The sequence below is a fragment of the Pinus tabuliformis genome, chromosome 1_2, assembly GCF_031772625.1.
Source record: "Pinus tabuliformis cultivar Carrire ecotype Pingquan chromosome 1_2, CPIR1, whole genome shotgun sequence".
Lineage (NCBI taxonomy): Eukaryota > Viridiplantae > Streptophyta > Pinopsida > Pinales > Pinaceae > Pinus > Pinus tabuliformis.
Genome location: NC_142298.1, coordinates 670,535,772 through 670,679,950, shown reverse-complemented (window position 1 = coordinate 670,679,950; position 144,179 = coordinate 670,535,772). Strand labels below are relative to the sequence as shown.

General features: G+C 38.9%; 1 protein-coding gene across 4 annotated transcripts; it reads left to right on the top strand.

The window, feature by feature from the left end:
• The first annotated feature begins 39,313 nt into the window (after positions 1–39,313).
• On the top strand, positions 39,314–83,661 carry LOC149207477 (uncharacterized). Of its 4 annotated transcripts, none has more exons than XM_089395731.1 (3): positions 39,314–40,043; positions 82,582–82,701; positions 82,981–83,397. In XM_089395731.1, exons 1-2 carry the CDS (start codon positions 39,628–39,630, stop codon positions 82,676–82,678), a joined length of 513 nt encoding a protein of 170 aa, XP_089251857.1. In that variant the 5' UTR covers positions 39,314–39,627; the 3' UTR covers positions 82,679–82,701; positions 82,981–83,397. The 4 variants fall into 4 exon arrangements, 2 of the variants coding, with proteins under 2 accessions (XP_089251857.1, XP_089251856.1); XR_016252630.1 differs by lacking the exon at positions 82,582–82,701 and having other exon boundaries at positions 39,335–40,043; positions 82,981–83,169; positions 83,261–83,397; XR_016252629.1 differs by lacking the exon at positions 82,582–82,701 and adding an exon at positions 83,441–83,661 and having other exon boundaries at positions 39,336–40,043; positions 82,981–83,169.
• The last annotated feature ends 60,518 nt before the right edge of the window (positions 83,662–144,179 follow it).

Sequence of the window (144,179 nt, the reverse complement as noted above, 5' to 3'; positions counted from 1 at the left end):
GAGAGAAAATCCAATTATTTCCGTTTTGTTTTGGGAATCTCTTCTTGTACATGGGTTAAGCGCGAGATAGTGTCGAATTTGGTGAAGTGATCGTACCCACTTTATCGGCCTAGATATAGTGATTTGCACGTATTACAATGGTACTGAAAGGTACTTGGGGTCACTTGAAAGTAAACCTCCAATTGATCATGTGGATGCGCCTTCAAGGGGATTGAGCTTCTTACTCTGCCCTTGCATGTACGCTCGATTTGCGACTGTCCCCCAGGTAAAATTGTTGTATTTGGTAAACTTAGTGACAATAATTCTAGGGCTCTAACTAAGGTGACGACAAAGGGAAGGTCTTGCTGTACTTGGAACAGATGTTTACTAGACTCACTTGGACTTCTTAGAGGGTAATCTTTGCTCGAGATGGTTTATAGAAAAGTTACTTGCACCAGACTGTTTCATTAAGTAGGTTGTCAGAGTAACTGGTTCCAAATGCTCATTTCTATAAATATTTTCACCTTGATCACTGCGACATTGGATTTCATCACCAACTGGTAATTATTGATCTCTATGAAGGGTTAGTTTGTATGGTTTGAACTCCTAGATTTTTTAGCGCATGTTACTTTAAGTGTTTTTTTTTTACTCTTTAGAGACTTTAGGTGTATTTTAGATATTGTGTAATTGATCAATCGAAAATTTTTCATTGTGCCGGAATTACCAAGACAATCATGTAGAATACTCAGGGACCCCCCTGAGTATACACCATGTCAGTTAGAAAAGATAAAAGTCAAAAAATCTAAATCATCAGGATCCAGAACTGTAGCAGAAACTGAAACTTCTACTGTTATAGACTATGATGTAAAAGGAAATGAAGTTAATCAACAGATAACATCTATTATTTTAGGTCTTAAAGTAACAAAAACTGAATTTGATCAAACTCATAAATTTACATCACATTCAGAAGGAACTGATTTACAAATTATTGAACTCATTCAAATTGAATTAGATACTAGAGACTTTTCAGATACAAATCCCATTTATGAACCAGATATTGACAAACCTGAGTTTGATATTTCTAAGCCCGAGACTTATACACCTTCAATAGTGCATATTCCAGATCCTCCACATTCACCGCGTGTGAAACTTATTATTACTGATAGTCTCCCTCCTAGTCTCATTGCCATTGAAGAACTTGTTTCAGACAAAGAGGAAGAACCAATAGTTTCTACCAGTGAACCTACATATATCTCAGAGCTTTTGTTTAGATCTCTTCACCCTGACCCTTGGTATTTCACACCCTTGAACTTTTTCGGACAAGGGATTCTGCGATACATGACTCCTTATTCTACAATACCAGGCTTTGACTGGTTTATGATGGCTTCTAGAAGTACCTCATCAGACACATCTATGTTTTCTACTTCTACGGAGTCAACATTGTATGGTAGTTTTCTACCACTTGGATATCACTCTCTTGCATGAGATTATTCAGGCGCTTCGTCCTTGAACCGTCCTTGAACTCATCTTCAAACATGTCAACTGGTGTAATCAACCCTACTAATGAAGGTTTGACATCTGAACAATTTATTAATATGATTTCCAGTAATGTTGGTAATCCACAAACCAACCCAACAGGTGGTTATTAACCGCCTCGGGGGAAACCATCATATCCTCCACCGAGAGGACAACCTTTTGGTGGATCTTATCCTACAATTGGGGGGCTACCCCTTGCTGAAAATTATCTTAATTATGCACAAATGCCTCAAACTGGTTTTGGTCAGCCTGTTATGCCTCAACCCTCCATTGGAATGCCTTACCCTGGAATGAATACAATCGAGAACCCTTTGTTAAATCAACATTCAATTCCAGTTGTTTCTCAAGTGCCTTTTTATCAACCTGTTCAACCTATTGGACAACCTATACAACAATTACCTTTTCAAGGTATGCCTTTTCAAGTCCAACAAATTGTCCATGTTAATCCATCAACACCTACCCAACAACCACTTCAGCATCTTGTCCTGAGTACTACTCAAACCTTGGTACAATTTGCTATACCAACGACTGTTCAGAACCCAGGTTCAAGTTCGCCTCAAACTTCCATTCCAGGAGTATCGCAGGGAACTGTCCCACTTATATCACAAGTAACGGTGCAACCCCTTGTTCAGTCTTTACCTCAGGTATCTAGTGTTCAATCTATTCCTACAATTGTGTCAATACCCTAAATACCTATTGTATAGCCTAACGTCCCATATATGCAAGTATCGTTTCAAGGGAAACCTTTCCAAGGTTTACCCCAGAGTTAGTTTATTCAAGGTCCACCTTTTCAAGCTCCATTTCTCCAAGGTCAACCTTTGCAAAATCAATCCTTTCAAGGACAGTTAGTTCAAGGTCAAATGGGTCAGAGTCTCCCTTTTCAGAATTAACCATACCTAGGTCATGCATTTCAACAACCTATACAACCACAATACGGTATGGCTCATCGTGGATACTGAGGAGGCATTCAAATTCCAACTACTCAGGCTATTCCAGGATATCCTGGGTATCCTCCTCCCAGTACGGGACTCATCCCTCAGGGTTATCAGTATCCATCTCGGGATCCTAACCGCCAGTTGCCCTTCATTGCAACTTTGGATTTTCCTGACCTCTCTCGATTAACTAATGATCCACTTCTTTATTTACCATTTTGACTAGGCATTCCTACTAAGTTGTCCAGTAATATTCCTAAGTTTGAAGGTAAGTCGGGCGAATATCCATCCAACCATGTTATGACCTATCATCTTTCATACGCGTCCAACTCATTAATTGATGATTCTGTTAGATTACGAATTTTTCAACGGACCTTAATTGGTTCGGCAACCAAATGGTATGTAGAATTGCCGCGTGCTTCCTTCAAGACATTTAATGCCCTTGCTACAACTTTTTTGACCCATTTTCAGTTGCTCGTTTGATATGATAATGGAACCAAACTTTTAACTTCTTTAAAGAAGTCAACGTCAACCCATATCTCAAATCACATTCATGAATGGAGATGAAGATGTCGCCTCGTTAAAGTTTACATTCCATACCATATTTTGGCCGAATGGTTCATAAAATCTCTTTTACCAGTAATAACTGAAGATGTGGCCAAAGAGGGTGTTTTAACTAAGGAGCAAGTAATCTCTCATGCTCAATATCTTGATATTGTTTATACTTAGTATGGTACTTTGTATGAAAATATCCCAGATTTACCCCAACCTAGTCAAACTAATCTAGCCCTTACAGGATCACATGCCACAGATGGCATGATTGGTTCTGTGAGCCAAAAATCTAAGAACAAAAAGAAAAATTCTAAGAAAACTCAGATTTCAGTTATATCTTATTCACCTAAAGAAGATCCTTCTCCCGAAATTACTTCAAAAATTAACGTCATAGAGTTATATAACAACAAGGGTAAGCAATCCGGAAATAAGAAAAAGGGAAAAGGAAAAGCTAAACAAGACACTCATTCTAAGGAGAAATCAAACAAGAATGAACCGTCTCATGAAAAGAAGAAACCTCAGTATCCTTGCCTAATTTTTTATGAAGATCATTACACTAAGGAGTGCCCACATTGTGCCGAAGTTTCCAAAGTTGTCAAAAGTTCACCCACTCCTGTTATTTTGAAGGATCCTTTTCCTCCCCAAGACAGTAAATTGGTTTCTCATGACCAATTCTCCTCATCCACATCGGCAGATATCATGACGAGGTCTTCCAAAGTTATGGTAGCAACAAGATACAAAGATTACACGTCAAAGAGTCCTGTTGAAGATGGAGATGACTCCAGTCTAGCTAGTCAAACTTCCACATCTACTCCTCCTTCTTCTGAACCATTGCATATTGAAAAACCAAACCCTGATATGATAATTCGTCCGCCTCCTAAGGGTATGCTTCAAAATTCAGCCTTTAATCTTCATGCTAGGGCTGCTAAGAACTATAACATTGTTAAATATTTGGCTATGTCACCATCGACAATGTCAGCCCTTGAAGTGCCGCAGACTTGTCCAGCGCAAAGGAAGTTATTATTATCAGTGATAAAAATAATGTCTCGCATCTCCCGCACTAACTGGCTTTTCAGATACCAGTTCATGTCAAAACTTCACGAGTTTTTCGAACAGTGATTGATGAAGGAGCATTGACATGTATTATGTCCATTGCCTGTTGGAAAGCTTTGGGTTCTCCAACAATCAATCAATCTCCCACGACTTTGAAAGCCTTTGATGGAAGAGGTTTTCGTTCGTATGAACTTTTAAATGATTTGCCAATCGAATTAGAGGGAAAAACGGTTGCAATAGACATTCAGGTTATTGATGCTCAACTCGACTATAACCTTTTGCTTGGTCAGAGCTGGACTTATGCCATGGCAGCAATAGTCTCGTCATATCTTAGGATGATCATGTTTCTTCACAAAGGAAGAATTTTAGAAGAAGACTAATTATCCTATTATATCTCAGACCCTAATTCCACTTAGTAGTGTGCCTTTTGTTGGAAAATTAATGACTCCATATGAAGTTAGGGTTGGTCTTCTCAAAGACTCGTATTTGACGGGAACTTTCACGTTCCCTCCACCTAATTTCCCTCATAATGATGCCGAGATTAACATGATTACATCAAGCACTTTCGAATTGGGAGATATGTGGAAAGTACCTTTAGAATCAGAAATGATCTTGCATGGCTATGAAATGCCTCGTAGCCCTTTTGAGTTAGCCTATGGGGCAATTAATTCCTTTTCCAACTCATCAAAATCTGAAGACAATCGAATGAATACGATTATTGATGAATATTCTTATTTGTCACGCTTGGAACCAATCTCTAGGCTTGATCCTTTTAACACAGATTTTTTAACTGATGAAGGGATTATGGAAGTTATGACCTTGGACAAAATTCCATGGAATGATACGCATCATCATTCAACCTTCTTGCCATCCTTTGACAAAATTGAGAATAATTTATGATCTATGTTTTCATCTGAGACCCTTAGTGATCCTCAATGTCCAATATCTACCATTTCTTCCAGTTCTGAACATAATTTAGGGAACATATTGACAACGATACCCATAGATATCTTAGTGAAACCTGGGATAACTGAAAATATTCATATAGGAGCTTCTTGTTCTTTAGAAGAGATTCAAACTTACAAAGCCCTATTTTAGGAATTCCGTGACATCTTTGCCTGGTCATACGAAGAAATGCCAAGAATCGACCCTAGCATAGTTGTACATGAAATAAAAAATTATCCAGATGCTAAGCTTATTAGACAACGATTGTGTCTTATACATCCATGAAAAGTTGTCGCTATCAAGACTGAGGTTGAAAAATTGTTGAAAGAAGGATTCATCTACCCCATTCCTTTGGCTGATTGGGCATCAAATATTGTGCCCATAATAAAAAATAAAGAACTGTTTGAGTATGTGTTGATTATCGAGATATTAATAAAGCTTGTCCCAAGGACAATTATCCAACGCCATATACCGATCAAATTGTCGATGACTGTGCCAGGAATGAAATTTTTTCATTCATGGATGGATTTTTTGGCTACAATAAAATAAACATACTCCCTGCCAATCAATACAAAACCACATTTATATGCCCACGGGGGACTTTTGCTTATTGCAAACTCCCATTTGGCCTGAAAAATGTTGGTGCAAATTTTCAGCAAGCAATGTCTTATGCATTCCACGATATCAAGCATATTTTTTAGCCTTATTTAGATGACCTACCGGGTCATTCAATGAAAAGGCAGGATCACCAATTGCACTTCAAAACAATTTTCATTAGGTGCAGGCACTACAATATTCGCTTGAATCCACAAAAATGTGTTTTTTGTGTGCAATTAGGTTGACTTCTAGGTTTCATCATTTCGAAAGAAGGCATTTGTGTCGACCCCCTCAAGGTAGAGGCAATTGTGAACTTTCTTACTCCTTCTAGCCTTACTCAACTCCAAAGTTTGCAAGGGAAAGCAAACTTTTTGTGTAGATTCATCCACAATTATGTCGAACTAACCCAGGGTTTTACTCGACTGTTGAAAAAGGGCATTCCATTTTTCTGGGATGAGCTTGTTGATAAATATTTTGATGCATTAAAACATGCACTGACCAATGTGCCATTACTGCATCCACCCAATTATCATCGAGATTACTTTTTGTACTTAGCCGCATCTAATGCCACCATTGGCATGGTGTTAGTCCAAGAGGATGATTCTAATAGCGAACAATGATTTACTATTTGAATAGAAGTCTCACTAAAACCGAGATTGAATACACACATGTGGAGAAGCTAGCCTTGGCAGCCGTACAATCTCTTCAACGATTCCGTCACTATATACTTCTCTGAAAAACAATTGTCATTTCAGATTGCAACCCTATGATGTATATTCTCACTAAACAATTTCCAGGGGGAAAATACTCCAAGTGGGTATTTATCTTACAATTGTTCTATTTTGAATTTGAAAAATCCGAATCAAAGAAATCTTTGATTTTTGTTGAACTATTGTGTGACTTTCCTCATATTGATATAGAAATTGTAGCAGAAGATTCTTTTGCTGACGAATCTCTCTTTCTTATTAGTACGTCAAATCCGTGGTATGGAGATATCATTATATATCTCCAAATACAAACTTTTAGGCCCGAGTTATCCAAATCTAATCATCGTCAGATCCAATACCAATCCCAAAAATATAATATTATTGGTGACACTCTTTACCGTTGCGGTATCGATTCTATATTCTGACGTTGTTTGACTCTCCAAGAGGCTGAAAAAACATTAAATGACTGCCACTCTGGAGCATGTGGCGGTCACATGTCTGGGTATGCTACTACCCAAAAGATATTATGTGCTGGTTATTTTTGGTCATCAATGTTTAAAGATTGCATTACTACAATCTGCAAATGCCATAATTTCCAAATCTACGATCGCAAAATGCGAGCACCTCCAACTCCTCTTCACCCTATCATAGTTGTCAGTCCTTTTGCCAAATGGGGCATTGACTTTGTCACCTGTAACCCTCACTCAGCCGAGGGGCATGGGTATATTATCCTTGCATTCGATTACTTTACAAAATGGGCCGAGGTGATGTTTACATATAGAGACGACAGTGAAACTGTAGCAGTTTTCATTTTCAATCATGTGATTACTCGGTTTGGTGTCCTACAAGCTATTGTTACAGACCATGGTAGTCATTTTCGTAACTTTATGATGGTTGAACTATCTGCACAACTCGGCCTACGCCGTGATAACTATACTCCGTACTATCCACAAGCTAATGGTCAGGTTGAAGATATCAATAAAGATTTAACCAATATGATTAAATGGCTAGTTGGTATTCATAAAGGAAATTGGCATTCTATGCTCTTTTCAACAATGTGGGCTTACCCTAACACTACAAAAACTTCGACCGGTTTTACTCCTTTCCAACTTGTTTATGGTTTGGAAGCAATATTACCCATTGAATGTGAAATCCCATCCCCAAAACTAACTATCGAATTATTACCTAGTACCTTTTCAGATGAAGAACCCTTTGTACATTTAGCACATTTAGATGAAAATCATTGTGATGTTGCACTGGCTAGCGAGGCTCACAAAAAACGTGTCAAAGCTCAGTTTGATCAAAACATTAATCCTCGTTCATATTCAAAAGGTGACTTAGTCTTGGCTTATGATCAAGCTCATGACAAGTTAGATGTAGGAAAGTTCGAACCCATGTGGCATGGCCCTTACATCATAAAATGTGTATTAGCTAAAGGAGCCTATGAGATGGTTGAATATGATGGTATTCCTTTGGGAAAGCACAGAAATGGTCTTTACCTAAAGAAATATTATGCATAAAAAATTATTTTGGTGGAGATCTGTACATTCTTTACCATTGTTTAGGTATGTGTGATAGTTAGTGTTTTCCACATTTTCTACTACTTCTCTTGCTTATCTTGATTTTACACTTGATTTGCAGATGTCGACGTTCTGTCATACTCACATTAGCTTTGTTGATGGTGTTAGTCATAGTACTCATAATTTATCTTCTGTAGCTTGGGTTATATATTCACCCAGTGATGAGCTAGTCTCTATTCATGGAATACGTTGCGATCAAATAAACAACAACACAGCAGAATATAGCGCAGTTGTTGAGCTATTAGTTGATGCCATCGCATTTGGTATCCACGTTTGATCGTTACATTAGATTCGTAGCTCGTGGTATTACATTTAAACGATGTTCATATGGTAAGGAGTCCAACAATGTTAAGAGTATTTTTACGAGTCCATCTTTTGGAAAGGCAATTTGATTATATTGAATATCAACACATTCTGAGATATTTAAACACATTGACAGATGCATTGGCGAATCATGTGTTAAACAGGCATTTGCAACACTTGTAAATTAAAGACAATATTCATTCATACATTGATCAAGATAAACAATAGGAAAAAGTAGTAGTTTTTCATTAAAATAGAGTTTGTATAAAAGTTTGTGTCTATAAAATATGTCATCCGAGGACATAAGGCCTCATGGCCTTTTATTTTCTGAATATGCTAACACCAAAAATCAAAATGTGGTCCTAGAAACTAGAAAAACTAAGCATGATGATGCTCATGATAGTTAACAATAGCACGAGCAACTCGACGTAGCAAATGTCTGAGGGCCCCTGGAACCCCAACTGGATGTCTCTGATATGCATGAGGAATGTCATGTGTCCCAGTCCCTGGGATGTTCGAAGTCAACCTCTCAAGGTTGTGTTCCAGATTTGTCAAGATATCCTCTGTCTCTGGGTTAACTACCGCAGCTCCTATAGGATGCTCACCTCGTCTATCAAATAGTATCAACCCTGTTGGTTGGGTTGGGCCCACGTCTGCACATACATTTAGGATAATTAGCCTTTGAAGACAAAAAACACATACAAATTTAAAATATTAGAAATATGTCAAAATGAAAAATTCTCACCTAGATCAACCTAATGAGTTCCAGCTGGAAGAGGGATATCAGGATCACCTCTGTAATCCATCCCGACATATGGAAAGTCCTCAATCAAAACAATCTGTTGGCCTAACCAATCAAAGAACTCTGTAGTATACCTCACTATTGGTCCATCACCTCCATGGCGTGCCATCAATGCAACCCACCTCATCATGCGTGGATCCTTGGGACCCCCCTCATCTACTAGAATATGTTGTGGATGGAGAATAGGAATCCTCTCTAGGGAAAAAGCAACAAGAATGGCACCATAACTGAAATTCTTCAATTTTCCATTCTTGCATCTAGTTATCTGGCCCTTCATGTTCACCACCATTTCCTCGCACCAGTTGTACACCGTGGATTCCCAACATTCCACGGTCGTCTGCATCTGTGCCGTGTGGCTAAGTGAAGGGTAGCGCTGCCACATAATTTGCAAACACTAAAAGTAATGGTCCTCAGGGGCAAGAGCTCGATGGTATGAATATCAATTCTCCCATCCTTAGGTGGTGCACCCTTGCAGAAGCGTCGTGGATACCCATCAGTAGTATCTCCTCCCACCCTCTGTCCGAATAATGAAATATCGGCTCCCCAATGAGGCAACCCAGTCAAGAAATAGACGTCATCGACATCAATGGTAACGCGATGATCAGTGATCACAAAGCACTATTCCTAGACATTCTAAGTTCTTACCAGCCATGTCATCAGATTTACCTAAGATTTCATCACAGGAATGAGCCAATATTTCAGGAGGCCACAAGTCCTGAGAGCCTGCATGGGGGATGGATCTACCAAAGCTGCCAAATCATTGGATTCATGCTCTCTTTCCCTCCACTCCATTTTGAGCAATCAAATGACTTGAAATGACCATTTTAAAAGGATTAGAATCATTTTGGAAACCATCTCTTGTTTTTTTGTCCCAAAGATTGTTTAAAAATAAACCCTTGGCGCCTGAGTGACTGCCGCTTTACGGACAAGGTGCAGCAGCGCGAATTTTTCCAGAAAAATTCTGTGCAGTTCATGATTTTCCGTATGGAAAATTTTATCAGCCTGCGTGGACCCGACTAAAAAGAAACAACGCGGGGCCGAGGGTGCATTTTTAAACATAGTTTTGCCCCAAAAAATAAATGGAAGCTTAAAATGAAATTTTAAATGGATGACAAGCTAAGTTAAGGAGAGATATTCTACTTGGAAGAAGTGGTGCATGATTTCGTCCACTGGTTAGCTCCGAATAAGTCCTAGAAGTCTGGTGGTAAAAACTCCTCTCTCCACTCTCAACTAGTAAAAATGCAAATGGTGAGAATAATTTACCATTCCCACTTTTATAAGATTTTTGGAGCTAAAAAATATTATTTTTTATATTTAAAACCTTTTAAGAGGAAAAATGACATTTTTGAGCAGTTATGACGAGTTATTGAGTTTAAATGTGCAAGATAGGTTACAGAGCAAGGATGAATCATTTTGACTATTTAGCATACTTTTATCACTTTTCATGCTCTTAAAAAATTACGAAAAGCGAAAATCATGGAGTCCTCTTTTATGCCCTTTTAAGACTCTTTCAAAACGAAAAGATTACCGAGTCCCTGCTTGTTCAAACTTGTGAAAGTAAATGAACAATCGTCCACTTAGTGTAAGTTTACCCCTTTTATGGAATGAGTTAGGACTATTTATGAAAAAGGTATACGTTGACCAAACATGGTCAATAGAGTTCTCTCTTGTATTATTTTATCCTTTTTTTGGACTTGAGACACTAAAACTTAGGAAAAGAACCTGATGGAGTCTACTAATGTTTTTCTTCTGATTCTCTAAAATTGAAAAACGCCGAGATTTACTTTCTTCGGGCTCGTTAAAATTTTACAGTAAAGGAACTGAATGAGTTTCCTTTTTGCGTCTTTTTCAAACTTTTAAAATAAAACAACATCAAGTTATTCCTTTACTAGATTCATAAAAACTAAACAGTATAGGAGTCGTTAAGCATAACAAGATTGAACCATTCCTTCTTAGGGTTCGTTAAAATTACTTCGATGGACTCATCCAAAGGATGAGCTTACAGTCAAGCATATGTTATCCTCCTCAAGCTTGTTTAAAAAATAAATAGGTACTTGCAACTAATGGTTGGGGGAAATTGGGAAAACATTTCCGTTTTACATTTCATTTTTTTAAAAGGTAGCAAGTCGCTCTTGAACACGACACTCCGTCACACTCATGTCCGGGTTGGGAAATCCATTTGTCTTACAATTAATCGAGCCTCATTTGAAAGTATTCATGGTTTTTGGTATTATCGTTAAGTCAAATATCGCCAAGTCAATTGTCTTGACGTTTTGTGTTCAAAAGAAGTTCAGCCTCTGTTCAAAACCCCTTTTTAAATTCTAGCCTTCAATCACGTCGGCCATCCTTGATTCAATCCTTGCAAACTATTTTTAGAACTTAACATTAAGTTTCGTTTCGTAGGCTTTCCTATGACGGGTTGCTTCCTATCGACTTCATCTCATTATCTAAGAAGTTGACCTAGAAACCTTCAGTACCTTGAAGCCTGCATGCCTTAATGGCAGGTTTATCTCTTTCGACGACATGTTCTCATCATTTTCCTTTGATCGAATGATTCTATGAGTGTTCGACTTCAAATCACCTATTCACACTTCATAGATTGTACTGGAAATACCTTGAGAACCATTGTCATTATTGGCGGTTTCTCTTGCGCTTGTTAACTGTTCACATCATAAATCGGTAATCAAGTGGTTTCTACCATGTTCAACTTCGAAACATTCACTTACATGGTTAGATTTGTACTATGGATCGAGAGATTGAGATCAAGACCCTGGATCTAGTTTCATCAATCCAGGTTGTGAGAAAATTTTATATTCATGATTATGTAGAAAGATGGTTGCGTCCATGTTTTGTCTACCATATATATGATTTTGGTTTTTCCATGCTTTTTCATTGAGTTCGCTTTACTCTGAGTATGGGAATGCCCACCTCAAAGATGATTTTTGATACATATTTGCATTGTAATCCTTGAATGTTCCCTTTAGTTTCCGACCATTGCTTGTGATCCGATCCTTGGAATGATAAAGCGCTTCAATCTTTTAAACTTACTTTATAGACCTCGCACTTTAAGGGGCAATTTGTTACATGCCAATTTGTCACCATGAAACTTGATCAGTTTATGGGTCTTTTTATCATCCGTGAACATGTTTGAACCAGCTCCCTCGGAAGTCAAAAAACCCAAAATATCTTGAAGTAGATGAGAAATTTGGGGAAAATAGTTGTCACACCTTGTTAATTTCCACCTACGACAATTTTTCTAGAGTTTCCTACGCATTCGCTGGAATTAACTCTAAGAATAGCACAGCGTTGTGCTCTATCTGCCACTATAAACCCACACAGGTGAATTCAAGAAAGTAAAAATGAAAAGTACATTCTAGAAACATAGTTGGTCAAATATTTGCCAACTGAAAGCTTCCAGGTGATGAATATTCGAACTATAACCCTCAGATGATGCATCTTCATCCCTTTTCTCATGGTAACCTAATCCCTCAATGAAGGAGTCTCATCCTCCTCTTTTGGATCTGAAACTTCTTCCTCTTGGCCTATAAAATGACTAGAGGGTACAGGTATTGAGGAGGTAAGAACTCAGAGAAGACAAACTTATGTTATTGTTTTGAGATTAGAAAGCTTGTCATCTAAGGAGAAGATTGAAGGCATTTGGGAGGGACCTCACGACATCAAGGTGAAGGTTGTAAGGCTCCTCTTAATATTTGATTAATACAAACGAACACTTTATCCCATTGATTTGTCTTATTGGAATAATGAATGGTTTACAATTGTTTATAATGTTTATTAAGGCAAATTCAATTCCTAATCTCCTCATCTCTAGGTTAAGTTGTTTGGATTATTATATCGCATGTTCTTTTGATCCTTTTATGGTCGATGTTTGCAGGTCTTATCAAGCATTGAAGACCTGCATCGAATCACAACAAGGGATCTTCATCGAGCATTTCGTGAAATAGGTAAGAAACTCATCCATTAGATGTAATTCTTATAATCCAAACAAGTTCAACTTAGGGAAAGGGTCAGTTCAATTGTCTTGCTTGTTTCTAGTTTCCGTCAAGGATCTAGGGAGATCGCTCTTATCCGCAAGAGGGATTTGTCTGGTGTAACATGAGGTCTTGGTGTGGTTTAACATCGAGGATGGTGTTCCCCCAAGGGGGAGGGGTCTGTAACAACCCCTGGTTAAAAGTTCATGTAATAAAAGTTAATAAAGGCAAAATAAGACCATGGTTAAGGGACATTTATTCCAAGCTAAATGTTGGGAAAATATATCCTAGTGGGCATCACTGGATGTGTTTATGGCTAATGTAAATTGGCAAAGGCATTAAAAAGGAAAAAAGGTAATTTGACACATTTATTTACAAAAATAAAGGAAAATAGGAGAAAAGGAAGGTGAAAGGTCATAGGTTGCATGTGAGGAGGAAATTGAAGGAAAATAATGAAAAATATGAGAAAATGAAGGTGAAAGGTCAAAGGTTGCATGTGAGGAGGAAATTGAAGGAAAATAATGGAAAATGAAGAAAATAGAGGCCTCATTGATAAAAAGGCTTCTAAGGATCAACTTGCAAGCTTTTTCTCAAGCTTGGTTAGTGTAACCTATTAACCTTGTTGGCATTTGACCCAAAAATGGATCCAAAGCACTCCCAAAGTCTTCAAAATTTGCTTAAGATCATCCAAAGATCGAAACAAACACATGCCAAGAGCCCTTGGAAGGGCGGAAAAACACTATTGGGAGGCTAAAACACTCAAAAAACAGTGAAAAACCATGCATCATAGGCTTGAACATAGCAACGCACAACAACTGTTAGATTTGGTTGATCAACGGACCAAATCTAAGCACAAATCGCAATCGGCGCTACATAGAGGAGGACTTAAGATTGGGCGCAAGACACCCCCTATTAGCGATCTTCGATGATCGGATAGGCGGGTCGCAATCGGCGGGGGCATGTCGGCGGAGTAAACACAGACCAAGTGGACTTACGATTGCGATCAGCAACGCAATGTGGACCGTCGATCAAGCATGCAGATCGACGACCCACATCGCGTCGCAGGATCGCTATCGGGAATGACAAGGAGCGCTAGCCATGGGCTCGGGGCATGAGCGACATGCGATTGCGATTGATCACATCGCTATATCGCATCGGCTACACATGGGAGCTGGCATATACACATACTGTGGTCCAATGAACCAGAACCAACGGAGTTCTGAATAATATTTCATAATATTTGAGGTCTGCGGGAAAGCCATTTTCAATGCATTTTTCGTGTATTTTGTTATTTAACGAAATACAAAGGGAACTAAGGGGCAACGACGATGCGATAGGTCCCGGACCCGAAAGGGTTCAGGAATGAAATATATAATATTTCAGGTCCGCCAAGGCTGATTTTTCATGGTTTTCAGTGTTTTTTTTAGCATATCCAGAATACGAAGGGAAGCAAGGGAACAGGCCATGTGCGACTTGCAATAGTGACCCTAAGGGCAGACCCGATAGATGAATTGGCTATATCTGAGGACTTTTGAAGTCCGAAACAAACTGAGATGGGTGGGATTTTGCTGTGTGCAACATTTTATGTGTAAAAACAGGAAAAGAATATTTATAAACATTTAAAGGGAAAACAGAGGCCCAAAGGCCCGTTCTATCACAAAACAGAGGCCGGGAAACAATTGCCCAGAGACAGAGGTCGAGAAGCGATCATGGAGCATCACAACACGATGGGTATCGAATCCTTCATTGTCGGCAGCCCGAAACGGAAACATCATGGGCATCGACAACTCAGCTCAGCCAAAAACAACAAAAGTGACCATGGAGCAGACAACGCAACTCATCCAACAAACAGAACGGTCATGGAGCATTACTTGCACGAGCGAGTTCCCAGACAGCACAACAAACTATCCAAAGGCAATTAATCTTCTGTCAGAAGAAGGAACCTCTAAGCCCATGCTTGCCTAGTCAGGGCATCAAGTTGTTGAAAAGACAGGGAGGATAGATTAAGACACTTTGAGCCTTTGAGAGCTCAGGAGCATTGTAAAAGGCCTATAAATGGCTGAGAGTTAAATGTAACAAAGGTTCAACTTCTGGAGATTGTTGATACTCTGTTCCTTCAAGCTTCTCATCTTCATTCTAGCAATATAAACTTCTTTTATTGTTATATGTTCAATGTCCATTTTCTCTTCTGTTCTAAGCTTGCACTTGAACAGGTTGTTCATGTTTCTTCTGTGTCTAATGCCGGACAACTGTCATCTTATCTCTACGTTGATAAATTAGAGCTGCAAGCTTATTTTAATTCCTATAGCTGGCCATTCATATGTGTTTATATATGCATCTGCTGGTACAGTCGGTATTCTCCATCTATTCATTGAATCTACAAACTATTGAGCATTAGTGGTCTAAAGCCTTGTAAAGCTGAGGGTGTTCATGCATGTCTTGAGTAAAAACAGAGTTGAAATGGTTATCTGGCTTGATCCAAACCATCATCCATTCCAATAGTTCAAAGAACAATATTGAAGATTATATGTTACCAGGCATCTTTGAGCTGCAACCTAGGAGAGTTTCCTGGAGTGATAACATAATTGGCGCCGTTGCCGGGGAGAGGAAACTGAAGCTCAACTTCCCTAGGAGATGACACAGATCCAACTTTGATGATAGACAAATTCTGGGCACTTTTTTGGTTGTAATCATCTATCTGGCGACTCTACTGAAGGACGAACCTCTTGGCGACTCCACTTCATATTTTTGGCTCAGTTTGTGAGGCATACTCGGAGAAATACCCAGCAGTCACAAGCTGGCCCAGTACCTGACCCTGAAAAAATCATCAAAGAAAGAAAGGTATTGCAGAAAAGGAGCATCAAGTTCAGGTAAATCTAAACAATCTTCTATATCTCTTCAAGAAAATCCTGCAATAGAACAAATACATGTTGAGAGTATAGCATCTAATACTAGCAGTGAAGAAAAACTCTTAGAGATTCATAAAGCTCCTTATTCTTTAGGTTCTCCTTTTGTTGTAAGCCTAAAGGAAACCTCACCTCCTATCCATCATACTCCTTTAGTCTTGTTAGTCACTCCTCAACCCTCTATCATTCAGACTGCTTGTACTCTTATAGCCACCATAGCTATGGCAGGTCCACAAGCACCCACCAAAATGGAGAAAATCATAGCTGCTAGGTATGGACCTCTAGTACTGCCCACTCCTTTGAATGCCATGCCCATTAGAGAATATCATAAATATAGGCCCAAGTTCACTGGTTATAAAGGTGTTACAACAGAGGAACATCTAGAATCATTCTATAACTATGCTGATAACCTGGACATTAGTGAAGACGATGTGTGGATGAGAGTCTTTGTCCAAAGCCTAGATGGAGAGGCTAGAAAATGGTTCAGAGAACAGACCCCAAGATCTATAGTAGATATTGAGGCTTTAGATGATGCATTCCTAAAGCATTGGGGGGATAAGAAGGATCTCCTCTACTACCACACTAAGTTTGGGAACTTAAAGAGGGAAAATGGTGAGTTGCTGTCTGATTTCAATAAGAGATTTAACTGCATGTACAACAAAATACCAGCTGAAGTAAAACCCACAACTACCTCTGCTAAACTCACCTATGCCAATGCTTTTGACTCTGACTTCTGTCTACTATTGAGGGAGAGACGATGTGCTACCTTGGCTGATATGCAGGATGCAACCTTGGAAGTAAAATCAAACATCATGGCTGCAGAAAAGCTCAGGGGAAATATTGATAGAAGAAGACAGAGGGGCGAGTCTTCATCATCTTCAGATCCCAAGATATATAAAATGACCAAAATGATTGAGTCACTAGCCTCTGAGATCTCCAAATTAAAGGTTGAGCAGCACCCCAGGAAAGGAAGGGTTCCTAATACCTTTGTTACTAGAAATCCAAATCCATATACAAGAGCTAATGAGTAGTTGCAGATTTTGCAAAGAAGGAAAGATGCCCATGAAGACCAAAGGGTGAAGACCCCTTTTCAGAACACAGTCATGGAGGAAGAGCAGTTTGAAGAAGATGATTAGATCCACTGTTTTGAAGACATAGGCAGTGCCCCTTTTTTGACCTTAGCTGCCTATGAAAAGTCATTATTCAATGACCAGATCAGCCAAGAGTGGGACGGTGAAGCTGTTCTACAAACTGAAGATCAGCACAGATATAATCTGAGGTCGAAGATGAATAATGCCTAGGAAACCCCTGTTCAAAGAGTTGTCGTCTCTGTAGTACAACAAGCTAATAAGCAGAAGCAACCGGTAGTTGATCGCATCATCCTCAAAGCTCCAGCGATAGAGGTAAGAGGCCTTGACAAGTCCCCTTCTCCTTTCATTTTCAATCAGAAATTCAGAAGCTAAGAATACCTATACCTTTGATTGAACTAGTGAAGCATGAGTCCTTCAAGAAATCCATCCTCGAGGCCCTTGAGCCTAAAGCCATCCAAGCCTCCATTGACTATGTAAATCTGAAGATGACAAACCAGTTATTATTCTTAGCCCAATGATTGAAAATTGTGAAGACAACTCCCCATCATTCTATGTTTCTTTGACTATTCATGACAAAATCCTTCACAATTGCCTTCTGGACACTAGAGCCAGCCATAATCTAATGCCCAAGGCTGTCATGGATAAGCTGGGTCTTGACCTTACCAAGCTTTATCATGACCTGTTTTCTTTTGACTCTAAAAAAGTGAAATGTCTGGGATTAATCAAGGACCTAGCCATCACTTTGTCTCAGCTGCCCATGAAGAGCATGATGATGGATATTGTGGTAGCAGATGTACCCCCCAAGTTTGGCATGTTGCTTTCCAGAGGTTGGATCAAGAGATTAGGTGGAACATTGCAAAATGATCTATCCTATGCTACTATCCCAGGTTTTGAAGGTGAAAATAGGAGATTGTATAGAGAGGCCCAGTTGGCTTATACCATCAATGATGAGAAGAATCCCACTAATCATCCCATCTATGTTGTCAACACTGATTTTGGAGCTTGTTTTCTTCAGATTGAAGAATCTCAGTTGGCGTCCACGCATCTTAAGAAACCAGTTTGCCAGATCACAGAGGAAGAAGGCTTGCAAATTTGGGACATGTTCTGGGATGGAGCTTGCTCTAAGGAAGCTGCAGGGGTAGGTGTAGTCCTTGTGTCCCCCACACAAGAATGCATTCATTTATCTTTCATATTAACTTTTCAAGTCAACAAAACTTTCCAAGGAAAGCATCCAAGGCTGAAAGCATACAAAGATGAGGTGAAATATAGACCATCTCTGCCTGACAATGTCAAATACTGGAAAGTTTTTGAAGAAGGTGATCAAATTAATAGGCTTTTACAAGTCTTTGATGGCCCAGTCAATGGGCGGTTTTTGAAATTTTATTTCATTTAAGGCTTTAAAGCCTTGATATTGTAAATATGTTTTTTCGAGTTTTTATTTTATGCAAAATAGACTCCATGCCCAATGGAACACTAGGAGGAAGATTTGTTCTTGTTTTTTACAGGAAAGGCATTGTTCTATGATTCTTGAAACCTCACAGGGACGATTTCATCCCCAAGAGGAGCCAATGTTAACCTTGTTGGCTTTGGCCCAAAAATGGATCCAAAGCACTCCCAAAGTCTTCAAAATTTGCTTAAGATCATCCAAAGATCGAAACAATCACATGCCAAGAGCCCTTGGTAGGGCAGAAAAACACTATCGGGAGGCTAAAACACTAAAAAAACAATGAAAAACCATGTATCACAGGCTTTGAACATAGCAACGCACACCATCCGTTAGATCTGGACGATTAATGGCCCAGATCTAAGCGGAAAATCACAATCAGCGCTACATAGAGGAGGACTTAGGATTGGGCGCAAGACACCCCCAATCAACGATCTCCGATGATTGGATCGGCGAGTCGCAATCGGCGGGGGCAGGTCGGTGGAGTAAGCATGGACCGAGTGGACTTGCGATTGCAATCAACGATGCAATGTGGACCGTCGATCAAGCGCGCAGATTGACGACCCACATCGCATTGTAGGATCGCTGTCAGGAATGACAAGGAGCGCTAGCCATGGGCCCGAGGCATGAGCGACATGCGATTGCGATTGATCGCATCGCTATATCGCATCAGCTACACATGGGAGCTGGCATATACACATACTTCGGTCTGATGAACCGGACCCGACAGAGTTCTGAATAATATTTCATAATATTTGAGGTCTGCGGGAAAGCCATTTTCAATGCATTTTTCATGTATTTCGTTATTTACGAAATACAAAGGGAACCAAGGAGTATCGACGATGCGATAGGTCCCGGACTCGAAAGGGTTCAGGAATGAAATATATAATATTTCAGGTCCGCCAAGGTTAATTTTTCATGGTTTGTAGTGTTTTTTTTAACATATCCAGAATACGAAGGGAAGCAAGGGAATAGACCATGTGCGATTTGCGATAGCGACCCTAAGGGCGGACCTGATAGATGAATAGGTTATATATGAGGACTTTTGAAGTCCGAAACAAACTGAGATGGGTGGGATTTTGTTGTGTGTAGCGTTTTCTGTGTAAAAATAGGAAAATAGTATTTATAAACATTTAAAGGGAAAACAGAGGCCCGGAGACCCATTCTATCACAAAACATAGGACAGGAAACAATTGCCGGGAGACAAAGGCCGAGAAGCGATCATGGAGCATCACAGCACGATGGGTATCGAATGCTTCATTGTCGGAAGCCCGAAATGGAAACATCAGGGGCATCGACATCACAGCTCAGCCAAAAACGACAGAAGCGACCATGGAGCAGACTGTTAACACTCAAGTTGTTCCCTAAAAGTTGTAGAAAAGGGAATACGGCCGAGGTAACCACAGACCAATCTTTTAGATGCAGGTTCTAGCCAATCTGCATCTAGAGAGGGCTCTCTCTTTATGATTTAGCTTTGTTTTAAGGTATATTAGGCTAGTTATGAAGTACAAGGGTTTGTTTGATTTTTGGATGGTGATATTCAATAGAATAGGGGTGTAAATCTGAGAAGTTCAGTCCATTGGGCCAATGGAGTCTATGAGGATGAACTACTGGATATGGTTTCTTTGACAGAGGGAGGTACTACAGAGCAAGGTAATCAATCATGGAACAATTTATAAGCTGGAATTAGATGGGATGGAGTCAGTGGGTGAAGGGCAATTAAGAATCCTTCATCATGTAGATAGAGGGAAAGTGGATGATTATTGCTAGGGAGCAGTTAAGAATTCCTTAGCTATATTCAAGATGTGAGAACAAGGGAAAACAGGAGCAGTTAAGAATTCATGTTTATGCTAATTCTGAAGAAAACATTAATAATAACAAAGATTGAACACAAAGTGCAACCAAACAAATTTTGAGTTATTCTTTTTCTCTATTATTAAGATTATGAAACATATATGATATAGTAAACATAAAAACTGAAAACAGAAGTAAGGGGGACTTATTGATCCATAAGATGATTCAGGAATTCTGTAACAAGTCCTCTGTCATCAATTCCACATCAAGAGAGTCCAGCAACAATGGGTTCCAACAGCTTTTGTATTCAGAAGTTTTTTAGAGTTACAACGCAGTCTAAGAAATGTATCACCAACTCCGAATACTCAGCTTGGGGAGGTATTTGTACAAAAATGCTTACAAAATATCTCAATGAGATAATATATAGCAATAACTCATTCTACCTACTCAAAAGGAGAAATAAATGATCTTGGAAACAGGGAGAAATAAATGAAGAAGTAAATGTTGTTGTGCTAGCCGCTAAGTTGGTGCGATGTGCTGGCTGTAAGCTCGATGAGTCAGCTGGTGGCTTTTTCCACTGATATTCCGTGCAGCTGTCCCGGCTTCCTCGGGTGCATTTAATTTTGATTTGATACATTGTTGCCTCGCATAACTCTCATCCATTCCTATTCTCCGCTTTATGACATATGCTACCAAGGCTTTTGATTTACCAAGGATATAAAAGATACCAGAAATATGTTTATAGAATTTGCAACATGCTTTGCCACCAATGCTCCTCTGGTAACTAATGTCTTTGCAGCTTTCTCAAAGTCTCATCAGCGTCTGTGTACCTGTAGAAGTTAGGCTGGACTGTAAAGAGATTTTTTACGTCATGCTCAATATAGAATAGATTTTCCAAATTGTTGTAAAGGATTTGGCCAGATGGAAGGGCCTTCCCTCCTGGAGTACTTGATGAAGCATTTACTTGATCAGCAACATGTTTACTTAACCTGTGTGTGTACTCAACTTGTCTCAGCAGGCGTTCATTGTTTCCCAACAGATTTGGCAAGCCCCTTTCATGCAAAACTGCAAATCTTTCTACAAAAGAATTTACCTCCACTTGCATGTCCTGGCTCTTCCTCTCCAAATTCTGCATCAGGGTTCTCATGGTCAAAACTCTTTTGATTGTTAGAATGGTGCATGTCCTATCTCTGATGTCCAGGGCTGCTAGTTCTTCGCTGGTTTTAGTGTTCAAAAAATGTATTAACCTGTTGGCATGTTCGGGCATGTGTCCCAATAAATTTCTGGCTTTTTGAATTTCCACCTTGGCTGCTGCTATCAAGTCAATTTGCTCATATATAACCTGAATAGATCTCCATATATTACAGATGGATTGATTGATGTTAGCCCACAAAATGCCTTTGATTTCTCCCAGAGGCTTATCTAAAGAGAGGTCCTTTTCCAATGCTTTCACTTTGTTCTCTAATGCTTTCACCTCTCTTGTCCTTTCTGCCACAGTCATTTTGGATTTATCATAGCTTATTTCTAACTTTGCCAATTTCTCTTTGGCCTCTTTTAATTCTGACACTTGGAGTTTTAGCTCCTCCATGGCTTTTATTAACTGCTCTGTGGTCATGGTGGTACTGCTGCCTGCTGCTGGGGTACCTGTGGTTGTTTCAGCTGTGGATGCTGGAACAGTGGGAGGCACTGCTGTTATACCTGTAGGAGGAGCAGTTGTGACTGTTGGAGCTATTTCAGGTGGCTGGGAGGTCAACTCTCCCTGCTTATCTTGTAGTGCTTTCTCCAAGGCTTGCTCTATCTCACTTAATCTTTCATTCATTCTCATCAGCAAGTCCATCATGTCCTCCTCTGCTTTTTGTTGTACAACCTCTGTAGTTTGTGGATGCATAGTAGTAGGCAGCTTCAATTGTTTCCTGAGGGCAGCAATGTCCTCTTCCTTCTTCTTAATCAGTGCTTTTATTCCTTTGGCATCCTTGGGATCATGTCCCAGCTCGATGATAATCTCTTCCAAGGACTTTATTCTGTTGTCTTTGGCTAAAGAAGATGCCTTCTCCAAGTCTAGTTGGGCCGATGTGTTGTTCAATGAGTTCTGCAATTTGTGAGCCAACATTGCCTTATCCGCCAATGTAGAGTAGACCATCTCTCCAGTTTGCTTGTGCAACTCAATCTGGTCCATCGGATGAATGTCTTTGGCAAGGACCTCCAGATTTGTCCTGATGTAGTCAGCTGCTGACTATGCCTGCTGCACTTTAGGCTTAAAGTGGCTCAAGAGTATTTTACCTTCCTTAATGTCATAGGCAGACATTAATCTTTGCTGGTTGGCGGGGGTCATTTTGAGAAATTGATTATAAAGTTGCAACCTCAATGGGTCATTCTGGGCCTTGATGTCCGTGAATGTTCTTTTGATATCAGAACCTTGCTTGCTTTGTAGCCTTGTGGATGAAACTTCCACACTGTGCTGCCTTTCTGGGTCTTGCCTATGAGAGCTGGTAGATGTTTCTATTACCGGGGAGATCTGTGGGTTGGTTGCCCTTTCGCCTCTTAGACTTTCTATGGTTTCCTCAATAATTTCTTCTTCAGGTAGAGGATTTATTCTTTGCCTTTTTGTCCTAGGTTGCTTTGCTAGTCCACTTAGAGGTGTGGTCTCTTCTATGTCCCTTTTCTTGCCCCTTTCCTCATTTAGAGGAGTCTGTAGTGCTGGTATCTCTGGTGCTTTGGTGTGGACAGGAGGAATTTGCCCTTGGCCCTGTTCCTTTGATGTTGTTGGCTGATCTGTCATTATGTGTTGCTCTGTATCCAGCACTTCTTTGCCCTTAGATGTCCCTGCAGCTGGTGTAGTGCATTCTTGGGCAGGTTGCTGTGAAGTTCCAGCAGATGATGTACCTACTTCGGTTTTCTGAGGCAACTTGAAAAATACCCGTCCAAAAGAGTCCAGGTCAAGAGTCTTTTCTAGATTTTTCATAGCTTGTTCCATTTTCTCCTGCTCAGTAAGCTCTTCTATCAATGTGCCCTCTACCCACTCATATTGATTAGCAAATTACTCTATTTCAGGGATCCTACAATGTTTATAGGTTGATAGCCTGTTTTTTACTTTTCTTTCACTGATAAATCCATTTGGGTCATAGGGTACCCACCAAAAACTCTTCTTTAATTTGAGTTGTTCCCCCAACATTTTGTCAGCATCTTCCCATGCTTCCTTTTTGTTAATGATGAAAGGGCCTAACTAGTTTCTTATTTTCAGTTGAGATTTTTTCTTTGCACTGTAAAAGTGAGTCAAATCTGAATTGATAAATTGCCTGAAATATTCTAGAGCAAACAATCTCATAGGCACATATTTGGGCAGCTTATAAGGGCACAACTCACAGCCATATATTCTGATTTCAGTGTGATTCTGGTAGAAGTACCAGTCACCTATTCTGTAGCTTTTGGAGAGTTGTAATTTTTTTGCATATCACCAGAGAGTCTAGGAGGAGGAGTTCTCATTAGCAGAGAGGAGACCGGATGTATAAACAAATCAATGAATTCACAGTAAGTGTAAGGAGAGTTATGGACTTCATGGAAGACTGAGGTCCACAAGATCACAGACCTCCTTTCTCCTTTAGAATCCAATTTTCTGATGGGAAACTGAAAATTTTCTGTTTGGAAATACAGGAACAGATGATATATATAAGAGGTATACTTGAAGACTCATTCTCTATCTAGATTCAAGAGTTGGTCATGGATCTTGTTGGAAATAAAAGTAGCATAGTCATATTTGACAGTAGGGGGCTATCCTGGAGTAAATGTGGACAACAAAACTAGGGTGGTCTCATCAACATATTCACTTGTCTTGAATCCCAAGACATAGGATATCATATCAATGATGAATCTTCCAGCTTTATTGAACCAGACATGTAGAAAGGGAGGTGGGAATTTGGGCTGGCAATCTGGTCTCATAAATGTTTGAGCAATGCGATTTATCTCTGAGTTTGGCATTTTAGGGCCCTGCTCAAGCAAGAATCCCATAGAAAGAGGAGCCAGAGGCTGAATGGGTTTGATGTGTAACATCTCATTTATGGACTCAGGGGTTATATAAAAGAGAACAGTTCCAGATGGACTCTTGACTGCTCTTTGTACAAGTTCATAATTGGCACAACATAAGCGGATTATATCAGGGAAAACATTGACGGAGAGGAGGTAGTACATGGGCAGGTTGGAATCCCATATTCCATAGAGGTCAGAGTTACTTAGGTGATTGTTCCTGATTTCACAAAATGCTTGGAGGTGGTTTTCGTTACCAGTTAAGTCTTGGATTTGAAAATCTCTATCAGCCAGGGGTAACCACTCTAACTCTTTGTGAGGTGCATTGAGGGGAGCAATGTTCAAGGCCACTAGAGCTTCCATTGCTTAGTTTTTTGTGATTTTCAAATTGGAATTTGGGTTTTTTGTAGCAACAGTAGGCAAAACAACAGTTCTGGGGCTTTTCTCTGGGAATTGCAGACCAAAGTCGATTTGAATTTAGCTCACTGGTTGAAATCTACAGAGAAAACGAAATTTGCAGGGGCTTCGGTAAAAATGGGTAAAAGAGCAGTGGTTCTGGTACGCTTATTTGAAGGCAGTACGGTGAATTCAACTAGAATTTGGCTTCTTTGGAAAATTTTGCAAAGAAAATTGAAATTCACAGGGTTCGAAAACTGAATTAAGGTAAATACCTGTTTTTGAAGACGAAATGTGCAGTTTGCAGGTTGCGGGACGAGCTGGAGAACAGGACTATGGACTCTGTTTGGCTGGGTGGCGGACTGTATAGTCGAGCAACTACTTTGGGCGTGGTCTACATGCACCAGTTTTCGCAGAAGAACAAATACAAAATGAGAGAAAACGACATTTCAGGATTTTTTAAACAAAAATTGACTTTACGGGGCTTTTTGGCGCTTTTTAGTTGGGTGACGTCAGCATGATGAAATATTTTGTCGCGTAAAGGGGTACGGAGGCTGACGTTAGCAGATGACGTGGTGATGACATTAGCGGGGGGGTCAGCGGGGGCGGTAAGCGGTTTTGGGCCCGCACCGCTTATCGGCCAAGGTGGTTTTGGGTGGACGGGCCGCGATCATGCCGGGAGGGCGTCGCATGTCCCACGGTACAGCGGGAATACAATCGTTCCCTAGGTGTTAACCTTCGGTGTGGAGGGGTGCCGCGATATGATCGTGGGCCGTCCAATCGGCGGGCCCAGATCTAACAGCTGGCGCTTGCTGGAGGTAGCGGAGAACTATGGTGCGGGGACCCACATATATAAACCATGAATTTAAACACATTGGGGCGCGCTGGTTGGCTGTCGGGGAAATTAAAATGTTAATCAACCAGATGTTGATTAACCTCAAATATATGAGCGCGGGGAGGTTTTTAATGCATTCCGGGTGAATCATTAAACCCTCATCTCTATAGTGTTATGATTATATATTAATCGGGGCGGGATAATAATAAAAATATGGGGTTTTATATATTAATATAGTACGGGAAAAGGGAATGAGCATAGGGATTTAAATAATAAAGTTAAAATGTAATTAATGTGATTCATGAAATGGGAAGCGCTAAGTGATGATCTTAGGCTATAGGGAAAGTAAGGATTTTACACAAGAAATGTGGCTTCTTTTATCCTAAGTAAAAACAGAGTTTCACTTAGTCTTTTTCATGAAATGGAGTGATTTAGGAGCATTGAGCAGATCTCAATATCCTTGGGGGGAGGTTAGTAAGTGTTTTTTGGGAGAAGAGTGAGGGGAAGTTAGACATGCTTCATTTGATCTGTCACCACATAGTTGCCATGGTACTTATGATAGTAATAAGATGAATCACCTTTGAAAAACAAAATTACTGATAAGCCTGCTTCTGCAACATCAAAACTGCCTACCCAGCCTATTATACCTAACATTTTTTCTTCCTTTTTCCTTTAGTGCATTTAAACTAGCAAACCCTTACTCTCTTTTTTTCTTTTAACTGCCATCCTATCTAAGTCTGCCCTTATTTCTCCCAGGGGCTCAGATTTAGCTGTTGAGCTCCTTTACTTTTCTACCTAATTACTAATCTGCCAAGCTTGAATTGTTTGGACAGACTTTGTTCTCTATCTCTAAAACAAGAAATTTAAACATGAACTGGCCAAGATTAAGTTGTTTGGCCATCCATCAACTGTGGTAAGAGTCAACCAACTGTACACCATGAGATTCTTTGCAAAAATAGAACAATAGTGGCATTTTGGACTAGCACACTTTCTTGGTCTTCTTCATTTGGGGTTCATTTCCTTTCTTTTTGACCATTTCCTTCTTTTGCCCTTTGATATTTCTTTTAGGGCATACCCTCTTTTCATTTTTTAACTTTTTTGATTTCTTGTGAATATGGAAAACCTTTGGAACCAGCCAAAGGTATGAACATATTAGATCTCATACATGTCAATCATGAAAAATGACACCTATTGGTATAGGAACCTAACACAGACAACGCAACTCATCCAAACAAACAGAACGGTCATGGAGCATCGCTTGCATGAGCGAGCTCCCAGGCAGCGCAACAAACTATCCGAAGGCGGTTACTCTTATGTCAGAAGAAGGAACCTCCGAACCCATGCTTGCCTAGTCAAGGCATCGAGTTGTTGAAAAGATAGGGAGGATAGATTAAAACACTCCAAGCCTTTGAGAGCTCAACAACATTATAAAAGGCCTATAAATGGCTGAGAGTTAAATGTAGCGAAGGTTCAACTTCTGGAGATTGTTGATACTCTATTCCTTCAAGCTTCTCATCTTCATTCTAGCAATATAAGCTTCTTTTGTTGTTATATGTTCAATGTCCATTTTCTCTTCTGTTCTAAGCTTTCACTTGAACATGTTGTTCATGTTTCTTTTGTGTCTAATGCCAGATAACTATCATCTTATCTCTGCGTTGATAAGTTAAGTTGCAAGTTTCTTTTACTTCCTATAGTTGGCCATTCATATGTGTTTATATATGCGTCTGCTGGTACAGTCGGTATTCTCCATCTATTCATTAAATCTACAAACTATTGAGCATTAGTGGTCTAGGGCCTTGTAAAGCTGAGGGTGTTCATGCATGTCTTGAGTAAAAGTAGAGTTGAAATGGTTATCTGGCTTGATCCAAACCATCATCCACTCCAATAGTTCAAAGAACAATATTGAAGATTATATGTTACCAGGCATCTCCACATTGCAACCTATGAGAGTTTCCTGGAGTGATAACATAGCCTTTTGTCAGTTAAGTTTTGGAGCATTCTAGCTTTGGAGCAAGGAACAGAAAAGTGAACAAAGGAAGGACGAGTAAAAGAAATGAAAGCGAAGAGCAAGCAAGGAAGAGCAAGATCAAGCAAATTCAACAAGAATACTTGCAGGTAACATATTGCATGTGTGATTTCCTAACTGGTTTTGACATGCATGGATTTGCGTGTTGGTATTTAGTTCTCTTGTTATCAGTGGCATGGTCTTGCCAGGTTATGACAATGGTTTTTAGCCTTGCCTTGCCTTTTCCTGGATAGCCATGGTGTGATGGGATTGTTTCTCGGTTTTGAGCTTTGGAATTGTCGGATGGTTTTGGAATCTGGGGCAGAGGTGGTCTCAAGAAATTTCCCAAAGACCTATGAATCCCTTGACCTGTTTTGGCGGGATACACAGTTAGGGCCTAGTGATCTGGTGTGAATTGCGGTAAATCCTAAGAGATAAGGAGACAAAAAATTCTTGAAGGATAGTGGTGGAGCCTGGAGGCATTCCAAGCTTGGTTTGGTTTTGTGATCTTAGTGTCGGTTTTGGTGAGATCACAGTTTTTTGAAGGTGGAGGTGGTTTAGCCTATGGATTCCCTTGGTTGTTTTGGATTGGTTTATCCATGAGATCCCACATTCATGCTTGGAATATGCAATGGGGGTGACTGGTTGAAAGAAATATTTGGTTCAACCATGTCTATGGTCGGGTGTGTTGAAAATAACAACAATAAATGTTAAAAATAACATCAAGAAAAAATCCTAATTTAATTTGTCCTTGAATTAAATTGGGGGTAAAATTATAACTCCACATCTCCTGACAACTTGTAATAGTTAACTAAGTTAATTTGACTTAGTTAGCTCAGTTAATTCGAGTTGAGGGTCTAACTAGAGTCATGTAGAGTGTCTCTTAAAATTAGGAGCACTAGTTGAGTTTATTTTGAGTTGCAATTATTTAATTCGGTCTAGCTAAGTTAAAGTTAGTTACACTAGTTCCAACTGGTGGAAGAATTAGAGGGAGGTCCAGTAGTGGGGTGTAACCTGCTGTAGTGGGGTGTAACATGCAATAGTGGGGTGCTTCCTGTTGAGCAGTGGGGTGTTGCTTAAAGTGCAATGTGGTGTTGCCTACAATGATCAACCAGTAAATTAAAGATTCACTCATAATTAACTCATGCTTGTCAGATCAAAGAAAGACCTAGTTGAGATTGGAGTTCAAGGACAATGAACTATTAGTTGTAAAATCATCTCAATTAAACAGATGGTGCATGCAATCAAAATAAGGCCTAAAATAAATCTTTCCTTAATTAGAAAACTCACTAATTTTAACCATTCAAATTACCTTTAAAAGGAGGAATGAAAGCACAAGTTTAATGATTGTTTTGGTGAGCACAAGTTGGTGAGACCAAGCAATAGGAAGCACAAGTTTGTGCGTGGAGCTTGTGAGAGCAAGGAAGTAGGAGCTTGAAAGGCTAGGAATTTGGCTAAGTATTGGCCAAAGGCAATTAATCAGGTAGAGGATAGAAAATACTTGTGCAGGCTGAGCTCAAGGTTGAGCATAGCATATTGTATTCATCTCGATTCTTTGACTAATGCAATATACAGACAACATGGGTTTTTAGTTGTGGATTTCCCCAGGAAATCATTATGTATTGTGTTGATTGAATTCTTTCTCTTATATGCTTCATGATTTCATCGATCGTTTATTGTTTACGCTGATGAGTAAAGTATATTCAAGTCAATTATTTTAGTACATTACAATTTGCAGTTTGAATCTACAAGGAATTTCTACATGGTATTAGAGCCAGTTTTGTAGGAATTTCTACATGGTATCAGAGCTAGTTTTGTAGGAATTTCTACATGGTATCGAAGCTGAAATCACAATAGAATAGAAGAATTCGACGTTTTCCTTGCAGATTGATGGATCTATAGTTTAGGGAAGATCCGTAAGACCCTATGTGCAGACTTTTTAATGGAGATAGAACGCTGCTAGTGGGAAGATCAGTGAGGCAATGTTTAGTGACATACAAAGGAGCCGTGATCATTGATATTGGTAGATTGAGGAGCATAGAGATTTCCTACGGGGAGATCAATACTCAAAGGGAGTAGCCCTATGGAAGCTAGTTTTCAGGATCTGGGGAGATAAGACTCATTATTGTAGTAGTTGCAACAACAATGTAGAAAGCAAGCAAGAAGGAGCCTTTAACAACAACAGTAGGTGAAGCTCTAGCTTCACAATTCGAACTGGATTTCACTCTCATTTCATGCATGGCAAGCACTGTAATGGGAAGCATGTGGTATCTCGATAACCGTGTCTCGTTCCATGTGAAGAGGAATAAAGATATCTTCAGTGACTTGGAGGTGAAAGACTTCAAGCAGAATATAGAGTTTGGAGATGATGGGAGGTAGAACGACATCAATATAGTTACTTTTTAGAGGGAGTCTGACTCCTCCCTCAGACTCACAGATGTGATATATGTTCTGGGACTAAAGAAGAATCTTGTTTCTGTCGCGGTATTGGAAGACCATGGCTACGATGTGATATTTAGCAAAGGAAAGGTTTTCCTTAGACACATCGCCATGGGACATGTGAAATGAATCAGTATGCAAGTCAAGAACTTGTATGCACTTAAGGTACAATATGCATGCAAAGCCTCGAGGAGCAAGGCAAAGGTTAGAGACTTGGTGGTTGAGAGGGAGCATGAATTACCTCTCAACATGCAGCGTCAGAATCAGTCTCAGCAAGTTGTTAAGAAACCACAATTGGAGAAGCAAATAGGAGACTGTGTGGAGACATCCACTCAAGCATAGACCTCCAGTAGGGGGAATTTTGAGCCAAGTGGGAAGAGGGAGCACATGCAGCCATACCTTCAGGTGAGAGGTGGGGCAATGTGAAGCAATAGTCCCAAGAGTGCATAAATTTGGGCAAGATCCATTGAGGTGTTTTTGTCTCATAGAGCATTACCTTGCTACATGGGCCCACAATATTTAGTAGCAGGAGGATTAATGCCAATTAGATACTAAGAAGTGTAGAGCAGTGTTGATAGCAGAGCAGGAGGCTTGGTAGCAGAGTCAACAACAACATAATTTTCCTAGTAGATAGTTGCAGACACAGTTGATTCAGTTTATTTTGTTTGGATGCTTTTCGGTTGCAGATGTTGCAGTAGCAACAACAAAAGTGACAAGTGTTGCATGCATAACATTCCAAAGGTATTGATTCTAGATAGAGTTGAATTCCTTTCTTGTTGAGAGGTAGTGTTGAAAATAGCAACAAGAAATGTAAAAAATAACATCAAGAAAAAATCATAATTTAATTTGTTCTTCAATTAAATTGGGAATAAAATTGTAACTCCACATCTCATGACAACTTGTAATAGTTAAATATTTTAATTGACTTAGTTAGCTCAGTTAATTCGAGTTGAGGGTCTAACTAGAGTCATGTAGGAGTGTCTCCTACAATTAGGAGCACTAGTTGAGTTTATTTTGAGTTGTAATTATTTAATTTACTTTAACTGAGTTAAAGTTAGTTACACTAGTTCCAACTCATGGAGGAATTAGTGGGAGGTCCAGTAGTGGGGTGTAACCTACAGTAGTGGGGTGTAACATGTAGTAGTGGGGTGCTGACAGTCGAACAATGAGGTGCTGCCTGAAGTGCAGTGTGGTGTTGCCTACAGTGATAAACCAGTAAACTGAAGATTCACTCATAATTAACTCATGTATGTCATATCAAAGAAATACTCAGTTGAGATTGGAGTTCGGGGACAATGTACTATCAGTTGTAAAATCATCTAAATTAAACAGATGGTGCATGCAGTCAGAAGAAGGCCTAAAATAAATCATTCCTTAATTAGAAAACTCACTAATTTTAACCATTCAAATTGCCTTTAAAAGGAGGAATGAAAGCACAAGTTTAATCATTGTTTTGGTGAGCATGAGTTGGTGAGGCCAAGCAATAGGAAGCACAAGTTTGTGCATGGAGCTTGTGAGAGCAAGGAAATAGGAGCTTGAAAGACTAGGAATTTGCCTATGTATTGGCCAAAGGCAGCTAGTCAGGCAGAGGATAGAAAATACTTGTGCAGGTTGAGCTCAAGGTTGAGCAGAGCATATTGTATTCATCCAGATTCTTTGGCTAATGTAATATACAGATAGCAGGGTTTTGTAGCTGTGGCTTTCCTCGGGAAATCATTGTGTAATGTGTTGACTGAATTCTTTCTCTTATGCGCTTCACGATTTCATTGATTTTTATTGTTTCCGCTGATGAGTATAGTAGATTCAAGTCAATTGTTTTAGCATATTACAATTACAGTTTAAATCTACAGGAAATTTCTACATGGTATCAGAGCTAGATTTGTAGAAATTTCTACATGGTATCAGAGCTAGATTTGTAGAAATTTCTACATGGTATCAAAGCTATATTTGTAGAAATTCCTACATGGTATCAGAGCTAGATTTGTAGAAATTTATACAGGTGGTACGTGGAAGTCCCGAACCTGGTTGGCTCTTGCCTATGTTTAATAAAAGCTAAGTTCTCTCGCTTTTGTACTTGTTATTATGTGGCTTTAATGGCTGTTATCTCATTGTTCTTTAAATTGTTTAATGTTGGTTATAGTCATGGTTATTTCATGTATTTACTTGTAACTGAAAGGATAATGGATGCAAGACCTAATTGATGTCAAAACAATTAAGAGAAGAGGGTGGTCATCCTTCTTGTCAAGTCTCATATGAGTTATCAGTCATTTATGCTTTGTCTTATATTCATGTCCTGTAGATTGCATTGATGCTAAGTGTTTGACAAAATGCCAATCCCGATTGGGGATGGTCAAGCCTAGTCCTAAAGTCAATTTTGGCTTACAAGTCTTGTTGTCATGTAAATTGTGGATTATGAAAGCTACATGGATTTTTTGGAAGTGACCTGGATTCTGGGCTTGAAAAGTGGCACCAATATCAGAGTTGCGGGCACAACATTGGGGAAAAAAGTCCCCAGAAGCCCCCTTTCCCTTGTTGTGGGAGCTTATGGAGCCTCCCAAATGCACCCTTGTCCATATAAAGGGAGCGTCTAGGGGTTTGATGCACTAAAACTTCAGTTGGTCTTAGGGGCTGGTTACTTGAGTGGTTGGGATGGCTCCTGGGAGTTCTGTTACTTATGTGGAAGGTTTGTGTGGTGTGTTTCTGTCGATTCCACTTCCTTAAGGTGACTTAGGAGGTTGAGTCTTGTCATAGTATCCTCTCATCTCATGTTTACCCTGGTAAGCCGGTGAAAGTGGGTAGATATGAGGGGAGGCGTTGTTACAACCTTATAATTATTTAAAGACCCATTATACTTTTGATTAGCCTTATAAAAGCGAGACAAGTAAAATATTAAAAAGAAAATTTCAATATTAAATATGTTGGCCTACTTTTGATTAGCCTTATAGCAAGACAAATAAAGCATTAAAAAAAAGTTAGCCTCAAACAACCTCTAGAGAATTTTTTCTTCGAATAAATCCATATATAAATGCCTTCTTAATTAATACCTAACTTTCAATTCAATATTCTTCAAATAGGTTTACATAGTGAAAACACCCCTTTTTTCTTCAATTGCCCTTTAAAAGTGTTCTTATGCCCTATGCAATGAAGTACACCATTATCTCTTTTTTTATGTAACAAGAGAGCCACTGTCATAGCAGTAGTCCCTGCCGGGGTTGAGAAACTCCAGTTCTTTGAGTTGCCACAATGACTTTGAGCATTCATCTTTAAAGACAGAGTTCTTCTTTGGAACATAATATTACAGAGTTCGGTTGCGGAGCCCTCCAGGCCAATGATCCAATAATGGTGTCCGTGTTCCTGGCAATAAGACTTGAAAGTGTCTGAATAACGCTGTAAATATTTGAATGCCAGTCTTCATTCTTTAAACCCTTCACGCTCTCCACAAGTTTCCTAAGCTCTATACAAACAAACCCCAACTCTGTATAAGTTTCCTAAGCTCTGTACATACACATGCACGGGGCACATGGACGCACCATCACAAAGCATACTGCTCTCCACAAGTTTCCTAAGCTCTATACAAACAAACCCCAACTCTGTATAAGTTTCCTAAGCTCTGTACATACACATGCACGGGGCACATGGAAGCGCACCATCATGTGGCAAAGCATACCAAATACATATATAAAACAAATAATTTAGATATTAAAATAAATCAATACATTTATATTCAATATAAAACAAATAATTTAGATATTAAAATAAATCAATAAAACTTTACTTCTGTAACATTTTAAAGAACATGTAATTTATTAGCGGGGCATCCCATATATGACACCGACGCACAAATTATAATTTTCTAAAGCTCTTGCCAGACAATCATATAACATGACACGTTCTCTTCACATGCACCGCCCACCTAAACCAATTTCTGGTATGAGAGAAATGCAAAATGAGGTTAGAACAACACGTGTTGTATGATACAAGAAGGGATACACCTGTACAGAACAACAATCATATAACAATGCATCAAAAAAGTCTCTGCCACTTATTCATACAACTTTATGTATTAACACACTTGTTGCATGTCATCAACCCACACGTACAACTTTATGTATTAACACACTCATTGCATGTCATCCACCTACAGATGGTTAAAGCGTCTACGCCATTGCCTTGGTGTTTGCTTCCTTACCACCTGGTATGTTATGGTGAAAGGTGTTTGTGCCTAAGAATTTATGGCTTCTTTGCTATCACATGCAACAGAAAAATGCAGGAGTTACTATGCAAAAATGATCGAGGATGTTGTATTCTACAAAAAAATGCACGAGTAATAACTATGCAAAACTATTGAGAATGCTACAATAACTGGTACTTTGGAACAACAACAATGAACAATCTTCCTTATTGTTACAAAGCCTGCGGAAGATTATAAATATGGACAATATGTAAATCCACCACTCTCATATATAACAACATTACAAAACTGAAAATCAAAATCCAAATACAATCCAAAGTAGATGAACAGACAAAATTTAACAGACCAGATGACTACAAGGAAGGAAAAAAAGGAACAAAGGCATAGAGAGCACTAACTTCTAGAGCAGCAGGTAGCAGAGAAAAGATTGAAGAAATGAAAGGGAGATTGGTTTGAGCAGAGCATGCATTTATGTTTGTGGATCAATGGAATGTGACCATGTAAAAGAGTGGCAAAACAAAAATAGATTCACAGAGGATCTTGCCTACCTGACAGGGAAGCTTCCGGGACCCTCTACCGTGCTCCAAAGGCCTTTTCTTCAGGGATGTCCGTGGATTTCCAAACTAAAGGTATGTTGTTGCTGCATGCAGACTGAAGATATGCTTTTGCATATATCTTCCCATTTAAACGTTGCTGGATCATTTTGTTTGTAGTTGCTGGATCAGTTTGCGGCTGCTGCAAACAAACTGAAGGTATGCTTTTACATATATTCAGTTTGTTTTTATTATTATAAATTTTAGACATTACATAATTAAAATAAAGAGAGCGACCATTTGGTTCAGCCCATTCTGAATACAAAAGTAATAATTAGAGAGAGTAATTTAATATTTCTATTTATGATTGATAGAAATGTACAAGCTACTGTGCTACTGCTTTGATTTCAAGCAAAAATACTAGAATATGGGTAAAGGAACCTGCGCAGTCTGTTTACTTACTTGAGGTGCACCAGATACAAAGAAAGAAAAGCTTTTGATTGGATTCCCATCCATGGCTATCTTCTCCATGGGGCCAATCATATTTGATATTGCCATCGTTGTATTGGCAATATTATTGTATAAATATCTAGAAATCGCCTGTACCAACCGTATAATGAATGAGAATCCAGAATCGTTGCAGACAATAACGAGTTCTGGGTAATGGGGATGTTACATATACCTGCGGTCCTTTTAATCTTGCAAGGCATCTCAGAATTCCAGCATTTCGGCTTGTCACTTGGATGGGCTTCTACCGGTTCATGTTTCTTGAAACACTTGCAGAAGAAAAATGTTTTTATTCGCAAACAAACATAGTTTACAAATATGAGCGAGGACAAGTTTTTCACTGATACTTTTTCTTGCAACCGATCAGGATAAAATACTGAAGACTCGAATGAACGAGACATAGATGAAATCATGTAATGCCTTCCATGCGCACAATTATTCAAAAATAGCAAAGGGAGCATACCTCGGTACGAACAACCCTATGGGTTTCCTTCACGGGGATCTCTCTGCAATTAACTGCGTTGGAAGCCGCGGGTATTGTCTTCAAAGCCTTACAGTCCTGCTGCACTCCATTATCCGAATAATTCAACGAAGAGCCATAGAGGCTCAGCATACCGTCTTTTCGAAATGAACTGCCGGAATACCCGAAGGGGCCGCTCGACAGACTATCTTGCGAGAAATCACTGCCATAAAAATGGCAATCAGCCTTCAGCTCCTTCTTCGGCTTTCTCAGAAATGCGAAGCAGCTACAATAGTCCACTGTGCCGGCATCCAGCTTAGCTGCTGGTAGCTGCCTTCTGTGGAGAATTGATAGCCCGAGCGAGGAGAAAAGCCCATGTTGAACCACTCTCCCAAGCTGCTGGTAGCTGCTGCCTTCTGCAGAGAATTGATAGCCCGAGCGAGGAGAACAACCCATGTTGAACCACTCTCCTGGCGGCTCCTGACACTCTCTGTTCTGCTCCTGAAACTAAATCGAAATTGAAACTCACTCTCTGCCCTGCTGCTATGCTCCAAAGGAAGGATTTGTGGACAAACGTGGATGCGTGTGCACAACCATTAGACATCTAGCACTGGTTGCATGTAGGGCATGGAGAACATGCATGAAAGGAAAACAGGCACCCTGAACATAAAACTTACGATAAAATAACTTGTCCCGGCTGAAATAACATCGGGGCATGTGAAGCTTGTAATAAGACCTTGAATTCACAACTTTGGTTATAAGTTTCTTACGCTGAAATTTCCAGGGATAAACTTTGGTTAGATTTTGATAGCGCACAATTTTTTTTGGTCAAAAAACCGATTAATGTTTGGTCAATACCGTATCCATCGCTAGAGTCCCTGCATTGCCAAGGACTAATAAATAAGGATGTTGTTATGCACTATGCAATGAAATGCACCATTATCTCTTTTTTACATAATATCACACATAAGCCTTTCTTTCGAGAACGATAACTTTCTCCATACTTTTAATTTTGCAGCGTATAAATAAATACTTTCATTCCATAAATATCATACCCTCTCCCTTTGGTTGAGTATTAAAATAAATACTTTCATTCCATAAATATCATACCCTCTCCCTTTGATTGAGTGTTTAAAAACCCTTTTGTTACTTTACATTAAAAGTTTAACATTGGTATTAATTCAGTAATGTATACTTATTTCCTTTAGTCCTATGATTTCAATAACGATATATAGTATTTTGTAAATAAAAGTAGTGTATACTTATTTCCTTTAGTCCTATGATTTCAATAACGATATATAGTATTTTGTAAATAAAGTCCATGTCATAAGAGAAATATCATGAGATAAGATGGATGTGAAAGTGTAATACACATATAATGACCACACCTCATCTGCCCGGGAAAGATTAGTGTCTCAAGAGAGGCTTTCCTTTATTTCCTTGCCCCCTTAATTATGGGAGCTCTCCCACACCAATAAATTATGAAAAATAAAAGCTCTTTCTCCCTTAATTATGGGAGCTCTCTCACGCAATAAATTATGAGAAATAAAAGCTCTTTCTTATAGATGCTTATTGGAATTGAGTAAAGAGAGTGAAATAGATGCATTCGAAATGTTTTGAGGGTGTAGAAAGAAATCTTTATTATTATGTAAATTATTATTATGGGGTGATTCTTTAGATTAAAAAATGAAAATGGTCCTTTTGGAAGGAATAGAAAGGAATATGGTTTTCTCAATGAATTTGTTTTCATTTTATTTGTTATTTTTTACATAAAAAATGCAAAGTGCATTTTACAATTTAACATAGATGAGATAGTATAATGTATTATAATAATGATATAATATAGGTTGATGGAAAAATTTATTTATTTTAATCAATAATAAACTTATTATAGGAATAACATTTAATTCATTTTTATTGATGTTTTGTGTAGCATCATGAGTATTCTTACATGTGGGGCAAGTGGGTTAAGTGATGTAACTTTGCACCTACAAACCCATGGTATTACTTGTGGTATTTTGATGACCCATGGTATTACACCCTTTGGAGAGGTATAAGTACAAGGGTGAGTGATTCATTTTTGTTGTCTTGTGGCTTGGCAAGAGAGTCAAAAGAGACTGTGGAAGGTTGAAAAAAGAACAAGAGAGATGTCTTGTGGAGCACAACAAGTAAGAGTTTGTGGTGAGTGAGATACTCAGTTGTGCTAAGTTCGAGGAAAGAATACGGTGCAACAAAGGAGATTTGCATGAGTAATATTATAGGTTTTCTATGAGTGAGATACTTAGATGTAGTGGGTCTAAGGAAAGAGCACAAAGCAACAAAGGAGATCCAAATAAGCCAAATCAGGGGTGGATCTAAGGCTTGTTATGCTCGATCAAATCTAGGGTAATTGTTGTATATGTAATTTCTCAAGGGCCATTATCCCAGTAAGGGAGCCCAAGTAGATTTTGAGAAGAATTTAATGAAGAACTGTTGATTTGGCAAAACTTGTGTGTAATAGTTTACTGTGCATGATCTAATTGCCGATTTTATAATTTTCTAATGTGCATAATTTGTTTAAGGTTAGACACATCCGTGTGTTTCAGTTCATTAAATGTGTAAAGTAAATGGAGCGATGTTACCAGATCTTGTGTATGTGTATGCATTGAGTTTAGTCCACAAAATTCTAATAAACTCAATATCTTAATTGCAAAGCCAAGTGCACTTTACAACTTGATATGGATGATCCATGTAAAACAAAGTAATCCCAATAAACTAAAATGAAAAAATAAATAACTTTTGTGACATGAAAGTGAAAAAAAACACTATGAAAAAACGAATGCTAAAAAAAAGACATAAAATAAATTAATGTAAATCCATCTTAACCCCACCTTTTAAGCACAAAAAATATTATTCTCCCAAAGATCAGTAATTAAATCTAAGATTAAAATGGATCTATACTACTTAGATTATTTGCGCATCAAAACTTTAACTTATACAATATAATTTTATTAGATTATTATACAATTAAAAAAAGACAAACAATGTAAGGTTATGAATGATTTGCACTAAACACACAAGCTCTTTGAAATATTTATTCAACTTTACATAATAATTTTATATATCACTTGAAATAATTTAAAACATAAATTCAAATTCTTCCAAAAAATAAATAACTAAAACTTTTAATTAACTTTTTAAACTTTGATATAAATTAAGTTAAATTAATCTTAAATTTTTCGTTAGAATCCAAAACTTTTAAAATTCTTTGAATACATGTAAAAAAACAAAAATCCTTTAAATACATAGAAAAAGGAATAAGAGAGAACTAATGAGGTCCCATTAAAAGACGTTTCAACTTTGATTAGGGAGAACTAAGAAAGAAAGAAGGAAGAAGAAATTATCTTTAACGTCTATGAGGCTAAAAATAGATTATGGGACATATTGTTTCTGTATTCGGCCTTTTTTGTGTGAAGCTTCAAAATAAATGCTCTAAGCTTCTCGACAAACCCCTTCCTAAATAGATTATCTCAAAAACTAGCTGTGAATATATCTTCATAACTTTTCCAGTTATCTTTAAAGACCTCATATAAAAAAACCTTCAAACTTTGACTCTCGACAAACCCCTTGCTAAATAGATTATCTCAAGAACTAGCTGCAAATATATCTTCCTAACTTTTCCAGTTATCTTTAAAGACCTCACATAAAAAAACCTTCAAACTTGGACTCTTAACAATTGTGTTCCTTTCTGGTTGTTAAATGTTTTCTTATTTTGCTGGATTAACATGGTATACACTCGTGCTAAATCAATGTGGAACTGTGCAGAAAGTCTATACCTCCCGTAGGAAGAACCAAGTCTAAACTTCGATAAATAAAGCATTTCCCAAATCTATTTATAGACATGGAGCAGTAGAAACTACTGGACAAATCTCTGAACGAATCACAAACCGCTCACAGGATTATGAAGCAAGGAAAAACTTTGTCATCAGAGCTGTTCATAAATGAATTGGTTCTTACAGAAGACAAGAGATTCGTTTAGAGGAGACTAGTGATGGCTTCTTGGGCACTAAGACTCGCAGTAATTCCATTCCCCTCGTTGCCCTTAAAGCCCAACAAAACTCTCACGCCAGTCGCATCTTCTTCGTCTCATATCTCCTTCCCTAGGGTGCTATCAACAGCTTTGTCTGTTAAACCCCTCATCTCCGGAGGGGCCTACGATGCCCAGATCTTCGCGGGGGAGAATGAATCAGCAGCTTCGTCTGTTAAACGCCTCATCTCCAGAGGTGCCTACAATGCCCAGATCTTCGTGGGGGAGGGTGAATCAGAGGAATCTGTTGTCAGAAGGTTCCGAAAAGAGGTCTTTAAGGCCGGCGTTTTTGAGGAATGCAGGCGAAGGCGTTTCTTCGAGTCTAAACAAGATGTCAAAAAGAGGAAGAGGCGTTCTGCTATCAGAAGAAATGTTCCCAGGTAAATAAATATACTCATTTCTACTTTTATCTTGAAGTGGTGAAGTACAGGGTCTAACATTATACTTGTTAGCGACCATGCTTTGCATTGTTGCGAATTTTGATTATATGGTTCAGCCTTTTAGAATTTTATTCACAGTGGTCCTGGTAACCGAGGCACTTTCCCAATTATCCTCTCGAAAATGGAACGGTTGGTCCCACGTTAACCGATTTGTACCAAACATGGAAATGTGATTAACATGGTCCCACCATTTTAACAAAACGTCTGTTCTGCTCAACCCATCTTGCTCAACCTTTAGTTGGAGGCTGGGTCCTGATCAACCCTTGTAACTAAGGATTAGTCTTAACTGAAAGGAGTCCAAGGCGTAAGCTAGATTAGTTATCGCCAATATTGGTGAGCATTTTGCCAGTTCCTTTTCCGTCAATGGGTTTCGTGCAGATTACATACATGGCTGTGGATTTGTATGCTGTAGGTTTCCCTGCAAATTTTTTCTTGGGAAAGAATTCAGTCAAAGAGGATTAGTGAACAGCAAAAGCTCAAAAGGTCATCGCTGTTTAACCTAAAGAAAGGCAGGCCCTAGCTGTATGGGCCTTGGCTCATGCATACTGGGAGAGTATGTTCGAAGATACACCGCAAGGGCACAGTTCCATTTTTGATATAACCCCATAGATCCCTTCTGGCTCAGCTTTGTGAGCTCTGGTCATCACTTGTATATGTCTCAAGGCTAAATCTATATCTTCTGGTCGAGGACCTGGAGAAACTGTCTGCCTTGTCTAAGGGGAAATAGCTGCGTCGGTGAGATTTGCCTCTTTCATTCTCCGTAAACAGTTTTTTTACTGTCAGCAAAATCATTACGCAAAGATGCAAGCTACCACCAATTGCACTGAGAGAAGTTAGATTATAGGGCGGGGGAGATGTCCATGTATATGTGTCTATATATTTAATATGAATAGAAGCAAATGTTTTTTTTTTTTTTTTTTTGGGTATCCCAGAGGAACCCAGCAGCCCACCCTCCACCCTCCACGTAACTACTAGTAGACCCCAGAGGTCTACGACCTGTTCTCCTCTCTGTAAACAGGGTCGCAAAACAGGGGATCTGAACCTTGGATCTCTCGGTTTACAGTGTTCACATTACTTCGATCACCGATTGAGTTGCTCCCTAGGACTAAATGAAAATAATAAACATAAATAAGTTAGCATAGATCTATTTTAATTTTGGATATATTTCACCTATCTTCATCTTTTTTGTTATTTAATAGATGCAGAGCTCTTTTGCTTGTTTGTTTACCATAAACCATAACAGAAATTTTATTATAATAAAAAAGATGCAGCCAAGATTAGCAGCAGATTACAAAGTGCTGATTCAACGAGTCTTCCACAAGCTTAAACATTTGTTGGAGGTTACTAAAGGAAGCTTAGAGCATATCAAAAAGTAAATATCCCACAGGTTAGCCTGTATGTGGCCTGCTTTATGAAAACACCTAATAAATTAGCACACAAATACATCCATTTAATAATAAACTTGATCTCTACCCGCTTCTTCCTGTTCATCATCAATTTTGGGGGAGCTTTGTTTCTCGATATCCATTGGGTCTCTTAGTTGGTGGACTGTCTCTTCCTCGAACTCAGCCAGGGCAGAATTCTTTATGTCCCTATTGTTGAATGCCATTTATAAAGATAAGTTATGTTGCACTCTACTTCAAGGATGCCAATCCTTTTCGTTCACTGCACTAACAGGCTCTTTGTAATGTCTTCTTCTAATTAATTGCCCAAAGGAGGACCTAGTAGCCTATCTAACCTTTAGGCTATATTCATTTGTAAAGGGAGAAGAGCGTTACGGGGGAGCACCCCTCACCCTTCGGATTTGCTCCCAAAGCGCGCTCTTAGCGGGAGCGCATTGTGAGGGACCCAGGAGCGCGCTACCACAAAAAAAATTGCTTCCTGGCTTTCTTCGCAATTTTTTTTTTTGCAAAGATGTTCCAAACCCATATTTCTTCAAAGAAACAAGAATTTTTGAGTGGGGCTGCCTAATATTCAAGCCTGCGGCCCTAGTATTGATATGTAATTCATGGTAATGTTAAATTCTTAAAGTAAAAGTGACATTATACATTATCTTTCATTTTCATCCTTTTACTTAAATTGTTAACATTACCATGAAATGACTCGGGGTGCTTTAGATTGGTTCCGACCTCATTGGATTTCATATGGAGAAAGTAGAATTTTAGATCTCACTCAAAATCCAACAGACTTGTCAACTTTTCATGATTTAAGGATTGAGGGGATTGCAATGTTTCCATTGGATTTTGTCATGTACTAGGATATGAAACTCATATTTAATCAAGAGCACCAAGTCCTCTATGTAACCTTGATGTTAGTGACATTTGTTGTCGAACTCCTCTATCATGACCCTACTAAAAATGTACCCATCACTCAAACAAATCTTGCCTTGGCATGCTACATTTTTTCCATCTTATGTTAATGCTTAGAGGGTGATATTAATGACAAAGATCCGAAGATAGGCAATGATTTTGATGATATGTAGGTTTTTGTTGTCGCATGATTTTTTTGGACGTTAGAGGCCATCTAGAGCCTATTTGTTGATGTATTTTCGGTTCAGAGATGGATTGCACTCGATGCTATTTTGGTTATGTGCACCCTTACATGCTATATAAATGAGAACTTGTAATTTGTGGACATGTGATTTATGAAGATTATAACTACTAGATGAATGATGTTATATGGTTTAATCCATGTTTTTATTTTTTTTATCACTAATTCACCATTCTACATGCTTTTGTTGACATATATGCATCAAAATATATAAAAAGATATATTATATAAAAGTTCACTCCCAATATTGCTCCTGACCTGGGAGATTTTGAAAATGTCGCTCCTTGCTCCCGCTCCCAAGTGGCCATGGAATTATTTAATGTTATTGGGGTAACATTGGAAAATTTGGGGTAAGTGGAGGGAAACTTGCAATAAAAGCCTAATTTGGGGCAAATGGAGGGAAATTTGTTAGCCAGTCAAATTCAAATTAGGAGGGAAGACTCCAAAGGAAATTTATAGAAGGAGATAGGAGATTCATTTTGCATCATGGATTGTGGATCTTTTTGATTTTTGAGTTGAGGCTCTTGGAGGGTTTAAGACCCGTTTTTTCTGATTGGTTTCGGTGGTGAAGGATTCCACCCCAGCTAATCCTTTGTCTCTACTATGTTTAACATAATTCCTGAGGCGGTGTAACCGGGAGGCGGAGTGATGGCGAAAGTCGTGTCTAGGGTTTGTAGCTTGGCTTTTCTGGTTTGCGCCGGCTCAACCTCTCCAAGAGCTGGCCGCCTTCTGTTCAAGAGCCAGACTGCAGACTTGAATCCGCAGGAATGCAAGCTTTTGCACAGGGCTTTCCACGGAATAGATGATGCCGCTGTCTGGACGGCTGCATTCCCTGCATTTGATCCAGACTGCTTTGATGCCGTCGCTTTCACAGCTGTTCACAATGCAAATAAGACCCACTCTGGAAATCCCACAGATTTCACCTCAGAAGCAAGCCAGCAGCGGATCTGCCTCTCGAACCTGCCAGATCTGCCTGTAGAGGTACCAATGCGGGCAATACACATCGACTGGGTTGCAGAGCTGAAACGGTAGGTTAGCAAGCCTCTGCACAGGGCTTTCTTTGGCATAGATGGTGCCGCTGTCTGGGTGGCTGCACTCCTTGCAAATGTTCCAGACGGCTTTAAAGCCACCGTCTTTACAGTAGCTCACATCGCAAACAAGATCTACCCTGAAGATCCCTCAGATTTCATCTTTGCTGTAAGCAAGCAGCGGATCTGCTTCTCGAACTCGCCAGATATGCTTGTAGAGGAGAAATCCCCTCCCTATCATCGCCATGGCAGATCTGCTCTCGGATGCACAAGAGGCCCTGGCACTGTGTCTAGGCACTTCTTTGACTCCTTTCAGATCCAAATTTCTCAACCTACAGGCAGAACCATCTTGCAATGGGTCAGTTCTTCAAATTTGGTGCTGGATCTCAAACTGGAGCTAGAATGGCGGATTGGGATCCCTTCAGGCCTTCAGAGACTTCTCTTTCAAGGTAAACAACTTGAAGACCTTCTTCCCCTCTCTTCTTACAGCATTACCAAAAACTACTCTTTGGTGTTAACCCTTCGTTTGAGAGGAGGTGCAGTGGGACAGTCATCCTCTTTTCTCTTACAAAGATGCAGTACACTCTAAGAACCCCAAACCCTCGGAAGCCCTTAAACCTAAGCCTTTTTTGGTTGACAAGATAGAGGAAGTTCCCTCTGTTGAAATCACCCATGAAGGTCTTGCAAACCAATTTCAAGAATTTGCAGAAAGAGCCATCATTTGCAGATTTAACGGACTGTGGCCGCGTTCTCAGGATCTCTATGCATGGATCCATGCAAATTGGACTCATCATTGTAAGATCAGTTTCTGTTCAAAAGGATACTTCATTGTTCTATTTGATGACAGTAAGCATTATGAAAAGGCTTTAGAAGAAGGCCCTTGGTTCATGGGAACTGCAGGGCTCTTCTTAACTCCTTGGTTCCCAGATTTTGATCCAGCAATTTCAGTCATTACCAGGACACCTGTATGGATCAGGCTTCCAAACTTACCTGCCCACTTATGGCATGTTGCAGTCTATAAAGCTATAGGCAACACCTTGGGCAGTTTCATTATGGGAGATTACTGGCGGGAAAACAAAGGTCTCTACACATATGCCAGAATATGTGTGGAGTTAGATCTGAGCAAAGGACTTCCAGAACAAATCAATCTCAAGATAAACGACTTTGTTTGGACCCAGACACTGGATTACGAAAATACTGCATTTCGTTGTCGCCATTGCCACCAATCAGGGCATCTGCAGAACACCTGCCCATCTCTCCCAGCAAAAAAGAATAAGGATAACCTCTCCAAGTCCAAACGATGGGCTCTATGCTCTCCACCTCTAGTTGTGGATTTTGATTCCTCTAGCTCTGAAGATGAAGGTAGCGATGCAGAATTGGATCAAGCCCCTCATTCAGTGGTCCCTTCCACCGATGGTCCGGCGCATTCCTCCGATACAGCCATCGCCCAGAAATGCGTCCATATGACCTCCTCCTCTGATTCAGAAAAGGAGGGCCCCCCTATGGAGAACCCCAATCTTCAAGTTGTTATTGCTCATTCACCCCAGGATGGTTGGGTCGAAGTCAAAAAAAGGAAAGGGAAAAAGCTTTGTGTTGAGGCTTCTGCCCATTCTGGGTAGAAGTCAGTCTTTTTGCTTCCAGCCATATGTTGTAGCTTCTTGCTTGTTTCACTCCTTCTCCGGAACCGAGGTTGATAGTCCTATCATTTCCGGTTGCCGGTTTTCTGTCTCTCTTGATTGTATCATCTTGTACCATATTTTTGATTAATAGAATTAGTCCAATTCAAAAAAAAAATACATAATTCTTGAGGCAATTTTTGTTCGTGTTGTGGCAACAAGGTTATGAGGTCACAAGTTTGTGGCAGCAAGGGTTTTAGGGCTCTATCTAGCAACAAATCATCCTTGTGACCTTAAGTGAGGCAACAACCTATTCTTGAGGGGATTATTTGAGGCAACACATGAATTTTGAGGCTCACCGATGTCAATTGTTCATTTCTATGACAGTGAGGCCTTCTGAGGTTAGACCTGAGGCATCAAAGGTTTCTAAGGGTTAAATCTTGGCAGCAAGGCCTTACGAGGCTAGAATTTGAGGTAGCGTAGGCCTGTTCAAGGCTTTTTTGGAATAGCAAGGGACAATAAAGTGAAGTCTTGTTACACCGGACAAATCCCTCTTGCGGACAAGAGCGATCTCCCTAGATCCTTGACAGAAACTAGAAACAAGCAAGACAATTGATCTGACTTTTTCCCTAAGATGGACTTGTTTGAATTATAAGAATTAAGGCTAATGGATGAGCCTCTTACCTATTTCACGAAATGCTCGATGGAGATCCCTTATTGTGATTTGATGCAGTTCCTCAATGCTTGATAAGCCCTGCAATCATAGATCATAAAAGGATCAAAAGCACATGCAATATAATAATCCAAACAAAACTTAGCCTAATGATCAAGGAAATTAGGAATTGAATTTGCCTTAATAAACATTATAAACAATTATCAACCATTCATCATTCCAATAAGACAAACTAATGGGAGAAAGTGTTCATTTGTATGTATCAAGGATAAAGAGGAGCCTTACAACCTTTGCCTTGATGCCATGAGGTCCCTCCCAAATGCCTTCAATCTCCTCCTTAGATGACAAGCTTTCCAATCTCAAACTAACAACATAAGTTTATCTTCTCTGAGTTTTGACCTCCTCAATCCCTCTACCCTCTAGTCATTTTATAGGCTAAGAGGAAGAAGTTTCAGATCCAAAAGAGGAGGATGAGACTCCTTAATTGAGGGATTAGGTTTCCATGAGAAAAGGGATTAAGATGCATCATCTGAGGGTTATAATTCAAATAGTTATCACTTGGAAGCTTTCAGTTGGGAAATATTCGACCAATTGTGTTTCTAGAATGTACTTTTTATTTTTACTTTCTTGGATTCACTTGCGTGAGTTTATAATGGCAGACAGAGTGCAACTTTGCGTTGTTCTCAGAGTTAATTCCAGCGAATGCGCGGGAAAAGCTAGAAAAATCAATGCAGGTGAAACTTAACAAGGTGTGACAACTATTTCCCCAAATTTCTCACCTACTTCAAGATATTTTAAGTTGTTTGACTTTTAAGGGAGTTCATTCAAACATGTTCACGGATTCACTTGCGCGAGTTTATAGTGGCAGACAGAGTGCAACTTTGCATTGTTCTCAGAGTTAATTCCAGCGAATGCACGGGAAAGCTAGAAAAATCAACACAGGTGAAACTTAACAAGGTGTGGCAACTATTTTCCCCAAATTTCTCACCTACTTCAAGATATTTTAGGTTGTTTGACTTCTAAGGGAGTTCATTCAAACATGTTCACGGATGGTAAAAGACCCATAAACTGATCAAGTGTCATGGTGACAAATTCACATGTAACAAGTCTGGCTAGCGAAGAACTATTATGGGATAGTGTGGCCCTGTGCATCGATTTTCTAAGGAAACAACTCATTTGAAGGTGTTTCTTGTGGCAACACGAACTCTAAGGTATTATCTGGGAAACGACACCCATCCATGAACCCCACCTAAGACAACGAGGTATCCCTAAGGCATTGTTGATGATTGCAAACGCTACAAGAGTATTTTTTTGGTAGTGAATTATCTCTAAGGCAGGATTGTGGCTGCAAAATGTCCTTTGAGGTTTTTTTGTAGCATCAAAAATATTTCTGTGGCATGATTTGTGGCAAACAAAGTTTGGTTGATTTGCATGTGGCAACGAGAGTCGAGGTGCTATTATTGAGGCTGGTTGTGAGGTCAGATCAATAGAATTGTTGTGAACCTAAACGTTATTATGATATTGGAAGAACTATGGATTTGTTGTCCTATTATGTACTATTGGATTGGCTTCACTTGTATGAGTTGTTGGTGAAAATAATTACTTGTTTATTTTGTAATATTAGTCAAAATACAAATTTTGTCATGTGCTCTTTTTCAACCCTAAGGGTAATTATCCCTGGAGGGATATTACACTTGATATTTGTTTGTTGGCTGATGCATAAATGTTCATTTTTAGTGACCTTAGAGGATACTGAAAGTAGTGGGCTTCTGATGGATTGAACGAGGTCTTCGTGTCTTTTCATAACTTTTCTAAACACCTACACATCCTCGTTCTCCATGTTGGCCAAACCTGCGCAATCAAGTTGATGTGGAAAGACAAAGATAACTCAAGAATCCCTGTCTAAATAGAAACGAAGGACACAACTAGGATTGCTATGAGCCCAAAAGTTAGAGCCAAAGTATCAATTCAGAAATCATTGTGAACATAAATTGAAATTGTTTTTCTAGAGTCCAAGTACGATGAGAAAATACCAGATCCAGGTGTATATTAGTGGCCACCCACCTCATTCATTGAATCAACAGGGTCATTAATTGGATTTTTACCATTGGTGGTTTATGAGCTCGTGGTTTTGGTAAATCATGGTATTCACCCATGGTATTTGTAAGGTGGGAGGAAAATAAAACAAATAATAATAATAATATAGTGAAAAGATAAACGCACGGTCATTAATTGGTTTTTTTACCATTGGTGGTTTACAAGCCCGTAGTTTTTGTAATCCATGGTATTTGCAAGATAATAATAATAAAATAACGAAAAGATATGATTTTTAAGTGAAAAGGCACTCATAACAATATCTATACAGGGCCTTTTATTTGTAAAGAGGACATCTCATTCCTTCATGATGTAGACATCAAATATTGGTCTCAAACATTGAGAAATTGATTAATAGTTCTGTGGTGAATGAGCGTAACCAACATCTCTATAATTTAGAGATAAACTGTCACCATTCTAAGTAGTGTTTGTTCTAAAATATTCAGCTATATTAATAAAGAGTTGGATTTTTGCTATATATATATTTTATTTTTTATTTCTCAAAGAAAATCCAGACAGATCCACACGAAGGGATGACATCCCATCGGCCAAACTAAATCCAGGCAGATCCACACGAAGGCATCACATCCTGTTGACCAAGCTAATCAGAGCCTAACCCTGAGGGCATCAAGGAGAATTGACCCAGTGACCTCCTAATGGCGAGGTGATTTAGCAACGAGACCTTGACCATTTGAGCTAACTCTCTGGGCTAGGTTTTTACCATATTATTATGCTCTCTACTATATTTGTGTATCATTTTGTTTCTTATGCACTCTAGATCACTGGTATCAATGCAATCTGCTTGTTGTTTCTTGGTGCATGTACCCAATGAGGCCAGGGTATAGAGAGTTATGTCTCAAGCTAGCTTCACTTGGGAACGATTGCTCTCATTGGCCCAAGTGGCCTCCCATGGTGGAAGAAAGGAGAGATGTGTTGGAATCACTGAGAGGGGGTGAATCAATATTTCCATCTTTTCACAATTGGTTAGAATTAATTAAACATCCAGAGCATTAAACAAACACAAGAACATAAAGCATCACATGAAGAGTACAGGTATGTTGCTTAACAAGCTTTGGTTATGTATGATGTACATACAAATTTTCCAGATAAATCTGGAAGGAAAGTACAAGACTCCCTAAGGGTTTTACCAGCAAGCTGGAAGGAAGCAAATGCTCCCTAAATTGTTTGGGCTCTCGTACCAGGGATAATGGCCCAACTACAATCAAGTTGCAACTTCTGCTGCTGCACTTCACTGCCACTGTTGCCACTACTGTCACCGCTGTCCACTGCTGCCACTACTGCCACTGTTGTGTTCTGCTACCACTGCTGCCCTCTGATGCCTACTGCTGTCACTGCTGTCCACTCTTTGCTACTGCTGCTGCCACCATTCACTGTTACTCTATTGCACTTCTGCTCAATACTTTTGCTGCTCCTGCCACTGCTGTACTACAACGCTCAGTCATTCAGTCTCAATGCTCTACACATCAAAGATTATTCCCATCAAAAAAATACTGTCAACAACTTCACTACCATCAAGGTATCATAAGCAATGTCACGAAGGGTCATTGCTGTCATTAAAAAGGTTACTGCTTCAGATTTGAACCACAATCAATTCTCAGTTATAAGGACGGAGGATCACTGTTATAGAACAAGATCCATTTCACTGCAATAGAATCCGTGTCATAGTCATACAAGGGTATACCATGGTTTTTTCAATTATTGCATCACAAATCATTGTCACATTATAGAGCCACTGTCATGCATATGTCACTGTTAGTTACTGTCATGCCTAAGGAACTATCATATCACAAAGTCCAGTCATCATTGTGTAGCCCAAACAATATTGACATATACATACAGGATTGCTTACTGTCACACAAGGTTTTTGTCATACTACTGCTGTTATTTATCAAGGTCAAGGCTGCCATCATGGTTGCTACTGTCATATAAACAATCCAAACCCTAGCAAGACTTCTCTATGCTATCACTGTCCAACATCTGCCAAGATCACTGTCATATTCCATACTACAGTCATATGTACAAAGCCAATTGTATCATCCCTTAAATAACATTTATTGTAGCATGACATGTGATATGAGAGCAAGCAGATCTCTGTCAACCATACTCACATAGTCATCATATAATAGACAATATGAATGGCATTTCAATATTCTGACTTCTCATGTTGATTCATAGCCAACTTACTAATAAGTACACGCAACCTTATACAAACAAATTTTGGATGTAATGAGAACATTTGGTCTTTTGTAGTCCTGCAATACACTACCTTTGATTTTCAATGTCATAGGAAGTAAACAAAAGGGCTACCAGTACACACACCGCACTCTATATTCAAACACATTACCTTCAAAGATTTAACAATGTATGCAACCGAAGATCTGGCTAAGGTTACATCATCCTGAAATGAGTTCAACAATAACACATGGCACTGTCTTCAAACAAACAGCAACAATGTGTGTGTGTTTCAAATCTGCCTTAGGTAGTGTGCGCCATTATAAGAGAGTCACATGGTCAACAATACTAAGTTCAGGAGGTAAGAATCGCAAAATGAATCCACACTCGTTCAAAGAAGAGTTTGGCAGTGTCTTTCGCTGTGATGCTCTTCTTGCAGGCCATCAATATAACATCTTAGAAAATTATCGACGACAACAAATACACAATCATTACCATGCTTGGTAAAAGGGAGGCCAAACATATAGTCCATGGAGATGGATTTCCAAGGTCGGTTAGGAATAGGCAGAGGAGTGTACAGGGCTTGCTTCTTAATGGTTGGCTTGGCGATGGTACAGGGAGTGCAAGATCTGATATATTTTCCAACATTCTGTCAGAGTTTTGGCTGACAAAGATATTTCTACAGTACTGCCACTGTCTTCTTGACACCAAAGTGTTTTGTGACCCTGCTGTAATGCGCCTCCCAAATCAGCTTGGCAGCTTGCTTGAAGGAACACAAAGATGTCCAGATAGCAAAACAGCCCATCTTGAAGGTGGAAATCTTGAATTGGCTTTCTGTCCATCAGCATCTTGTAGGTGGTAGCGAACTCCGAGTCACTTTCATATAGTTGTGGCTATCCAGAGGTCTCGTGCTTGCAAGAGTTGAGCATTGTACTTAGTGCCACAATCGGGGGTCGACTAAGGCAGTTTGCGACATGATTAGTGCTTCCCTTCTTGTACTTTATGTTTAGATGGAATTGTTGCAGGTATGTGGACCATTTTTGATGGCGATTGTTCTACAACTTTGTGAAAATTTCACCACTGAAATTCTATTACAACAATTGGAATTAATTCTTCTAACTATTAATTAATTAAGCAGTTTAATGCTATGAGAACAATGAATTAGTCACACTGCAACCTTCACAAATAAAATACTGCGGAAAATAAAAGCCCTGGAAATTGAGAAATGCTAGCACACACATAAAAATGACACCATTATTTTTGGACAAAAGTCTCTGGAAAAACCCAACTTGGGAAAACTGGTGCAACAATTGAGGGTTTTTATTATTAAGCAACAGTGAGAAATTTTGAGTACAATAAATATCGCCAAACTAGCGAATCTATCCAAGAGAAATACTGGCAAAAATTCTCTGAGGGAAATTACCCTCTCTCCGAGCAATCCCGACACTTGACTGCCTCTGAAAAGCTAGCCATCCAACCAGCTCTGCGCAAGCCTTGCATCACATTAGCGCAGTCCCTCAAACGCTCTACCTAAATCAGCTACTAATCTAGTCGTCTTGCCTGCTGTTGACTGAGAAACCGTCTCTCTTGCTCTCTGGATTTTTTTTTTTGTACCTACCCAGCATCTGGAACTGAAAACGAGCTCCTCTTCAACTAGATAGAATTGACCTCTTGAGGCTTCGCGTGGCCTCTGCACAGCCTCCTGGAGAAAATCTCGGCCTCCTCTTTTTGACTCTCTGGGACTAGAAAACTTCCCCGGACTCACTGACTCTGCCCCTCTCTATCTTTGCTTCCCTTCTCTGGCTCAATCTTTTTTGGCAACTGCTGCTGCTCTCGGGAGAAATCAAACTGCCTAAGGAAATCGATTTCAAGTCTAATTGGTATGTTTCTCCATCTACCCATCGACTTCTTATAATCTCACTGTGGGACTCTAACGACCAAGATTAAACCTTAATCGATGGTTGAAGATTATTTCTTAGTTGATTTGTGTGAGTTTCTAGATAATTATCACCTTTCTCAATTAATATTGATTGATTAACTAGATTTCCTAAGTTTAGACTTACAAAATATTAAAAAATTGGTTAATAATCTAATTGAGACACTTCTAGGTAGAATTTCCAGAAACAATTTCTAGGTTTTGGAGAACTCTGTTAATCTAGGTTGTCATTGATGTCAATGGTTGATATGGTAGTGACCGGGATGGCAAATATTCTTGAAGATGCCAGAGGATGACTACAACTCTTGTTTAAGTTGTCAAGACACAAATGAAGTGTCAATCATGTATCTTGATCATAATGAAAGACTACCATATCACTGTACTTGATGAAGGCCTAGAAGAAATACACATGATGACATGTCCTACCTCTGATGATTTGATGACAAACCTCCAATGATGTGAAGCTTGATGTCCTTACCTCCGGTGATCTTAATAATGAAGACTACATAATGATGGTGACCATATGTTGAAGAAGACAAGGTGATGAAGAAGGCAATCAAGGACATGATGATGGTGACTCTACGAAGAAGGCAAGTACATGATTATGAAGACAATCAATGAAGAAGTCAAACCATGAAGAAGCCCAACACTCAAAGGCATTCTGCCCTGCCTCCATTTCTGCACTAAATAATGAGCAATCACATTAAAAATTATTTTTCACCTCCTTAGAGGCAGAATCTCACCATGAGACCTACAACATCTTGAAGAGCATAATTTTCTCTTTCCAACGAGCTCTTACTTGGCCCAAAACTCCAAATAGTTTGGGAGATATGGATTTTACAAGCTATGGGTTTAAATCTGGTCCTTGAGCTGACCTGTGCTAGTGCTACTCATGTCGGCCTGCCTAAGTGACATGGCTCTTCACTTTGGTGTTGAAATGCTCTATATATTAGAGCTCGGATCACATTGTTTTACCATGAACTCAGTGATATCTGAGATTACAACAGGGAGTTCATATCTCATGAACTAGAGAAGGCCGAAGAGATAATAACTCAAGGACAAATCTGTTTGAGGACTAAGATTCGATCTAGACACCTATGGAGAGAAACTTGAAGTTCGAGTTTGTTTACAGTGGGACAGTCTCCTCGCAAAAGCCTACATCTTTGTCACCTAGACCTCGGATCTTGTGGGAAGCATTTCAGTGTTAAACTACCCCTCTGACCTGTGATAAACTTTGTTCTCGAATCTGTGATAGAAAATAGAACTCAGACCTGAGTTTATCTATGGCAAGGGTGGATTGTTGGAGCTCGAACTACACTCCAACACCTCGGATTAGATCTTGAACATTACTCAGAACTATGTTAAAGAGCATGGATTTGTGACAGGCAGTAAGCACAGTTTTAGAGCTCAGAGCAGTTCAGATTATATAAGGAAGAAGATACAACAGTTCACATCTCGTAAACAGCAAGAGCACATACTTCTGAAAGCATACATTTATCTCTGTGGAAATAGACTGTGCTCGGACCAGACAAGCTCAGACTGTGTGCCATTCAGACTATTGACTATATGATTATTGCAAAAGTGTTCTAAATGGGTAAAATTTTTTGGTCTTGTGATTTGTGCGAACTGTGGTAAAGTTTTCAGTTAAGATATATTACTGTTGTCTTGGTGATTTGGTTCGGATCTGTAGCAACCCTCTCCTCGACCTATGGCAGAGACTCTTTTGATGGTATAGCAACCCTCCTTCAAAGACCTCTTTTGGTGATATAAAAGCATATTAATTCAGACCTGAGGTATCATATTCGGGCCTGTAGCAGCATATCAAAATTCGGATTAGTAAATTGGTGCAACATGGTGCCAGAATATTATTGCTGAAGTTTTGGTGCAATAAGGACATTGGTGAAGTTGTGGTGCAGAAGTCTTGGTGCAATATTGAAGTCTTAGTGCAAGAACATTGGTGTAGAATTGATGAAGAAGTGTGGTGCAAAATAGATGGTGCAGTATGGTGTATAAATCCTTATGTAGAAGCATTGGAATAGTTTGAACAATGGTCTGGTGTAGTGTGGTGCAAGGACATTTGTAAAGAAGAATTGTCACAATCTAGTGCTAAAGTCTTGGTGCAACAGTGGTCCAGTAGTCTTGAGATAATCTGGTGTTGAAATATTGGTGCAGTGCAGAAGTCATGGTGCAAACTTTGGTGCAGACCTTTGGAGGTAACTTGAAGTAATCTTTGGGATTAATCTTGGACCAGATTTGAAAAAGGTGCAAAACTATTATTATAGGTGGTGCAGAACTTGGTGCAGTTCATTGAAGACACATTGAAGTGTTGTATTGAAGATCATAATGCAGTGTTGATGTCATGATGAGGTAACTTGAAGAGATTGATTGGGTATTATGAAGAACAGTGGTGACACTTTTTGTATGACAAGGTTGTCATTGATGACGTGACGTGGAGACTAAGTGAAGGGATAATTGAAGATTGACAAGGTTCGGTGAAGAAGACTTTGGGAGCCGTGAAACCAAACATATCTTGATAAAGTGAAGCTATAGGATTGGTATGCTTGGAGTTGGTGCTCCTAAACTCAAGGTTGGTGCCTTGGATAAGATAGGGTTGAAGCCCTAGAGGTCGGAACTTCACTAAAGTCCAAGTAGGTGCTTGGCACATCCGAGGTTGGAGCTTGGGTGTCTTCTTCTAGGGTTGGAACCCTACCTATATTGTACTTGATTCATGGTAAAGATTATATTAATAAAATCATTTATTTCTGTTGTTCATCTTGTGTTCTAAATATAAGTGATCTAGCTAGTAAAAGTAGCAATTGAAAAGAAATACTGATTCACCCCCCCAGTATTTCCAACAAACTCATGTGTTTTAACCTCTCCACAAAGTTTTGAGACTAGAACACCTTCGATGCTACAAAAACTAACAAACTTCCCATGTGTTTGCATAAATATAAGAGGTCGGTGATCTGTGTGGATGATCGTCTCCTTCCCCAGAATATAATGCTTCCATTGTCAGCAGGCCTGCATGATAGAGTACATCTCCTTATCATAGGTGGGGTACCTACGAACAATATCAAAGAGTGTCTCACTGTGATAGGCCACTAGTTGCCCTTGCTGAGTGAGGATTGCACCAATAGCATAATCTGAGGCATCTGTCTCAATCTCAAATGGTTGTTGTAGGTCTAGCAAGGTGAGGAATGATGCAAAGCAAATACAATATTTCGGTTCAACGAATGCTTTCTATTGTGGTTCAGACCAAAAAAACTTCGCTTTTGCTCCGCCCTTGGTAACTTGACTCAAGGGCCAAGTAATATGAGAGAACCCCAACACAAATCTCCAATAGAAATTAGCAAGGCCCAAGAAGCTGTGAAGCTCTGTCAATTCCGAATGACTTGGATCTTAGCCGGATCCACATGCACGCCTTGCTCATCGACTATGTAGCCCAAATATTGGACCTGGTCCATGCCAAAGGAGCACTTCTCCAGGTTGGCACATAGCTTGTGCTGTCGCAGGTTTTGAAGGGCTTGCCGAATATGTTCCAGGTGCTCTGCCCAACTCTTGCTGAAGACGAGGATGTTATCCAAATATACAACCACGAACATGTTGGTGAAAGGCCGCAAGATGCCATCCATCAGTCTCATAAAAGTTGCAGGGGCATTTGTCAACTCGAAGGGCATGACCAACCACTCAAAAAGGCCCTCCGTAGATTTAGGTGGTCTTCCTTACATTTGTGGGCTCTATTGGAACTTGGTGATATCCAAACTTCAAATCAATCTTGTTGAAATGCTTGGCCCCTTTGAGCTAATCAAGAAGGTCATCAATTTGTGGGATCAGTTACTGGTTCCTGATAGTGATTTTATTCAATGATTGATAATCAATTCATAGTCTCCAAGTCCCATCCTTCTTCTGTACGAGTACAATTGGGCTCCCACAAGGTGAGGAGTTTGGTCGGATGTGCCCTTTTTGTAGCAGCTCCTGGATTAGTGGCTTGATTTTCTCATTTTCCAAAAGAGAGCGACAATATATTGGCCCATTGGGTAGGGGAGCTCTGGGAGTCAAATTGATCGAGTGCTTGATCTGACAGTGCAAGGGTACTCCTGTGGGTGAGGAGAAGATGTCTGCTGCGCGAAGGGACCCTTTCCAGGGGCCATGGATGTGGCCACAATCTTCCTCTTAATTTGAGAACAAATTTCCCAGTTTGGGAGATGATCTTACTGCATTTATAGCAAAGATCAAAGAGATGGCGGTAGGTGGGGCTACCTCCGGTATCTTGTAGAGTTTCATGCCCAAAGTAATAATAACAGTGTGAGGCCTAGACTCATACACAACATGACGCTTCCACAAATATAGTTGGCCTAATAAAACATCACAAACTTCGAGAGGAGCAACATCTCATAGTACCTCGTTTGTGAAGGGTTTGATGCTATAAAGAAGGTGGCACTGCTGGCTGACATGAAGATCTCATCCTTGGTGGAGCCACCCAATGGTATATGGTTGTGGGTGTGGTGTGGTCAATAGACCCAACCGCGTAACGACCTCTGCTGAGATGAAGTTCTTTTGGCTACCACTATTGATAATGAACTACAATGGAGAACCCTTCACCACATCTGAGTGGAAGAGATGATTCCCCTCCTCTGGATCTTCAGGCTCAGTATTTTGAATCTTGGTGGTTGCAATGGTGGCACTGGGTTCTACGTCAGTACTCTGCTTCCCCTTGTCGGGTTCTGGCTCAGAATCAAAACATGCATCAAACTCTGAAGCTTTAGCTCGGCCACCAATCACTGTTTGGCGTGACACTCATTTGTGTTGTCGGTGGGGCTCTTGTGGAACTCACACCACTTTTCTGCCTCCTCCTTCGTCTTCGTGGTGCCATTCTTTGCTTGTGGCTTCGATGGGTTTTCCTAGTTTGTTCCACCTTGGCTCTATCCTTTGTTCTATGGTTTTGGGGTGCTCTTGCCCTACTTCGGATTCCCAGGTCCAAAGTCTCGTTTTTTATTTTTTATTTTTGCTTGTTTAATTTTTTTTCAATCTTGCTAGTGTATTAGTATGCTGCACGAAGCGAGGAGATGTCCAGGAACTCCGTTTCTTCCTGAATGTATTTGTGTAGACAACCGCGGTACTCGAGCACCAAACTCAAGTATTTGATACCCAACTTTGTGCGTAGAGTATGAAACATAATTGTGATTTCATGCACATATTGGTCCCTTTGCTGCCGTAGTGTGGTCCATTGTATGTACTTGTCTTCATAGCTCCCAACAGGGTAATATTGTTCCTTGACAACGTCTCGAAAAGAGTTCCAAGAGGGTGCGACTATAAATAGAGAGGGTTCCTCGGCCCTTTTCTCACAGTAAGTTTCCCACCAATCCTTGACATGGGGGGCGGCCTTAAGCAGTGCAAAAGTAATCTTTTCCTTGTTAGAGAAACTATGGATTGAAAAATAACCTTCCAATAGATTTAACCATTTATCTACAACATCTGCATCTATCTGACCTTCAAACATAGGGATATCGAATTTAACTTGTACCTTGAAGGGGGTGGCGCCTCCGAAGTGACTGTTGGATGAAGATGCGTTGCTTGTTGGCATTTGCCGAAGGATCTGGGCAAAGTTGTCTATCATCTCATTCCTTTGCCGCTCGAGGGCTTCTTAGAGCAACAATTTGATATGATCTTCTGCTCCCTCGTCTTTTTTATCTTCTGCCATGGGAGGCCGTAAATGTCAGTGGGGACAGTCTTGCAAGGGCTCAACCAGTTCAAGTCCTAACTCCTTATACCCCGACTTCGTTGGGGACATGTACAAAAAAACGAAGAAAGAGTAGACTACTCTGATACCACTGATCTAGATTTATGAAGGAACAAAATGAAATACAAATTTAAACAGAACACAAAGATACAACAAAAGAACAAAACTTCAATTAATTAATAACAAGTATTGAAAACTATTTACATGTAGAATGGAGCAAACTAGCTCGGGTGATGGTAGCTTATCTTTCAAAAGAGATGTGATGGCCACATGCCTTTTGAACTGTGTTACAATGAGGCTTAAAGGCCTTTTTATCATAAAGAAGTGTGAAACCCTAACCCTAGGAGATGAAGTGGCAACAATTTTGGGCCCTTGGGGTAAGTTGGACTGCTAACTTCATGGGGTTGTAACTTTGGCATATGATCTCCGTTTAGCTATCATAATACCTCGTTTCAACGAGCTCCACAAGGAAACGAAAAGAGAATTTGTAAAATAGATTCTGACACTTTTCTAGTCTCTCCGTTTTCCTAGAAAAGGTCTTTTAGGACCTCAAAATGAATTCGAAAGTTTAGGACCCGAAAAACTGCCAAAAAAAGAAATTTATGCTACAATTAAGGAAACTAAAAGGAAACAGTGTTGGGGTTCCAAGTGGAATAGGCGGATGGCCACCAGTATCCAATTGGATCATTTGTCTAGCCATTAGATACAATGGATACACCATATTCATTCCAAGCATTTGTTATTTTGGCTTTTTCATGATCAAGTCCCACTGTTCTAGCTATTGAAATATGTATCTGGGTTCGGTCTTCATAATGACATATTTAATCATGATTTTATGTATCTAATGTAAAGAGAAAAATAAATTTATTATTGTTATTCTTGAGTCATGGGTTTCATGCTCAAGGACATTTATTTTTAGGTCAAGCACCCATTAGTGCTTCTAGGGTTTGTCATTTAGTCTGCAAGTCAACTGAGTCATTGTCATGTATTGACGACCCATTGGGGCATGTTACATATTGTAAAGAAAATTTATTTGAGTCAAAGTTGAGTCAAAAGACCCTCCAAGACCTCATCATGGTGCAAAGATCAAGTCAACGTACACAATTGGACAAGTCGGCCTAAAAGGAGCAATTTGACCTAGTTTAAGACCTATATATAAGGAAGACTTCGACCTCACTTAAGGAACTCAGTTCACACATGTAAGTTTGATCAAAAAAGAAGTGCAAAGAAAGGAAGGACAAGAAGAAGAAAAAAGAGAGATTTTCGTACTGTTTTGGGCTATTACTCTCCACATGTGTGAAGGAATTAGGGCCCCTATTGCAGTAGTAAAGGCTGAGTTGCAGAAGTCGAGTTAGGGCATCAAGAAGGGCGCTTTGCAAGTCGAGTTCTCTAGGAGAGAGAATCAACTCAAGCGAAGAGGAAAGGAGGAATATATCATTATTGTTCCACACATGCAAAGGCCAGGGTTTCTGTAGAAGAATCTGCCAGAGATCGAATTTGCAAAAGAATTTGCTGGAGGTTGAAATTACAGAAGATTCTTTTGGGGGTTGAAGTTGCAGAAGAATTTGTTGGAGGTTGAAGTTACAAAAGGTTCTGCTGGGGATCGAAGTTGTAGAAGGATTTGCTGGAAGTCGAAATTGCAGAAGTTGCTGAGGAATTGTTGCAAGGAAAGCTCATCAAGAAGGGAAGATTTGACTTGGTCTTGGTGGGTCTTGGTTAAGGGTCATAGGTCTTGGAATTTGTCAATTGAAGTTCTATAAGAAGAGAAGAATTCTTGCGGGTTTTCCTCTCAAGATAAGTAAAAAGACATCACAAGTAGTTATCAAAGTAAGAGAAATCACCTAATCTAGCTACCATATATTTCTCAACACTAGCTTTGTCATACCCAGGGCTCTTGTATCCTTTAGGGGCATCATTGATGGTGGAAACCATTTCATGCCAATAAGCTGAGCGAAGAACATTGAATGGTATCGCACATGCAAAGAGAAACCTGAAAATTTTTGCATCCACATCATCCCTACACCCTCGATCAAGGAATTCTGATATGGTTCCATGGCTTAAAGAGATGTCTGTGCTTGTGCCTTTGTATACACTACCATGAGTGGATGCTGATGGCGTTCTTACTCTATGTGATTCTAGGCCAGTGGTGTCATGTTCAAAGTCACCCTTTGATCTTTTAGATTTGTATTGGGCTTCCTACTCTTCCCTTATGTATTTGGCTCTTTGTTGTGTTGATACACTTCCACAGGTTTTGATTCCCGTTTTCTTAGTTCCATCCCATGCCATTTCCCCCAGAGATGTTTTCTGGCACAAGTATATGAACCGGTGTAAGTGATTTTGCAATGGGGGCATGTAAATTTAGTGGTTCCACACCCTTTTCCTCCTGAAAGTCTAGTAACATATTTCCACAACGGGGTTTGGTCTACCTTGGTTTTCTTTCCATCATCATCTCCACTCTCATTATACTCCTCCTCCTCTTCCTCGTGGTACTCCTCTTCTCCAAAGTTTTGGTAATTCACCACTACCCACTTCTTCATCATCTTCATCACTTCTTCTTCTTCTGCTCCCCAACATCATCATAACAAAAAAGGTAACCAACAAGAGAAGGCTAGGCGATATACCCATCATGTTTGGTGGAGTTATATTCTCTTGCTTGCAATAAAATGAAGGAGGAATGGTAATTGGGAAAGAGTAGGAGAAGTGAACATCTTTCATTCAACATATAAAAAAAACACAAATGCTACATGGAAAAAAAAAGAATGTGATTAGACCCTACCTCTTTGACTCTCCAATTGTGGTGCCTTCAATTTCCTAAGCTCTCTCAAATGGTAGCCTTCAATCTCCCTTGCAAGCTCTTCAAGCTCAAACCTTTTGAATCTTCCTTTCTCTCAAGCTCCTCAAGGCCTCTCAATTGTTAATTTTCCTTGGGGCTATATTGTACCTTGCTATTGATAATTGCATTTTGATACTTTTCATCATTTACATATGTATTCACCATATAACATCATCACAACATTAGCAATTATATACATAGAACAATATCATAAAAAATACAACGAAATATAATGGAACAATGGAAGAAAAGCATGCATACATATAGATACCAAGATTGGTCGGAGACCAGGGCAAAACCCCACAAGGGGGAAAACCTAGAATTCAATTCTTCTTCTTCTATTAAATTTCATCAATTGTTCAACAGAGAGGTACAAGGTACAAATATCATCAAACTACCTAGGGCCTATATATCTCGTTCACAACTTTGTTTGTGAACAAGTTACATCGCCAATATTGCCACACAATACTGTCATCAATAACTTGCCATGCTGATATTAGGGTTGCAAGTTTGTAATGTAGAAATACAACAATGCCATACATATGATCATTGTGAAGAACTGAGATGCCAATGATTTCAAACATACATCTGTGATGTCAAAAATGCCATACATATATATACTGAAATGCATAGATTGCTAGAGCGACAACATTTATATCGCAGACCATACCATACATCATAGGTGACTGTAGATTGTGCCCATATTTCATACCACGTTAGACTAGGAAGATTCCCATACAATGAAAGATACCATACGAATGCCATAACATTATAGTGAGGAGTCCTGAACATATGCGAGAGACCGTAATCAAGAATCTTAGCTAGAACATATCCAATAAGAGAGATACCATATCTGAAAATAGTGACAAGAGAAAGACCATATCCAATGTGGAACCATTATCCATAGGTGCGAATTCATTATTATTACATAGATGTGAGATTACAATTGCGAGATCATTGCCATACATTACAACAAGAGCGAAACCATACTTATAATGATGCCCTAAAGCAATGTCGCATGATACTTTTATGTATAATGATGCAATGTGAGACAATACCGTATGAGGTGATGCTATACGAGTGCCATACCATATGCGATGAGTGCCATACCATACCCAATGCCAAACAGTGATGCGATGATCCACATAATGATGTGAGGGTTAGGAGTTATAGTGATTAGTGAAGGCGAAGGATCTGTGCCATAGTGCGAATACCAGAGCGAGACCATAGAAGAGATTCAGAGAGCGGGTTCAAGAGCGAGTTCATTACAGTGATGCCATATAAAGAGTAGAGAAACCATGAGAGAGACTGTAGCTAGAATGCAAGAGAGAAAACCTGTTCCGCCTCAAAAACATCCAAAGATCACAGACCAATTTACACCCATATTCGATGGAGGAGCCTTGACATGATTTTATAGTTGAATTCACAAAATAATGGATGTGATCTACATGGTTAGCCAACATGAACCTTTAATTTTATCTTGGAGGGAATTTAAATTTGAATTTCCCAAATTATTTATATATTTCAAATCCTCTTAAAATTATTTGCTCAAATAATTATCTTGACCAATATGATTCCCTATGGGTCTCTAGGGGTTCCTTTGGGGATTTAGGGTTTCCCTCAGGGGAAATTCGTCCCAAAGTTGCCAAATTTCAACATCAATCTCTCTCAATCTCATGAAATGATACATTGTGGGAGGGGAGGAGGCCTTTATTCTTTTGGCCCCTCCCTTCCCTCCAAAAAAACCCACACGAGTACTTTTTTTCATCCTATTTTGCTCGGGAGCAATCAGGAGCAATCGCTTTGGTATTGCTCCCTGACTATAAAAGTCGCTCCTAGAGCTATTGCAGGGAGTGTGCTCCCGAGGTTGCTCCTCAAGGCCTCTCAATTGTTAATTTTCCTTGGGGCTATATTGTACCTTGCTATTGATAATTGCATTTTGATACTTTTCATCATTTACATATGTATTCACCATATAACATCATCACAACTTTGTTTGTGAACAAGTTACATCGCCAATATTGCCACACAATACTGTCATCAATAACTTGCCATGCTGATATTAGGGTTGCAAGTTTGTAATGTAGAAATACAACAATGCCATACATATGATCATTGTGAAGAACTGAGATGCCAATGATTTCAAACATACATCTGTGATGTCAAAGATGCCATACATATATATACTGAAATGCATAGATTGCTAGAGCGACAACATTTATATCGCAAACCATACCATACATCATAGGTGACTGTAGATTGTGCCCATATTTCATACCACGTTAGACTAGGAAGATTCCCATACAATGAAAGATACCATACGAATGCCATAACATTATAGTGAGGAGTCTTGAACATATGCGAGAGACCGTAATCAAGAATCTTAGCTAGAACATATCCAATAAGAGAGAGACCATATCTGAAAATAGTGACAAGAGAAAGACCATATCCAATGTGGAACCATTATCCATAGGTGCGAATTCATTATTATTACATAGGTGTGAGATTACAATTGCGAGATCATTGCCATACATTACAACAAGAGCGAAACCATACTTATAATGATGCCCTAAAGCAATGTCGCATGATACTTTTATGTATAATGATGCAATGTGAGACAATACCGTATGAGGTGATGCTATACGAGTGCCATACCATATGCGATGAGTGCCATACCATACCCAATGCCAAACAGTGATGCGATGATCCACGTAATGATGTGAGGGTTAGGAGTTATAGTGATTAGTGAAGGCGAAGGATCTGTGCCATAGTGCGAATACCAGAGCGAGACCATAGAAGAGATTCAGAGAGCGGGTTCAAGAGCGAGTTCATTACAGTGATGCCATATAAAGAGCAGAGAAACCATGAGAGAGACTGTAGCTAGAATGCAAGAGAGAAAACCTGTTCCGCCTCAAAAACATCCAAAGATCACAGACCAATTTACACCCATATTCGATGGAGGAGCCTTGACATGATTTTATAGTTGAATTCACAAAATAATGGATGTGATCTACATGGTTAGCCAACATGAACCTTTAATTTTATCTTGGAGGGAATTTAAATTTGAATTTCCCAAATTATTTATATATTTCAAATCCTCTTAAAATTATTTGCTCAAATAATTATCTTGACCAATATGATTCCCTATGGGTCTCTAGGGGTTCCTTTGGGGATTTAGGGTTTCCCTCAGGGGAAATTCGTCCCAAAGTTGCCAAATTTCAACATCAATCTCTCTCAATCTCATGAAATGATACATTGTGGGAGGGGAGGAGGCCTTTATTCTTTTGGCCCCTCCCTTCCCTCCAAAAAAACCCACACGAGTACTTTTTTTCATCCTATTTTGCTCGGGAGCAATCAGGAGCAATCGCTTTGTTATTGCTCCCCGACTATAAAAGTCGCTCCTAGAGCTATTGCAGGGAGTGTGCTCCCGATGTGCTCCCAATCAAAGCACACTTCTGTAGCGAATTTGAGGGGGGGGTGCTCCCCCGCAGCGGGAACGAATTTCAGGAGCGCACTCTCGGGGTTGTTCCTGATGCACTCCCGATTGAAGCGTTCTTTGGGAGCGGATTCGAGGGGGCACTCCTCCACAACCCTAATAGAATTTGCACCCAAATCTAGACCTTGGCCAAGCCATTATTCGACACAACCTGTACCAAAAACCCAAAATGCATTTAATTACCACAAACAAGAGTACCATTGGCATGCTACGAGGAATGAAATTTGTCCTTGATTCACCCATCCCAATGCCTCTTTAATGCATTGTAAAGATTTGCCTCATGTGCTTAATACATGAGATTGGAACACCCACTTAAACAAGATACTTCGGGGATAATTTTGAATTCATGACCCATATTTTTAACAAGGTGCCAAAACTTAATTCAGTGGCCTATTTAGCCCAATGATCGACTTCTTTGTTTAAGTCTCCTTTGATGTTGTAATAGGAAGCTTTGTCGAAAGAGTTGGCTTCCTGCTTGATTTGAACAATGACATTTTTTGAGTTGTCCCTCAGTGATGGATTTGTTTATCACTATCTTAATGATTGTCATCGAATCTTTGAAAACTGAGAGGGCTCTAGTATTTGCTTCCTTGGCAAGAGTAAGTCCAGACTCCACACAAAAGGGCAAATGCTTCTACTATGTTGTTTGATAATTGCCTGAGGCCCTAGGAAAAAGAAATGACTGATGTTCCTCTGGGACCATGGAGACTCCTCTTCACTCTTGTTGCCCTTGGATTTGTCTTTGATGCCCCATCAAAGAACAAATAGTAGGATCTCTATTGTAATTCACTATCTTGAAATTCTTGCATCTCCTTTTGGGTTTGCCACTGTGGATAGCTGATTGTCCTTGTGAAAATAGGAATGGAGACATCATTTCAAAGTTTGAACTGATTTAGCCACAACTCCTGCACACTATCCAAGGTTCAATTTTCAATTTTTTTTTTCCTAATTTTGAGATATTCTAAGAGAAGGCTTTGGCAACGATCACTAATGGCTTATCCCAAACATGGTTGAAGACAACATTGTTCTTGGCTAGTCAAATCTGCCAACAACTATACTTTGGAAGTGCATTCCATACTCTTTAGGGTAATTTTAGTTTTAAAAGATCCTTGGTGTCTTCTACTCCAAAGCGTGAACATTTCACTCTAGGAAGTAGGCCGTTGTACTCAATGACTTCTACTAACAAAGGCATAGAACCAAACTTCTTTGTATAAACTACACACAAAAAATGTGGTGGATTGTTTCTCATGTTGAGGCACATAAATCACATCTAGAGGGTCTCTAGATCCCCCTTTTTTTTCAAATTTTGGTAAGTGAGATGCTTACCATGGGTAATAGTCTAGCAAAAGATAGTAATCTTGGGTAGCTTGTCATTATTTTAAATTTGTTTCCTTATAGCGGAGCATTGAGGCAATGGAAGAGAAGAAAGCAATGCTAGGTATCCATCCTTAACCCAATATGTAAAGTTGCCCTAGCCCTCATAGTCTTGGGCATGTGAATTCCCAGGGGTGCACCCACTAAGAGCTTGGATGAGGAAATGTACTAGAGGGTGTAGGGGCTTTGGAGGGTCTTGGAAGATCCATCTCAACCACTTTCTAGATTATTCTACCTAGACTTATATATCATGCAACGATTTTAAATTAACACTACCCATCAATACTCTCAAGCGATTCAAGTTATCATGTGCAGATAAGGCTTCTTTCCCAAGAATGTTGCCCTCCCAAATCAAGATATCTTTCACATTCCTTGGAACCCAAGTAAGCTTTAAGCATAAGAGGGCAATCAAATTGAAGAATTGCCAAATGTGGGAGCCATTTTGGGGCTCCACTAAAATCTCAAAGCACTTGTTTCTTGCTCCCATATAATGTGAATCTCAAGATACTTGAAGGTGTTGAGAAATCTAGGGCATCAAGGTTAAGTGATTTCTCTTCTATTAGTAACTGCTTGTGAATGCTTGTTGTTATAATGAATATCTTAGTAAAAGTGCAACAATATTCTCAATGAAGGTGCAACAAGGTGTCGAGATCTCAGTAATGCAATAATGATGACTTCAGTGAAGCAACAGTAATGAAGATGATCTCAGAAGTGACAAAGAAGAGGATTGGTGTCTTGGTCTTGGAGTGGCATAGTAAGTCAAGGGTCATGGTCTTGGTGTTTGTCAATTGGAATCTCTATAAGAAGAATTATGTGCGGGTTTTCCTCTCCAAGAGGGAGAGGTTTTGGCCCTGGCAGAATGCCAACATCTTGTGTTCTTGTCTCTTTGTTTTGGTAGCTATTTGATGAACTAAAGAAGACACACTCTAATAATAATAAGTGAAGATTGGAATAAGAAGAAAAATTGAAAACACCTCACAAATAGTTATCAAGCTAAGAAGAATCACATTAATCCTACTTGCCCTAGATTCTTCAACATGGTATCAAAGCTATGGTTACAGTCAAAGGAAGGGCAGAAAAGAGACATTTCAAGGATCAAGCTTCTAGTAGGGCATCAAAGCAAGTTGAAGGAATTGAAAGATCAATCTACTACAGCAGTCTACAATAGCAAAGGTTTTTGTCTATGCAATCTAAAAGACAATCTACAACAACAAGAGCTTTTATGTTCACAAAAGGCCACCAAGACCCTCATAAAGGTTGTCTACAAAGCAAGACCTCATCTTGGAACAGGTTGACACCACGGAAGCAGTGCTGATCTACACTACAAAAGAAGGCACATTGAAGGCAAGAAGGCACTGTCATCTCCAAGGTTATGAAATCAAGCAAGGATCATCTCCTTGCCCTAGAAGAAGACCATCCGAGGAAGCAACAAATCATCAAAAGGGAGCAACCTTTTCTATTAAGGAAAGTCTTTCTCACTTGAAAGAAGATCATCCAAGAAGAAGCCCTCATACATGTTCAACCATCATCAACTTTATCAAGGTGAAGATTCCATCTTCACATGACAAGCAAGTATCTTTTCAATTTATAAATTTGGTTAAATGACTTCATGAATTGCAAGGACATCTATAAGTTGATGGGGCATCAAAATTCCTTGCATGAAGGAGGAGGATAGTCATAGTCCTCTAAGAAGTAGAAGTCATTAAACATATCAAAAAATCTCCTCTGAATTTATGGAAAGGGATCCCTTCACATAACAATATTGGAGACATCAAAGTGATATAGATGATAAACTCATTCTCTAAAGATGCAATGAAGAAGGTCACATGAAATTTGATCTACACGAAAGTAAAGGGTATCAAATGATGTAGGATATCTTCCATCTACAAGAACTAGAAAGGAAGATAACCATAATGTACTAACAGATAATCAAGGTAACAAATATCCATGGGATAAGAAGGTTACCTCATTTGACAACTTATGGTCTCTATGCTAAATAGACAAAGACATGTTGATGGCAAAAGTATTGAAGGGTAAAGGACTAAATCATGTGCAGAAAGAAAAGGGAAGTTTGTTCCTCAAACAAGGCATAATAGGTATAGCTAAAATTATGGAATCTCATATCACCAGATAGATGGAGGAAGCTAAAGAAAACAACCAAGGAAAGAGGGAGTAGATCTTTATGATTGGGCTAGTACCCCTCACAAAAGGGTCCTATCATAAGCTTCTGATATGCCAATGATGATAAGATGCACCATATCATCATGGAAGCATCAGAAACAAGAGCTCGTGACATCACCATGGGAATCATGAAGGAAAAAATTCATGACAGACAAACCATGAAGGATATAGCTCTTGGGAACTTCAGTGAACATTGAAGGAAAGGAAGAAGTCATCTACGACAAGGCTCATCATACTTCAAGTCAAAAAGGAAACATCTGCCAATTGGGGATATAAAAGTTCCTCAAAATTCTCTGATGGAATCCTCATCGTAGGGTTCACTAATCTAGAAAGGAAGCAAGTGTTTCAATAGGAACTCCAACTTATGGAATCCATGAGATGATGATGTGATGACATGAAGCAGATCAAGGGATTGAAGATCTTTTCAATCAAGGAAGCTACTGGAAGAAGCCTCGATGACCTAAAGGTAAAATAAGGTATGTATGCTTGTGTTTAAAATTATAATGTCATGTCATATGGTTGCAGGTAACATGGATCATTACTTCTATCTTGAGAAGCATGATCAAGAGAAAAAGGATCTCCTCCTCTGAAAGGATGCAAGAAGGCATAAGACACACTAGATGAAATCAACATAATATGTCCTCATATGAAGTATGAGGTGGTTGACCACAATTAAGAAACTCTGATTAAAAGATACTGGGAATGGAATGTGTAAGGAAGGAAGAGATCGTAAGATATGCAACCATGATGAAGGCAATCAACATCCAAAAGACCAAGAAAATTTGACTAGGAAATCTCCCAGAAAGATATGAAGACTCTAATGAAAGTCTGAAAAAGATGAAGACCCTTGACAATGGATATCTTTGGGAGATGTGTCAACATGAATGCAGGATGCTGATACCTACAGAAAGATGTCATGATGAAAGGTACGATTTGATTTAATGATATATTTGATTTCTTGAATAATATCTGGATGAGTTCATGCAGGGCTACTGGAATTGTAAGTACAAGTATAACTAGCATTCATGTGGTGGATGGAAGAAGCATGATGAAGAAGAAGTAGCTATATGATGAAGGTTCCAGATATGAAGAAGGCCACTTTCCATGAAGAAAGGAATGACATGACGAACAAAGGAGGAAAGTGATCGATGGTCGTTGCCCTACAAGGAAGAAGCACAACTGAATTTCATGACATCAAGGAGAGAAGTTGATCAAGCAACTGAAGAACCCACGAAGAAGAAGTTGCTGATGTATAGAAGAATCCCTAGCTAAGAGGGAGCTCTGACAGGTCCTTGATCAAGAGGGAGCTTGGATTAGATCACCCCTAATTAAAAAGGAGTGATAGTTGTGTTTTTCTATCTCATGTGTCATGCACTAGACCAAGACTAACAACCGTAAGTCTAGGTGAAGGCCATGAATGGAAATGTAGACACATGATAGACACAACATTCTTGTCTTCACTTTGGAAGAAAGAATGGAGGATTGGGTAATCATCTGGCATCCGATGCTCTTTGAGGATGTGTAGGGCATCCAAGACAAGAGTAGGCAAGAGGACCGATATTCTTTGAGGGATGGGAACCCAAAATAAGAAAAGTCCTGGAAGGTCATACTTAGTGAACACCCGGGTGGGTATGTACCTTGAGAGATAATGATGAAGGTGTCTATAGTCATTGGTCTCGCCAACATTGTGCTCTGATCTGATGAGAGATATAGTTGTCAGTCAAGGCCTTGTTGTGGAAACAATGTTGGTTACTATGATGCTATAACAGATGGGTTACCAATCTGATTCTTCTTATGAGAAATTCTTCAGATTGAGAATGACGAAGTACCATTATAAATACCTCCCTAGTTAAGAGGGAGTGTTGAAGAAAGTGTAACTAGGTTTGGTATTTACAAATGTAATTTTGATCTTTGTACTTGTCAAGAAAAAGAAATATTATTTTTGTAAATTATAAGAATGAGTTTCTTGCTCATTCCATAGGCCTAGGAAAGTCAAAGAGTCAAAGACATATGTAAAGAGCTCTTCTTGAGCATATATGTAATGTATATGAGTCAACCTAGTGTCTAGAACAACCCTCCAAGACAAGCACAATCCTCTTGAAGAAGGAAACAAGCAAAATAGTCATGTCGGCCTGCAAAAATGAATTAAATAGCTAAAAGAAGTCATGTCGGCTCACATATAAAGACACACCTCTTCGTTGGTTCATGTCGGCTTAATATGGAGGGCAAACCACTATATATACCCCACTGGGGTCACCACAGAAAAGACAATTTGGATACCTTTGAAATTTCGAATGGTGCAGGAATCTCAGTCAACCACAGGAGTACAAAACTCAGATTTGTTTGAAATTTCAGAGGTCTGTCACAAGGTACATGAATTTCGGATGGCAGTTACAGGAAGGGTTTTCATATGCCACAGTAAGGTAATGATGCAGTATGTGTATTTTTCGGATGAGTAGCACAGTTATAGTCTTGGCACAATTGCGATGGAGAGGATCACGATGATCCCACAACAGCACACAGTCTCGACACATTGGTGATAATACCCTCTCGATATGTTTATAGTCACGGTCTCGGCATGATTATAATGATGAGGATCTTTCATCCTACTACATGTGCATCAGTGGTGGAAGACATCCATAGATCTTCCCTCGGCAACCTTGCATAAACCCATCCAAATATTTGTTCAAAAATAAAGGAACGAACATTAAAATCAACATTACCTTTGTGATGGTCTTTCATCATGACATCTTTTAGTTTGTATCAACATCCTGCATACATATTGACACATCTCCCAGAGATATATATTGTCAAGTGTCTCTTTCTTTTTCGGACTCCATCATAGTTTTCATATCTTTCATGGAGATATCCTAGTTAAATCTTCTTAGTCTTTGGACGTTGATTTCCTTTTTCGATGGTTGCATATCCCATGATCTCTTCCTTCCTTTCTTCACACATTTCATTCCCAGGAGCTTCCAATCAGAGTTCCTCAATTGTAGTCAACCACCTCATACTTCATATGAGGACATATTATGTTGATTTTATCTAGTGAATGTGTGACCCATGCATTCCTGCATCCATTTGAGGGAGGAGATCCTTTCTTTTGATCATGCTCTTAAGATAGAGCACTGGTTCATAATATCTGCAACCATATGACATGACTTCCACAATATCAAATGTAAGCACACATACCTAATTTTTCCTCTAGGTCATCCAGACTTCCTATAACAACTTTCTTGATTGAAAGAGCTTCAATCCCTTGATCTGCTTCACTTTTATGTCATCATACCATCATCCCATGAATTCCACAATTTTGGAATTCTTGATGAAACACTTGCTTCCCCTCATGATCGGTGAAGCTTTCAATGAATATTCCATGAGAGAATCTTGAGGATCTAAAGTATCCCCATCAACAGATGGTTCCTTTTGACAAATTTATGATGAATCTTGAACTTGATGACCTTGCCACTTATATTTCCAATGATATTCCCAAGAGCTATATCCTTGACTTCCATAGATTCTATCCATCTTTCATGCTTCTCTATGATGATGTCCCAAGTTCTTGCTTTCAATGCTTTTATGATGCCTTGATGCATCCGATCATTTTACTTGGTGAATCATGATAGCCATATCTTACAATAGAAGACTTAGGAACTTGAAAATAACTTAGGTGAGGAAGACTATCTCAAGCATAATAGAGATCTCTTACTTCTCATTCTTGGATTTCTTCTTTTCAGCTTCCTCCACTTCTTCGGTGATATGGGCTTCTTCTCTTCCTCATTTGTTATTGTTCTTCTTGATCTGAGGACAATCTCTTTTATAGTGTCCATATTCTTGACACCCATTGCATTGAATCTTAGACATGTCCCTTTTCTTCTTCCAAGAACCAAACTTTTCAAATTTTCCCTTTCTTCTTGTCATTGTAGCATAAGCTTGGTTTTGCTTCCTTGCTTCCACATCAGATTTGGCCATTAGTCTAGATTCTTCAATCTTGCACAGTGACCATAGATCTTGGAATGGAGTAGCTTCTTTTTTCCCATAAATACTTGAAGTAAAGTTACCCCACTCCTCCAGTAGTGCATTTAATACAACTGTAGTCATTTCTCTATCAGACATGACTTCTCCCAGATCTTGTAGTTGATCTTGGATTTCAAATATCCTCATAAAGTATGAGGCTATTCCATCTTCCCTTGACATCTTCAGCTTGTAGAGTTCTTGCCTTAATGAGATGACTTCTCCAGCAGTGCTTATGGAATACAACTCTACCAATTTGTCATAGATTTCTTTTGAAGTTTCGAGTTTGGATACATATGGGATGAGGGGATCCTTGATAGATTCTATGAGAATCCTTTGAGCCCTAACTTCCCCTTTCATATACTTTGCAAGAGCTTGAGCATCTTCTTTTCTTGGTTTAGTGATAGATCCTTTGACATGTTCCATAACCTCATTTTCAACGAGATTCAGATTTGTCATTTTCTTCCATGCAAGATAGTTTGAAGCCCCAACCAATTTGTCTCTTTCCTTGCAAAAAGACATTTTGACAGATACAAATGTGGACATGAATATACTTGATGGAATGCTTTTTCTTCTTGCTGCTTCCTGGATGTTGATGATGATATAGAGGATAGAAAACTTCTCCTTGATGAAGATAATTTTCTTCAATAATGATCCCTGATCCCACAGAGAGGGAGATCCCTTGGATCTTTTGATGATGATGATGTCTTCAATGGTAGGGATCTTGCTTGAGAGAGAGATCGCCTTAGAGTCTTGATGACAACGCCTTATGATCTAGCTTCCTTTGGATGAATAGTCTTCAGAATAATTCAACTTGATTCGTAGATCTTTTCAACTTGAGCAGATGTAGGGTTTTGGCTTTTTTTCTTGATGATGATCCCAGTACTTCTTTGATCTAGGGTTTTGATGCCTTCCTTGAGATTTGATCCTTGAGTGCCCCCTGATAAGATGCCCGCCCTTGTTTTAGTCACCTTAGCTCTAATTCCATGTTGAAAAATCTAGGGCATCAAGGTTAAGTGATTTCTCTTCTATTAGTAACTGCTTGTGAGTGATTTTTACTTCTTAGATTAGGATCTTCTTTAACTTATGTTATTATAGTGTTATTTTTCATCAAACAACTACCAATGCATAAGCCAAAACCCCTCCTTCTTGAGAGGAAAACCCGAACAAATTCTTTTTCTTATAGAGATTCCAATTGACGAATACCAAGACCAAGATCCTTGACCTATTTGCCACTCCAAGACCAAGACACAAGTTCCCTAGATGATATCCTTAGACAACGATATTCAACCTTCTGTTCCTTGCCTTTTCTCGGCTACTCTTCCACTTCGACCTCCTTCTGCGTCAAACCTTTGACCTCCTTGAATTAGGTTTGCAATCCTAATTTAGAAACCCTAGCTCATGTACAAGATCTTATCTTATGCCTTAACTTTCTTTGCTTTGGAGAGGGTCTTCCTCTAGCTTGACTCGACTTCCTTCTAGTCTTGACCTTCTTCCAACTCGGCTACCCAAGATGACTGCTATCTTCTCGGCTCCTTCTGCTGCAAATGATCTCTTGCTACCTCATACATGTAGAGGAAATCAACCCAAAAAGCGGACCTGAAATTAGCTCAGTTTATAACTTCCTTCGTTTGCTTGATAATAGACTTCCTTTAGTAAGCTTCGCACCTCTTGCCGCAGACTTGATGATGACCGAAAATCTCTACCTGAAATGATGCTGAGCTACGCTATTAATAGTTGTTTCATAATCAAAATAAGCCGACTTGAAGGACGGTGAGCCGACGTGTCATTTGGAGGAGAGATCATTTACTCTATTTTAAGCCGACTTGAAGGAGAGGTCTTGTGCTTGTCTTGGAGGGCTTTCATACTTATTTTAATGACTCATACAAAATGTAGAGGAAATCAACCCAAAAAGCGGACCTGAAATTAGCTCAGTTTATAACTTCCTTCGTTTGCTTGATAATAAACTTCCTTTAGTAAGCTTCGCACCTCTTGCCGCAGACTTGATGATGACCGAAAATCTCTACTTGAAATGATGCTGAGCTACGCTATTAATAGTTGTTTCATAATCAAAATAAGCCGACTTGAAGGACGGTGAGCCGAAGTGTCATTTGGAGGAGAGATCATTTACTCTATTTTAAGCCGACTTGAAGGAGAGGTCTTGTGCTTGTCTTGGAGGGCTTTCATACTTATTTTAATGACTCATACAAAATGTAACATGCCCAAGAAGGGTCCTTCATACATGACATTGACTCAATTTGACTTTTATGACTAGATGACAAATCCTAAAGACTCACAATGGGAGCCATTACTAAAAATAAAATTCCTTGCTCATGAAACCCATGAGACATGCATTACAATAATAATTTTATTTTTCTTCTTTTCATCAATTACATAAAATCACAATTATACATGACATTATGAAGACCGAACCTAGTTATAATTTCTGACAAAGGGAAGTCCAATTTTTAGATAGAGGACATTGTAAAGTTATGGAAATTGAATGCAATACTTGAATATTAACATTCCAACTTAGGATTTGACATTTTTGATGGTTGATTCCCCCCCAGAAGCCATTTTAAAAGTTTCCAGCATCTGTTTAAACCTAGACATGGTTATGGTGGAGGCACCTCTAAGGTGAAGGGTGTCATCCACAAATCGCAAGTGATTTAGACTTTGTTCCCCTAACTATCTTGATACATGGAAGATTTTCACTAAGATGCTCCCCCTAACTATCTTAATACCTAGAAGATTTCACTAAGATGCTCAACCTCTAGTTTCATGCTTAAAGAATCAACCATAATGATGTAAAGGAGAGGAGACAAAGGGAAACCTACCCTCAATCCCCTACTCCCTTTGGAAGAGAGGGGTGGGCTTTCCATTAACCAAGCTAAGGGTGTTGATGCAAAGAAGAAATCCATTGAATGAAAGAAGGATTGAAGCCAAACTTTGTCATTACTTCAAAAGGAAGGAGTGTTTCACTCGATTGAAGGCATTTTTCATGTCCAACTTAATAATTACACCTCTCTCCCTATTTTTCTTGCTTGAGTGGATGGCCTCCTATACAAGCACAATGGTATCAACAATCTACCTATCCTGCATAAGCACCCCTTGAATTTTAGAAATTAGTTTGGGCATAATCTTCTTCAACTTGGTTGCAATAATCTTAGTCACAATTTTGTATGAAGAATTGCAGAACAATATAGATCAAAAATATTGCAAGGAAAAAGGATTTACTTCCTTTGAGATTAAAGCCAAGAAAGAAGAATTGGTATTATTGTAATAGACCATCCTCTAGGGTAATTTTACCCCAGGATTCTTGCACAAATTAGATTTGATTCACAAATTTTCCTTCCAATTCACAAGTAATGATTATAGCACAAAAATATAGTCAATAATATGCACAACATTATAGTGCAATCAATAAGTGCATTGTTCAACATAATTTGAGTTCATCATGGAAATGTTATCAATGTAAACCACACAACAATAATTTGGCCTAGTTACTACAAAACTTAAATACACTAGCTCTCCTTTAAACCGAAACGCTACTCACGTTTTGTGAAAATTTCACTAGTGAAATCCTATTGCAGCAACTGGAAAATATTTTTCTAATTGTTAATTAATTTAACAATTTATCTGCTACAACAAATATGAAATAATCAACACTGCAACCTTCACAAATAAAACTGCGGAAAAATAATAACGTTGGAAACTGAGAAATATGCTAGCACACATATAAAAAATTAACACAATTATTTTTGGAGAAATTTCCCCGGAAAAAACCAATGCGGGAAAACTGATGCAACAATTGAGGGTTTTTATTATTATGCAATAGTGAGAAAATCTGAGTACAATTTGGATGCTGAAAACTGGAAATCCTACAGAGAAAATACTAGCATAAATATCTAAAGGGAAATTACCCTCGCTCCGAGCAATCCCACACCTGACCATCATTGAAAAACAAGCTGTCCAACTGGGCTTGCATAGGATCTGTGTCAACTTGAAGCTACCTGCCACACGTGTTGCCTGAATCGACTTCTAATCAAGCTATCCTGTCTGCTGCTGATTGGGAAATTGCTTCTCCGACACTTTGGGACTACTTCTCAGCCTTTGGAACTGAAAATGTCTTCCCCTCAGCAAAAATCGAATTGCCCTTTGAGGGTTCGCGCTGCCTCTATGCAACCTCTTGGAGAAACTTCGGCCTTTCTCTGCAATCCACTTCACCAGATCTGGAAAACTTCCTCCGACTCACTGCCTCTGCCCCTCATTGTCTCTGCTTCCTTCTGAAGCTCGAACTTTTCTGACAACTGTTGGTTCTCTAGAAAAATTGAACTCTCTAAGGAAATCGAACCCCACAAGTGTATTCTCCATCTACCCTTCGACTTTTTCTTATAATTTTCTGTTGGACCTCCAACGACCAAGATTAAAAATTAATCAAGGGCCCAGATTAATTCTTTGTCAATCCGTGTGAGTTTCTAAATAATTCACACCTTATCTCAATTAATATTGATTAATTAACTCGTTTTCCTAAGTTTAGACTTAGGAAACATTAAAAAAATAAGTTTGTAAACTTATTGAGACACTTCTAGGTGGAATTTCCAGAAATGACTTATGGGTTATGGAGATCTCATGTGTTTTAGCCTCTCCACAAGGTTTCATGACTAGAACACCTTCGATGCTACAAAAACTAACACTCCCTCCTAGCGAGGAAGGTGTTCTCTCTAGTGCTACACATATTGCCACAACACCCTATTCTGTATCAGTCCTCTGTCACATTGTTGATGTCTGGGCAATGCCCACTAACCACTCTGCAACTCTGATGCTACAATTGTGCTGCTGCTGACACTACCATATTGCTGCCAACTTTGCATCTGCACTACAACTCCCTCTCATCTATTGCTGCTGCAATTGCAACAACTGCAACTGAGAAGCATCCAAAATACTGAATCAACTGTGTTCAATATGATGCATCTGTCTCCCAAGTCCTGATTGCTACTAGCATCTGCACCGTCTATTGAAGAATCTGCGCCGCTGCCAACTCTACACTGAGCCACCCGCTTTGTTGTCAACACTGCGCTGCGCTCCTCAGAATTTGACTACCACTAATCTGCAATTGTCATTAGGAATTTGACTGCATCATTGATACTGATCCATCCTGCTACTAATTACAGTGGGCCCCTGTAGCAAGTTCATGATCCATGAGGAGGACACCTCAATGGACCCTGCCCATGTTTGCACTGCTCTGGGAATACAACTCCATGTTGCCCCACCTCTCTCCTGGAGGTATCGCTGCCATCATAGCGAAGTCTTCCTCCAGCTTGGAGGACAATTTGTGTATCTCGGCTGACGCTGCCACTGCCGCTGCCGCCTGGTCCTGCTTCTCCTTCTTTATGAGAGGACACTGAGTATTGTAGTCATTGAGCTCACCACATTTGAAGCACTTGAACTTTGGCAGGTCCTCCTTTTTCTTCTTTTGCTCCCCCTGTTCTTGACTCGGACCCTTAGATGCGAGGGCCACATTCTCCTCTTCCTTGTCATTCTTCACGACCTTGCTGCTGCTACCGCTGATAGTGCTTTTACTAGAGCTCGCCTCAACTCCTCTTGCTATAGATCGACCGACATCCTGTCCCAACCAGGCAAAGTGTCTCTGCCCAATATGCTTTGGACAAACACTTGCCAGTCCTCGAAGACATTGTTTAGTGCCAATCGTACAAGTTCTGTGGGTTGGGGTGCCTCCCTAACAGCTAGCAATTGATCTCAGACCTCCTGAATTTGAGTGAGGAAGGGATCTAGCCCTCACCCTTTTGCATCCTGATGGTTCTCAGCTTCTCCTAGAGAAACATCTTCCGCTGCTCGAAAGAACTCTGATATAGCGTGGAGAGAGCTACCCACATTTCCTTGGTAGTATTATTGCCATAAATATGCGAGACTATATGATCTTGAACTCCATCCAAAAACATCCAATTCTTCTCTAGTCCCTCTAACTCTTTCTTTCTCAAGTTCATACTCTTCTTTCACAATGCACAAGTGAGTAATAGAGAGGATGAGAGGCACAAATATATAAGAAGAGCAAGGAGGTCGAATTCATGAGGGAGTAACTCCCATGCCTTGAGGAGGAGTTACATATGACAAAATAGGAGTGTAACTTATGCCATAAAGGAGGTATGCATGCCACTCATGCCATCAAGAGGGAGTATGCATGCCTTAGTAATTCAAGCCATTAAGGAGAAGTGTAACATATGCATTAAAGAGGTGTAAGAGGAAATTTTTTATGACGAGTCATTAAAGTGTGTAAGAGAGTAAGAGGTGCGTAAGAGCATTAAAGAGAGAGGAAGAGAGAGTAACATATCATTGAATGAGAGAGAGTTCGATTTGCCATCAAGGAGAGAGAGAGAGATGTGAAGTGGCATGATTGAGTGCCAAGTAGGAGAGGGTGACATGGAATTTCATTTTAATAATAATATTATAGTATCATAAGGATAATAATAATATTAAATATATATATTGATGATTAAATTAAAAATTAAACAATTGGGATTGAGTAAGGATAAGTTAAGTGATTTTCCATCATATATATATGATTACCAATTGAAACAAGGTGACTTACTAACTTTGGAAAGTCATAGTTTTTTTTCTTTGCTAAGACTAACCTATGCACCCACGGGGATTTGAACCAGTGACCTATCGCAAGGAGTGCCTTAACAGCGCACCCATTCACCGTCAATCCAAAGCCCCGTGAGCAACTTTGGAAAGTCATAGTTGCAATGATAGACATGACTTTTTATTTTTAGAAAGTCACTCTAGAATAGTCAGAAATAAAATGTTATTCAAGGAAATTCATCCCCTAGCTGCCAATTTTCAACAGATGTTGAGGGCCCTTTTTTTCCTTATCTTTTGGGGGAATGAAAGGTTTGGGATTTGACCACTGCATTCCCCAAATCACGAATCTTCTTCATAGCTTCTTGAAGGGTGGCGTGGTTGAATGCCTTGACCCAACCTTGTAGGGGTTCAGAGAATGCTTCAGTGAAAAGCATGACTAATCGCTCTTCAGATATATCTGTCACCATCACTGCGATTCGTTCAAATTTTGCAATAAACTCTTCATGTGATCCCATTCGTTTGAGTAGTGCCAATTCTGTAAAGTGGATGTCTGGGTTCTTCTGATCAAATCTTTCTATCAGCCTTTGCGTAAAATCTTCATAAGAAGTGAGGTTGGCACGTCCCATTGTTACTAGACCATGATACCACCATTTATGCGCTCCCCCTTCTAGATGTAATGTGGCAAATTGGATTGCTTCTGCTTCCAACATCGAATTGAGCCAGAAATAGGTGTCCAACTTTTGCACCCAAGCCCTCGCTGTACATTTAGATGCTCCATCAAATGAGGTAGAGGAAATTTACTCACCTTGCATGACGGTTCAGCGTTTGGTTGTCCCCTGGGTCTATTTCTGTATCTGAAATTTCTGTATTCATTGAAGGACATGGCTGCTCGAGTGTTCTCCTCCAGTGTAGCTAAATCCCGAACTTATTCATTAAGAAGTTGATTCAGCTCAACTGCTTCTTGGCCTGTTGGTACTTGATTATTTGTGAATTGTGGGAGTATTGGCTGGCTGCTTCTTCTGCTGTTTGCTCGGTACTTGATTATTTATGATTGTGCGAGTATCGGCTGGCTGTTTCTTCTGCTGTTTGCTGGGAAATTTGTGCTATTTCCCGCTGACCCTGAATCATTTGTTGCCATTGCTGTTGCAACTGCTGCTGCCCCTGGATTAATTCATGTAACAGAATGCAAGGGTCATATTCTCCTTCTCCTGCTCTATTTCCCATGGTTGAACAATGGGTATTCCTCCTTCGTCTCAATGTGACGCTGCTTGTATCTGCAGGAAGCATACAAGGCTCATATACTCACAGCTTGCAGGATGCTTTGCGCTCTGATACCACTCTAATAGACCAGGGTAATTTTTCTGTAGGATTCTTGCACAACTTGATTTTATTCACAATTTTTCCTTCCAATTCACAAGTAATGATTCTTTTATGGCACAGTATTATAGTGCAATCGATAAGTGCATTGTTCAACATAATTCGAGCTCAGCATGGAAATGTCATCAATGTAAACCACACAACAATAATTCGGCCTAGTTACTACAGAATTTAAATACCCTAGCTTCTCCTTTAAACCAAAACCCTACTCATGGTTCAATATACCCGCCTATAACAGAAGTTCACAATTCCTGTACAAGGTCTGCATTCAATTTCCAGCTGGTTAGCTTCTTGCACAGATTCTGAACAAGCTCAGATCCTGCCTCAGTTGTAGACTTCGGTGCCTCAGTTTAGTTGGCCATGACTCCTGTAAAAGAACATGTCTGTGGAACGACCTGTAGACACGACTATGATCTTCAGGAGGACTCGTAGCTGCTTGTGGGAAAATCTACAAAAGACTTCACTGAGCCTTCAGAATTCCAAATTCTGTTCACAGAGGCCTTTAATGATCTTTGATCTGCCTCAGGAGCACCCTTCATGTTGACTTGTTACAGAAGAGTCTCAAGGCTGTGGCCTAATCCAAGGAGGTTCCAACTCGATGCCAGGACTCGTCCCAGCTGTTAGAGAATGTGGATTATCAACAGGGGGCTGTTCTACTCAGAACCTGATCTACTCACTTCAGAAGCCACAAAAAGATTACAGAATGCCCGACTTCAGTCCTTTGCTGCCCTCAGGGTATGGCATCTACATAAAAATGGGTCCAGAAGAATGCGTATTATTCTGTCCAGGATTATACACAGAAGATTGCTTCAATCTGCTTCTCAATTACTTTGCTGGCCTCAGAAATGAGCGCAGACTGCTAGCAACGGATCCCAGCAACAGAACAAGTCACAGAAACTCAATTCCAGAATTCGATCTGCTAAAAAATAGTTGACTCTGGAATTGCTCTGGCTACCTAATCCTTTGCAATTCCAGGAAATGAGAATTCATTATTTGGATGAATTTTTGTTACCATTGCCTCTCTAAGGTGTGCTGCTGTCTCTCTAATTATCTATTGTTGTTTGGGACCTCATCATTATATCCCTGTTTTCTGCTTCCTCTCTTTTGACCTTGGCTAGCTGCCTTCCCACGTTTTTGGGGATATTTCCTTCAAACTCCCCTTCTCCTTATTCATCTTCCTTGGTTTCTATCTGGTCTTTGCCTTTGGGTTTGGGATTAGAGAAAGCATCTCCACATCTGAGAAGTTGTCGATCTCCTCCAGTCTTCTTGAGACTAGAGACAACTCCTTATGTGTTGAGACAACTCCCACTAGTTGTGAAGGATTTGCTAGTGTTTCTACTTGTGGTGGTTGCTTATCCTGGTATAGGACTTCGAATCTAATGTTAATCATCAGCTGGTTGTCTCCTCTTTTGTTGGTCTGCTTCCAGATTTGCTTAGAGCGATTCTTGGAGGAGGAATTTTTAATGGAGTTCTGCGCCTAGGGGTTTTTAGCTCTAAATCTTGCTTTCATCCTTGACATTGATGCTTGATATCTTGCTTGAAGATTTATGTGCAGACCCAATTTTTGTTTCATTGTCTGCAATTTTTCCTCTCTTTCTGGTGCCTGCTGAGGGGTTCCCTCCTTGCTGTCTTTGGCAAAGTTCTTGTAATTATGACGTGATTTGCACTTAAAAGGAAGTTGTTTATAGTCTAACTATCACACATGCTGCCAATTGTCAAGAGAAACAAGGATATGCTTCGGTAAGCCTTTTCCCAAGTCCACCTCAAAGCAAATTTGAGAACAAGCATACATATTCTCCTTGGGTTTACCTTATCGATATAACACCCCAAGGAGTTCCCAATGTTGTGGAGGGAACCAATATTCCAACAGTGAAGCAAGAAATGGGAGAGCTACACCCAAACCGGGATGGCTGAGGGGACATCATGCTCCAGATTGAAGGCTGGAGTCTATCTATTTAGGTACATGCCTCGGGAATGAAAGAAATGAGGCCCATTTTGGAAGATTAGATCCCTATCTTCCCTGGTCTCAAATGAGAGAGCATAAAATCCTGTCACAGAAGGACTGATGCAGTTTCCTTTTGATTAACACTTTCGAACTCTTTTGTAACCAAATGGCCATTGCCCAAGGAGAGGTCCAGATACTAGTGAATTGGCCAATAAGTCCTTTATTAGGCAAGGGCCTTATGTATTGTTGTAGTGGGTGGAAGCTTCACTTCTGGGATCCTTTCGGTTTACTTGATATATCTAGTTGGCTGAGCTCTTGAAGTCTTCCAGTATGTTGAGACTTGAAACCATACCTTGGAATGCCAAAGGCTTCTGTGTTTGGAGGGGGTTGGGATCCCCCTCCAGAGACTCTGTTCATTATTTGCTCAAAGAAGACAATTTGCATCAGACCAGGTTTTTGTTAGGGTGCTTGTGTCAATAGCCCCAAATCCCTGTACTCACCCATTTCAGTCGGGTTTGAAGTTCTGATTTCTTCCACAATCTCATAGATGCAAAGTTGAAATGGATCTATGTTAATATATAACCAAACCAATTATTATTGTTCAAATGATTTTCCTATTCCAAATTAGTAAATGATGGAATCTGATGTATTGAATGGTGAACCCTTAAATAATTTGTGTAACCATACCAATTATTGTTGCTCAAGTGATTTTCCTAATTCTAAATTGGTGAATGGAGTCCAATGTATTGAATTCTTAGGTAGTTATCTTATTTCATAATATATTGCAGTTGAACTTGAACTGATATGCATGTGTATATGAAGCAGGTGGGTGTGCAATTACATTTTTTTCAAGCACCAGGCATATGCTCTTGGAAAAACAGTATATAATAAAACTCTTGTGCATTGGAAATATATTATATAATATAACTCTTGTGCATGAAGCAGGTGGGTGCACAAATACATTATTTTCAAGTACATAGTATATGCGCTTGTAAAATAGTATATATCATCACTGTGGTGTATTAGAGGGTTTGCTTCCATTTTTTTCACCTTTCCATATTCTGTTGGTGGTTTGAGAAAGAAAAACAACTTAACACAGGATCTTGATTTTCTCCCACAGTTTGGCTGTTAAAGCTTTATTATAACTGGAAGAAATGCCCATATATGATGCTGCCAATGATTAAGTTTAACTGACTGCAGTAATCTCTTGTATGGTCTTTTCAGACGCCCACCACAGAAACCAATAAAAATAACCGAGGCAGAGGATGATGAAGAAGAGGAGGACAACTGGGACTTCCCAGATAGAGACGTTGGCTTTTGAAGCAGCTTCCATTCCCATGTCTTCACTTGGACAAATGCTCTGTGGTTTTGAATATAAATGAATAATTTTGTACAACCAGTTCGTGCTTTCAGGTACATGCAAAGGACCATATTAATAGAGTTGTTTGAAGTGAGATCTGTTATTTGAATTTTCTAACACGTGCTAGTTGTAACACACTTTCAGCACCGGGTATAAATCCAATAGCAAAGCAAAACTGCATGGAATTGGCTTGGCATAATAGACTAATTTTCTGATGATTCAATTAAATTCTCATGTAACTTAGGAATCTTAATGTATTTGTTCAGATATTTTCTGGGTCCCTTATTTCTTCAATTGTCTATTTCATGATAATGTTTCTGGCAGGCTTCCTGTTTAGTGGCCAAGCAAATATCAGAGGCCCAGGATGTGACACCTGTATTCATTGAAGTGCAAACTGATGCATTTTTTTTGTAAACTTTGAGTTGTCTCTAATATCAACCATATAACCCCCATTTCTTGCGATCTGCAAGAAATATATTGGCGCACACATGTGGTCAAATGAATAATATTTTGATATCAAATAAGAGTTATTTTTTCACGCTTCATATTATGAAATTTGGCCTGTTGGTATTCCTTGGTATGAGTTCTTGTGCTCTTTGCAGTAAGACAATAAAGATTGCTAGGTTTTCATTAAGAATGGAAAAATAGTAGGCATGCAGAGCTGAGCTTCACAAGGATGATGGCCATCTATTGAAATGAGACATAAAATGTGGCTATTCACAATTTAATAAAACTGATTAAGTCCTGATTGTATTTATTTTGTGGTAAATTCATCTAAATATGTGTGGTATATTAGATGATCTTTATAAGCGGTTTGGAGCAAGGAGGGTGCAGGTAGGGATCCATTTGAGCTATATGCATAAGGTCAAATTCCAGTTCCTTTAGTTGCAAAAAGATATGGATCACCCCAATGTACAGAATCAAGATGAAGTCACATTCTTTAGGCTTCTTTTAAGATTTGTTTTTTTTCGCAGAACATGGAAAACTTCCTTATCTTTAACTTTATCAGTCAATGAAACCTGCTCTTATTTGCTTTTTCCTATAGTCAAGTAAGGTAGTGCAAGCTGCCTGATGGACATTGCAATGAAAATACAGTTTCACTGAATTTTTCTGTTGCATGTTTGACTTCCTTGTACATGCCTTAAAAATACAAATTTGAGGAGATGCTAAAAATTAAAAAAAATACCACAGAAGAAACAAAAACCGCATGGAAGATGAGAAAAATGTTCTTGATACTGTAAATTGCAATCCAGCCAGAAGCACATCCCAAAGGTTTCAAGACACATTCATGCACCTGTAACTGTACAGTATGGGCATGCTTGAAACATTGTGGTTTGGTGGGAAATGCATGCTGGAGGGTCCAAAATATATTTTCCTGTGAGAAACCGCTGGAAAACTTTCCATATCGTCACATTTTGGGCCTCTATTATGTAGGGTAGAAATAATGATGCCGCAAAATACAATCCAGCTGGGAGCACGTCCCAAGGGGTTCAAAACACATACATGCATATTTGCATGAACCTTTAACTCTATATGTATGGGCAATACATCCTTTGAAAAATATTGTGATTACGTGGGAATGCACCCTGGAGTGTCCAAAATACTTTTGCACAGGAATCCTCTGGAAAAGGCCAGGTTCATGCCAATTGCTTTTTCATGTTTTGGGTCTCTATTATGCAGGTACAAATACTGGTACGACAAAATTCAAATTACCATCCAGCCAGAAGCACATTACAAGGGGTTCAGAATACATACATTTATATTTGCATCCCCCTGTAACTGTACATCCTTTGAAAATATTGTGATCCAGTGGATAATGCAGCCTAAAGGGTTCAAAATACTTTTTTCCCCTCTAGGAATCTTCTGGAAAAGGTCAGAAGCCCTGCCAGATCACGTTTTGGGCCTCTATTGTGTTGGTATAAATAGTGATTTTCTATTTCGAAGTCTCACATAAAGTCCTTTATTAGTTAGTGGTGGCGGTACGTGTTTCTATTTGTTTATTTCTTTTAAAGGTGGAACCCCGCATGTGTATGCCACAAATTTGCACCCTTATTCTAATCAATATCTCTTATTTCTGTTTTTCCATTATTTGTGTGCTTAGTTGTCATGCTGTCAGAATGCCGTTTGACCATCCATATAGCATCACAACATGACCATTCATATAGAATCACAACTCTATGATAATAAAATGAGAAACTAGCTATAATTTGGCAAGTAATTGTGTAAGTGCATTGAGAAATTGGATAAGAATACATTATGGGTAATTGTGTAAGTGCATTGAGAAATTGGATAAGAATACATCATGCAAGTGTTGGCCAACTTGTGTTATTTATGTATTACTATGCATTTATATTCTTGGACTGTAGCATAGAAACAGTATGACCATTTACGTTTGTTTTTAGTTCTTATGAGTGTGTTGCTTCAGGAAATGTTTTCTTTTTCATTCCACTTGAGAATGAATAAATGAATGAAATTTTAACTTCCACGAGACTAGATATAGCTTCCCTCTTTTTTGCCTTTTGCAATTCAATCCTCTTATTATTCAAATTAATGATGAGCTGACCCAACCTTCTAACAGTCCCCTTACTGAAAAGACAATGCCAAGGAACCGATATTAACATACTGCTGTAACTGTTTCTGATGTCTCTGAAAGCATCACATTCCAAAATGAAATGTTTTTCCGCTTCCATTGCCCCAAAAGTGCAAAAATTACACAACCGCTCTTCCCAAGCTTCTTTGGGTCTTTTCCACCGACCTATTTTGCACTGTAATTGATGTGAGTTACTTCTTAATTGAGCAATAAGAATCTTTGCTGTCCATGGAATGCTAGCTCTGATGTACTTTTTTTGTTAGAGATCACACGTGTGGTTGAATTCTTGAACATAGTACTTCTTCTTTCTACCCAACTCTATGTGAGTTAGTTCTTAATTGAGCAATAAGAATCTTTGCTCTCCATGGAATGCTAGCTCCGATGTACTCTTTTTGTTGGAGATCACGTGTGGTTGAATTCTTGAACATAGTGCTTCTTCTTTCTACCCAACTCTTTCCCCATATATGCTTACGAAACTTCTCCATAACATAACTCTTTAAATTCTTTCTATTTGTGGGACATGCATTGAGGTAACTATTCCATTTTTGCATCCATTTGTTGTTTTGTCTCATCCGTGATTTATTTCTTTCACTCATTCCTTCATTGAAGATAACTTTAGGCAATCTACCTTCTCCTATTTTCTCAATTCTCTGAAGATGCCTTATGAGACGCACCATAACAATTGTTTCGATGGAAGTTGCTCTTGTTTCACTCAGCATTATCTCATAAGAAACCTATTTTTTAATTTTATTTTAAACTTGCTAATGATCAAGCATTTTTGGATTTTCTCAATTTGTTCCCATTTTGAAACAGGGATGTTGCTAGCCCACAATTCACACCCATATAATATCACTAGACAAACTAGGAGCCCAAAAAACACTTTAATTGTTTTCCAATCCCATAACTCTCTCTACATCTGTTTTTGAAGAGCACATAATGCTTTCCACCCTCCTAAATTTCGAGAGTTCCTAATTTATGATGTTGAATCTTATTTTGGAATATCGTCTTTAAAAAGTGTGCTTTTAAATTTTGGAGTTTTTTGAGATCAATGTTCAAGATGCCAAGTTCTTTCCCATTTTATACTTAATTTGTTATGCTCAATCATATTTGGAAGTTTGTCCTTGTGGACATTGCATGCTTTTATTTCCTTATTTCAGTTTTGGAGGTGCTTCTTTCGGTAAAGCAATCCTATGAGGTTTTTTCCCTATTGATGTTTTATTTTCTTTATAAAAGCCAGATCCATAGTTTCGGTAAGATTTTTTTCCTAGCTATTCCATGAAGTTTTACATAGTGTTGAAAACATCGACATCGACAAAATATCAACGAGAGTCCTGAAAACATATTTTCGGAAACATTGGCCAAAAAAATCGGCAATCATCGGCAAACATTAAAAAATTTAGAATATATATATATATATATATATATATAAACATATAAAGCAACAACAACATGAAATAAACACATTGACACATAAATATGAAGAAAACATTGATATATATGATGTAGTGGATAATAAAAATGATACATCAAAGATGATACCAAATCTTGTTGATCCTTGATAATTGTCCAATCAAGAACTCAAATGTGGAGAACCGACAAAATAACATCACATATATAAAATGTATATCATTATGAATTATATGGAGCAAAACAAAAAAAACTCGTAGCTAGTTATCGGTGATCAGTGCCCTCTCTCCCTTTTATGAGAAAAGATGATGGGTTGTTTGCTAGGCGTATCCCTAGCAGTAGAAGGCCTTGGCCCTGCACTTAATGTCAAATGATGATTGTTGGGTATGGCACTGTGCTCTCCTATATCTGTAGTAGATGGTGCTGATGCTCCCTTCTCCTACTCATCTCACTCCTCCCCCGAGTCCTCCTCTTGTTGCCCCTGTACTAATGGTCCCTCCTCTAATTGATGAAAATAATACCAAGGAGAGGTGTTGCTAGGCATTTATCCCTTTTAGCTAGTAGAGACATTAATGAATTTTGACTTGGTGACATTTATGAGTTATATTAATGTCATGGGGTGAAGAGATACTTAAAAGTGGTGTACCATGTACTTTATAAAGTGACTTTATGTGTAAAGTACATAGTTCATTTTTTTAATATTAAAGTGAGTTGAGAAAGTCACTTTATGAGAAAATTAGAAAAATGTATACAACTTGAAAAAGGTACTATGAAGCTTTTAAGTAATGGGACAAATGTATGAGAGGGGTCATTTGGGAAAAGTGATCTCAACCACACATCTTGAAATTTTAAGATTAAATCTCAACCATTGAATCCTAGGGTTAGGGATTCAATTTTTTCCAAAAGACAAAAGGAGAAAAGGGGGGGTCCATTCCTCACTTCACACTTGAGAGAGAGAAGAGAAGGGGAGAGGATAAATTCAAGGAGAGTTTGCGGCTTGAGGAGAGCTCGAATCCCTAGGCAAAGGAGGTAGCGACACCAGTGCAGAAATCGAGGAGCAAGGCAACCATATACCAACATGAAATTTGAGGCAGATCGAGGCACGTGTTTCAAGGCAAAGAGTTGCATAATTTTTGAGGAAAACAACACAAATTCCGAGATTTTTGGGCAAGAAATTTGAGGTATTCAATTGTTGTTTGGCTTGAAATTCCAGACATGATTTTCGAGGTCGCTGATAAGTGGCAACGCATAAATCGAGGCTCAAACCCAATGCATAGTTCGAGGCACTGTAGGCTATTTCAGGCACAAAATTCGAGGCATCTACAACACAAAATTTGAGACTGACTTGGCACATAATTCAAGGCCGATTTGGCACAAATTTTGAGGCTGATTTCTAAGCACAAAAATCAAGGAGTTGAGCTGTGTAAAAGTGCAGAAATTTCAGGTTATTTGAAATTGGGAAAATTTGAAAAATATCAGTAGGCATAATTTTGTCAGATTTGCATTTAAAGCTTCAGCAAAAGGGAAATAAGTATTGTGATTAATTTTTATGTAGTTAGATTAATTTCTTAAGCAATAAAATCCTCATTTGAAGATCGATTTTCCCCAAAACGCCGTGGGGATTTTCCGGGGTCAACTCGACCAAATATAAGTGTCTCTCATGCTTGAAATGCTTGCATACATTTTGATTTAATTACAACTGATAGGAAATGTGAAAAATAGTAGAAGCACTCATTAAATGTTTACAATGAATGCACACTGAAAATTATATCAGCATGACAAAACATGTGGGTTGGGTCAAATAAACACTTGCAAAATTGTAAATTGGGGTTGGGGTGTAGATCATTAATTTTCTACAAGGTATCAAAGCTTAGTTGAGCCAAGTTGAGGCTCATATCTACATTTTCAGTCAGCCGATAAAGAAGGCATCAAGCTACCAAAGTATTCAAACAATGAACCATACCTTTGAAACTATCCCAGAAACCCAAAGATTTCAGCAGTTTAGAGGGAGAGTGGTTCTAGCTTCTAGTTTTGCTTCATTTGGTTGATTGTGGGGTCATGGCTACTGGGTTGAGAGTAGAGGACAGATTGGTGGGGGTTGAAAATTTTGGCCCATGAAAGGAGAGAATCATACTTTTATTGGAGGAGGTGGAAGTGTGGGATATTGTATAAGCAGTCGTACAACCGCCCACTGATCCAACTCTATTGGTAGAGTTTACTAAGAAAAATGTGAAGGCAAAGATGATCCTTCTAGATGCCATCGAGGATCATACGTTCCTTCATGTTTTAGGAATGACATATGCATATTAGATGTAGGATTGCTTGGTCTCTTTGTACTAGAGTTCTAATGAGAACATGGAGATGGTGTTGAGACAAAAATTATGCAACACCAAGATGACTAAGACCGACAATGTTACATATTTCCTCACCAGAGTCTGAGAGGTGAAAGATGAGTTAGCTGCTATTGGAGAGATTATTCTAGAGGAGCAATTGGTTCACATTGCTTTAGAGGGTTCACCAAGAAGTGGGATAGTTTTTTCCACAACTTGGTGGCTAGAGAGCATTTTCCTTGATGGAGGAGGATGTGGGATGATTTCCTTCAGAGGGAGATCAGGAGAAGCATGCGCAATGGTAGCAAGAGTGGTGGGGGAGGTGAAGAGGAGAATGTTGCTCTTGCGGAAAACGACAAGAGGACAAAGAAGATAAGAAGGGGTCTCCTAGTGGAGCAAAGTAGGATAAGGGGAAGCAGAAGGTTAAGGAGAAGGACATGAGCAAAGTGAAATGCTTTGCTTGTGGGAAGATGGGTCAATATGCCGTACAGTATCCTAACAATGAGTTGCAGCTTCAATAGATGTGGATGAGTTTGCAAATATGTTTGACTCAGAGTGTGCTTTGGTGTTGAGTTTAGCCACTCATGTCACATCTTCACGTTCATGGTTCATAGACAGTGGAGCATGCTACCATATGATTAGAGTTAGAGAGCACTTCACGAGCCTTTTGGAGGATGGCATTGACTGGAGGTTGTACTTGGCGACAACTCCAATCCAAGGTGATGTGTATGGGGACAATGTCATTTTAGAGGGAGTCATTACCTCTTGAAGGTGACAAATGTTCTTTATGTTCCAGGGTTGAAGAAGAGTTTGATATTAGTTTCCAGCTTGGAGGATAGGGGCTATGAGGTACTGTTCCGGAAGGGACAAGTACTGTTGTATCCTAGAGGATCCAGTATTGAGTCTGCTCATGTGATTAGAGCTCGCAACGGGAGACTATATAGACTCATGTTTCAGCCTCTTCGAGCTATGGTGGCTCAAACTAGTAGTATTGGTTTATGTGAGTTGTGGCACAGGGGGATGGCCCACTTGCACTGTGGAGCTTTTAGGATGTTGAGGGAGATGGTTACCGGGTTTCCATACTTCAACACTGATCATCATGATGTGTGCAGAGGGTGTGCTTTGGGAAAGTACACCAAAACATATTTCTAGAGCAGTAATAACAGAGTTGCATGTGTCCTTGATTTGATTCATTCTGATGTATGTGGTTCCATGTCCCATGTCTCATTGCGCTTATATGAGTACCATGTGACATTCATTGATGACCAGTCTAGGAGGACCTAGATTTACTTTCTGAAGACCAAGGATGAGGTCTTCCGACGATTCCAAGAGTTTAAGGCTCTTGTGGAGAACTAGACAGGAAGGAAGATTAGGGTGTTGAGATCAGACAATGGGGGTGAGTACACTTCAGCAGAGATGAGATACTTTTGTGGGAATGTCGGCATAAAGAGAGATCTCATTGTGCCTTATAACCCTTAGCAGAATGGGGTGGAAGAGGGGAAGAACAAGACCATTGTGGGTGTAGCTAGAGTGATGCTACATGATCAAAGTTTACCTTTCTTCTTGTGGGCCGAGGCGGTTAACACTGCTGTTTATTTGCAGAACCAGAGCCCACATAGAGTCTTGGGGAGCAAGACTCTTGAGGAGATATACACTGGCAAGAAGCCAGAGGTTGGGCACATCAAGATTTTTGGGTGCCTTACATACTCACATGTCCTTGAGGGGAAGAGGACGAAGCTGGAACCCACAACAGAGAGAGGTATTATGATGGGTTACAATGAGACCAACAGAGCCTACCGCATATACCTTCTTGCACAAAGGAAGATTGTCTTGAGGCGGGATGTGAGATTTGAAGAGGTCTCGGGAGATTAATCAGGTAGAGCAACGAGCTCCTTAGAAGGGGGCCACAACACATGTTTTAGGAGCATCAGGTGGTACACCAAGATCAAGAGGTTCACCTTCTTCAGGGGTGATAGGTTCACAGAGCATGGCTTTGCCTTGTATCAGATCACCTGGTGCAGATTCATCGAGCACGATATTCAGAGCTCAAGATCTCCTTTGGTTAGTTTAGAGCCTTCCTCACCAAGAGGAGAGGCACCAGATAAGGATTTTCCCATACTTCCACAGGAGACTACTGCAAGGAAGAGAAAGGCAAGATGGCTTCAGGAGACCATGAAGGAGGTAGTGGGGAGACCCAAGTGGTCAGTGAGGGAGAGCATACCACTAGAGAGGTTGGGTGACTTCGTGGCAAATGTTGTAGAGACAAAGCCAACTTGTTTTGAGGAGGCTACTAGACAACAGATCTGGAGGGATGCCATGATGGAGGAATATTCTTCTATCATGATGAATGATGTATGGGAGGTAGTTCCATGTCTTGATGGGAAGTCAGTTGTGACTTCCAGGTAACTCTACAAGATCAAGCATGCCACAGATGGCAGCATTGAGAAGTTCAAAGTTTGGTTTGTGGCACGAGGGTTCTCACAGGTAGAGGGAGTTGACTATGAGGAGACCTTTGCACTGGTTGCTCGTTATAATTCCATTAGAGCAGTTATATCTATAACAGGTGAGATGGGATGGCGGATTCACCAAATGGCTGTGAAGACCGCCTTTCTCAGTGGTGTTATACAAGAGGAGGTGTACATTGAGCAACCTGAGGGCTTTGAGTTGCATGGGAGTGATTCTCATGTATATACGTTGAAGAAAGCCTTATATGGACTGAAGCAGGCACCAGGGGCATGGTAAGAGAGGATAGATGCCTACTTACAACAACTGTGTTTCCAAGAGTGATGTAGATCTGAACCTATACTTTATTTTGGTAGGTGATGATCCACTCATTCTGGTACTACATGTGGTGTTATACAAGAGGAGGTGTACATTGAGCAACCTGAGGGCTTTGAGTTGCATGGGAGTGATTCTCATGTATATACGTTGAAGAAAGCCTTATATGGACTGAAGCAGGCACCAGGGGCATGGTAAGAGAGGATAGATGCCTACTTGCAACAGCTGGGTTTCCAAGAGTGATGTAGATCTGAACCTATACTTTATTTTGGTAGGTGATGATCCACTCATTCTGGTACTACATGTGGATGACTTGTTTATTACAGGGGAGGACAATCTCATCCAACGTTGCAAGAGAGATCTTGCTTCAAAGTTTGATATCACTGATATAGGGTGGATGCATTACTACATAGGGATGGAGGTTTTGCAGGAGAATGGACACATCTTTGTGGGCCAGGATAGGTATGCAGGAGATATCTTGAGGAGATTTCATATGGATGGTTGTAGGCCTATGGCTACTCCTATGATCACCAATTGGAAGAAGTTGCATGATGTTGATTCCAAGTTGGTGGATCCCACCTTGTATCGTCCGCTGATCGTTTCATTGATGTATCTGGTCAACACTAGACCAAATATTTGTTTTGCAGTCAATACATTGAGTCAGTATATGGAGCCTAGGAAAGTACATTGGGTGGCTGCAAAACATGTGTTGAGATACTTGCAGGGTACAATGGATTATGGGTTGGACTATGTTAGATGTGATGGGGTCAGATTGATTGGTTGCATAGACTCAGATTGGGCTGGTAGTTTTAGTGACCGGAAGAGCACTTCCAGATGTTGTTTTTGATTGGGCTCGACAATTGTGTCATGGGTCAGTAGGAAACAAAAGTCAGCGGCGTTGAGTAACACAAAGACAGAGTACATGGAAACTAGTCAGGGATGATGCGAGGCATTGTGGCTTCACAAGATGCTTCATGAACTATCTGAGACCAACTATGATTTATTGTGACAATCAGAGTTGTATTAAACTCTCTGAGAATCCAGTATTTCACGATCGATCAAAGAATATAGAGATCATATACAACTTCATCAGAGACTGGTTTTAGCGAGGGGTTGTGAAACTTGAGTATATATCTATTGATGAGCAGGTAGTAGACATTCTCACCAAGTCTTTGACAAAATGTAAGCATGTTTTTTCAGAGAAAAGATGGGAGTGGTGAGCAACACCTTTCTCGGTAAGAGAGAGTGTTGAAAATATTACCAAGGAGAGGTGTTACTAGGCATTTATCCCTTTTAGTCTAGTAGACATATTAATGACTTTTGACTTGGTGACATTTATGAGTTATATTAATGTCATGGGTAGAAGAGATACTTAAAAGTGGTGTACCATGTACTTTTTCTATTATTAAAGTCACTTGTACTTTATAAAATGATTTTATGTGTAAAGTACATAGTTCACTTTTCTAATATTAAAGTGAGTTGAGAAAATCATTTTATGAAAAAAATAGAAAAATGTATACAACTTGAAAAAGGTATTAGGAGGCTTTTAAGTAATGGGGCTAGTGTATGAGGGGGGTCGTTTGGGAAAAATGATCTCAACCACACATCTTGAGATTTAGAGATTAATCTCAACCATTGAATCATAGGGTTATGGATTCAATCTTCTCCAAAAGACAAAAGGAGAAAATGGAGGTTCATTCCTCACTTCACACTTGAGAGAAGGAGAAGAGAAGAGGAGAGGAGAAATTCAAGGAGAGTTTGCGGCTTGAGGAGGAGAGCTCGAATCCCTAGACAAAGGAGGCAACTACACCAATGCAAAAATTGAGGAGCAAGACAGAGATATAACAACACGAAATTCGAGGTAGAGAGGTACGAGTTTTGAGGTAAAACAACACGAATTCCAATATTTTGGGCACAAAATCCGAGGGCATTCAATTGCTATTTGGCTTGAAATTCCAGGAACGAGTTTCGAGGCAATTGATTAGTGGTAGCGCAAAAATCGAGGCTTAGACCAATGTAGATTTCGAGGCACTGTAGGCTGTTTTAGGCACATAATTCGAGGCATCTACAACACAATTCAAGGTTGACTTGGCACATAATTCAAGGCTGATTTGGCACAGATTTCAACGTTGATTTATGAGCACATAAATCAAGGGGCTGCGCTATGTAAAAGTGCAAAAAATTTTGGGCACTTGAAATTTTGAAAAATATCAGTGGGCACAATTTTTCCAGATTTGCATTTAAAGCTTTAGCAGAAGGGAGATAAGTATTGTGTTTAATTTTTATGTACTTAGACTAATTTCTCAAGCAATAAAATCCTCCTTTGAAGATTGATTTTCCCCAAAAGGTTGTGGGGGTTTTTCGGGGTCACCTTGATAAAAAATAAGTGTCTCTCATGCGTGAAATGCTTGCATAAATTTTGATTTAATTACGGCTGCTAAGAAATGTGAAAAATAGTAGAAACACACATTAAATGTTTACAATGAATACATACTGAAAATTATATTAGCATGACAAAACAAGTGGGTTGGGTCAAATAAACACTTGCAAAATTGTAAATTGGGGTTGAGGTGCAAATCATTAATTTTCTACACTAATCATGTAGGTGACTCCTCCATGATGGGAACCTTAGACTCCACCGTCCACTTAGACAATATACCAATATTGTTTAAGGAAATGACATTCACATCCAATAGTTTCTCTATTGTTTCACCCGTAGTTGGATATTGTAATGGACATACACCAAGGCATTAAGGTATGAGAACTCCAACCCATAAGATTATCATAAAAAAGTTAACGAGTCTTGACACTTGAGGGTCATAAATTACATTAAAGGTAATTGCTCAGTTGAACGTCGAAGTCTAAGTTATAACTTGTTTCGCTTCTTTGAGTGTATTTTCTCAATTACACTCCAATTGCACTCACACTTTGAAGCGCGACATGTCTCGCTAAGGATTATGATGGCCAATTTCTGCAAATTTGGCGCCCTTGCACCATAACTTCGACACCAAATTACAACAAATTAAAGAAAACATAAAAACTTAAAACATAACTAAACTTTCAAATAAAAACAAAGTTACCGATCAAACGAGAATTATTTCTTCAAAATGAGAACTTTAGCCCAAAAAACCCCCCCAAAAAATGAAAAAAACGAGCTGAAAACGAAAAATGTTGATGTTGGAATAACTTTTTTTTTTCAAGTAAATTTTCAACGTTTTTTAAAAATGGAAGTAAAAATCAATTTTTTGTCTGCAAAGACACTCTGAAAACAAAAAGTGTTGATGCTGGAATAACATCCTTTTTTTTGTTTTTTTTTTTGTTTTCCCATGGTAAAATTTCAACATTTTTTAATAATGATGTTAAAGATAAAATATCATGACTCTAGAAAACTTTAAATTTCCAATGTTTTCAATCATGACATGAAATATAAAATATTACGTCTTTGAAAAACCTTAAAATTTCAACAATTTTTAGTCACAGTACTAAAAAAAATACTTATTACTGTTTTCAACCATAACATTAAAGATAAAATATCATGACTTGAAAAAACGTAAAAATCTTGACAAGTTTTCAACCATGGAATTAAAAACAAAGATTATGTCTACGAAAAAACCTAAAGTTTTCAAAAATATTTCAAGCATGATATTATGGAAAAAATTTATGACTAAAAAACCTTAAAAAAAGAACCTTTGAATAAAAGAGTTATTATACCAAGAGTAATTTATTTTTTAAAAGTTAAATGTATACTGATTTTAAAATCTTAGCCTAAGACAATTTGATACATTGCAACAAAAATTAAAAAATCAACCATCAAATTTAAAAACTTGATACAACTCGTGTTGGTTAACTTGACCCATTTTAATGAAAACTTAAAGACCAATCATGAAATTGAGACATTGTAGTCCAACTCTATTAATTATAACGAAAATTTTAAAATCAACTATCAAATTGCACATAATGGTATCCGCATGTTAGTCGAACATCAACATGAATCCTGTAGAAAAAAAGAAAAAAGAAAAAAAAAAGAAAACAAAAATTCAAACATTGAAAAAAACTTCAAAAGAAAAAAAAAGAAAACAAAAATTCAAACATTGAAAAAACTCAAAACAATAAAAAAAAATATAAAAATTAAGAAATAATAACAAGTAAAAAAAAAATTATAAACATGACAAAAAAATCATATATAAAAAGACAAAAAAACTATAAAAAAATAAAAAACACATCAAAAACATTTTTTTTTAAAGTTAAAAAATAAAAAAACATAAATAAAATAAAAAAATTCAAAAATGAAAATAAAAAAAATTTAAAATTAATTAAAAAAAAATCTCGAAAAATTTAAAATCAAAACTCAAAAATAAATAAATGAAACACACAAAATAAATTTAAAACGAATTAAATTAAAATTAAAAAAAATTGCCCCTAGGCGGCTAGGTCGATTATGGGAATCGACCTAGGTTGCCTTCGGCCATGGATGCTCAGGCTTTGGGCATGGCTGGGGCGGGCGTTGTGCCGCCCTGCCTCGATCAGGCTTGCGACCTTGGGCAGCTATGGTCGAGCTCTTGGACTAGGCCCGAGGCCTTGGGCGGCCACGACCGAGCTCCCTGGTCAGGCTCGAGGCCCCGCGACTCTGAGCGACCATGGCTGAGCATGGTTGTGGCGGCCCAGGGCCTCAGGCCTGGCTGGGGCGCCACAATGCTCACCCCGCTTAGGGCCAATGACTCGGGCAACCATGGTCGAGGGTGGCCTAGCCGCTTTGGGGGCAATTTTTTTTAATTTTAATTTAATTAGTTTTTGTTTTTTTAGATTTTATTTTTTTAATTTTGATTTTAATTTTTTTCAAACGCTGATTTTGATTATATATATATATATATAAATTGTTTTGATTTTGATTTTATATATATATTAAATTGTTTTAATTTTTGTTTGTTTGTTAATTATGTAGGTTTTTTTTTCTCTTTACTTTAAAAAATTTGTTTTTAATGTTTTTTCTGTCTTTTTTTTTTTGAATATTTTCCCAATTTTTTTGGGTAGCTTTTTATTTTGTTTTGTTTTGTTTTTATTTTATTTATTTTGTTGGTTTTTATTATCTGTTTTTAAATTTTTTTATGGTATTTATTATTTTGTTTTTATTTATTATTTATTGTTTAAATTTTTTTATTTTTACAAAGTTAATTTTGTTTTTGTTTTTATTTTTATGCTTTTATTTATTTATTTATTACTATTGTTATTTTTTTATATAATTTTATATAATTGATTTTTTTGACATGTTTTTTATTTTATTTTTATGGTTTATTACCAACATGAAAATCAACAACATTTAAAAGAAATTATCCAACATTAGACAATTTGAAGTGTAAAAAATAAGCTCTCTAAACAAAAATAGTTGATGTTGCATCAACACTTGGCAAAATCAGCATGAAAATCACTAACATTTAAAAAAATGTTCATATTTGATACATAAAAAACTTAAAGTGTAAAAAATAAGCCCTCTAAAAAAAATATTGATGTTGCATCAACATTTTTCAAAATCAGCGTGAAAATCACTAACATTTAAAACAAGTGTTACATAAGAAAATTTAAAGTGTTAAAAATATGCTAAAAAAAGATATTTTGAATAACCACTTTTCAAAATTAGGTGGTTCTTTTGCTACCTCAAAAAAAGGGGATCCAGTGATTTTCTCGTTTGATAGGTAACTATGTTTAAAACATGACTGAATTTAAAAAATCCAGAATTCTAATTTAGTAAATTCTAATGAGTCATGACTAGTCACTTACGTGGCATGAAGATGGTCCTTTCACGCATAACATCATTAAAACCAAATAGCCTAACACCATCCTAATACTTCGGTATCTAGCGATTGATTTTGCTTCAAAGCTCGAGATTAGGTACCATCCTATGGATACAGGTATGGAGCCCTTCCATTACCTTGCAATCAAAATCAAAGTTGCATTTGTAGGAAAATGTGGAGTTGACGAAAAACAATGCTGCATGAATGGGTCGATGAAGCATTCTTGCCCACCAACTATCAATCACATCCCATAACATCATTTTTTTATTAAACCTTATGGAACCCTTGTTTGCATAATAAGCATGACTGGTCTCTTTGGCCCTATCCATGATCTCATACAAATAAACCATTACAGGCTTATCCCCATCTACCAATTTCAGAACCTTTACTATAGGTTCACCAACTAAGACATTTCTTCTACTCCTTGCCAGAAGGAGTTAGCGTATACAATTTTTGCAATGACTCTCCCATTCTATCTCCTGTTGTATCTACAATCACACTACGCATCAGAAACAAACATTTGCTTCAACTCAAATTTACATTAAAGCAAAGACTGAATAGTACTGAAGTTGATAGCAAAATGTGTGATACCACAATGCGGTAACCCCTTGTTTCTGGTGCATCTCCTCATGAGGCTAAGAACAAAAGCATGGTTATATATGAACTTGCAGATGCTCCTAGCCATATCAATCACCTCTTTGATGGAGAGTTTCCCCATATCTTCAAGCATCAAATCGATACAATGTGCAATGCATGGAATCCAGAACAATGAGTGGTGCCTGTGCATAAGTATCCTGCCATCAACCACTTAATTAGCTGCATTATCTGTTATGACTTGCACCACATTCTGCACACCAATCTCTTGGATGAACCCATCCAACAACTCACATATCAACGCTGCATCTTTTGTATGTGCTGATGCATCCACTGATTTAATAAGCATGGTACCTTTAGGACAATGTACTGAAAAATTTATAAGGGTCTTACCCTTCCTATCTATCCAATCATCAAACATCACCATGCATCCATAGACCTCCCATGGTTGCTTCAACTCCCCCAATCTAGAGTTGATGTCCTTTTCTGCTCAAAGGATTGGCCCCCGCAACTCCTCATGTGTAGCACTTTTGTACCTTGGGCCCACAATAGAAATAACATCACACATTTCCTGCCAGAGTGGATTTTTTTTTTGGTGACGCTAAGAGGTAAGTCACTCTAGTAAAGACACCTCCCCATAACTCTGTTTGCTTCTTGCTTTTCCTTTTTTTAAACACTGACTTTTTTGAAGGTTGTGCTCCACATCCAGCGCGTGGAACAAAAAATGATGACCTCCCAACAACATCAGCAAGTGAAGCTTTGGAGCCCCTCCCACTAATGCCAGGCTTAATCTCAGAAGAAGATAACCCTAAAGATCTGCTTGCACGTTCGGCTTTGTTTGCACCTACCTCTTCTTTGTTTCTATCTTTTTCCTCAATTGTTTCATATGAAACTCTTATAAACTTCAAGCTAGAATTTTGGCAAAGCCCAACATCATGTCCAAAGAGTTTAGCTAGATGGTATTTCAATTGGGTAACCCCTCCTGTCATCTTGTCCCCACACAATTTGCAATTTAGATATTGCCGATTTGTCCCACTATTAGGTTCCCCTACTGCCAAAATGGGTCCAAGGGCTTTGGCATATTTGTAGTGGAAGTGTTTAATGGACAACTTCAAAATTCAGTCCTAGGGCACCAAAAAGAAAAAAAATGGCATTAAACCCCCACTACACAAAAAATAACATCCTCATTTAAAAAAATCAAATTTTTACTACATTATTTGCAATGAAAAATGACAATAAGAGGGTGCATAAGAAAGTTAAAAACAAAAATGAAGCTTGCTGTCCAAATATGGAGAAAACCCTTGCATTGGTTCATGGGCATGAAAATCATAGTAAATGACAAAAAAACAAAAAGGAAAATGTTGGTAGGCAAAGAGACAAGAAAGCATAAGCCTAAATCTATGAAAAAAATCATTAACATAGGGGTTTTTAAGAACATACATGTGAATGGAAGAAATGAAGTTTGTCTGACCAATCTTGAATCTTTGACCCACAATTTGTTTTTGGTTGGTGATGATAATGGTTGTTTGATATTCAATTCCTCCTTGAAAATCACCATAAAGCTATTCAGCTTCCTTCTCCAAGACCAAAAAAGAAAAATGACAAATGAAAACCCAAAAATTCCTTTTCAACGCTGCGAACCCGCATCCCTGACGAAATTGTGTTGTCGTGCGATTTTTTCTTGAAAATTCGACTATATTTTGAAAATATCGCAATATTTTCAAAAGAGGTGATATTTTCTAAGTGATTTTTCGGCCGCCTTCAAATATTGCGATATTTATGAAATTTCGCCAATGTTTTCAACACTGGTCTTACAAGTTGTGCAATTAGGATATTGTCCTAGGGAATGGTGTTTACACGAGTTGCTAATTTTTTTGGTGATAACCTTGTAATAACCAAAATTCTTTTAGGGGTAAGGTTATGGCAAGTAATAAAGCAAATTTAGAGTGGATTCATACATATTATTTAAGGACAATGAAACATTTGAAGATTTACACTTGTTTTGGTTGAGCTAGAGATAGGAGGTTGAAAGTGGAATGGAAGAATTTTGCATGCTTGTCTTAATGTTTGACCAAGGATTTATCAAATTTAGTTTGAAAAACTTGCTTGGGAACTTTTATAGATTATCCTGCAAGTTCCCAAACTACATATTCTTGAAAATTTTAGTCAGAATGATTCTAAAAAAATCTCATAATATGATGGGCTGTGTTAAGGCCTTCATAATTTTTTTACCAATCTATAGATAGAAATTTAGTGAAAAACCTATCCAATAATAGCTATGAGAAAAATCTTAAGAGTCCAACAATATCATTGATATACTCACAAAACATAAAAGTTGTATCTCGGTCACATCCCAAAATTAAACTACTTATACATTACTATGTCCCGTTGAACAAAAATGTAGCATCAATTTGCAATCATACAATCGATGTTGTTACCTAATTAATGGAAGGATTAATTCATATTGCTATATAACAATATGGAAATTAAAACAAGTTAAAAAGTTTGGACTGATTTGCATAAACTATTATTTTTCTGCAAAATTGTAGTCCCTCACTCGCTAAGGGGGATGCTAGCACCTTGCAAGTCATCCATTGAATTTATCCCCTCTTCCCTGATTTTTTAGATGGAGAATGGTAGTAAGTAGAGAGACTTGCTGGTAACCCCAAGGGATTCAATGAGATTTGTTTTCAAGAGCATCTACCAGTCAAGCTAACCCTTGGGGTTGTTTGCATAAAATATTATGTGCTCATAGTTGTTGTACAATGTATTGAGTGGACATTATTTGAATGAAAAGGTATGTATTTTTATGATTTTTTTAAAGGTTTTATATAAAACTCTATTTGGAGAGAGATCTTTACAATCCTATTGGTTAAATTTCAATTACCATTGCTATGAAACAAAAATTATCTGGTCATAAACCCATTGATCATAGATGTATAAAATCTCAAGTTTTGTATCTACATGATATAGACAACTAGCTACAATCATAAGATTTGTACCAACGACGTTTTGTCTCCTACATAACTTCAAAATAATACTTGGATAAAACATCACATAGGATTTGGAACTAGTAGATTGTTGTGACCTTGTTCATTTGTTCATCATGTGAGACTTGTATTCCTGAACACATTGCTCACAATAGATTCCTTGGGATTGTTCACAATGGCCATGATGAATTCTAAAATATTAAGGACCTCATTTTTAAATTCGTCATCATTTTTCCAGGAGCGATTGATACCCACAATTTGAATGGAAACACCCAATTGGTAGAAGGTATGTCTCACTTCTTGTTCACATTGGATTTAGACTTCAACTCTCCCAAATGTACATTTTTAGTTATTTGATAATTTCAAAAATTTGTTCATTTGATAAGTTGTGAGAGTTCCCACTTGACGTTGAGGGCACCAAGGAAGGGACATGCTACTTGTGAAGTCATTGAACCATGCCCAAATGTTGAATGAACTCATAACATTGCTACCTAGCATGCAATGGGCCACCTTAGAAACTTGAACTCTACAAGGTCAACCTTCCATGTTGAAATTAATGCTTCATCTCCATAAAACTACAGGAGGCTGTGGACCATGTTGAATTTTGGAAGCTATGGTTGGTATTCATTAATTGTATTAGCCCACAAAAGAAGAAGAAAACAAAAATACAAATTTGAACTTAAGTTGGCCCTAAAAGGAAAAATAAAAAGGAGGGAATTTAAAATTTAAATTTGAATATATTTTACCTCCAAAAGTCAAGTTGGCCCTCCAAAAAGTACAAGTCAACTTAGTGAAAATATACCAAATTAGGCACCCCAATCATTATATTTTTCCACTCGATCTCATTACTTCAAGAGAAATTCAGATCTTCACAATAACATTTAGTCTTATGTTCACTCGTGTGAAGAAGGGAGAAGAAGTTTGAGAGTTTGAGTGGCTAACCGAGATTCTGGGCATATTTTGAGCAACAAGTTGAGTTTTTTTGTGCAGCCTTAGGATTCCAAAATTCGAATTCTTTCTGTGCAGTTTGATGGCACACTGACTAAGAACTTTTTAGGCAATTCGGCCAAGCTTGACTTGTGTAAATTTGTTGGTCTTGTTTGACCAAGTTTGACTAGAAGAATCAGATTGAACATTTGTTGAATTGAATAATTTCTCCTTGTTGAAATTCGATTGTAAGGTTGAATTTCTGACATTGATAATTACTTGTGAAGATATTTATTGTTCCTTCTTAGCTCTTCTTTATTATTCATCACCCAATTATCACAATGCATAAAAGACAAGAGACACCAGAAATCAAGCCAGAGGCTAGGGCAAAACCCACAAGGGGAAAACCCATCAATCCTTTCCTTATAGAATCTTTGTCATAAAGAGAAATCCAAGTCATAAATGAACTGACCAGTAGATTAATTACCAAGTGCCAAGTCAACCCTCTCAAGATGTCACAATTCCCATCCTTAAGAACTTCGTCATCCACAAAAAAGCTTTAGAACTGCACATAAGAGTTTCAGACCTTGAACTTCGACCTGACTCAGAAATCTGTTTAGAACTTCGCATAGGTATGATGGATGTATGCCCATATAGTCTTATGTTTTTTAGTCTCAAGAGCCCTTCTTCTTCTTCATTTTGGATCAGATATAAGTGTGTGATTATGTCCGTTTGAGGGATGAAAATGGGCTATATATAGTCATCTTCTCAAGCGAATGGGTGCCACATGTAGCTAGGCTGAGTTGGCATCTTGGTGAGACAAATGACACTTGACAAATTCATTTTTTTTTTTTTTGCAAGGGTCATGAAGAACATGCCCTTATAATTTTTCTTTTGACTAATACAAAGGATGAAGAACATATTTGACAACAAAAATAAATAAATAAATAATAATTTACTTTGTGTGAAATACATCAATAATTTGTTATTATGAAGACTGACCATAACTACATACTTCAACACTCCCTCTTAGCTAGGGAGGTATTCCTAATGACATTAGGATATTCTCAAGTTGAAGACTTCTATACAAAAGGATCCAAATTGATAAGCATCATTATAAATATCATTATGACCAACATTGTCAAATTACTAAAGCCATGACAAGTAAGCTCTATCTCTCCACTATATTAGAGCACAATGCTTGGAGGCATTCAATAAGACACCACACAACTGCCTCTCCGAGGTACATACCCCACCTAGGTTCACCAAAGTATGCCCTCCACAAGACCATTTCTTAATCTGTTGTCACAATACTTGACACAAGGAAATGTTGGTTCTCTGGGCCATTCTTATACCAAATCAATGTGCTTTACTTACGATTATTAGTCCTGGTCATAATACATGTCTCAATAATGTTGGTCCATGATGCTTATCCATTCTACCATTTTCCCTATCCGTGTTCATGTACTTGACTTACGACTGTTAGTCCTGGCCACAATACATGACACGTAGAGAACAAGGTGTCCATCCTTACTCTCTCTCACTTGGAAGGAGTAATCCACAAGCCCAAGCTTGTCTCAGAAGTACTCATACTTCCCTTGCATCAGCTAGCTGTTTATTTGTGGAAATTTGTTATAGCTTCTTAGCTCCTATCTGCACCATACTCTCGAACTATAAAGCGCTTCGACCTTCCATGAAAAACTAGGTTCTCTGAAAATCGCTACATAGTATCACAATCAAATCCAACACATCATCAAATAGTCCATTAAACATTTTATATAGCCAAATTACTTCATAACTAATTGTACCAACTGCCATATCTTTTGCCTCCACATTGTAACAAATTATTGTTTTATGACATACTAGATCCCAACCATCAGTGGTATCTCTACTTATCATCAACACTGTGAACCCAATTAATGTATCCTCAAATCCCAAGTTGTAGTGTAAGATCCTTCATGTCGAATTCTGCTTTCAACTCCCTCTAGAGTCAATATTTATTCCTTTTGACTCATGAGTCATTTCCAATGCACGATATCTTCTTTAATCATGAGACTCCTTCAAAATCTAGGGTAATTCTTCTAACTAAGGCAATTGTTTTAACATGATCTTCTCCCTCTTACTGGGAGAACCTTCTGGCTTCCATGCTATCATATATTGCATACCAGTTTTTTGACGTCTCTAATGTATACTTCAAATTGCTTTCTTCTTTCTGCATTCACGTTCTTCCATAATTCAGAAAAGTCCTCGTGCTTTGCTATGTTCTTCCATCTTTTACTACCAAACCCTATGCGACCCTTGTCATTTTCCTGCTATCCTCATTGGGAGAATATGAAAGGAATATTACAGTGAAACAAAGAGTACATAAATAAGAGGCTAATTGAAAATTAAAGATAATAACAATAATATTGATCAAAGAGGAAAGTTATAGAATACTAATCTTTTGAGAGAAAGGTCAGCTCCCTTTAGTCTTCTTATACCCAACTTGCAGCTTCATCATCCTTGTCCTAAGTATCAACATAATGTCATTTTTGTCATTTCTGAGAGCGAGGTATTCATCTTTCATAGTGGAAACTGTCATTCCAAACCCTAGACCTATCTTGTTCAAACCCTTGCTATGGTTTATAGATAAACACACTGATTGTAGCTCGATAAGCCTTTCTCGACTTCCTAGATTCTCAATATGTAGGTGCCCAAAATCCAAGACCCTTTAGAGGTTCATATCCCTTTAGCAACCCAAGCATTTTCTTAATCCAATATCCTTGGTTTGTAAAACTATAGCTTTGATATTTGAACAGGAACTCAACCTCTTTTTATTGATCTCCATGCATTAGGATCATAGGTCACATAAATTAATTGTAAGTTCTCTTTACCATATTAGAAGAAAAAATTCCTCCTTATATGAACCATGTCATAACTAAGCTTCAAAAGGATTACTATTATATATATGTCACACTTCGAGTTGTATTGTAACTTGAATCTCAAACCAAGCCAATCTAAGAATTTCTTCAAGTTACTTACTTAAATGAGACGTCATGTTGGCTCTCTGTAATATATGTTTCGTCCTTCCATTATGTATAGAAAAACAATATCATAGATCTTGTAAACTTTTGTGCCATAGAAAAAGAGTTTTAGATTCTTGTCACCATAACACTACTGTAATTCAGATGCCATCGATGTAGCTATCTTGAATTTCAAAGAAGTAATATAACTTCAGACTTCTCTTAAAAATGGCTTCTTGCAATCTTATATGGGCTTGGATCTCATATAACATAATATCACCATAGAGAACTTAGGGTAACAACAATTGCTTTTCGGATGAATATCATAGAGGAGGCTTAGAAATATCTTAACTCGGATTTAACATAGATTCTGATCTATAACTTAGACATTAGAGCAACTTAACCTACATATTTGTAAATGCCATAAAGATGGATGATATCCCAGCCTTGATACAAAAATCGTACTTAGACTTTAAATTAGTCACAAACCTTAGATTTTAGTCATTATTCCTCAGCACAGAGATGGAAAACTTCGATATTTCACATTTCCCTCATAGCGACTGTTGAACAATATTAGAGAGACCATATCACAAAGATAACACAAGGTTCTTTTCCACTGAGTTGAACCATAAAAATATCATCCTTTACTTATAAAATTCGAACCTTTCTCTTAGACTTCAATTTACCACCTAGTTAATTTGTCATAAACTCAGATAATGTAGCTTGGATTTGTTTACTATCTATGTCATAGAGATGATGAAATATTTCATTGTTTGCAACAATACTATAGTTTGAATCTCTTTTTTTATTGAATGATCAAACTATCACATTGACTTCAGAGCTCTCAGACTGGGCATTGTTCCACAATTAATGTAGCAAACTCAGACCATATATTTCAATTATGGTTAGGAACTTGATCTATAAAATGTCTCTTTTAGAAATGAGCTTTGAAATATACTTGGGCTTGTCTTCAGATTGTAGTCAATGATGATGATCTTTGCTCAAAGAAAAGGCTCCATAGATTTCAAACCTACTTTAACTCAGGTATAACAGAGATATCATATCATTTATCACAGAGAGAATTCATATGCCTCATGTTAGTAAGCTCGGATGTGGATTCAACACAAAGATGGATTTTGAGGATCTTTTGATTCTTAGCACAGGCCTTTAGATTCTTCTTCTAACTTGTTCCGATACCATGTTGAAATTCGATTATGAAACCAACTCACAAAAAGATAGAAAATAAATATCAGCGCCTTATAAATGTCTCTTTGAGGGGGAAACCTCCTTTACATTACACAAATGAACAATTCTTGGATGATACAAATGACAAGACCTCCTTTCTATATATAGGAGTCTAAGGGGTCATAATATAATCAAAGCTGACATAACAATAATAATGTGAGGGCACAATAATAACAATAGTAGGCTTCTATGGGGGACAATAATAACAATATGGGGACTACATGGGCATAACAATATAATAAAGGGGTTGTACTAATAACATTAAGGGGTTACACTAGTAGTATAGGGACCTAACATGCCCCTCTCCTTCAAAAAGTGTTGTCTTCAATGCTTGAGTAGTTCTTGATGCTTATGTATAAAATTCTTGTCCTCCCATGTGGAATCTTCAACAGGTAAGTTCTTCCACTTGATGCGATACTTTGAAATTGATCGGTTTCGTAGTTGTCGGGTTCTTGTTTCTGTGACTGCTCCAGGCTCCAATGGTTGGATAATAGAAATAGCACAAAACAATGCTTCCAAATCCTCATCCTTTCTTGAGAGTGCACCTACAACATTTTGCTTCCCTTTTTTGTAGATGATTTCAAAGTCATAGTGACCCATTTTTTTTGTTCTTCTAAAGATAATATTTGTTCTAAAAAGCATTTAAGACTATCATGATCCATTTTTACCTTGAAGTGTCTTCCCATTAGGTAAGGTCGCCATTTTTTAAGTGCATGTAGTATTGCCAACATTTCCTTCTCATAAATAGCTTGCTTGAGATGCAGCCGTAAAAATACCCAATCGCCTACATCAAAACTTCTTTTACTGCGATGTTGATCCACCTGTTGTTTCATTCGATTCTGCACCAAAGTGGAGTTATCCTTTAAAAGTTGGAGAACTTGTTGTTGATGCTCGATGTGATCTTTCGCTGCTTGAATCTTTTTCGTCTTGATATGTCCTTCTATCTTGAGAGTTTGAGGAGTGGTAATTTCTTCCAATGCATTACAAGATATGGTCGGATTTATTTCTTGATGCTTGATGTGATCTTTCATTTCTTGAACATTTTTCTTCTTGATATGTCTTTCTATCTTGATAGTTCAAGGAGTGGTAATTCCGATCAATGCATTACAAGATATGGTCAGATTCATTTCTTCTTTCTCGATGTGATCTTTCAGTTCTTAATTCTTAAACCTTTTTCTTCTTGATATGTCCTTCTATCCTGAGAATTTGAGGAGTGGTAATTCTTGCCATTGCAATACAAGATATGGTTGGATTTATTTGTTCTTTCTCTAGGGTTGGTTCCTGGTGTATATCCTCTTCTTTTGATGTTTCTTGATCCTTTTTGGCATTAGGAGGCCTTTCTTGTAGCATCTTTGTCCCACCTTCCTTTAAACCTTCCATGTCTTTCTTCAAATCTTCCATGCCTTTCTTCCAATATGCTTTCATACCATCGATATCAGATTCCATGGCATAGATAAAACTATTTATCTTTTGCTTCTCTAGAATATCATTTACCCTTATATTCAAATTGTGAAAGTCCTCAATGTGCTCTGCCATTCAACCCTTTTGTTTGAGATTTATCAATTGGCTAAAGAAAGTGTTTCTCTTTGTATCGTCATAATGTGCTATCATTTCCTCTGTGAAAATTAACCATGTGACAAGTGGTTTACGAGAACAAAGCCCTTTATACCATAAAAATTGATTCGGTTCTAAATAATTAGATGCAATACGTACCTTTTGTAACAGTGGCACACCATGTAGATCAAAATATTTCTCCATCTGTAGTATCCAAATTACCGGATCCTTGCCATTAAACTTCCTCATCTCATTTTTTCTTGATTCTAGGAGCTCGATCTTGAAATGACTGCAACTCTGTAATTTTGGATCTTTAAGTTCTGAAATTGTAGTCTGTAATAGCTCTCTGAGTCGTCTTTCTAACTCAAGTTTGATTGCAATTGGATTCCTGAAGAAATATTTATTCCCAATCTACCGCAATGACCTAATTATAGACTAGTTCAGTAGAGTGAACTTGCACGATGTGCCATGTGTCACTGTTTCAACCTCAGGTTTTGAAAATTATACCCAAACAAAATACAATCCATCTTGTTTCTGTAACTTCTTACGAAATTTAAATCTGATGCTCAAAGATAAAGTTATGACGATTTTCCCAAGGTCACCTGTTTAGGATGTAATTTGGGAGTCTGCAAAAACCCTAACTTCCTCAGATCATATATTGAAAATATAGCGAGGCAAGATCTGAAATTCAGACTTGAGGTTCAGACCAATTTCTTCTCAAATGGGTTTTTTTTAGCTTCTGAAACTTTGTAGCGAAAACGTTATAGCGAAAATTCCACGATGACTTGCTTTAGATGAAATCCTGGAGCTTGCAAAAACCCTAACTTCCTCAGATCATATCTCCACAAATATAGCGAGAAAAGATTTGAAATTCGTACTCGAGGTGCAGCAATATTTCGTATCAAATGGGTTTTTTTATAGCTTCTGAAACGTTGCATAAAAACCGTTATAGCGAAAATTCCACGATGTCCTGTTTGAGCAGCGAAACCCTAGAATCCAAAGCTCTGATACTAAATGTTATGAAACCAGCTCACAAAAATATAGAAAAGAAATATAAACGCTTTAGAAATAAGCCTCTTCGAGGGGGAAACCTCCTTTACATTACAAAAATGAACAATTCTTGGATGATACAAATGACAAGACCTCCTTTCTATATATAGGAGTTTAAGGCGTCATAATATAATCAGCGTTGACATAACAATAATAATGTGAGGGCACAATAATAACAATAGTGAGCTTCTATGGGGCACAATAATAACAATATGGGGACTACATGGACACAAAAATATAATAAGGGGGTTGTACTAATAACAATAAGGGGTTACACTAGTAGTATAGGGACCTAACAATGTTAAAATTCAATATAAGGTTGAATTTCTGACATTGATAATTACTTGTAAAAATATTTATTGTTCTTTCTTATCTCTTCTTTATTATTCATCAAACAACTATGAATTTATCCGTTCAAGTACAAAGAAAATAAAGATAAAAGTGCATAAAAGACAAGGGATACCAAAAATTAGGCCAGAGGCTAGGGTAAATCCACAAGGGGAAAACCCATCAATCCTTCCCTTATAGAATCTTTTATCATCAAGAGAAATCCAAGTCATAAATGAATTGACCAATATACCAATTATCAGGTGCCAAGTCAGATTTCTCAAGATGTCACAATGCTCGTATTTCAGAACTTTGTCATCCACAGAAAAGCTTTAGAACTTTGCATAAGAGTTTCAAACCTTGAACTTCGACCTGCCTTAGAAATATGTTCAGAACTTCACATAGGTATGATGGATGTATATATCCATATAGTCTTCTGTTTTTCAGTCTCCAAGAGCCCTTATTCTTCATTGTTTTGGATCAGATATAAGTGTGTGATGATGTCCATTTGAGGGATGTGAATGGGATATATATAGTCTTCTTCTCAAGCGAATGGGTGCCACATGTAGCTGAGCCGACTTGAGGGGTAGGAGGGTTGACTTGGCATCTTGGTGAGACAAATGACACTCGACAAATTTCAAATTTATTTCTTTTGCAAGGTTCATGAAGAACATGCCCTTCTAAATTTTATTTTGACCAATCCCTAGCATGGAGAACATGCTTGACAATAATAATAATAATAATAATTTACTTTGTTCAAAATACATCAATAATATGTTATTATGAAGACTGACCATAGCTACATACTTCAACACTCCTAAGAAAAGGTTCATGTGTTTTTCCCTAGTTAGGGTTTTCCCAGGGTAAAAAAAATTGTGTTTGTTGTGATTGGTTGTCTCTTTATGATCCCACTGTCATTATTGCATTTATGGTTGAATTTTCTGAAGTATAATTGCTTAATGGTGTTCTAAATATGCTAAAATAATCATAGGGATTAATTATCAGTTTTAGAAAATTGTGCTTGTCTATTAGCACTTGAAAAAACGACATGGTATCAAAGCAAAGGTGAAAGAGCAACCTTGATGAAGTTCTGTTTGAAATAAAAAACCTTAGTTTGAATTTTTTTCTAAGTGTGAAATCCTTAGAAGTCTATGACAAGAGGCCAAGTAGGCCTCAGTCTGACTATAGGTGCACAATGAAGGCCTCTGGGATGGTTGTAGGGCATCGAGAGGCCTCATGGTTGACCTTAGGAAGGCCTTAGGGCTGATTGAACAAGGCTGAAAGGCCTTAAGAGTTAAGCAGACTACGCTGTACCTAGAAAAGGTTGAGAGGTCTCACCCTATAAAAACACTTATCTCATGATGATAGTAGTCTGACAAGGTTAATTTGAGGAAGATGCTCTATTGTTAGGTGATTGCTGAGCGTGCATTTGCGAAGTATAAGCATGACCTGAACTCAATAAAGTCTAGTAAAGTTGGGACATGATTTGAAGTAATGGGAAAGTTACTTCAGGGAGATTCTGTCTCTTGCAATACAACAAAAATACTTGTTGAACTTGGAAGAAGTACTTGCTAGAGATCATGACATTCCATGATCAATATCATCATCTCCATAATTCCAAGTTGGTGACAATTGGACAAATCAAAAGTTCAAGAACCAAGTCTGGTATGAGCTATATACTTCTGTATTCTCCGGGTCTTGTATTTTAATGCTTTCCACTTGATATCTTATTGCAGTTTGGTATACATAATGTTTATGTTAGGCCAGACATTTGTAATTGCATGAATATTGCATTCTATTAGGAAAATCATGAATATATACAAGGAGAGGGAGACTATTGGAATTCATATTCCAATGTTTCTTCATCTTCTCATTTGTATATTTACAATATTTATAATAATTTCCTAATCCCTAAAGATTAGATGTCAACATTCCTCCCCCTAATTAGAAGGGATGTTGTTGAGTCCAAACATTATTCTGAATCTTTCAAACTTTTCTCTTCCAAGCGCTTTGGTGAAGATGTCTGCAATTTGCTTGTTTGTGGAACAATGGCGTAGTTGAATTGTCTTGGCATGAACATGATGTCAAATCAAATGATACTTTGTATTGATATGCTTATTTCGATCATGGATATTTGGGTTCTTAGCTAATCTTATTGCAGAAGTATTTTCAATCAAAAGAGGAGTGGAATACACTTGTTTTTCCTGCAAATCTTCAAGAATTTTCTTGGGCCACACAAGTTCCTTCATTGCTTCTGCAACTGCCACATTTTCCCTCTATTGTGGAATCTACTGGAATTGATTGTTTGCATGACCTCCAAGAGACATCTCCTAATCTAAGACTCATGACATAACCTGAAGTAGATACTCCATTTCCTTTATCACTATCAAAATATGAATCAGAGTATCCAATCAAGCTGGATTCATCCACTTGTGTATACTGGAGTCCAAAGTATTGAGTTCCCTTCAAGTACCTTAGAACCCTTTTTGCAGTAGACCAATGACCCTCACAAGGATGTTGCATAAACCTATGTTGGATATACTGGGGGGGTTGAATCAGTGTTTCCTAATTTTTTCACAATTGGTTGGTTTAAACATTTATTTAGAGCATTAATCAAACATGAGGCATCATCATCACATCACATAGAAAGTACACACAAAATTTCATCTCAATCAAAGCTTTGCATTATGTATGATTACATACACATTTACCAACTATGTTGGAAGGAAGTACGAAACTCCCAAAATCTAAAAAGGTTTGCAGGCTAAGTCTGCAGGAGTCCTCAACCTTCCTTATAATCAACCAACCAACTGTAGCTACCTCACTACCACAAGCACCTGTTGTTGTTGCTGCTAACATTGTCCACCTCAACTGCCACTGTTGTTGCTGCAATAACACTATCCATTGCTTCTATCCACTGTTGCCTCTACTGCTACTGCTGCCACTATTCACTGTTTTCATCTGTCCATTGCTTTCCTCTGCCAGTGCTGTGCTCTGCCACTGCTTTCCTCTGCCACTGCCACTACTTCTGCTGCTATTATTACAACTATCGTAATATCACTGTCACTGTTAACATCATCACTGTCACAATTATTGTTGTTATCATCATCAAGCCATACACCACTGTTATATCATTGCAACATCCACACAATGTCACAAGGTCATTGTTACTAGGTTACTTCCACACCAAGGGTTACTATCATATCAAGGTTATATATATATATATATATATATCAAGAAGACTGTCATGTACTATGAACACTGCCAAGGAGATACTGTAACAAGTAGAAATACATAAATGTCCTTGTCACTATCAAAGGTCATTGCTAAGGTCAAATATCAGTGTCATATATATGTATATGTATAGAAGTCACTACCATATTGAGGTTACAACCAAGGATTACTGCCATAAAAAAGTCACATGCATAATGCCACTTTACTTTTAAGCTCCCACTACCATACATATCACTTACAATCACGATCAATACTATATAGAGTCACTATTATACATCAAGTCACTGTCATAGTACAAGTCAAGTTTCCCTTACATATATCAATGCGATACCAAGGGTTACTACTATTGGGTTATCACTATCATACATACTATCATATCATTATCAATATGGCATATATGTTTACTATTGATAGCACCATCAAGAAAATCACTGTCACATATGAATGTCATTGTCAAAATTCTCATACTGTCACATCCCTGTCACTGTCCAATAACACACGTTATCAATAATACTACATATGAAAAATGCAATCTCCAATTTCTGATCAAGATCATTGTCACATAATCATATATAAGGTTTCTTTAGGTCACTGTTACTAGGTTTTGCAGATATAATTGCTCAATGTAGCCAAACCTGTCAAGTCATATTCCATCAACATATCCCACATAGTATCATCAACTATACTAGTTCAGAAACCATTATTTCTACTTCCCATGGTGTCATTCATCAGTAATGCATAAAAAATTTTCAATCTTGATTGTCATTTAAATCATATCTTCTCAAAATTCCAGCATCAATGGGAGTGAGAGACTAACTCACAGTACAAGACCTCAAGATATGACAAAAGGGGTAACTATCTAGAAGGTATGATGCATTTACACTTCAGCAAAGATAATCATATACAATGTTTCCATTGAAATGTTGTCAAGGGATAGATCACATAAATTAGTTTCATTGTTATCTCAGGGACAAATTCAAAACAATCTAAGTATCCAACCATTCATTTGTAGCCCACGATGACTTTAGGACTTAACTGGAATGTTGACTGTATTTGCTTTATGATCCACTGATCGAAACATTCAATGTCATATTTATACAAGGTTACTCAAGACACTGTTGCATAGATCACAATCTATAGATCACTTCCTCACTTGTCATATCCTCATAGATTCTTCAATTCATTAACACTGCTGTAGAATGCTGTTAAGAGTCAATCAAAGAATCTTGTTTTTACTTTAACAATTATAATGTCATGTATGAAGGATGTATAAATGCTGGACCAAATTGCATCAACTGTGATTTAAGATCTTCGCCTTGCTTTTTCTTTGGTCATTGAAGATATAAAGAGCCTGCATAAGTAATTAACAGAGCGAGTCGCTTGAGTTTGGACATGTCATACTTTAGCCTTGGTCTTTATCTTTAGATATGTGCCGAAATTCTTAGGTAGCTACTTCAGGTATGCCCTAATTCAAGGGTCAACAACTTAAAGAATAAGTGTCAGTAAGTATTTTAGACTTGATCAACACATATCCCCGGACTAGAGCCGATCCATACAACAAAAACCATAGATGCGTGTGATATTAATGCCAAGCTCATCTGAATTTCAGAGAAGGATTAGAAGTGGAGATCAAACTATTCAAACTGTCAGGAGTGTTCAATGACCTTGATACAGATATGTAGATCCACATGTATTACAAACCCTTAACAATTTCGGTCTTCAGCAACTCCACATATGTACAATAAATAAGACTCCTTGATCTCTAACAAGAAAACAAAAAGGTGAGGGCATATAGCCCAGTGTAACCATTAGTACCCAAATAGAAAAGCATACACCCAAAATACTTCCAATTCAACCTCTTCAATAGTTCCTCAGGCCGAGATAATTTTCAAAGCTTCACACAGATTGCATTACAGGGGTGGTCTTCGCATCACAAAAATCATGGTCTACTATGAATTACATAAATCATGGTCTATTTGAATCACAAAGAATCATCTAATCCACAGAGATAAATCATCATTCACCTGCAAAGAAAATTATACGAATCCCCAAAATATTTAAAAGATTAAATGTTAAATCCTAGAAACTTCAACCTCTTCTAAGAATTTTTCTTGCCGCAGGAACAATTCACACCTTTGTGCGTTGCATTGATGCTATTTGAAGAAAAGGGAAGGTGCTTTATATAGTTTTGGATGATCGTATAGAAGGGTCAACCGACCTAGGGTTTGGAGGGAGTTTGAAAAATTCAAATTAAATAGAGCCCAAAGAAACCCCACGGATTTGATTATTTGAAAATATATTAATTTTTCTTCCACGTTTTGGTCCATGATAATATAATTAAATCGTATTGTCCTTTTTATCTTTTGGTCCTTGAATTAAATATATCAGTGCTCACTTGCTTAATTATATTTGACCTCAAAATAAAAACTTAATCTCATCCTTTTAATAATATGTGCCATAATCCTAACAAATTATATGCTGCTACATCATTGATTTGATAGGGCCTTCTTCTTTTCCACACCATTGTGATTCCATGTCATCATCCATTTAAATTCCACATCATCTATGCTTTGGGGTTTTTTGCCACAATGAGGGTGCACCAACTTTGACTGGGCATATCTCTCAAACCATGAGGGCCCGCGAGATGCTCCCCATATCAACATAATCGACATGACGAGGAGAATCTGATAGTGAGGGTCACATAAGAAAACTCACTGATATGCTACTTCAAAAAATCCAACAAAAATGGGGTATGAACATTGCCCAGAGAACCCAAACCCTAAAGTTAGGGTTTCACCTATGCATCATCTCATCCATGACAACCAACATACCGAGGACAACAATGATGACATCCTGCGCTTGTTGCTGCTGCTCCCGCTTTGAGAGGGGGGTGAATCGATATTTCCTAAGTTTTTCACAATTGTTTAGTTTAAACATTTATTCAGAGCATTAATCATACATAAAGCATCACCATCACATCACATAGAAATTAAATAGAAAATTTCATCTGAATCAAATCTTTGCATTATGTATGAATACATATACATTTACCAACTATGCTTGAAGGAAGTACAAAAATCACCAAATATGAAGATGTTTGCAGAGTAATTTTGTACGAGTCCTCAGCCTCCCTTACAATCAACCAACGAACTACAACTACCTCACTACCACAAACACTTGCTATCGCAACTGCTAACACTGTCCACTTCAACTGCCATTGTTGCTGTTGCAATGCCACTGTCCACTGCTTCTATCCACTGCTGCCTCTACTGCTATTGCTGCCACTGTTTCCATTGTTCACTACTATCCTTTGTGCATTGTTGTCCTCTGCCACTGCTGCTACTTATGTTGTTGTTATTAAAACTTACATAATATCACTCACCATCATAATCATCACTGTCACAATTATTAATGTCATCGTCATCAGTCCATACAACGTTATTATATTATTACAACACCCACACAATGTCACAAGGTCACTTCCACACCAAGGGTTACTGTCATATCGAGGTTATCTATATCAAGAAGACTTTCATGTATTAGGAACACTGTCAAGGAGATACTGTCACAAGTATCAATACATAAATGTCATTTCCACTATCTAAGGTCATTGCCAAAGTCAAATATCGCTGTCATATGTATGTAGATGTGTAGAAGTCACTGCCATATTGAAGTCAGAGCCAAGGATTACTGCCATAAAAAGGTCACATGCATATTGCCACTTTAATTCCAAGCTCCCACTGCCATACATATCACTTGTCACAATTACTGCTATATAGAGTCATTGTTATACATCAAGTCACTGTCATGGTATAAGTCAGGCTGCCCACATATATCACTGTGATACCAAGGGTTATTGCTACAGGGTTATCACTGCCATCTATATTATCATGTCATTGTCAAGCTGGCATATATGTTCACTATTGATAGCACCATCAAGAAGATTGTTGTCACAAATGAATGTGTTAGGACCTAGAGTTGGCATCAAGGCCAACGGGCAACCATGACCACCCACGAACACTTGGAGTGGAAAAAAACTGACTTGGGGGCATGACGAGCACGCCCACATGGAGGAGGGGCGTCCAGGTCCACATAGGGGGAGCATGCACGAGTTGGAGGTGTGTTAGGAACTGCTTCAGGAAAGACATAGCAGACACCTCATAATGGGCAAGCCTGCCCACACAACATGGCGACGATTCAACTCGGCAGGATCATGCCCACAACACACCTGCACCCAAGGTGGGGTGCCTGTGCGCGCCATGAAGGGTAGGATGTAGTGGAAAAGGCAAGCGAGGGTGAGTTGAGGGGAAACACGATAATGGAGTAGGCAACATGGAAGTGTGATGGGCAGAATGCATGGCAGAGGAGTGCCCACACAACCCAGGTCAAGTCGGCATAGGGGTGCAAATTAAGGGGCAACACAACGATGGAGTAGGCGAAACAAAAATGCGATGGGCAGAACACACGATGGAGGAGCGCCCGCAAGTCCAAGGTCAGGTCAGCTTAGGGGCACCCACACATTCCAGTTCAGGTCATCCTAGGGGTGCGCGTGCTCGACAAGGGGTTCCTGCGCACAAGGAGTAGGTCGGCTCAACACTTAGAAGGGAATTGACCCACATTTAACCAAAGGGAAGGGACACATATAAGTAGAGGAGATCGACACTTGGAGGAGGCTGAAAGAAAGTCCGAACAAGACAAAGAGATCGTATCGCAAATTGTAGAAAAGGGCGAAGTCTGCAATTATAGAGTTCAAGATTCTGTGATCCATATCAAGTTTGTGAGAGATTTTTCAGCGAAAATCACATGGAATACCATTTGTCAATGCGTTTCGAACCAACTAGTGTGGTTCATCGTCAGGACAAGTTATCGCATAAATGTGAGTTGTGCGATATCGCAGGGATGTAGGGTGCACATCATATAAATTGGAAATGCAGCTAAGGCACACTGCAGAAGGAGGAGAGATTGCCCAAGCGAGATGGATTTTTGGCAGGTCTAAGATTTGGTTTTCTGGTCTGTTTTGGGTCGCCATTTTTAGGGTTTCTACTGGGCAAGGTGCTAGTCTTAGGCTGGGCACGCCCTAAGTTGTGAACTTGGATGTTTTGGGCAAGTGTGTTGGATTGGGCCAACGATTGCCACCTTTGTAACTTTGTACTTGGACAACGCATGAGTTTGGGCATGGCTAACCCTTTGTAAACTGTTGTAAAGTATATTTGAAGTTAATAAAACAAGCAAAGGGGAAAATTGTTTTGGGAGTTTCCCCCTCCTGTCACATACTCTTGTTCATTGTTGTATTTGTGATATTACACTTCTGTTTATTTATGTTGCTTATGTTGTTTTACGATATCATAGAGTTATAATTGTTGTAAGAGCTAATTGAATAGGTTGAACTTAAATTGGTAAATTGGCTAAGTATAAAAGACAACAAGTGTTTGAATTTAGGTGTAGTCTGAAAGTAGTAACTATTAGTTGTTTTACACTACGACAAACCTTGCCGGTGCTGCATAGGCGCCCACAGTGGTCTTCAAGGTGACCACATCACCGGACCATGAAAAAATGGCACTGTAAAAATTCTCATATTGTCACATCCCGGTCACTATCAAATAACACACATTATCAATGATACTGCATATGAAAAAATCAAGCTCCAATGTTTGATCAAGGTCACTGTCACATAGTCATATATTAGGTTTCTTTAGGTCATTTTAATTAGGTTTTTTAGATATCGCTATTCAATGTATACTATCAAACTCGTCAAGTCATATTCCATCAACATATCCCACATAGTATCATCAAATATCTTAGTTCAGAAACCATTATTTCTACTTCCCATGGTGTCACCCATTGTCAATGCATCAACAATTTTCAATCTTGGCTATCATTCAAACCATATCTTCTCAAATTTCCAACATCATTTGTCACATTCAGGTATAAAGTGAACACCAGTGTGAGCTTCACCAAAGGTTACATGTGAGATTTGCTCCAAACACTTCATACCAAGGTAAATAGCAATGAGAGACTAAATCGCAATACAAGACGTCAAGCTATGACAAAAGGGGTGACTATCTAGAAGGTCTGATGCATTGATAATTCAACAAAGATAATCACATACATTGTTTCCACTGAAAGGTTGTTAAGGGAGAGGTCACATAAACAAGTTTCAATGCTATGTAAGGGACAAACTTCAAAATAATCTAAGTATCTAACCATTCATTCACAACCCACGAGGAGTTCAAGACTTCATTGGAATGTCCACTATATTTTCTTTAGGATCCATTGGTTGAAAGATTCAATGTCTTGTTCACATAAGGTTACTCAAGGTACTGTTTCATAGATCACTTCCTCACTTGTCATAGTCTCATAGATTCTTCAATTCATTAACACTATTGTAGAACACTGTTAAGAATCAATCACATAATCTTGTTTTTACTTTAACCATTATAATATCATGTATGAAGGATGTATAGATGCGAGACTAAATTGCAACAACTATAATTTTAGATCTTCGCCTTGCTTTTTCGTTGGTCGTTGAAGATACAAAGAGGTCGCACAAGTAATTAGCAGATCGAGTCACTTGAGTCTGTACATGTCATACTTTAGTCTTGGTATTTATCATTAGATATGTGCCGAAATTATTAGGTAGATACTTTAGATATGTCCTAATTCAAGGCCCGACACCTTCAGAAATAAGTGTTAGTAAGTATTTTAGACTTGATCAATGCATATCCTTGGACTAGAGCCGAGCCATACAACAAAAACCATATATGCATGCGATCTTAATGCCAAACTCATTTGAATTTCAGAGAAGGATTAGAAGTGGAGATCAAACTATTACATCTACCAGGAATGTTCAATGTCCTTGATACAAAGATGTAGATCCACCTGTATTATAGACCCTTAACAATTTTGGTCTTCAAAAACTCCAAATATTGTACAAGAAATAAGGTTCCTTGATCTGTAACAAGAAAATTCAGAGGTGAGAGCATATAGGCCAGCGTAATCCTTAGTATCCCAATAGCAAAACCATACACCAAAAATACTTCCAATTCATCCTCTTCGTTAGGTCTTCAATAGTTCCTTAGGTTGAGATAATTTTCAAAGCTTCACATAGATTTCATTACAGGGGTGGTTTTCACATCACAAAAATCATGGTCTACTCTGCATTACAAAGAATTAGAGAAATTTTGGGGTCTTAAATGGGCTTGAAAACAAAAATGTACAAAAAAAATCAAATTTATAAGAACCAATAGGATTCAAGATGATGTTGTCAACCATGGGGGATGATTCACTATTTTTGGAATAAAAAAGTAAATTGATTAAAAAAAATAAAAATAAAAAATATTTTTTCAACTCATATTTTCAACTTATATTCCTATAGTTTTACTCAAATTTTGAGTTGGAGCACTCATTGGATGAAAAATTTAATTCCTCATCCAAGGAGTACCCATAGGGAGATAAGTTGAAAATAAGAGTTGAAAATGTAGTTTTTTCTTTTTCCCCTCTAGATTTGATGATGTAATTTAATATTATTTTAAAATATTCCTTAGGATGCCCATTTTAGACCTCAAAAATTTATCTAATGATCATTGTCTACTTGCATCATAGAGAATCATCTAATCCACAAAGGTAAGTCATCTTTCACCTACAAAAACAATTATACGAATCCCCAAAATATTTAAAAGATTAAATGTTAAACCAAAAACTTCGATCTCTTCTAAGAATTTTGCTGGCAGCGGGAACAATTCACACCTTTGTGCATTGAATTGATTCCATTTGAAGAAAAGAGAAGGTTATTTATGTAGTTTTTAATGATCGTCTAGGAGTGTCAACCAACCTAGGGTTTGGAGGGAGTTTGAAAAAAATCAAATTAAATAGAGCCCAAAGAAACCCCATGAATTTGATTATTTGAAAATATATTAATTTTTCTTCCACATTGTGGCCCATGATAATATAATTAAATAGTATTATCCTTTTTCTCTTTTGGTCCTTGAATTTAAGATATCAACATCGAATTCCTTAATTATCTTTGACCTTCTCAAAAGAAAAAAAACTCAACCTCATCCTTTTAATAAAAGATTCCTTATCCTTATGATGTGTACCATAGTCCTAACAAATTATATGCTACCACATCATTGATTTGATAGGGCCTTCTTATTTTCCACACCATTGTGATTCCATGCCATCACCCATTGAAATTACCACATCATCCATGCTTTGGGGTTTTTAGCCACAATGAGGGTGCACCAATTTTGACTAGTCATATCTCTCAAACCGTGAGGGTCCACGAGATGCTGTGCATATCATTGGAATCAACATGATGAAGAGAATCCGATGGTGAGGGTCACTAAAGAAAAATAACTGATCTGCTACTTCAAAAACTCCAACAAAAGTGGGGTATGGACATCGTCTGGAGAATCAAAACCCTAAAGTTAGGATTTCACCAATGCATCATCTCATCCATGACAACCAACATATCGAGGACATCAATGATGACTTCTTGCATCTGCTAGTGCTACACCATCTTTGACATCAATGACAACATACTAAAAAATCTCCCCCTTTGATATCGATGTCAACACACTAATCATCTCTTATCGTGCTACATAAGCTTCCCTTGACTTCATGCTTCTTCTCTTTTTTCCTTTCCGAGATTATCTCCCCCTTTGACATCAATGGTAAAGGGTGTCTGACTCATCCATGTGATATAGCTCCCCCTAACAATATGCTTACCTACTGCATCATCTCTACAGGCTCCCCTTGACAATGCACTTTCCTGCTGTATTATTTATTCCATTACATATACTCCCCCTGACCATGCACTCTTCTGCTGCATCATTTCTCTTATTACACAAGCTTCCCCTAACAATGTGCCTTCCAATTATGCAAGAATTCATTGTGAAACATGTTTTCTTTGGCAGACCTTGGTGGTCTTGTCTTCTTTCTTGGTGAATGCCTTTTCTTCCTGTTTTTGTAAGTTCCACGTCAAGATACTTCTACAATCTCGTGCAAAATGGCCAAAGTTGTGACACATGTAGCACTCAACATCTGGTCTTAACAATGGAGAAAAGTTGTTATAGCTTCTGCTGTCATATGCATATGGGATTTTGCTTTACCTTCCAGTAAATTTGCCTCTAGGGCTTTGATAGAATCCTTTATCATTAATCCTTCTATATTCCCTGCATTCTCCAACTCTATGCCCATAGTTATAACATGCAAAGCAATAACCATGAAATGTGCCTGCATACGTGGGTGTACAGGGTCATGATCTCCTAAATAAGTCTCACTCTTGAGAATATCCAAGGCTTTATTGTTCTCCACTTCTGAATGTTTATTTATGATAAGGTGTCTTGAATGCATCATCTTGACTTCTTGAGGTATTTGTCTTCCAGCTCTCGGTGTGTTATAGACATTTTTGTGCCTGACAACTCTAAGCATGAAATGTCCATAATCCAAGGGATCCAAAGTCCCTAAAAGTGTTGTTCCTGCCCCTAAAGGAATAAGGCCAACCAATGACAGCTTCTCCCAGAAGTTCTTCACCAAAAACTACTCAGAAACATTCAAATCAGGATCAATTCAAGTGCTCCAGTAGCTGCCTGCGTTGCAAAGCACCCAAATACACTGGCTAGGTGCGTTGCAACGCACTTGAATGCACTACCCAGGTGCGTTGAGCGGGAAATGACAAGTGGCAGAGTCATTCAACGAGGTGGAGAGACAATGGAAGCTTCCAGAATCTTCTCCAATGACACTTGCCTCACTGAATTCGACCAGTGATGAGTAAGAGGCTCTCAGTCTCCAAGTGGAAGCAAGAACTGACAGAGAGAAGCCACAAGTCAAAACATAAGCTGACTCATCCTCTCTGCTTACATCTATATATGGATCCCTCATCCCAGAGATCTAGAGGCTGGAATTTTGTACTTTGCAGAGAATTGCTGTTGGTTTGAGATTGAGATTAGTGCATTGGGTGATTTACGCTTTGTTGGAGGTGAGGAAGGGATTCCTTTGCTGGGAGGTAGATGTTGGATCGGGACTCACTTGGTTGTATCTCCTCTTGGACTTTCTTATCATATCAATAAAACTATTTGAGTTTCTCCTACATGCTGTGTATCAATGATGTTTTGTTATATTTGCATGTTTAGCTTAATTTGATCCTAAGCTTTTTATGAATGTAAATCTATATCTTCGTGTAGTTTCTCTCTTCTGTGATCTTGCAGGAATTCGGTGAAGCTGGGCCGGTAAGGGAGCAGGGAGCTGGGAGCTATCGAAGAGAGGAGCGATTGGATCAACAAACTAGCGCAAGATACAGGTTAGTTTATCCTTCCTCTTCGTTTACATTTCATAAAGAAGAATACTCAAGTAGTTTTCCTTGTTTGTTGCTAAGGCACTGTCACACCTTAGAGTGGGATAGGGGCGTTCTGAATAGATACTTTTCCCAACAACAAATTGGCGACTCCACTGGGGATCGTATCTAGTTAGTTTATTTGTGTTTCTATTGTTGTTCTTCTCATAAACTTAGGAGTGGCAAATCGAACTGCATTTGCCATTTACAAATGCAAAGTAGAGATCTGCTACTCTAGTCCATTCACTGGGCCTGTTTATGATCTGAATAGCTGATCCAAAAATGCTCTAATTGCCCTTTGTGATAGCTCTTAGTCCTCCTTTAAATCATCCCTCTAATTGTACCTTACTGATAGCTTTTATCCGGCCAAAAACCATAGATTAAACTGCAAACCGTGACCCAGAACCCAGAGAAAATTCTCGTTTCTGCTTCAGCACAGGCTCTGTGAAGAGGTTCTGCATTTCAACGCAGGTCCCGAGAGGGCTACCTGCGCTGCAATTCAGTTTCTCTGTGCAACAGGTGCACTGATCAGCCTTTGCCCTGTGCAGCTGTGGTTCTTTGCTTCATTTTGTTCAGTTTTATCTCTGATTTTTGCAGCCTGTTATCAGCGTGTGTACCTATCTGAAAACCCCTTTTCTTTGCCTTAATTCCGCCTCAGTTGTATAAAAGAAACTGTATTTGTTTTTGTGTATTTGTTACATCATTTGCAGTTTCCCATTACAAAAGTAAACTAGTCATACTGTCGCCCTTAGATCTAGACCTGTCGTAAGTGTCGTTTTGATCTTAGGAGAAAGTTTGTTTGCTGTTGACAGTTGATTGCGCTTTTACTTTTGTCTTTTGGTTTGAATTTGTGAATTTCTAGTGTCGAAACAAGTGTTTACTTCAAAATCATAAAGTGTCGTAATCGTTTTTTTTGATTTCGAAAAGAAGCTTGTTTGTGTTTTCACTTGAAATCGAATTCAAATTTGTACAACAAATTTCTTTTTAGGCATCAATATTAAGAAAGTGAAAACAAATACATGCACAAGTGCATTTGCATTTTGACAGTTTGTATGGTTTGATTTAGGAAAAGTGCATTTACAGTGTGCTCTATGCTCTTTGAGAAAAGATTGTGTCTTTCTTTTCCCCTTGTAGCTAGGATTTTCATTGTTGAAAAGAGATAAAAGCTTGCTTATCATCTTTAGACTGCATTTAGGAATTGTATCTACATCTCGTGGTGATCCAAAAAGGCAAAATTCTAAGAAAGATCAACCTAAAATAAATTGAATGAACTTAACAACGCTTTGTAACTTAACGCACAACATAGTGGTCTAGGCTAGAGACGTGTTCCGGTGTCGTAAAGCCTGGTCACTGTTGTCCTCACTGTTGGTTGGGTGATTCCTCCACTGTGAGACGATAAGTGCCAGTACGGATTGTGCTCCCACGTACCGTCAAGTATATATTGGGAGACCCCTATAGGCATAAAACCTTTATCCATAGGAAGCCGTGTCGGCCGCCCTACTGATCGCAATGCACTGAACACAGCATTCGGGAAGATTGACCGCCCGTACCTTAAAAAGTATTCTGCGGTTTTGCGATTGGTTTGGCACACCCTCTACCTAGAACTCCAGAGCAGTCCCTTTCATTCCTTTTCAGACTCCTTAACGGAAAAGGTCCATCTGAGCACTTGTCACTTCAGGCTCATTAAAAATCGAAGGAGACTAGAGTCATCTTTTGCTTTTTCTCGACTCTTTAAAATTGAAAAAGCAAGTTGTGTCCAAGCGTCGTTAAAATTTATTTTAAACGGAATATTCATACCCTTTTCCCTGCGTTGATCTTTAGGTTGAGAAAATAGAGCCTACCAACCAAGGAATTCCCCTTGGTGGAAATCCTAGTCCCTTATCCTCTTGGGGAGATGTTGGTGCGCCCCATATGGCCACATTGTCGCTTCCAGGACTGACAATTGGTTTGCCAGTCTGGCTCTTCTCAACCAATGTCGTTCAGAACACCACTATTCCTGAACAGTCAAATCAGCAATTAAACGAGTCCAGAGTTTCCCACCAACCTTCTACTTCCTCTAATTCTTCCTCTCTTCCTTCCTCTTCGCTTGACGGGACTGGTAAAGCTAAAAACCAAGTTCCTAAGGAGAAGAAGGAAAAGAAGAAGAAAGAGAAAAAGAAGAAGGAGCCAAAGGCAAATAAGGGAAAACAAGTGTCGTCTAACGAAAATCCACACACTGCACTGACCAGGCCTAAATCGCCATGTGTCATTTGCAAGGGAGACCACTTTCACAGAGATTGTCCCTGCATCCCTCGGATACTAAGGGACTGGTCTCCCCGTTTGCACAATCCGGTGGCGTCAACCTCTGATAGCCATGTTGAAAGCACACTGTCAACTAGCGAAAGTGAAGTCCCAGGACAAAAAGGGAGAGCTAGATCTCCTTGTAAACTGTGCGAAGGCAATCACGCCATCCACCGTTGTCCCTTCTTAGACGAAGCTAAAAGAGTTTTGGATGATCGTCCGGTTTCACCGTTACGACTTCCTCCTGGATATAAAAAACTCTTGCCGAGTCCTTCGTTAGTTGAAAATCCAGCTGGCCCGCTCAAGTGGTCAGCTGAAGCGCCGGTCATTGAAGATGAACCAGCTGAATCCATACCCGACGAAAGTCAAAAGGTCGAGGCGGCAGTTGACCCGGTCTTGCCTTCAGAGGTTTTATCTTCGAATGATACAGTCACTGAGGAGAATAAGGATGACACCGTCCAAATTCTCTTCATCAACACAGACTCCGACAAACACGGGGGAAACCTACCCATTCCTTTATCGCAGGAAGGAAGTTCGTCAGAGCCGTACCCGGCCGTCTACTTGGTCCCACCTCCAAGCAACCTAGTTGTCTCCTTCGACTGGAATCAACTAGGCAGACCCCGTTTACCAGCAAGCATATCATTCAGAATTATCGTCCAAATATATAGAATGGTCATGGCTGGTACCATCATAGATGAAGGGGCTTCTGTGAGTATCCTTTCCTCTACTGCTTGGAAAGCGCTTGGTTCACCATCGCTTTTGCTTGAGATGAGAAATCTGACAGGCTTTGATAAAGGAACCAGTCGACCTTTAGGGATCCTCCCCAATGTGCCCATAACATTGAAAGGGAAGACCGTTCAAATGAACGTGATGGTCGTTCAAGGACCCTTGGATTATAACCTACTCCTTGGACGAGACTATATTTATTGCATGGGAGCCATCGTCTCCTCACTCTTTAGAGTCATGTGTTTTCCGCACGAAGGAAGAGTGGTCAAGCTCGTGGACCAACTTTCATTTCCCGGATCACGCATCGCAAATAGTCATATACCATCCCTAAATGGTCTCTTCACGCAAGAAATGTCTCAACCCACGGTCTGTCCTCCCGATGAGCGCGAGTAATTCAGAGGGATATGACTGGAACCCAGGGGGCATGCGTCCTGGTCTACTTCGGCAGGAAAACTTCGGGTATAGAATAGGTTTCCACGGGAGAATATGACTAGTCTGTACCCCGTCCGTGATTGGAAGAGGGGTTATTCTAGAATAAGATTCTCTTGTCAAAGTTATGTGTGTGGCGCTCATTGTCACTCACCTTTGTTTATCTCGGTAGACATCGCCAGAGAAGTGTTTTGTTTACACTGTAAATAGAACAATCTTTGGGTAGCCTGTAAGAGGTAGTACCCTTCCTGATAAAACAAATGTTTTGTCAGCTCGAATAAAGGGTGAACCTTCCTGATAAAGCAAATGTTTTGTCAGCTCGAATAGAGGGAGACCTCGAAACTCTGTTTTATACCTGGGGGCATGCAAACCTTTTGGAGTGCAAGCAAGGGGCGACTATTTATTTTTTAAATTTTTAGGTCCTCCCTTTAAACCCGTAGGCTAACCCTTTAAACTCGTAGGATTAGTCGTTTCCTAACTTGCATAAAGAAAGGATGTGGGGCAAAAATCTAAATGTTGCCGTTTTATATGAGACATTCTTATCATATGACTGGGTTATCGAGCAGTTTTAGCACATAGTTCATGCTCGTTAAAAAATAAACATAAGATCGAGCAAGTGTTTCAACCCGCGTTTAAGCTCGTTAAAAAATGAACTATCCTCCGGTAAATAACCACCGTGAATGTAACATTATCAGCCATTAAAGCCTTGGTCATGTTTGCACCGTCACCTCCACTTTTCCATTGGCCGATCATTCACCTCCATTTGATTGTTTACCCATTTTGAGGAACAGCTGCGAAGAGTGATTTCACTAGCCATCTGTGTGACACTGCCGTGCTTGGAAAATTCCAACCCTTACCTGGAATCAGCTGCTACCCGTTTTATCACTCGTTCCTCAAAAGACGAGTCTTCTTTAAGCTCTTTTCATTTGACTCGTAAAATATGAAAAGATTGCCGAGTTTTGGCCTTCCAGCTCGTTAAAGCGACCGGAAGAGCTATCCCTCCTCTAGATTTTAATATTTTTGGACCTGAGGGATTATTGCACAAAAAGATCGAGCGCTTGTTTTGTTCGGCTCGTTAAAACTATCGAAAATTCATCCCTTCTGTATTATTTTATACTTTTTCGAACTTAAGGGATTAGATAACGAAAAAGGAATTTCGGAGTTAACTTTAAGTTCCTTTTCAGACTCCCTAAAAAGGAAAAGGACCAAGTTATCTTTGTCGTTAGACTCGTTAAAAAGATTAATAGCGACAAACTTGTCTTTAGACGAGAACGAGTTTCACTATCGCTAGGCTCGTTAAAACATAGCGATGGGTTTGCCCGAAGGGAAAATTATAGAACAAGCATATGTTATCCTCCTCAAGCTTGACAAAAATAAAGAGGTACTGGTCAGCAATGACTGGGGAAAAATTGGGAAGAAACTCAAAGAACCTTTATTGGTAGCAAGTCGCTCTTGAACATGACACTTCCACTCCGTCCCTGAGTCGGGTTGGGTTGTTTCATTCACCGGTCACATCACCATGGTCTCGCCATACCATCCACCTTTGGGGTAAATGCTACCAATCCATCATTTAAGTGTCGCCGATATGTTCAAGAGAAGTCATCCAGAGAAGTCACCCGTGTCCCATCCACTGCCATACATTATACTTCATTCTTTCATGACCGCCACCCTGAACCATATATCATCAGATCGTTTTCACCTCCATCAAAATCATTTGCTCCGTTCCGTGTCATCGATGTGGGATTCATTAAGGCCCTCCTTTGACGGATCACTTCTTGTCGACATCAGCTCATTATCCAAGAAGTTGATCTAGGAACACCCCCTTCAGTACTTTGAAGCTTGCAGGCCTCAATGGAAAGTTTCTCACTTCCGACGACAGGTATACATCAATGACCTTTGACCAAAAGATTTTGCGTGGTGTTCGACGCCAAGTCCTTTATTCACACCACGTGAATTGTACTGCAGTACCTTGAGGGTCATTATCATTATCGGTGATTCCTCTCGCGCTTGTTAACAGTTTACATCATTGACTGGTAATCAAGTGATGTCTTTCCATGTTCGACTTCAAAACATTTCTCACATGGATCGACTTGTACTTAGAGTGAAGATCGGACGAGATTGAAGACCCCGGATCTAGTTTCATCCATCCGGGCTGCGATATATATTCAGGAAAAATAAAGACATTGACATGTACAACATTGCAGAACAGATAATCATCCTACCGAAAGGATGATGATTTCATCAGAATCATCAGTCTACCATCAGACGATTGTCTGTCCTATGTACATAAAAATGAATTTATAAAGCTGAGCATGGGAATGCCCGCCTCAGCTAGATCATGAAAACAGTATGAAAAATAATGTATTGTATTGTATCTTATTACAGGTCTCCTCCCAGCATTGAAAGAACTTCGGATCCTCCTAATAAAGCATTTCACCCGATAAACGACCTCATACTTTAGGGGGCAACTATTATAGACATTTTTGTGCCTTACAGCTCTAAGCATGAAATGTCCATAATCCAAGGGATCCAAAGTCCATAAAAGTGTTGTTCCTGCCCCTAAAGGAACAAGGTCAACCAATGACAGCTTCTCCCAGAAGTTCTCCACCAAAAACTACTCAGAAACAATCAAATCAGGATCAATTCAAGTGCTCCAGTAGCTGCATGCGTTGCAAAGCACCCAAATACACTGGCTAGGTGCGTTGAAACGCACTTGAATGCACTACCCAGGTGCGTTGAGCGGGAAATGACAAGTGGCAGAGTCATTCAACGAGGTGGAGAGACAATGGAAGCTTCCAGAATCTTCTCCAATGACACTTGCCTCACTGAATTCGACCAGTGATGAGTAAGAGGCTCTCAGTCTCCAAGTGGAAGCAAGAACTGACAGAGAGAAGCCACAAGTCAAAACATAAGCTGACTCATCCTCTCTGCTTACATCTATATATGGATCCCTCATCCCAGAGATCTAGAGGCTGGAATTTTGTACTTTGCAGAGAATTGCTGTTGGTTTGAGATTGAGATTAGTGCATTGGGTGATTTATGCTTTGTTGGAGGTGAGGAAGGGATTCCTTTGCTGGGAGGTAGATGCTGGATCGGGACTCACTTGGTTGTATCTCCTCTTGGACTTTCTTATCATATCAATAAAACTATTTGAGTTTCTCCTACATGCTGTGTATCAATGATGTTTTGTTATATTTGCATGTTTAGCTTAATCTGATCCTAAGCTTTTTATGAATGTAAATCTATATCTTCGTGTAGTTTCTCTCTTCTGTGATCTTGCAGGAATTCGGTGAAGCTGGGCTGGTAAGGGAGCAGGGAGCTGGGAGCTATCGAAGAGAGGAGCGATTGGATCAACAAACTAGCGCAAGATACAGGTTAGTTTATCCTTCCTCTTCGTTTACATTTCATAAAGAAGAATACTCAAGTAGTTTTCCTTGTTTGTTGCTAAGGCACTGTCACACCTTAGAGTGGGATAGGGGCGTTCTGAATAGATACTTTTCCCAACAACACGGTGTTTGTTGACTTATGCAAAACTTTGAATTTAGGATTCTCTTCATCTTTGGTTTGAGACTTCTTTTGACGATGCTTCTTTTCTTCTTTGACATATAGCTTCTTTTCATCATTGGAGTGAGACTTCTCTTCATGATGCTTCTTTCCATTTTCTTCATGTGACATCTCTTCCTCTTTGCCATCTTCATCCTTGCAACATTAGGACTCACCAACATATCCAAGGCCTATCTTGGTAAGAGTTGATCTTTGGTAATTGATAATGTCATCCAAAACCTGTGAACTCCTCAGTTTCTGATTTAGCTTGTCCACTTCCGCTCTCAAGGTGACAATTTCCTATTCATGTTTTGCAGAATCCTCTTTCTTTTGTTTCATTTGACTTCTTAAGAATTCCTCAATCTTTTTGGCTTCTTCAAATTCCCTCTTCAAGGTAGTGATTTTCTTGCCAAGTTCTTTATACTACTTGTTCCATTTATTTGGCTTTTCCTTTTCCTTGAGCTACTTTGTCAAGGTTCTTTCTCTATTGTTTTCTTCTTGCAACATGCTCTTGAGGTGATCCACTTCCTTCTTTGCTTCGTTAAGTTCACGATATTTTTCTGATGTTTGTAGTTTTTTAATTTTATCTTCAAGATGGCCGATTTCAACTATGGCATATCTCCAATTATCAAAATACTTTGTCTTCTTGGCCTTCAGGTCTTCATGATCCCTATAAGGACTATTATACATACCTATGGTCAAATCCCTGTCCTATTCCACCTGTCAAAGTTTTTCTTTGAGTGAATTAACATCTTCTTCGGGATCAACAACCATCTCATCTTCAAATATACTCTCCAGCAATCAACTGTGAATGTTATGTATGTTCCTTCAAGCAATTAAGCTTCAAAGAAGGATTTGTTATGATACCAAAAACCTTAAACCTAAATGCACAAATCCATGGCCTAATACAGTCGAATCTCTTAAAAGAATAATAGTCACACACACTTTCCAAAACAAGCCTCTCATATGATATAACAGTTCACCACAGGGTCGAAACAATCTCAGAGCACACTTACCTTTTGATATTCGTTCAAGAATGCATACAAGGATGAAGATAGAGGAACCTCTAAATGGTTTTTGAAGGATGTCCAATGAGGGTAGCTAACTTAGTAATTGGATGGAAACTTAAATTTAAAATTCAATTCGATGGTGAAAAAATCCCCCTTAATGAGGTCGACTTGGATGGCTTTTTGAATTTAAAATTCAAATCCTTGACACCTTCAAAATTTTAATCAAATTTTGATGTCCTCAAAAATTCAATTTATTCTTAATAAGAGGATTTGATTTGTCTTCATAGTTGTAACAAAACCCCACTTACCCCAGTGAGATGGTTACTGATAATCCAATTCCTCTTATACTATTAGAAAAATGGGATTAATTTTTTTTCTCTTATGTTCATTTTCCTATCAATTCTCCTTCTAAGGGTTTGGGTTACTAAATGAAGGTTACCAACCGTCCTCCATAGTCTCATAATCAGGGTCTCCTAACCTTTCCATATATATATATATATATATCTATCTATTGTTGGCAGACATAAAAACAATAGGATGGCATAATACATGCTACGCACCCATATATGACGGGTCCCACCATCCCCTTATTCCTGGGACCAATGATAATTTGTCACGTCGCATTGCTTTGGCGGTCCCCGTCAACATCCAACTAAATCTGATGGTCATGATTAAAGCGGGGAGATCGACGATTTGCGATGTAGGGTACCTCTCTTCACTGACGTCCCTTGGGGGGGGTTGTCGATATCCTGATCATCTATCTCAACAATTAGATCGAAAACATGCGTGGGGGGTACCCCTCCCATTGACTTCATAGGGGTAGGGGCTGTGCATGCCATAGGATCTTCAGGAGGTAGATTTCCACTGTTGATTGCTTCGGTGGTCCCCGCATGACATCACATCCCATTGAGCCCATTTATTATTTAATTAATTAGTCGTTTAATCAATGGTCCACATCTCTCATCGCTCTATATCAAACAACTGTTCTTGGTCAACATGCTCGAAGGTTAACGAGGGTAGGGGGTGGCACAAAACCGTTTATCAAAACTACCCCTCACTAAATCGACGACTGGGATCAATTGCAACACACTTTCCCCACATTTTCCAAAACCATTGTAGGGGGGTGTCGCAAGGTGGTTTTTGGCTTCCCAAAATTGCTAACGGCTTTGCTGAAATGTGATTATGGCATAATGGGGCCCATCCCTCTGGCCTTCTCCCTGATATCGCTTGATCATGTCATCTCGCGCTTATCATCTTGATGCTCTCTCAACTGCACCTCTTTACACTTATAGGATGGGACCTCCGGGACACATTATCCTGGTCCCCTCATCCCGATGCTCTCTTCAACTGCTCTTATTTGCACTTTGTTAAATTGGCAACTAGGGCCAAACTCCATGTGGGTCATCTTATTTATGGCAACTGATATTTTTCTTGGATTCCTCTCGTTGAGAGGTGTAGGATTGATCTAACGATCATCCGATTCCATCAAGTATTTATGGAAATATGAATTTATTTGTATTTACTTGACAAATTGTCAAGGTCATCCAAAAGCTAAATGTGTGGCACAAATGCACAATGTTTCATATAAATATAAGTGAGGTTGAGGCATTATTCCATCATCTCATATCACTCATTCTTATCTCTCTCTACTTAGCATTGGGTTTACACAAGGAGCAGCTCACACGTGGGAAGAAGGAGGACGTAGAAGGGAAAGGAAGGAAGACACAAAAAGGACATAGAAGCTGTAGATCATCTCTTTGACTAGCGTTGACCAGTGTGGACATTTCAGGATTGCGGTTTTAGTGTGACTGCTCTCCTAGGCAAACCAAAAATTTTGGCACACAAACTGAGGCATTCTGACCTCTGGTTTGACCAACTTTGATTGCCCTAGTTTGTGGCAACATGTTGACTTCAATTGAATGCAGTTTGACTGGGTTTTTCGGACTGTTTATGGGTTGCCTTTTCTTGCTTTTGGAGGCCTAGATGGTTGGGAAATTGACCAAGCATATTGAAGGTCAATTTCATCTTGTTTGACCAGATTTGACTTTGCTGGTTAGGGTTTGCTGCTGCTGTCATAAAATTACAGATTTATGTATTTGTACTATTTCTCTCTCTGCTGAACTATTGAAGATTATAGAAGAATTGATCAAAGGGTTCCCCACATTGGTGTTTGTCCTTGGCTAGCTGCCAAATATGGTGTCTCTTGTCTTGGCTTGTTTTCTGTCGATCTATTAATGTTCTATCTGCATTTTACTATATGTTAATGTGATTTCTAAATAGTGGATAATAAGAAGAAATTGAAGTAAACTGCTCTAAGCATAGAACATACCATAAATTAACATGGTATCAAAGCTGAGGTGAAGACAAAGCCCAAGCAAGAGAAATAGTAAGAGAAATCACTGAAGGCTATTGAAGCAATCCTAAAGACTCCATGGGGTCCTCATCACACTTCCCCACTGAAGACAAGCTCCGTGAGAAGTTTGACTATCACGGATGGAAGATGTCTCTCGATCTGACATTGGAAGAGCACGAAGTGTTAGACCATGTCGGAGGCATAATCATTGAGCCTCCATCAAATGCATCCATTGCTGCAAGGAACAAGTGGACCAGGGGTGAAGTCAAAACAAAGAAGATCATTTGAGACTCTATTGACAAGAGCCTAGTGGCCTACGTTTCCGAGTTGACCACCTCCAAGGAAATATACGATAGACTGGTAAGCTTATTTAAAGTTAGTGATGCAAATCAAGTTTTGTTCCTTAAGAATAAGCTGAAGGAAATTAAGAAGGGCAAAGATGAGAGTATGCAAGCCTACTTCTTAAGGATCACCGAGATCAAGAATGATCTCCTATCAATTGGGGAACTCATTCCTGACAGGGAGCTGACCATCACAACCCTTGGAGGGCTCCCATATAAATGGTATATATTCAGAACCACTCTTCTCAACAATAATGTAATTCCAGGATTTGAGGAATTGATGGCGAGATCATTCAATAAGAAACAATGATGGAAGAGCAGGAAATGCCTGCACTTAGAGGCAATCCCGCTGCATTCTCTTCTCATGCTAAAAGGAGAAATAATTCTGGGACTAAATCTAAGGGAAATGTCGGACTGAAAGGTGGAAGGAAAGGAAGATGAGCCATTTCCAACAAAATTGGCCACTATGCAAGGGAATGTCCTGATAGAAAGGACACATCTCATGACCATGATCAAAATCACTCCAAGGGCAATTCCAACAACAATCAAAGGAAGGGTAGTTTCAATGGAAAAGGAAAGAGGAATGCTGGAAATCGAGGAAGTGGTCAACCCTCCAAGAAGGCAAGAAACTCCAGGTATGAATCTAACGTTGTTAACAATAAGCAAGATGAATATTATCTGATATTGGCCCTCTCTACTACTTCTCCTCTGGACTTCTTGGGAAATTGGCTTATTGATAGTGGTGCCTCAAGGCACTTCACTCGTTACAAAGAATCTCTCTCTAATCTGATAGAGAAGGAGACCAACTTGGAAATTATTCTTGGGGACAACTCCAAATATCCCTTGAAAGGCACAGGGAATGTCTCTCTTCAATTGAATCAGGGTAATACGATTCATTGCAAGAAGTCCTATATGTACCTGATCTAAAAAAGAACCTGGTGTCCATTTCGACAATGGAAGACAAAGGTTACAAGGTGGCCTTCATCAATGGTAAGGTACGTGTATGGAAAAATAATTTTAAAGATGCTTTCACTCTTGGGTTTCAGGTTGACTCTCTATATCAAGTCGAAGGAAGTCCACTGGGTTTCATGTCTTGTGACACATCTCTTCAGTCCGAACTATGGCACCAGAGGTTTTCCAAACTTCATTATAAAACTCTACCCGATGTGAGACAGATGGTGTCAGGGATGCCCGAATTTAAAGTAGAGCAAGGTGTATGTCTGAGATGTGTCGAAGGAAAGCTCAAAAGGGGACCATTCCCCTTAAGCCATAACAAGACCTTCGATATATTACAATTAGTTCACTCCAACATATCTAGTATGATGCTTGTGAACTCCTTGGGAGGATATTTATATTACCTCACCTTTACATATGATTATTCTCGCAAGACTTGGACATACTTCTTGAAAACGAAGGATGAAGTGTTCTCCTAGTTCTGTCACTTCAAAGCCTTGATCGAGAATCAAACTGAGAAGAAGATCAAGATCTTAAGGACTGATAATGGGACTGAGTATGAATCCAATGAGTTCCATGACTTTTGTAAGGAAGCTGGCATTAAGAGGGAGACCACAACGCCATACACTCTTGAGCAGAATGGTGTGGCAGAAAGGAAGAATCATACGATTATGGAAGCTGTTCGTTCCATGATCAAAGGCTTCCGAAGTTTTTATGGGCCGAAGCTGAAAATACACCGTATATGTTCAAAACCGATGCCCTCATCAAGCATTGGATTCCAAGACTCCTAAAGAGATGTTCACTGGTAAGAAACCTTACGTATCTCATTTTAGAATTTTTGGAAGTCTTGTATATTTTCATGTGCCGAAAGAGAAAAGAAATAAATTGGGTACATCTGGAAAAAAGGGGATCTTCGTGGGCTATAGCGAAAATACTAAGGGTTATAGAATCTATGTGGCTAGTCAAGGGGAAGTTGAAATTAGCCATGATGTCACCTTTGACGAAGATATGGCTCTTAGCAAAGTTGACAATCTTCCTATACTAAGGAAATCTGGAGAAGCTAACACCACAAACCAGAGGAAAAGCAAGATGAAACGATGCTCGAAGTGGAAGAACCCATGGACCCTATTGATCCCCCTTCGCAAGAGCCTTCCTCTTCTACGAATAGGCCCTCATGGCTTGGGGGGACACCTGATAATGCTGAAGGACACATTGCTTTCCAGGAAAGAAAGAAGCCGACCAGGTATCATGGATACTTGACCATTATGAGCATGATCATTCAAAATGAGCCCTCATCGTTCGCTGAAGCTTTGAAATATCAAGTATGGAAGGATGATATGACTGAGGAATACAAGTCCATCATGAAGAACGATGTCTAGGATATGGTCCCCAGACCCCAGGACAAAACTGTTGTCACTTCGAAATGGCTTTACAAGATAAAACATGGAGCTGATGGAAGTGCTGAAAAGTATAAGGCTCGTTTTGTCACTTGTGGATTCTTTCAAAAGGAAGGTATAAACTATGACAATATATTTGCACCTATTTCCCGATATACCACCATCCGCTCGATCATAGCCCTTGTTGCGTTGTAAGGAAGGAACCTACATTAGATGGATGTCGATGTGGAACAACCTGAAGGATTTGAGATTCATGTTCAAGAATATCACGTATGTAGGTTGAAGAAAGCCCTCTATGGGTTGAAGCAAGCACCCCGAGCTTGGTATGATAGAATTGATAGCTACTTGATGAAGCTGGGATTCACTAGGAGTGAATCCGACCTTAACCTTTACTTTAAGGTTGAAGATGATAAACCTCTCATACTGGTGCTGTATGTTGACGACCTCTTTCTGACAGGTGTAGACCCTCTCATTCACAAATGTAAGAGGGAGTTGGCTTTTGAGTTTGAGATGAAGGACCTAGGAATGATGCACTATTTCCTAGGATTAGAAGTCTGGCAGAAGCTAAGGGAGATTTTCCTATCTCAAGGAAAATATGTGATGAAGATATTGGAGAGATTCGGTATGGTGGACTACAAGCTTGTGACTACCCCGATGGAGCTTGACTTCAAGAAGTTAAGCGGTGGTGTTGCTGGACCTATTTTTCAAAATGCTACCGAGTATCGTCAACTCATCAGAGCATTGATGTTCTTAGTGAACTCCCGTCTGGATATATGTTTTGCAATCAACACATTGAGTCAACATATGGTTGAGCCTCACCACACACATTGGATTGGTGCCAAGAATCTTTTGAGATACCTTCGTGGTATAATCACTCATGGCTTGAGATATACTGCCGGAGATGTGAGACTACAAGGATATACTGATGCTGATTGGGCAGGCAGTGTGGTGGACCGAAAGAGCACTTCCGGGTGCTATTTCTCTTTGGGATCTGCCTCGATATCCTGGATGAGAAAGAAGAAGTTGGTGGATTTGAGCACCGCTGAGGCAAAGTATATTGCTGCGAGTATGGCCTCCTATGAGGATGTCTGGTTGCAGAATCTCTTCAGTCAGCTGTTTGGATTTACATTGGATACTACTGTGATCTTGTGTGACAACCAGAGCAGGATTCGTTTATCAGAGAATCCCATATTTCATGATCGCTCCAAGCATATCGATATCATGTACCACTATATTCGAGATATGGTGCAGCGGGGAGCAATAAGGCTCCAACATATCGGTACAGATGAGCGGGTCGCCAACATTTTGACGAAGCCCCTGGGAAATGTCAAATTCTTGAATTTCTGAGAACGACTTGGAGTCGTTGAGAGAACCTCTTATCAGGATCCTACATGATGGATGCAAAGAGCTATGGGAGCTCCGGGGGGCATGGGATACTTCTTGGAGCGACATGCGACCAAAGGGAGACTCACCCTCCCCTAGTGGTGCACTATGTACAGGGTGAAAGGTTTAGCCTTCCCTTGTGATACCCCATGGCGACTTAGGGAGATGATGATTGGTTCTTCTGTTGAGACATCCTACCCATGTAGTCTGGGACTCATGGGAAGTACCTCTCATTTGATCAATGAGCAGGGAAATGGGGTTAGGGACCATAATAGTACTATCAATGGACGCATCATTGTATCTACCGTACTCCCTATGCTAGGATGACCTCCTTTGATCTGGGATCAATGAAACTGATCTGGGATCAGTAAGAGTGGTTTGACACACTCTCTGGGATTGACTTCGGGTCAGTGGATGATGGTATGATACATCCTCGATCATTTCTTCTTCTTCATAGTTCAACAGACCACAACAGAGCTGAGTAGTGCAGGGTAGTGCATTTGATGGCAGAGATAGTACTGACGGTTAGATGGATTAGCAGATGGAGTTCTCCCTAGTTGAGAGGGAGTGTTAAAAGTGGAAATTAGGGCCAAAATTAATGTGGGTCATCTTATTTATGGTAGCTGATATTTTTCTTGGATTCCTCTCATCGAGAGGTGTAGTATTGATCTAACAATCATCCGATTCCAAAAGTATTTATGGAGATATGAATTTATTTGTATTTACTTGACAAATTGTCAAGGTCTACCAACAACTAAATGTGTGGCACACATGCACAACGTTTCATATAAATACAAGTGAGGTTGAGGCATTATTCCATCATCTCATCTCACTCATTCTTCTCTCTCTCTCTCTCCTTAGCATTGGGTTTACACAAGGAGCAACTCACACATGGGAAGAAGGAGGACGCAAAAGGAAAGGAAGGAAGAGATAGAAAGGAGGACACAAAATCTGCAGGTCATCTCTTTGACCAGCGTTGACCAACGTGGACATTTTAGGGCTGCAGTTTTAGTGTGGTTGTCTCTCCTAGGCAGGCCGTAAATTATGGCATGCAAAACGAGGCATTCTGACCTTTGGTTTGACCAGCGTTGATTTCCCTAGTTTGTGGCAGCAAGTTGACTGGGTTTTTTCAGACTGTTTATGGGCAGCCTCTTCTTGCTGTTGGAGGCCTAGATGACTGGGAAATTGTCCAAGCATATTGAAGGTCAATTTCATCTTGTTTGACCAGATTTGACTTTGCTGGTTAGGGTTTGATGCTAATGTCATAAAATTATAGATTTATGTATTTGTACTATTTCTCTCTCTGCTGAACTATTGAAGATTATAGAAGAATTGATTAAAGGGTTCCCCACATTGGGGTTTGTCCCTGGCTAGCTGCCACAGCTGGTGTCTCTTGTCTTGGCTTGTTTTCTGTCGATCTATTAATGTTCTATCTACATTTTACTATATGTTGATGTAATTGATAAACATTGGCTAATAAGAAGAAATTGAAGTAAACTTATCTAAGCATAGAACATACCATAAATTAACACACTTGCTAGATGGGACCTCTGGGACACGCATCCCGGTCCTTTCCATCCCATTAAGCAGTGACTTACATTGAGGAAGTAAAAAACCAATGTGGTTCTGCGAGTGCACTTCGTCCCCAGCTCTGACCAAGATTCTATCCCTGACTTTTACAATGGCCATTATAGAGATGACGCCTATATCTCGGGTTATGGGGACCGAACCCAAGCTGACATGACGTAGGGCTCCTGAAACAGGGTAGCATACTCACATGAAACCATGAATGGGGTAAAACGATTGCAGAAGGGATGATTTAGCATAATACATGTTCTCTTCCTCAAACCCATTGTGCACAAAATTGAATTTTCCACCATTCCAGCTCAACAGTTAAGTTAAGAGTTTAGTTGACCAACAAAGGTTAAAGTGCCCTTCCCAAGTGTTTCTCACATTGCCTACATAATTATAACCACTCAATGTATACAACACTAATATTAATGTATGCCTCCCTGCATACATGGCTTTGAAGCAAAATCACAGTCTCAAGGCTAATTAATAAAATCCCATCCTTTCCATTTTACCACTGTAAACCATGTATAGTTCAAGCCATTCAATGCAAATTAAATTTAACAGTCAAAACATATGCACATACATTCAATAACACATGTTACATGTGCAAAGACTTATCTTGGATTTAATACAAAAGTATGGGCAACTGAGTCTGGGAGAAGGAATCTCCACCCAGTCGTAGATAGTTGTAGCCAATTCTCACTTGCAACTGTCACTCTCAAGCTAGATTCTAAAGATCGAGGGGTATTTCTCAAGGGAATAAAACACCATCTACTATGAAACATGGACTCCAAGGGTCCTCCTTCCTCCACCCACCAGCCACCTAACAGTTAACCAATATATTGAGAATCTAGAGGCCAACTGCCTCCACCCTCTAGTTGTTCTGTGGTATCCAACCAATACATTTAGGGAATCCAGAGGCTTTCTACCTCCATCCAAGAATATCAAGGGAATCTAGAGAAGTAAGTCTCCACCATTTAAACAAAACACAATGGTTCCACCCACATTGGGGAATCCAAAATCCGTTGTAAAACAAAACAACAAGAAAGAATCCAGAGATCCTCCTTCCAGGAATCCAAGGAACAACCCTCCACCCTAGACATTGAGGGAATCTAGAGAAAGACTATATCCACCCTCTAGATATATAGGGAATCGAGAGGCTATTGTTCCTCAACTAGGAGAGACCCTCTTCCTGCCAATCTTTCCAATCGAAATGATATCACTATTCTCTTTTTTGTCTTGTGAGTCTCCTTTGTTGTTCCCCCTTCTCTACCAATTTGAAGGCCTATTCAAATGCATGAATCCTCCTCTAACCCCCCAGATGTCGTCGTTTCTTCCACTTTTCCCCAGCAGTTTTCACAGCCTCCAAGCTCCATAATTTTTTTTTCCTTTATACCTTGTAATTTTTTCCAAAGTAACATGGGCCTGTGTACTTCCCTTACAACCCAATTAAATTAAGAAAACCATTCCATTAAAAAAACACTCACCAACCTTTAATGAATGTCAAAACAATTCAGATTCCCTGCACAAGGAAACCTTATATATCCTAAGCAAGAAACCTCCCCAACTTTGGAATCCATGTCCCTTGACTCAGTCCCTTTTAATTTTTGTGTAACAATGTTTACATTGCATTTCATGAGGGAATAATGGTTGGGTTTGTCACAAACCCCTCCCCCTTGAGGGAATACTGCCCTCGATGTTCTTTTTTTCATATGCAACACATGAAACAAAATAAAAACACATACTATTTCGTGGAGCTTTATATGTACAAATCTATACAGTATTTACAATTTTATATATATTTTCTTCATCCAACAAACAAGAATGGATAAATAGATTTCATGGAATCAACCATTTCCCACATGGATTCATTTGGCCTAGGGTGCCTCCCTTGCACTTTGACTTGCTCTATGGATCGATTCTGGAGCATGAGACTCTTCCAGTCTAGAATGCGCAATGGCTCTAGTTGGAACTCTCCCTATGGTTCCACCTATAACACAAACCAATCAATCACATGATTAGAATCCTATACATATATTTTAAGCAAGGAAACATGGAATAGATCATGAATTTTAACTGATGGAGGTAAGGCAAACCTATAGGCCATTGGTCCAATCTTTTCAAGGATCTCAAAAGGCCCACAATACCATGGTGCTAACTTGGCACATGACCCAATTTTTAAGGAACTTTTCTTGGGTTGGATCCTCAAATACACATGTTCCCAACTTGGAACTATTTATGCACCCTATGTTGATTTGCATAGATTTTCTGCCTATCCTGTGCCACCTTCAAATTCCGTGTGATGATTTGAATTTTCTGCTCCATCTCCTTGAGCATGTCAGGACCAATATGCACTCTATTCATTGGTTCACTGTGTATTGAAACTCCTCCCATATAAAGCCTCAAATGGACTCATCTTTATGGATTCTTGGTATCCATTGTTGTATGCAAACTCTACAAGTGGAAGATACTCTTCCCACTTCTTGGGCTTATGCATCACATACATCCTCAACATATCTTTGAAGATACCATTTGTCTTCTCTGTTTTCCCATTCATTTGTGGATGATATGCTGTACTGAATGCCAACTCGGTCTCCAAACCTGTAAACAATTCTTTCCAAAATATTTAAGTGAACTTAACATCTCTCTCTGAGATGATTTTCTTTGGATTTCCATGCAATCTTACAATCTCCTTTATGAATATTTTTTCCACCTCACTAGAAGGATTAGTGGATTTGGTTGACACAAAATTAGCCACCTTGCTCAACCTGTCAATCACCACCATAATTGCATCATGCTTCATGGAGGTTCTAGGAAGACCTATAATGAAATCCATAGATATCACCTCCAATTTCCATTCGAGAATGGGAATGGGCTGCAATAATCCTACTAGATGCTTGCATTCAACCTTCACCTGCTAGCATTCTATGCATTTAGCCACAAAATTAACCACTTGTTTCTTCAAATTTGGCCAATAGTAGAATTTTTTAATGGCAGTGAGGGTCTTTTGGTACCTTTAATGGCCTATATATGGCTTGACATTGAACTCTCTCATTAATGGCCTCTTTAATTTATCATTATTTCGCACATAAATTCTATTCTTGAACCTAATTAGGTTGTCATCAGTGAGGTGATGTTCCTCATCCCCACCATCTTGTTGCAACTTTTATTTCATATTTTGATACTTTTCATCATTTTTTCCTGCATTTTTGACCCTTTCTACTAGGTATATTTTGTAAGATCTTATAACTGCCAAGCAATTTACTTGAATCCTCCTAATAAGTGCATCAACAACCCTATTCTCTTTGCCCTTGATGTACTTGATCTCAAAGTCAAACTCACTGAGTATGGCCAACCATCTAGCCTATCTTGCATTCAACTTGGGTTGCTCAAACAAATACTTGAGCCCACTATGGTATATCATAAGTGTAATTTTTCTGCCAACGAGGTAATGCTACCACATCTTCAATGCATGATGATGGCAACTAACTCTATATCATGAGTCACATAATTCACTTCATGCACATTTAGTTTCCTTGATTCATAACATATTACACGTCCTTCCTACATCAAGACACCATTGAGCCCTTCCTTAAAAACATCTATGTATACCGAAAAACCCTTGTTCAGACATGAAATTCTTAATACTGCTGCATTTGTGAGAAACTATTTTAATTGCTAAAAGCTTGCTGCACACTCAACTTCCCACTCAAATTTCTTTCCTTTCCTCTGCAAGGTTGTTATAGGCTAGCCTATCTTGGAGAATTTATTAGTAAACATCCTATAATAACTTACAAATCCCATGAATGATTTGATATTAATCACACTCTTCGGTGTTGGCCACTCCACTATGGCCTTGATATTCTCTAGATCAACTGATATATGTGACTGGAAAAAGTCACATTTGTTGAGCTTTGCATAGAGATTGTGTTCCCTCAGCAACTCGTTGTAACGACTACAACCACCCTCAAACTTTTTTCCTTAGCTTCGTTTTGGAGCCTCCTTACCAACCTTTCATAGTAGCATGTCTTGCTTCATCAAGTACACAAGCTTTAGTGTTTTTCTTGCAGAATGATAGCCTGTCCATCAGAGCTTGTTGCATTCCCCTCCCAGGCTGTTCTTTCAGACTTGGTCTAATTGCAGGCTGAGCAACTCGCTCAAGAAATTGCACAATTCTGGAGGGAAACTAGCCTTCCCTCCAGAAATTGCGCAATTCTGTCTAGCAGCCTGCTAGGCTCTAGAATTGCGCAAATATTCTAGTCAGGCTTCATCTAGAAAATTACGCAAGTCCTCCCAGCAGGGCTGGTCAGCCTAGGAATTGTGCAATCTTGGGCAACAGTCAGCTGCTCTGCCAATAAATTGTGCAAATATCCTGGGCATCCAACCCAACTCTCTTCCGGAAATGCACATTTTCTCCCAACAGTTGAGTAGCCTCTTACATGTGCAGTTGAGTTGACCGGTTCCCTTCGGGACTGAGCAAAACCGATTTGCATGCATGGGCTGCTTCTCCCAAGGCAACATGCAAAGGAATCCCTTGATTCAAGGATCTACTTTTAGCAGCTGTAGGTTGCATGCAAAGATCATTTTGGAAACCTCCCACCAAGTGTCACTCTTCCTAGATTTGTGGCATGCACGTCACATCTTTGATTTTATCAAAACTCTTGAACTGGACGTTGTAGAGCTCATTCCTCAAATCAACCTTGCAGTTTTGACATCCCACATCGCATCTAGGAGTTGTCGGCACATTCAACTCAGCGGTTTTGGGGTAAGCCCGTCCTCCATGTCTTGTGTTGCATTTCTGGCGCTTTTTGTGTTTTGCTTCGTATGAATGTTGTCTGCTTTATTTCAATGAGCACTTGTTGTTGTTTTGATACATACTAGCTTGTACTAGCACCATTTCAGTTTTCGTTAACATCTCACTGCTG

Bases quoted from the DNA above. Each gene is read 5' to 3' on its own strand.
- LOC149207477 (XM_089395731.1), top strand. From the start codon at position 39,628: ATGGCTTCTTGGGCACTAAGACTCGCAGTAATTCCATTCCCCTCGTTG. The intron at 40,044-82,581 runs GTAAATAAATAT...TATATGAAGCAG, and splicing joins ATCAGAAGAAATGTTCCCAG to GTGGGTGTGCAATTACATTT.